We start from the raw sequence: 144179 nt of genomic DNA on the forward strand, positions 1-144179 counted from the left end.
TTTCCTGATAGGTACCCGGGGTTCCCTGTTCCTGCATAGCAGCTCAGAAAGATTGGATGGTCGCCTCATGTGACTTGTAATGTACTGAAATGGCTGAATGACTTTATCATCTTCCTTTGTAAATCCTTAAAGGGCAAAAAGTTCTCCTCGTGTCTCATTGATGACGGGCGGAATTGGATCTTCCTCTCCCTCTGTAACAAATCGAGAGTTTGAGTGAGAGAACAAGACATGGGTTCGGAACAGCAGGTGGCCATTCAGCCCTTCGCGTCTGCTGCTCCTTTTAGAATGTGCATGGTTGATGTGATTGTAACTAAACTTCGATTTCCTCTCTGTTCCCAATAAACGTGGATTCTTTTGTTCATCAATGATGTAGGACACCCAATTTTGAATGTTTTCTTCACTGCTGCTCGGGCGTGGGAACACTACATATCACACAACCCTAAAGAGAATGGAACATCCCTGTCTCAGTCAGAAATGGGAATGCCCTTATTCTTAAAATGTGTCGCCCTCAAGCCAATCACCACTCTTTTGACACAGGGACACAACAATTAGAAACAGAAATAGGCCATTCAAAACTCAAACTGTCCACATTTCCTTTAACAACCGACAATCAAATACTGTCCACATTTAGCCTCAACTGAGGTTAGATGAACTCCAGATACCATAAGCTCACAAGAGTGTAGGAAATTGGAACATAGAAAGTGCAGCACAGCATAGTACTTCAACGTTCGATGTTGTGCCAATCTTTTATCGTAGTCTAAGACTAAGCTAAACTTCATACCCTTCATTTTATTATTATCCATGTGTCTATCTAAGAGTTGCTTGAATGTCCCTAATGTATCTGATTCTACTTCCACCGCTGGCTGTGCATTTCACGCACCTACCACTATCTGTAGAACAAAAAACTGTCTCTGACATCTCCCCTCAGCCTTCCTCCAATCACTTTAAAATTATACTTCCTGTGTGATAGCCATTTCCACCCCGCTAAAACGTCTCCAGTTGTCCACTCTATGCATGCCTCATCATCTTGCACACCTATGTTATGTAGCTCTCATCCTTCTTCACTTCAATGAGAAAAGCCTAGTTCCCTTAGAAATTCTCCATAAGACATGCCCTCCTGCACAGACAACATCCTGGTAAATCCTGTCTGCACCCTCTGGAAAGGTTCCAATTTCGTACCATAATGGGGCAACCAGTACTCAACACAATACTTCATGTGTGGTTTAACCAGGGCTACAGCATAATCTCGCGGCTCTTAAACTCAATCTCCCTGTTAACGAAAACCAACTCACCATACTCCTATTAACACCCCTATCAACGTGAATGGCAACTTGGAGGTACCTACGGACGTGAACCCTAAGATCCGTCTGTTCCTCTACACGGCCATTAATGCTACCTTTGACTCTGTAATCTGCATTTGGATTCGACCTTCCAAAATGAATCACTACAGAAAATAAGAAATTGGTGCAGAATTAAGCCATTTATCCAATCGGATCTTCTGTGCTGTTTGATTATGGGTGAAATGTTTTTCAGCCGCATTCGTTTTCCTTCGCCAACCGATCAAATGGTTCCCTTGTTAATGAAAATCGTATTGATCTCTATAGTTAGTAAACTACTTTTTCTGAGTGAAGGAGTTTGCATGTGTTAGTGTGTAAGTGTTCATACCTGTATCTATATGTGTTGTGTGTTCAATGTGTCTATGTATATTTGTGCGTATCTTTGTCTGCATCTCTGTTAAACGTGCTCTTTGTAGCTTTTAGGGTAAATCCCCTGAAATTGATACCAACACCCTCCCTCTTCCTCCATCTCTACTGTCTGTCAACGTTAAGTGTAGAGCCATACAATGCCACCCTCTGCTGGCCTCCCCTGCACAATGTCAGATTTTTTTCTCTCTCAGGGGACATCAAATTCTGTGAATCACTCAGATTGCACAGCTGCTTGGGTTTCCAAATAACCCTTTTTAAGCACAGAGTAGTTTCGTCTGATACCTAATAATATTGTTCCAGAGATATTACCATCATCACTGGGTCAGGTTCAGGACTTTTCAAACCTTTCTCACTTACAATTTGTAAGAGCGCATTACAAAAGTTTTCAAGTTAAAGAACGTGCAATAAACGCATTATATCACCTTACAAATGTTTCATTCGACATTGATTGGGTGCAGTTGCAGACGAAATACTCTTTATTGTGTACACTGTGTGAATAATCTTCAAAGACAAATCACTTCCACGTTGTAGTAGGAGCGCAGGCATTACTCTACATAAACATTCTCCACTCTTAGGGTCCTCAGTACAATTACGATCCTCCCTATACCTGCCTATATGTGTGATTGCGTGTGTGTGGGGTGACGGTACTGTCAGTTTGGATGGTGCTGTGAGCTGTCTCCCTCCCAGACTGAAACTCTGATGTGAGAAAGTGAGGTCTGCAGATGCTGGAGATCAGAGTCCAGAGTGTGGTCCTGCAAAAGCAACCGGGTCAGGCAGCTTCCGAGGAGCAGGAAAATCAATGTTTTGGGCCGAAGGACTTCACCAGGAATGCCGTCGACGTAGTAGAGTATGAAAGCTAGCCGCGTGGGCATTGCTTCACTTTAAACACCACAGAGACTGACATATCTGCTATGCACACGGATACAAACAGAGACACTCAGGTACACACAGAGACGAATAAAGACACGGAAAGACACACAGTAATGAATACAGACACACACACACACACACACAGAGAAATTGATGCAGTCACACAGATACTAGTACAGACATACAGCGACACATACTGATACACTGATGCACATGCACACACAGATACACTGTAATCAATACATACATACTATACACACACTGACACACTGATGTTTATACAGACATGGAGAATCTGCCAGTATTTACTTTTTTCGTGTGATGACATTCTCAATATTTCTATCTCACTGCAGGAAATCCTCTGCACCATCTCTATAGCTTCCACACCTTTTCTATGACAAAGCGACCAGAACTAAACACAATTTTCCACGTGTAGTGTTACCTCACAGCGATGAACCCTTCCGCTAATTAAACCAAACAGCCAGAAAAGCTATAGTCGCCTCGTAAGCTGTTAAAGTACGAGTGACAAATCCCAAATTTCACTCTTTAAGGATAAATAATATCAATTTATTCCTTAACTCTAAAAGTGAACATTGAACAACTATTCACAACTCTAAACTCCTCTTTCTCTGAACTGATTGGCATCTGCCTCTAACTTTACAACAACATCATGTTCCAACAATAAAAGCACATATTAAAATTGCATTTACTTAATTTCAAAACCACACAGCATCTGTCATCTCCAGTGTTCTCCTTCTTTCAACTGAAGATCTTCCTGGGTTGTCTTCTGAATTTTAGTGCAAGGATGTTTCATACAAAAACAGTATCTTTGACAGAGAGAGTTTTGCATGGCAGTTTCTCGCTAGATGGCAGTTACTCTCAGCCTAACTCACGAACTGCCAGTTTCTATTATGCCCCTCAATATTAGATCATCTCTTTGGTTGGATGTTGGCAAAGCAATAAATTCAAAATCGATGGACTTTATTATCCTGGGGCATAATTTAAACTGATTGGTTAAATTCAAATTGTTGTCAAAACAGCAACCACAACTCAAGGTATCTGTTTCACAGTCAAACATTGCATGTTTTATTTTTTCCAGTATACGCTGGAACTGCTAGCTCGTCATCCAACAAGTGCTTGCAAGCTCTCAGTGGAGAACGACATTCACTCTTTCTTCAAAGGTACTACACATACCTTCAACTTAATAAAAGTAGTTTAATCCGTGCTTTATAGAGCTGTAGCACAACCTCACAACTCTGAAACTCAGTTCCCTAGCTTGTGAAAGCCAACACAATATATACTTTCTTAACAACTACATCAACTTGGGTCCAGATTAGGGTGGAGTTGGAGAAGTACGGCAGGTCAGGCAGCATCCGAAGAGGGAGAAAATTGATGTTTCGGGCAGGAGCTCTTTATCAGATGATGAAGAGCTCCTGCTTCAAATGTCGATTTTTCTGCAGCATCTGCAGTCCTCCCTTTTGCCGATTTGCCATCAAACTGGGTAGCAATTGTGAGGCATATCTGGACATGGAGCCCAAGATCCCTCTGTTCCTCCGCACTGCCAAGCATACTGCCTACAGCCCAATACTCTACATTCTAATTCGAACTTCCAAATTGAATGACTTCACACTTTTCCAGGTTTAACTTGATCAGTTCTGAATCCTCTCAATGTTCCATTGCAACCTACAACATACCTCAAAATTATCCGGAACTCCACCGACCTTTGTGTTTTTTGGAAAACGTCCTAACCCACACTTCCACTTCTTCATCGAAACCATTCATAAAAATCGCAAAGAGCAGAGGTCCGAAAACTGATACTGCAGGACACCACTGATCACAGAGCTCCAGACTGAATGCTTCGATCTTCTTCCACCCTCTGTCCTCTTTGGCCAGGAATTGTGTATCCAGATAACCAGATTTCCCTGAATCCCATCCCTCCTTACTTACTGAATGGGCCTACTGTGTGTAAATTTAAAAAAAGTCTTGCTAAAATCCATATACACCACATCCATTGAACTACCTTCATAAACATGTTTTGTCACATCCTCAACTAGTTCAAAAAGATTCGTGAGGCATGACCTGCCCCTCACAAAGTCATACTGACTATCTCAATCAAACGATGTTTTTTATCACGTAATCATAAATCATGTCTCTCAGAATCCTCTACAATTCTTTACCTGCCACTGTTATAAGACTGATTGGTCTATAATTCCCAAGATTATCCCTATTCCATTGCTTAAACAAGGGAATAACATTTGCCAACCTCTTTTCATCTGGCCTGACTCCAGTGGGCAGTGAGGATGCAAAGATCATTGCCAAATGCGGAGCAATCAATTCTTTCGTTGCCTGTAGCATCCTTGCTTATATTCTCTTTGGCCAAGGAGAATTAACTATCCTTGTGTTTCTCAAATTGTTCATCACATCCTCCTGTTCTAGCATATCAGCCTGTTTCACATTCTCCCCATAAACTTCAATGCCCCTCTCAGTAGTGAATACTGAAGCAAAGCATTCATTAAGGACATTCCCTACCTCTTCCAACTCATGAGGCAAATTCACTCCCCAATCTGTGATAAGGCCTGCCCTCACTCTGTCCGTCCTCATGTTCCTGACATACGTGTAGAACGTCTTCACTTTTACCTTAATCCTACCCACCAAGGACATTTCATGACAGCTTCTTGCTTTCCTGAGTTCATTCTTCAGTTCCTTCCTGGCTAACTTGTAACCCTCTGGAGTCCTGTCTGATCCTTGCCTCCTCAACCTTAAGTAAACTTCCTCCTTCCTTTTCACCAGTTGTTCTGCATCACTTTGCACAATGGAAGTATGAAGCTGTAAATGGATGGGAGCTGCATATCCTGTCACTTCCAGCATGAGTTGCAAGTTTCCCCACGCTGGGAAGTGATCGAACACAAAGTTACTGAACAATGTACTAGCGTGATGGACACAACTCTACATGATGGGAGGGCAACTGCACCAGCTTTACAGAACAATTCACTGTTATACACTGCACAGCACCCCATGGATGGTGTGGTCTGCACTGTCTGTGCACAGTATGGGTTGGCCGTGTTTGTTGAGAATTTTTCCTCCCGTAGGGCATCTAGGACAGCAGACACAATGCTTATGGTTACAAAAAGGCCCTGAACAAAATAGCCAATACGTCCGCGCCTACATGGTTCAAAAAGGGCAGCTACATCCTATAAAAAAGTTCAATTTTCTGATGCAAGATAATTGCAAGGAAGTCCAGGGGGATGTGCTCCATAACTAATCTACACCACTCCGAGAACCCTGGGGGATTTTCCGGCATCCACCTCATCAGAATGTTCTTCCTCACACAAAATGAAAGGATGCTAAACAATCTCTTCCCAAAGACGGGTGATTCGGCGAACCCAAGAGGCGGGAAATCAGATCTATCTTGACCTCGGTTCCCAAGACCCCTTCCAAAACCCTCGCTATTGCGCCCCAAAATCTACGATGTTTGTGGCGTGGCCACAAGCAATGAATAAGAGTACCAACATCTGTTTTACATTTGGGCACATTGGGGATGATTTTGTCTTAAATTTGGCAAGCCCCTCCGATGTCAAATAAACCCTATGGAGTACCTTCAGTTGCATAACTTGCGTCCTATTGCAAATTGAAATCTTCCAGGCATTCTTCCAAATATTTGCCCACTCCTCTGGTGAAGATATCCACCCCCAGTTGCTGAACTCAAAATCCACACAGCTGTTCGATGTCCTTTGAGACACTACCTCCTATTAAATGCCAGAAAGTACTGACTGAGAGAGTGGACTGAAGGACTCTCACCTCGATAGTCGACCTATGGGGACTAACCATTAATGTTGTCAGTTCTGTATAAAAATCCCTAATCTCCTCGATAGCTCATATTTCTGGCTCAGCTGCTCGAAAGGCGTCATGCCCTCCCCGTTAACTAAGTTTCCCAAACAGGAAACTCCTCTGGACTCCCAAAGCCAAAAGCCAGCATCCAACAATCCTACAATGGGAGTAAAAGGATAAGTTTTTTTTGTAGATTGCCTTCACTTTGTTGCATCATTCTCCATGCTTTAACTGTGTTAAGGACAGTGGATTTCTGCAATGGTCCATAACAGTCCTCATCTTGTCCATGAACAACAGATTAATGTGGGGACATTTTGCCTGGGAGTCATCGATGTCCAACCACATTGACCGCGGGTCTTGGCAAGCCCAATCAGCCACCGAGGCTAGTAGGGAACTCAATTGGTATTTCTTAAAGTGTGTAAAATCCACATCCCTCAGACCCGCGGAAGCTGAAATAGGGTGAGGTCCATTAGAGGCCGCACGTGATGCTAAATAAAAGATCAAAGCCGACTGTAACCCTCCATATAGGCTACCTGGGCAGCATCAAAAGGTGCATTTGCATGGGATATAATGAACGAGGAAGTACATTCATTTTAACCAGAGCAATTCGACCCAACTATGGTATCGGAAGATCCTCCCAGCACTGGCGGTCCTGCCCTTTGTTCTCAAGCAACTGCAGGAAGTTAGCTTAATCTAATTGATTGAAGGCGGGGGTGATAAAAATGCCTAAATACAGGAAACCTCCCTCTGACCATCTGGAAGGGAATCGGATTCAACTTCCAAGATCAGGTAATCTAAGAAGATCCGAGACAGGCATGGCCACTGATATAATAAAATTGATTTTATATCCTGAGAAAGATCCAAATAAATTAATCACTTGTATTAAATGGGGCATAGATATCATCGAGCTCGTTAGAAAGAGAAGAGCGTAATCTGTGTAAAGGGTGATCTTATGCAATCATGATCCTGCCTCCAGGCCAATTATATTGTGGTCACTCCGGACGGCCTCTGCCAACAGTCAATCTCCAGTGTAAATAGTAACAGTGTAACGGGAAACCGTTGACGGCTGCCTCAGCCATTGGTAAAATTCTCAGACCTTACACCATAAGTGAAATCCACTGCTTTAGGTTCCCTATATAACACTGCCACCTTACTGACAAAGACCCCTCCAACGCCAAACCTTTCCAGTACATAAAAGAGGTACAGCCACTCCACTCAGTCAACTGCTTTCTCTGCATCCACTACCAAGCCTGGAATCGACCCTTGCTGGCACACCTGAACCATGTCAACACTCTCCTAATATTATTAGACGACCTGTAATCCCTAATAAAAATTGTCTGGTATTATTTCACAATGAAGGGCAAGATATTCTCCAGCTTCAACGTCAGCATTTTCACCAAAGTATTATAGTCCACGTTTAATAAGGATATAGGCCTACATGAAGTGCAATCCTCTGGAGAATAAGATAAATATTTCTTTCTCTCAGAGAGGATGGGAGGTAATCCTGACTGTGAGAATAATTGTACATATCCAACATTGGCCCAGCCAGCAGGTCTATGAACTCCTTTTAAATCTAACTCTAAAATCCATCTGGGCCCGGTGTTTTACCACTCTGGAGCTGCCTCACCGCCTCCTGTATCTCTTGGATTGTCAGAGGGGCATTCAAACGAGAGCCTGCTCTGAAGTTACACCTGGGAGTTCCAGGGTCCAAACAAAGTGCTCCATCGTCGCCAATCTGTCCTGACAGCCCTCTGACTGGAACATCCCAGAAAATAACTTCCTGAATGCTGCATTAACCCTTCTGGGATCGCAGGTGATAGTAACAGAACACTCACGAATGAATGTGATAGACTGGGGACACTTCTTTCTGGCCAAGTATGCCAGATATCTACCCAGATTATCACCATAATCAAATAACTTCTGTTTCGCAAATGAAATCACTCTCTTTACTGTCTGGATGAAGGCAGCGTTCAGAGCAGCCCGGAGCATTGTGATCTGCTGCAACTTAGTTACAGACGGTCTTCAAAATATGCTGTCTCAGCTGTTCCATTCTACCGCTTCCGAGTCGCCGAGTAAGAAATAATCAGTCCCATTGCCAAGGCATGTGCAGTCTCCCAGAGCACGGTCGGATTACTGGCTGTCCAAATTAAGGTACAAAAATATTAATAAATCCCTTTAAAAATATTCAATAATCTAGCTATCGTTCAGGAGGAAAGTATCCATGCACCAGTACTGTGAGCCTGTCCCGTCGCCACCATCCTTAATCTCCATGTAAACTGCCACATGATCAGAAATGGCTATGTTACCAATTCTACAAAACAGCACTGAATTCAAAAAGGCCAATCGGGCAAAAACATGTCAATCCTAGTTTGGCACTTTTGTGGCTTAGGTAAAAAAGGTGAAGTACCAACCCTTAGAGTGAACCATCTCCACACATCCACCAGGCACAATTCCCTGTTTAGATCCACCAGCTGCCTGGATTGCAAGGAAATATCGTCGAGAACCTGAAACATGTTATCCACCTTGGGATCCAGATGTCGGGTTAAAGTCTCCCCCTATAATTGTATGATGCCCCACCCCAAGGGACATCAACCTGGAGAGCGCATCTGTTACAAAGTTGAGGGGTGTACCAGGGGCAAGTTGGAGGACAGGAAACATTTCTGGCTGTAAGAGCTCCACCTTTTTTGAGGTGTTTTAGGTGGTAGAGGTTATTTCCTCGAAGTCCAGGAGCAGCAATTGCTGTTTTATGCTGTTGTATTGTTTTGGAACTTTGGGAAAAAAAAGTCAAAACAACAGCACTTTTAAAAAGGGAGAAGAACAGACAAAGGAAGCACATGGTAAGGACAGTGGAGGGGAGACAGAGAGAGAGAGAGAGAGAGAGAGAGAGGGAGGGAGAGGGAGGGAGAGAGAGAGAGAGAGAACCTACACACTTATTCCCTTTGCTATTTTTTAATTCATGTAACGCTGGACATCAGAGTGCATCTGGGAAAATTAACAAACAGTGAATTTCACGACTAATTTTGGAGAAGCCTGTTTGGGTGAAGTTCACAACACAGAATCAGATCGGTTCATCGTTGTTTTAAGTCTGTCCAGTAGAAAGGCTGCAGTAGTGAGTGCAGTGGGTTCTTTCTTGAGTATATGTTTTTAGATATAAGTATCTTGATTAAACTTAAAATATAAGCCATAACTATTAATTTAAACTGGTGCAGTGTTTTGTCGAGGAATAAGGCGGTGTTATTTTCTGGGTCTGTCGATTGTGAAGGACCAAAAATGGCCTTTGCAGTGATATGTACTTCTTGTCAGATGTGGGAGTTTAAAGAGAGTTTAAGGATTACTGCGGATTATATCTGTCATAAATGTTGTTGGATGCGAATCTTACCAGATCGAGTGGATCAGTTGGAGAGACAGATAGAAGCGATAAGAAATTTGCAACAGCAACAGTATGTGATGGATGGCAGTTACAGGAAGGGGGGAAAGTCTCAGATACAGTCACAAAGACATGTTAACTTCAGGAAGGGTAAGAGCGATAGGCACCTAAGGCAGGAGTCGATTGTGGATATACCCATTTCAAACAGGTATGCTGTTTTGGAAAATGTAGGGGGTGATGGATTCTCAGGGGAACGTAGCCCGAACAGCCAAGTTTCTGGTACTGAGACTGGATCTAATGCAACGAGGGGTACGTCGGCTTCCAAGAGATCAATTGAGTTAGGGGATGCTGTAGTCCAAGGTGCAAACAGACGTTTCTCTGGCCAGAAGAGAAAAAGCAGAATGGAGTGTTGTTTCCCTGTTTCAGAATCAAGTATGTCTCAGAGAGGGTGCAGAATGTTCTCATGGGTGAAAGGGACCAGCAAGAGGTCATTGTCCACATTGGAACCAACGATATAGGAAGGGAAAAGGTTGAGATTCTGAAGGGAGATTACAGAGAGTAAGGCATAAATTTAAAGAGGAGGTCCTCAAGGGTAGTAATATCTGGATTTCTCTCAGTGCTACTAACTAGTGAGTGTAGGCATAGGAGGATAGAGCAGATGAATGCATGGCTGAGGAGCTGGTGTATGGGAGAAGGATTCACATTTTTGGATCACTGGAATCTCTTTTGGGTAGGACTAACCTGTACAAGAAGGACGGATTGCACCTAAATTGGAAGGGGACTAAGATACTGGCAGGGAAATTTGCTAGAACTTCTCGTGAGGATTTAAACTAGTAAGGTGAGGGTTGGGGGTTGATCCAGGGAGCTAGTGAGGAAAAAGACCAATCTGAGACTGGTACAGTTGAGAACAGAAGTGAGTCAAACAATCAGGGCATGCAGGGATAATGTAGGACTAATAAATTAAACTGCATTTATTCAAGCAAGGGGCCTAACAGGAAATGCAGATAATCTCAGGGCATGGTTAGGAACATGGGACTGGGATTTCATAGCAATCACAGAAATATGGCTCAGTGATGGATAGTGCTGGCAGCTTAATGTTCCAGGATACAATGCTACAGGAAGGATAGAAAGGGAGGCAAGAGAGGAGAAGGAGTGGCATTTTTGATAAGGGATTGCATTACAGCTGTGCTGAGGGAGGATATTCCCAGAAATACAGCCAGGGAAGTTATTTGGGTCGAACTGAGAAATAAGGAAGAGATGATAGCCTTATTGGGATTGTATTATAGATCCCCCAATAGTCAGAGGGTAATTGAGAAACAAACATTTAAGGAAATCTCTGCTAACTGGAAGAATAATAGGATCGTTATAGTAGGGGATTTTGTAACTTTCCAAACATCGACTGGCACTGCCATAGTGTTAAAGGTTTAAAAGGAAAGGAATTTCTTAAGTGCGTACAAGACAATTTTCAGATTTAATATGTGAATGCACCTACTACAGAAGGTGCAAACTTGACCTGCTCTTGGGAAATAAGGCAGGGCAGATGACTGAGGTGTCAGTGGGGGAGCACTTTGGGGCCAGCGACCATAATTATATTCGTTTTAAAATCGTGAAAGAAAAGAATACACAAGATCTAAAAGTTGAAGCTCTAAATTGGAGAAAGGCCAATTTTGACGGTATTAGGCAAGACCCTTCGAAAGCTGGGGAGCCGGTGGGGGGGGGGGGGGGAGGGGGCAGATGCTCGCAGGTAAAGAGACAGCTGGAACACGGGAAGACTTCAGAAATGAGATAACAAGAATCCAGCAAAACGATATTCCTGTCAGGGTGAAAGGAATGGCTGGTAGGTATACAGAATGCTGGGTGACGAAAGAAATTGAGGGTTTGGTTAAGAAAAAGAAGGAAGCGTATGTCAGGTATAGATAGGATAGATCAAATGAATCCAAAGAAGAGTATAAAGGAAGTAGGAGTATACTTAAGAGGGAAATCAAGAGTGCAAAACGGGGACATGAGATAGGTCTGGCAAATAGTATTAAGGATAATGCAAAGGGTGTTTTATTTACAAATATGTTAAGGACAAAAAAGTAACTAGGGAACGAATAGGGCCCCTCAAAGATCAGTAAGGCGGCATTTGCGTGGAGCTGCAGAAAATGGGGGAGATACTAAATGAATATTTTGCATCAGTATTTACTGTGGAAAATGATATGGAAGATATAGACTGTAGGGAAATAGATGGTGACATCTTGCAAAATGTCCAGATTACAGAGGAGGAAGTGCTGGATGTCTTGAAACGGGTAAAGGGAATAAATTCCAAGCACCTGATCAGGTGTACCAGAGAACTCTGTGGGAAGCTAGAGAAGTGATTGCTGGGCCCCTTGCTGAGGTAGTTGTATCATCGATAGTCACCGGTAAGGTGGTGGAAGACTGGAAGTTGGCAAATGTGCTGCCACTGTTTAAAAAGGGCGGTAAGGACAAACCAGGGAACTATAGACCGCTGAGCCAGATGTCGATGGTGAACAAGGTGTTGAAGAGAATCCTGAGGTCAGGATGTCCATGTATTTAGAAAGATGAGGACTGATTCGGGATAGTCAACATGGCTTTGTGCGTGGGAAATCATGTCTCATCAACTTGATTGAGATTTTTTGAAGAAGTAACAAAGATAATTGATGAGGGCAGAGCTGTGGATGTGATATATGTCGACTTCAATAAGGTGTTCGACAAGGTTCCCCATGGGAGACTGATTAGCAAGGTTAAATCTCATGGAATACAGGGGGAACTAGCCATTTGGATACAGAACTGGCTGCAAGGAAGAAGACAGAGGGTGGTGGAGGAGGGTTTTTTTCAGACTGGAGGCCCGTGACCAGTGGAGTACCACAATGATCAGTGCTGCGTCCCCTACTTTTTGTCATTTGTATAAATGATTTGGATGCGAGCATATGAGGTACAGTTAGTAAGTTTGCAGATGACACCAAAACTGCAGGTGTAGTGGGCAGCGAAGAGGGTTTCCTCAGATTACAACAGGATCTTGACCAGATGGGCCATTGGGCTGAGAAGTGGAAGATGGAGCTTTATTGAGACAAATGCGAGATGCTGCATTTTGGGAAAGCAAATCTGAACAGGACTTATACACTTAATTGTCCTGGAGAGAGTTGTTGAACAAAGAGACCTTGGGGTGCAGGTTCACAGCTCCTTGTAAGTGGAGTCGCAGGTAGACAGGGTAGTGAAGAAGGCATTTGATATGCTTTCCTTTCTTGGTCAGTGCAGGAGTTGGGAGGTCATGTTGCGGCTGTTCAAGACATTGGATAGGCCACTATTCGAATATTTGGTGCAATTCTGGTCTCCTTCCTAACGGAAAGATGTTGTGAAACTTGAAAGGGTTCAGAAAAGATTTACAAGGATGCTGCCAGGGTTGGAAGATTTGAGCGGTAGGGAGAGGCCGTAGAGGCTGGGGCTGTTCTCTCTGGAGTATTGGAGGCTGACTGGTGACCTTATAGAGGTTTACAAAAGTATGAGGTCATGGATAGGGTAAATCGGCAAAGTCTTATTGATGGCGTCAGGGAGTCCCGAGTTCGAGGGCATAGGTTTAGGGTGAGAGGGGAAAGATATAAAAGAGATCTGAGGGGTAATTTTTCACGTATAGGGTGGTACGTGGATGGAATGAGCTGCTTGATGAAGTAGTGGAGGCTGGTACAATTGCAACATTTAGGAGGCATTTGGATGGATATATGAATAGGAAGGGTATGGAGGGATATGGGCCGGGTGCTGGCAGGCGGGACTAGATTGGATTGGGATATCTGGTCAGCCTGGACTTTTTGGACCGAAGGGTCAGTTTCCATGTTATGCATCTCCATGACACGTTGACTCGATCTCATGTTCCTCTCTATGTATTAAGCTTTAAGGATCAGAACCAGCTGACATTCGTCCTTAATTTAGTCAAACAACTGATATGGAAGGTTCTTCTGAATGAGAAAAGCTACTCCTCTACATTTCGAATTAAAGAATGATAATAACACCAAGCAAAACACTCTCTTCTGTAACTTTAAATGTTCCTTATCGGTTAGATATCTTTTTTTGTGACACCAAGGCTACATCGACCCTTTCCTTTCTAAGGCCTGAAAGCATCAATTGGTGAATGACACCCGTTTAATGTTCCAGGAACACCATTTAAACGAGCGATAAGCCATAACCATCCGAAACAGCCTGTGCCCCCCTGTGAGGAAGGACCCCTTTTATTGTGCATCGAGCAAACGTGGTAAACAGTTCGATTAAACTTGAAAATACAACTGCAAAAACAACCAACTCAAAACTCCTAATAACTCCTTGTGCAATGAACCATCATATAACACAAATAAGAAGAGATTGTACCCCCTTCCCCACAGGGAGAGCTCATACTACTCACTAATCCCCCTTGGCTCCTACTAGCTGAAGGTATTGTGGTCAGATTTTCTAACTTTGAAATTGAGTGATCTTCATACCACAGAGAGAGTGAAGAGAAGTTCGACCAGCTTAATTCCTGGGATGATGGCACCATGAGGAGTGAGCGAAGGTTGATCTATAGCGCTGTCAGGGAATAAGAGATGATTGTATTGAACCCGAAGAGAGATGGACAATCACTCCTTATATTCGAAACATATATGAGAAGGTGATACATTGATGACTGCTGAATCACTCAGGATAGTTGAAATGCCTGGGATGATGTTACGCCCACCCACCCCAACCCCTACTCCCCATTGTGAGAGACAGAGAGATCCAGGTTTTAGATTAGATTGCTTACAATACGGAAACAGGCCCTTCGGCCCAACAAGTCCACACCAACCCGCCGAAGCGCAACCCACCCATACCCCTACATTTACCCCTTACCTAACACTACAGGCAAGTTAGCCTGGCCAATTCACCTGACCTGCACATCTTTGGTCTGTGGGAGGAAACCGGAGCACCCGGAGGAAACCCACACAGACACGGGGAGAACGTGCAAACTCCATACAGTCAGTCGCCTGAGGCGGGAACTGAACCCGGTCTCTGGCGCTGTGAGGCAGCAGTGCTAACCACTGTGCCACCGTGACGCCAAACACGCTCTCAGCATATTAATACAAGGCAGTTGGTGTGTGATCCTGCACTGAATGTCATATTATCCACCAACCCGATAGCAACCACAGTACCTTCATTCTAAAACAGTTAACTATTCCCAACAGCTTCTGGCATTCATGAAGAACATGAATCTATCTTCTCAGAGTTGCAAGGTACTGCCTTGAGTTTAGACCAGAATACTATAAAACATTGGAGCATACATTAGGACAGTTAGCCCCTTGAGTCTGCTTCATCATTCAATCATTGCTGATAGGTTTCTCAAACCCATTCTCCCACCTTCTCCCCGTAACCCTCGATCCCCTGGATAATCAAAATCTATCTCCCTCCGTCTCAAATATACTCAATGACCTGACCCCACGGCCTTCTGTGGCATTAAATGTCAAACATGCACCATTTTATGGTTAAATAACTTTCTCCATATCACAGTTCTAAAACGTGTTCCTTTGTGCCCTTGGATCCTAGTCCAATGGAAACATCTTATCAACATCCACTCGCTCCAGGTCATTCAGTATTCTGTATATTCAATTTTATTCCCTCTTATCCTTTTAAACTTTATCGACTATAGACACAGAGTCGTCAAACATTACTCAATACAATAAGCTTTTCATTCTGATCACCATTCTCGTGAAAGTCTTCTGAATATGCCCCAGGACCAGTACATCTTTCCTGACATATGGAGCTCAAAAGTGAGCACAATACTCCAAATCTGGTCTGATAAGAGCCATATATATCATGTTCTTATATTCAATTCTTCTCGTAGTAAATGGTCCCAATCCTAATTAAAATTGCCCTCCTAACTACTGCCTCAACCTGCAAGCTTACCTTGAAAGAACACTGCACTAGAACTCCCCAGTCACTTTGCACTTCAGATTTCTGAATTTCCTCGCCATTTAAAAAATAGACCATGCCTCTATTCTTCGGTGCAAAGTGCATGACCTCACACTTTCCAACATTGGAATGCATCTGCCGATCTCTTTACCTGTCCAAATCCTTGTTCAGCCTCTCTGCCTACTCAATACGACTTGGCCATCTGCCTATCTTTGTATCGTCTGCAAACCAAGCCAGATATAATTCCAACACTGAGCATTGTGAATCACCACTTGTCACCGGCTGCCATCCTGAGAACACAGAACATAGAACATAGAAGAATACAGCGCAGTACAGGCCCTTCGGCCCTCGATGTTGCGCCGATCAAAGCCCACCTAACCTACACTAACCCACTATCCTCCATATACCTATCCAATGCCTGCTTAAATACCCATAAAGAGGGAGAGTCCACCACTGCTACTGGCAGGGCATTCCATGAACTTACGACTCGCTGAGTGAAGAACCATCCCCTAACATCAGTCCTATATCTACCCCCCCCTTAATTTAAAGCTATGCCCCGATATAATAGCTGACTCCATACGTGGAAAAAGGTTCTCACTGTCAACCCTATCTAACCCCCTAATCATCTTGTACACCTCTATCAAGTCACCCCTAAACCTTCTTTTCTCCAATGAAAACAACCCCAAGTGCCTCAGCCTTTCCTCATAGGATCTTCATACCATACCAGGTAACATCCTGGTAAACCTCCTCTGCACCCGTTTCCGTGCCTCCCCATCCTTCCGATAGTATGGCGACCAAAACTGCACACAATATTCCAGATGTGGCCGCACCAGAGTCTTATACAACTGCAGCATGACGTCAGGACTCCGGAACTCAATTCCTCTACCAATAAAAGCCAGTACGCCATATGCCTTCTTCACTGCACTATTTACCTGGGTGGCAACTTTCAGAGATCTGTGTACATGGACACCAAGATCCCTCTGCTCTTCCACACTACTAAGTATCCGACCATTAGCCCATAACCCCATCTTTTTGTTACTCTTACCAAAGTGAATCACCTCACACTTAGCTACATTGAACACCATTTGCCACCTTTCTGCCCAGCTCTGCAGCTTCTCTATATCCCGCTGTAACCTGCCACATCCTTCCTCCGACTTTCGTATCATCCGCAAACTTGCTCACCCAACCTTCTAACCGTTCCTCTAGGTCATTTATAAAAATGACAAACAGCAATGGTCCCAAAACAGATCCTTGCGGAACACCGCTAGTGACGGCACTCCAGGATGAACTTCTACCCTCTTTGCCATCAACTACTACCCTCTGTCATCTTCCAGCCAGCCAATTCCTAATCCAAACCTGCAACTCACCCTCAATGCCATATGTCTGTATTTTCTGCAGTAGCCTACCATGGGGGACCTTATCAAACGCCTTACTAAAATCCATATATACCACATCTACCACTTTCCCCTCATCTACCTCCTTAGTCACCTTCTCAAAGAATTCAATAAGGTTTGTGAGGCACGACCTGCCCTTCACAAAACCATGCTGACTATCCTTGATCACATCATTCTTATCCAGATGTTCATAAATCCTATCCCTTACAATTCTCTCTAAGACTTTGCCCACAATAGAAGTGAGACTCACTGGCCTATAGTTACTAGGATTATCCCTACTCCCCTTCTTGAACAAGGGAACCACGTTTGCTAGCCTCCAGTCCTCCGGCACTACTCCTGAAGACAAAGAGGACACAAAAATCAAGGCCAATGGCTCTGCAATCTGCTCCCTTGCTTCCCAGAGAATCATAGGATAAATGCCATCAGGCCCAGGGGACTTATCTATTTTCACCCTTGCCAGAATTTCCAACACCTCTTCTCTACATATCTCAAAGCCATCCATTCTACTTATTCGTGCCTCAGTATTCATATCGACAACAATGTCCTGTTCCTGAGTGAATACTGACGAAAACTATTCGTTCAGTGCCTCCCCAATCTCTTCAGCCTCCACACGCAACTTCCCATTACTATCCTTGATTGGACCTATTCCTACCCTAGTCATTCTTTTATTCCTAACATACCTATAGAAAGCCTTAGGGTTTTCCCTAATCCTACCAACTAAGGACCTTTCATGTCCCCTCCTTGCTGCTCTTAGCTCTCTCTTCAGGTCCTTCCGGGCTACATTATAACTATCAATCGCCCCTATTGAACCTTCACGCCTCATCTTTACAAAGGCCGCCCTCTTCCATTTAACAAGGGATTCCAATTCCTTATTAAACCACGGCTCCCTCACACGACCCTTTCCTCCCTGCCTGATAAGTACGTACTTATCAAGGACACTCAATAGTTGCTCCTTGAACAAGTTCCACATATCAATTACGCTCTTGCCTTGGAATCTACTTTTCCAATCCACATATCCTAAGTCATGCCTCACCGCATCATAATTTCCCTGCCCCCAGCTTTCACTCTTGCCCTGTAGTACACACTTATCCCTCTCCATCACTAGAGTAAAAATCACCGAATTGTGGTCACTGTCCCCAAAGTGCTCACCTACCTCTAGTTCTATTACCTGGCCTGGTCCGTTACCCAGAACCAAATCCAAATGGCCTCACCTCTTGTTGGCTTATCTACATATTGTGTCAGGAAACTCTCCTGCACACATTGGACAAACACTGACCCATCTAACGAACTTGAGCTATAGCTTTCCCAATCAATATCAGGAAAGTTAAAGTCCCCCATAACAACCACCCTATTACTTTCACTCTTCTCCTGAATCATCTTCGCAATCCTTTCTTCAACGATTCTAGGACTATTAGGAGGCCTGTAAAAGACTCCTAACAGGGTGACCTCACCTCTCCTATTCCTAACCTCAACCCAAACTACCTCAGATGGCAAATCTTCGTCCATCTTCCCTTCCACCGCTGTAATACTATCTTTGACAAGCAAAGCCACACACCCCCCTCTTTTACCCCCACCTCTGACCCTACTAAAACATTTAAACCCTGGAACCTGCAACAGCCAATCCTGTCCCTGATCTAGCCATGTCTCCATAATAGCCACAACATCGAAGTCCCAGGTACCAACCCACGCTTCAAGTTCACCTACCTTATTTCGTATACTTCTGATATTAAAGTATACACACTTCAAGCCACTCTTCTGTTTACAGGCACCCTCCGTTAAGATTGATGCCATATTCCTAACCTCCCTACACTCCTGATCCTGCACCCTAAAGCTACAGTCTGGGTTCCCATGCCACTGCAGAGTTAGTTTAAACCCCCCCCCCCAAGAGCACTAGCAAACCTCCCCCCAAGGATACTGGTGCCCCTCAGGTTCAGGTGCAGACCATCCTGTTTATAGAGGTCCCACCTTCGCCAGAAAGAACCCCAGTTATCCAAGTACCGAAATCCCTCCCTCCTGCACCATCCCTGTAGCCACGCATTTAACTGTTCTCTCTCCCTATTCCTCTACTCTCTATCACGTGGCACGGGTAACAAACCAGAGACAACAACTCTGTTCGTTCCAACTCTGAGCTTCCAACCTAGCTCCCTAAAAGCCTGTCTAACATCCTCAGCACTCCTCCTACCTATGTCATTGGTGCCAATATGGACCACGACTTCAGGCTGCTCCCCCTCCCCCTTAAGGACCCGGAAAACACGATCAGAGACATCACGTACCCTTGCACCTGGGAGGCAACATACCAAACGTGAGTCTCTCTCGTTCCCACAAAACCGCCTATCTGTGCCCCGAACTATCGAGTCCCCAATTATTATTGCTCTGCTCTTCTCCACCCTTCCCTTTTGAGTAGCGGGGACAGGCTCCGTGCCAGAGGCCTGAGCCCCGTCACTTACCCCTGGTAAGTCGTCCCCCCCACAAGTATCCAAAACGGTATACTTGTTCTTGAGGGGAACGGCCGCAGGGGGTCCCTGCACTGGCTGCGCGCTTTTAAAGGGGAAACAAACCTACCCAGGTAAGCTTACGCTCTACCTGCTTCCGGGTCTCGGCTGCCTCTCTGGTCGTCGTCACTTCCCCCTGCTTCTCCCGCTCTTTCTGTGAAGAGAGAGTGAAAAAAAACATCTCTGCCCGCTTCCGGTAAGTACTTTTAAAACAAACAGTCTTACCTTAGCTGCTGCTCGCACTCAAAAAGTACTCATTTATCCCCACTCTCTTCTTTCTACCAGACAGACAAGCATCTATTCATACCACGACCCTTGCTCTAACACCACGGACCGTTATCAAAACCAGTAATCTCCTGTGTGATACCTTGTCAAAGGCCTTCTTGAAGTCCAGGTGGATAACATCCATTGGCTGTGCTTGGTCGAGCCTGCTCATTCGTCTTCAAAGCATTCCAACAGATTTGTCAGGCATTAACTTCCCTTGACGAAATCATGCCAACTTTGCCCTATTTTAACAATCACTTTCAAGTATTCAGAAATCTTATCCTTCACAATGAATTCCGGGATCTTACCCACGACCGAGGTTAAACTATTCATGGTGGGTTTTTGTTGTCTTTTTCTTTATTCTCTTTTTAAAATGGGGTGTCACGCTAGTGGGTTCCCAGTGCTCTGGGATCGTTCCTTACTCTCGTGATTCCTGAAAGATAACCACGATCGCCTCCACTCCTTCTTCAGCTATCTCCCTTATAATACTGGGATGTAGTCCTTCTGGTCAAGGTTATTTCACCACCTTAGGACCATTACATTTTTTTCTAGCATGTTCTCCATGGTAGTGGCCATCATACTCAGCTCTGGCTCCTCAATCTCTTGAATGTTTAATGTATTACTCGTGCCTTCCACAATCAAGGCTAATGCAAAGTAATTATTCAGTTCCTTGGCCATTTCTCGTTCCCTACTACTATCTCCCCAGTATCATTTTCCAGCAATCCAATGTTCACTTTTGCCGCTCTTTTGAACTTTATATATCGAAACAAACTGTTACAGTCTTCCTTTATCTTATTAGCTCGCTTACCCCCTTATTTAATAATCTCCCTCCTTATTTTATTTTATTTTTCCTCTGTTTTATCTTTGTAAGCTTCCCAATCCTCAGGTTTTACACTGCACTTTGCCACATTATATCCTTTCTCTTTTGCATTTATGCTATACCTGAGTTCCCTAGTCAGCTATGGTTGCCCCATCCTCCCTTATAAGCTTCTTTTTTCCTCAGGATAAATCTCTGCTGTGCCCTGAATTACTCCAAAAATCTCCTGCCATTGCTGTTGCACTGTCTTTCCTGCTGGGCCCGTCTCCCAGTCAATTCTACCCAGCTCCTCCCTCATGTCCCTGTAATTGCCTTTATTCAGCTGTAATACCATTACTACTGATTCTACCTTCTCCATCTGAATCTGCAGTATAAGTTCAATCATATTATGATCACTGCCTGCTAAGAATTCGTTCACCTTAAGCTCCTTCATCTAGTTTGCCTGTACAAGCTGCTCCAAGAAGCCATCTCATAGACATTCCACAAATTCCTTTCCTTGCGAACCACTACCAACCTGAATTCCCAGTTCACCTGCATAATGAAATCCCACAGGATCACTGTAACTTTGTCTTTCCTACAGAACTTTCTCGCTCCTGGTGTATCTTGCACCCCAGCTTCCTGTACATAACTCTAACTGCATTTTTTTCACCTTTTGTATTCCTCAATTCTACCAACACAGATTCTACATGATCTGACCTTACTTCATTTCTTATTATTGATTAATGATTCAATTCCATTCTTAATAATGAAACAACTTTATCACTCTGCCCACATGCCTATCTTTTCGACAGGATGAATATCCTTGAATATTCCGCTCCGAATCCTGATCCTCTTGCAGTGATATCACTGTAATGCCCATGTCGTGCCTGCCAATTTGTGAATGAGTCACAAGCGTGTTTACCTTATTCCTTATGCTGCATGCATTTCGATATGATAGTTTAGTCCTGTATTACCCGTTGCTCTTTTCACTGTCATTTGTTTGTCCAGCCGTTGGTACCTACATGGATCCTGACCACTGGATCATTCCCCGCCCAATCCAAGTTCTTCTGCAGCCCAGATGATATAACCCAAACCCAAGCACCAGGTAGGCAACACACCGCGTTTGGCGGCACGGTGGCACAGTGGTTAGCACTGCTGCCTCACAGCGCCAGAGACCCGGGTTCAATTCCCGCCTCAGGCGACTGACTGTGTGGAGTTCGCACATTCTCCCAGTGTCTGCGTGGGTTTCCTCCGGGTGCTCCGGTTTCCTCCCACAGTCCAAAGATGTGCAGGTCAGGTGAATTGGCCATGCTAAATTGCCCGTAGTGTTAGGTTAGGGGTAGATGTAGGGGTATGGGTGGGTTGCGCTTCGGCGGGGCGGTGTGTACTTGTTGGGCCGAAGGGCCTGTTTCCACACTGAAAGTAATCTAATCTAATTCTGGACTCTCAGTCCCAATCACAGAGAACAGTCGCAATGTCTCTAACTCTGATTATCCATCATTGGGCGGCACTGTTTCACAACACTGCTGCTTCAAAGTGCGAGGGACTGGGGTTCAATTCCAATCTCTGGAGCCTGTGTATGTGGGCTTTGTAAATTCTTCCCGTGTTTGCATTGGGAACATTAACTCTTTCGTCTCTCCACAGTATGTCTCTGTGTTTGCTTCGGATTTCTACCATCTACAGTATTTTTGCTTTGGTTCGACAGAGAAATCTCGCAAACGTGACAGGGTTTTGTAAAAGCAGCCGTGCATCGCGGGTTCCCTGGTTGTTTAGGAATCTTGCCCGGCCCCTTCCGTGTGTGCAGTGTCCCTGGATACCCATTCCATCCCTTTCAGTCTGTCAATCCATCGTCACTACATGCAGCCTTTTCTTGTGCCACCCCTGGTACTCCCCACACCCCATTGCCTCGCACTGGACACTCCCTTCGCAGGACTGTGCACACAATGACACTGGGCACTTTCTGACCCACTGGGGATGCTGGGTAAAGATCCTGCCATTGAAAGGAACAGAATAACTAAAGTCCAATTGAATAGCAAAGCAGAGTAAACAAGCTGCATGACATCCATCTGCTTTGACATTTTCTAGTTTTCTGTTTATCCTCGTACAACTGCAAATATATGGTTCATATGTATACCTTTGTAAAAACAATGACTGCAGATGCTGGAAACCAGATTCTGGATTAGTGGTGCTGGAAGAGTACAGCAGTTCAGTGGTGCTCTTCCATCACCACCAGTCCATATGACTCCTGGACTGGAGTGGCGGGGATAGATATCAGATCCTCTGGGCATTGGACTGATTCAGTGGACTCCACTTTCCTGAGGTCACACTTAAGTTTTTATTATCAAGTCTATCCACTTTAAATAAAAGGCCTTGCGAGAGTTCTGTTGAAAGGATATTTGAATTTTGGAGACACCAGAATATGCGAGTGAGGTTAGGACTAGGAAGGTAGCAAAGTTAAATACATGGCCAAACAGCTGGCAGGGCAGGCAGCACTTCTGATATGTGGATCATTGGGATTCCCGAGTCGGTAGGACCTAAACAAGAAAGACTGGATGGACCTGAACTTGCAGCAATCTCTGATATGTGGAGAGGGGTATCGCAGGAAAGACAGTGGGACAGCAATGGCAGGGGATTCCAAGATTAATTCAGGAGACACTGCAGAGATTCATGCTGACAAATAGAGGCATGATACAGGGAGGATAAGGCAACCAGGGCTGAGGAGGGAAGTCAGGGATTGCATACAAGCAAAAGTGTTAGCATACAATGTGGTGAAGGGCAGTGGGAAACGAGAGAATTGCAAAACTTATAAAGACCAACAGAGGACAAAAAAATAAGGAGGGAGAAGATTAAATTTAGGGGTAAGCGAACCAACAATATAGAGGAGACTGTAAGAGGTTCTTGAGATATATAAAGTGCAAAAGAGAGGTAAAAGTTATATTGGACACTGGAAAATGATGCTGGAGACATAGTAGTGGGAAACAAAGAAATGAATGAACAACTTGGCATCAGTCTTCATGATGGAAGACATGAATAATTTCACAGAAGTTGAAGAGAGTGAGAGGGCAGAGCTGAGTATGGTGACCATCATCAAGAATAACATGTTAGAAAACTGAATGTCCTAAATGTGGATAAATCACCTGGACCAGGTGGACTACACCCCAGCTTTGGAAGGGAGATAGCTGAAGAGGTAGTGCAAGTATAAGTAGTAATCTTTCAGGAATGACTAAAATCAGGAAAGGGCCAAGAGGCTGGAAATTGCTAATGTCACACTCCGTTTAATAAGGGAAAAAATGGAAAATTACAGACTGATTAGCCTTACCTTAGTTGTGGGTAACAAGCTGGAATCCATCGTGAAGGATGGGATTTCTGAATACTTGAGGTCTTTGGTAAAATAGAACAGAGTCAACATGGTTTCATCAAGAACAGTCAGGCCAGACAAACCTGTTAGAATTCATTGAGAGAGTAACAAGCAGATTAGACCAAGAAGAACAATAGATGTTATCCGCTTGCTCCACAAGAAACTTTTGATAAGGTGCCACACAGGAGGCTATTGAGAAAGATAAGGGCCCATGGTGTTCGAAGCAATGTACGAACATGGATAGTAGCATGGCTGTCTGACAGAAAGCAGGGAGTTGGGATTAAAGAGTCCTTCTCAGGATGGCAGCCAGGGACAAGTGGTGTTCCACAAGACTCAATGTTGGGACCACAACCTTTCCCTTTATGCATTAATGATTTGCATGAAGGAACTGAGAGGATTCTGGCTAGGTTTTCAAACAGTGCAAAGATAGATAGAGGGACAGGTAGCACTAAAGAGGTGGTTCGGCTACAGGAGGATGCTCTAGCGCATCTCCTCAACTTCCCGCACCTCCGTCCTTGATCTCCACCTTTCCAACTACAACAAGGACAGAACCCCTCTGGTGCTCGCCTTCCATCCCACCAACGACAGGATTCAACGCATCATCCTCCGCCATTTCTGCCACCAACAGTCAGACACCACCACCAGAGGTATAATTCCCTCCCCACCCATATCAACAGAGACCATTCCCTTCACATCTCCCTCGTGAGGTTCATGCACCCTCAACCCCACCCAGCCACCTTCCACTCCTGACACCTTCTTTGCCACTACAAGAGGTATGAAACCTATGTCATCACTCCCTTCTCACCTCCATCCAAAGCCCAAAGGATCCTTCCACGTCAGGCAAAGAACATCCTGTGCATCCAAACACCACATCTACTCTGTCCATTGCACCGGATCTCCTCTCCATTGGGGAGATTGGACATCAATTTGCAGAACGGTTCAGGTAACACACTTGGACACACACACCCAAAAACCCCACTTCCCTATCCTTGAATACTTCAATTCTCCCTCCCACTACAACAAGGACATGTATGTTTTTGGCCTCCTCCATGGCCAATTTCTAGCCAGTAGTAGTCTGGAGAAAGAATGCATCATCTTCCACCGAGGGACCCTCCAACCACACGGTATCAAAGGCAATTTTGCCAATTTCCTCATCTCCCCTCCCACCATCTTTTCCCAGATCTAACCCTCTCGTTCAGTACCGCCCTCTTGAACTGTCCAACCTGTCCATCTTCCTTCGCATGTATCCACTCCACCTTCCACTCTGACCTTTCACTATCACCACTCACCTTCATCGAGCTATTGCTGTCCAAGCTAGCTTCCTCCCAGCCCCAGCCTCTCCCATTTGTCTCTCAGCCCAGTTCCGCCTAACGCCCTCATTCCTGATGAAGACTTTATGCCTGAAACATCGATTCTCCGGCTCCTCGGATGCTGCCTGACTGGCTGTGCTTTTCTAGCACCACACGTTTTGACTCTGATCTCCAGCATCTGCTGTCTTCACTTTCTCCTATTGAAGGATTTGTTCAGGTTAGGGGAGTGAGCAAAGATATGGCAGATGGAGTATAACGTGGGCAAGTGTTACATCATGCACTTTGCCAGGAAGAATACTGGCATGGACTATTTTCTAAATAGCGAGCAGGTTCAGAAGTGAAAAGCGCAAAAAGCCGAGGGAGTTCCAGTCCAGGAGTCTCGAAAGGTAATCTTGCAGGTTGTCAACAGTTAGGAAGGCAAATACAATGATGGCATTTATTTCAAGAGGGCTTGAATATAAATGCAGGGATGTACTTCTGAGGCTGTATAAGACTTTGGTCAGGCCACATTTGGATTATTGTGCACAGTTTTGGGTTCCATATCTCAGGAAGGATGTACTGGCCCTGGAGCGTTTTCCAAGGAGATCCACGAGAATGGTCCCGGGAATGAAAAGCTTAACATATGAAGAACATTTGAGGGCTCTGGGTCTACATATGATAGAGTTCAGAACATGTTAAGAGGTCGACTCAAAACTTAGAGGATACTGAATGGACTGGAAAGAGTGGATTTTGGGACGATATTTCCAATGGTAGGAGAGACTAGGCCCAGATGGGAAAGAGTAAAGAGAAGACCTTTCAGAACAGAGATACGGACGAACCTCTTCAGCCATAGAGTGGTGAATCTATGGAATTCACCGCCACAGAAGGCTGTCGAAGCCAGGTCACGGAGTATATTTAAGAGTGAGACAGATAGGTTCTTGATTGTAAAGGGGATCAAGGGTTACAGGTAGAAAGCGGGAGAATGCGGTTGAAAAGCTTAACAGCCATCATTGAATGGTGGAGCAGGCTCAATGGGCCTAATGGCCAAATTTCTGCTCCAATGTCTTCTGGTTGTATGGTTTCAATATTGGCTCTCCTCATTCCTCATTGGAGTTGTATCATGGAATTTGATCTTCATATGATTTATGAAGAATAAAATTCCAATACTGATGGCTGGGAAATATCATATTCCCTCCCTCTGGTCTCAGGAGCCATGTCCCCAATATCATAATCACACTGCAATCGAAATCCAGTAAAATTTACTTCATCATAGTTGATTGACATCGATAACATGAACAGCTGACCCTCACCTGCCCTCTCTGATCCTCGAATAACCATCTGAATTCTGTGTCACATCGTATTCTATGTTTACATATCCATGCCATTTGTCTGTTATCCTCATGTTGTTGTATGCACGTGTTCCTGTCAGAAAATGGACTAGAAAAGTTCTCTCCATATTTTACTGACATTATAATCACTGATCAGTAGTTACAGACTATATGTTTAGATTTATAAACGGAGAAACTTTTTTTTTATGTTCTGACAATCCTTTGACATTACTCGCATATCTAAGGCAGATTGAATGATTACATACAATCAATCTACCATCTCAAATATTTCTTCCCTCTGTTCATCCCCCCCCCACACATATCCCATGCCAAATGTGTAGCTTTAAAGTTTTTTTGAATTTTAATAAAATCAATATTGAATTCAAAGGGGTTAACTGAAGCTATTTGTTCAGTGACTGTGATTAATGTCAACCTCCGTGGATCCTAATTATTACAATGGAGAGTTTCCATCGTTGAAAGTTAAATGGGCTCTGTTCAATGTGCTATCCCATAGTATGAGTAGGAGCATCACTGACAGCACTAACAGGGATCAGCAGATCAAAAGAGAGAGAGACGGGAAGGAGAGATCAGAATCTGAGAACATTAGACTGGAATGTTCCAACAATGGACTGTAGTTTATCCTCGGGTATTTAATGGCTTTCTCGGCCTTGGATATCATTAGCATGGCGGATCCAGGATATCCTTTGGATTATTCAAGGTGGTTACTATCCCATCCTCGCTATAGTTGGTGCTCCTAGTAAGTCATTATATTTAATAGGAGAAAGTGAGGACTGCAGATGCTGGAGATCAGAGCTGAAAAATGTGTTGCTGGAAAAGCGCAGCAGGTCAGGCAGCATCCAAGGAGCAGGACAATCGACGTTTCGGGCATAGGTTCCTGAAGATGGGCTTATGCCCGAAAAGTCGATTCTCCTGCTGCTTGGATGCTGCCTGACCTGCTGCACTTTTCCAGCAACACAATTTTCAGCTTTGAAGTCATTATATTTGTCTACTAAACCGGATTGACCTGAATTTCTGCTCATTATATATAAATTTTGGAAAGTGCAAGTCAATGCCTTCAGTTCCAAACAAAAATTTCTTTCTTTATATATTATAACTATTAAACTACTATTTATAAGTTACTCACTGACATGCGAGAAGGAACCAGACTGATGTCAAACTCCATAATCCATTTTGTCCTTCACAGATTTACATCTCCATGTCCTCCCCACTCACCAATCCTGTCCAATATCACCATCATGATATCCCAGTCTCGTCCTCAGTCTCAGTGCAACCTCTGAATAAACCATTTGTGCCTTTGTTCAATCCGAATGCAATAGTTTCATGTTACTTCTAACCACATGTCCATCATTAAATAATTGCTCTTAAGAATGTTTAACTTGTTATCTGCACGTACGGGAAGACAGCTTATGGTGGTCAAGCCATTGAGTGATAATCTAGAGCAACAGAATAATGGTCTGTTGATATCTCATGAAGGAAAATGGGGTGTTTAAAAGCAACCCCATTATTATTTGCTATAAAAACCAATCTGCTTGCCTCAAGAACTTTAGGGAAGTCAATGTGTCATGCTTCCTTCGTCAGGTTTCGGTGTGACTTCTGTGATGAACACGTGGGTGTACTGTACCATTGAGAGAATTAAAAGGCAGCAATAACTATCTGACAGCACCAAGTGTTCTGAAAAATAGATATGATATTACATTTGGTTGAACAACCTGATTAGCTCATTGTCTGAAAAACAAAAACAAATTCAGCAAAACATTTTAAATTATACTCCAAAATACCCACCTCCAACCAAGTATGAATTTGTTATATTGACAAATCTTAAAAGCCAATGATACAATCCCCAATAGTTTAGCGGTAACAGACCATGGAAAATTGAACAGTTGAGAGGAGAACTGCCAACCTACCAGCATGCAAAGACTGGCTGAAAAATAGCTCTCCTATTGGTACCTTTACTAATTAGTAACTGGTGAAGCAGAATCCCCAAGAAGAAAAGAAGACAGGAATATGGAGAAGAACTGAAAGCTTCCTGATTTTGAGACAAGAAGTTTTGTTTTGTAAATCTTAATTAGGAGTCTTAACGGACTAGTATTGTGGAGGGGGATGATAAAAGACAGGTTAGAGGAAGAAGTTGTAAATAGTCATTCGTAAATTATTCTCTGTTATACTTTAAGAAATAAAGTTGTTAATTTTAACTTTAAATACTATTGGACTCGAGAATTATAACAGATTACTGCATGGGATAAATCTTTTCTCTGTTGCTGGTTTTAATTAAGCAGGAAGACTTATCCTGTGTTGTAACACTACAAACCCACAGCTATGCAATTTACCCTTTACGGTACTGTGGAACAGCTGAATCAGCCACGCAGTTCAAGATCTGCATAACATGCTGCCCTGACCAGGGCTTCATACATCCTGTGAGAGAAGAACAGAAGTAAAGATAGCTCCCTTTCTCTGCCTGTTTTCTGTATTGCTACATCTCATTTCCATTCAGGTACGTGATCATCCCCTATTTTAAATGTATTCAATCTCATTGAAATTCTCCCTGAGAGTGATGCAGAGCTCCATAGGCAACTCTGGTGCTCGCTTTCTTGATGCTGACGTACAGATGTAAGGGACTTATAAATTCCATGTCAGTCGTAGTTCATAGAGAAGGAATGGCTTTTTCTGGCACAGGAAAGAAATGGCGATGTCTAAGTGAGAGAAAAGGTGCTTTGTGATCATCCAGGGGAGGGTTGTTGAGGCAGTATTTGGGGTACTGTGGATCGACTTTCTCCAAGTTTCACCAGACAAATCCCTGGGATGATGGCACCATGAGCAGTGAGTGAAGCTCAGTGAGAGAATAAGAGGTGATTGCATTGAACCTTAAGGGGGATGGACAATCACTCATGATGTTCTAAACAGACACTGATACGGTGATAAGTTCCATGGTTTTTTTCACGCAGATTACATGATTCTCGATAGTTTCAGAGCCTCTGAGAACTTTCCACATAACCACTCCCACTCCCTATTTCGACTGAGAAAGAGAGGGGAAAGGGAGGAGAGAGAGTGGGGGGGGCGGGGTGGAGAGAGAGTGGGTGCCAGGTTTTTGAATAAACTGTCTCAACATTAGTACAGTTCAATTGCGTGATCCTGCAATGAACCTCATGTTATCCATAATCTCGACAGCAACAACAATGCCATCATTATAAAAGTGTTAACTCTTTCCAGCAGTGTAGAGAGAAGGAAAGTCTTTTTACGCTATAGGAAAGAAACGGAGATGTCTAAGAGGAAAAAGAGTTATTGTGATCATTGCTGAGAGTGTTGTTGAGGCAGCATTTGGGATATTGTGGACAGACCTTCTCTCCTTTATAAGGAATGATCGCCTTGCCACAGAGAGAGTGCAATGGGGTTTCACCAGACTCATCCCTCGGATGGTGGTGCCATGAGGAGAGAATGATGATTAATCTCCGGCGTTGTGAGAGAATGAGAGGCGATTGCATTGAAATTTGGGGTGAAGGACAGTCACTCACGATGTTCTAAATAGATACTGATACCGTGAAAAATTCCATGGCTTCTTTTATACTCGGGTTACATGACTGTCAATAGTTTAAGACCCTCTGAGAATATTCCCCTCACTCCACACCCAATCCCCATTTCGCATGAGAGAGACAGCGGACCAGTCTTTGAATAAACCCTCCCCACAGTAATACAGTGCATTCCGTGTGTGGTCCTACACTGAAATGCTCGTTATTCGCAATCCCTACAGCAGCCACAATACCCTCATGCTAAAACAGTTAACTTTTCCCACCAGATTCTGACCCCCATGGAGAAAATGGGTGTGTCTTCTCGGAGATGCAAGTTGCCTCCTTGAGACTTGGCACAAATCATTTGGCTTCCCTCCTCACTGCCAGCAAACCTTGTTAAAGTAGCACCCGTTCTAAAAACAATGGAACCATGATTAACATCATGGACTCCTCTATCAGTGCAGTCTTGGTTTCATTAGTTTGTCGTGTTGGAATATAAATGACCCCCTCTTGTTCCTGTATAACTGTCTCGTGGGCATGAATAGCCTCCTCCTGGTCTCATGGAACAGGTTTAAGGGTCTGATTGAGCTCTGCCTGTTCGTGTTTAACAGCTCGATGCACTGAACAGACCACTCTTCTTCCTGTGTAACAGGCAGGAGTATTGAATGTGCTGTCACTTTTCCTGTTCCTGAATGTTAGCTCATACCCGTGTGCAACCAGCTTGAGATGCTGAATGAGCTCTTCTTTTAACTGCGGAAATGGGCAGTGTCTGGCCATGCTGTTACATAAATGTTACCGTTACTTTAACAGCGCAAACCGGAATGCTGTCCGGGTCTTGATGCACATGGACACAGAATGGTTCAGGAGCTGATGGGGGACAAAATGTTCTGAACATTCTGTGATCTTCAGTCATCATACCCACTTCCGATCTTATGATGGGAAAAGACATCGATGGAGCAACTGAAGATGTTTGTGCTGAGGAGACTAACGTGAGGATCTCCTGCAGAGATGTCCCGGGACTGAGAGGGTTGTTGGCGACTGACCCCAAACCTTATTGTGTTCTGAAAGACCACGTCCAGTGGGAAAGTTGCACCTGATTCCCATTCAGCTCAAATACATAGGTGGTCCCAATGCCATCCTCAGTCAAATACTGTATTGTTATCATAGCCATTCACTCTTTCCTGAGCCCCTGTGTTCGCCTCTTGTTCATATCAATAGGTGATAATGTATGTGTAGGGAGTGTTTTCCTCTCACAGAAGGTAATCACTGTTAGAAATTATCTGGGCTAGAGAGCTAGGGGAGCTACATTACTGAAAGCATTTCAGTCGGAGGTAGATGGATTTATGACCTGTCAGAGAGCTAAGGGGTGAAGAATTGGGCATTAAAGGGGAGTTAATGTCAACAGTAGATCAGCCATGATGGTATACAATGGCTTAATCATCCGAATTACCTGATCCTATTCCTTTTGTTCTCCTATTCAGTAATTGCAAAGTTAATGTTTGTAATTTTCCTGAATGTTCTTTTATTGAACTTTGCAATCAGAGAGAGTGAAGTATTTTGTAACTCATCTCTGGTTGAGGTATGGGGACTGTATTCACAGTGAATCTGGGTCTATAATATGACCAACAAATGAATCACAAGTTGCAGAGAGGAAACACTCTGTAATGAGACCAGAGGCGTCTTTTGAACCAAATAACATTTTCCAACCTACACCAAACCATGTGTGACAGTCTTGAGGGACTGGATGAGATACTGTGTTACTGTGGACCAGGTATCTGGGACAAGTGGCCTCCATCTGCTCCTTGCAGGAGCTGTGAGGGGTTGAATAGAACACAGAAACATAGGACTGAGCAGCAGGAGTGGGCCATTAGATACTTTATCACCGCCTCATGTGCTTTTGGTCTCAGCAGCACGTTTCAATCTGTATGCCATTTTACTACATACCAAAAACAACTTTGAATAAATGCAAACATCCAGAAACCACAATCCTCTGGGGAAGGGAATTTCCACTTGAGCAGCCCTTTGAGAATTTCTCATTTGTGTTCCACTAAATGTTGGAAGGTCATTATGTCCTTTTCCAGTCCCACTCCTCCACTGGTTACACCAATCTTAAATGCAGCCAGTTTAGTGATGTGGCCAATGATGTAGATCTCAGAGTAGGTCATTTTCAAGAAAAATGTGAGACACAGAAAGTTGAACTCATAACAAATGGTAAAATGACAGAGTGCCCCAAATGTTATTCTGCCTTTGAAGTTACTCTGCTCACACAAGCTACTGCTAGTGGGATTTCTTTCTGGAACAGTTGGATTTGGCTGAATTCCCTTCGTTTCAGGCAGCGAAGAGATTCCAATGAACCCTCACCAGGAATCCTTCACAAGTGGTAAAGATAACTCAGGGATTTTCTGGTCTCACACTTTGCTATCGGGCGCAACAAAGTAAGAGAGAGGGATCAATCGGCTGCTGGTTCTCAGGCAGGGAACATTTTTCTCCTTTTCTGTGTTGGAACAAATAATTATGTCAACTGACCACCAAACTGGACCATGTGCGATCTCCTGGAACATTCTCTGGAAAACCTGATTATGGAGTATATGCAAGTGCGTCATTGCTCTTGTTGTGCACAAATCCTTCCAGTCCCAAAAATTTCCAACTTTACAATTTGATGACATGCATATATGTGTCTGTGTAATTTGTAAATATTGGTAGGTGTCTTCATAGTATGTGTGTTAATATCAATGTATCTTTTCCTTAAAATTTATTCTCTAGCTTTAGTCTCCCTGACAGAAGATAATATGCATCCAGTTTATACAGTTTTCATAAAGTCATGGATGGTTCAATATTATTTCTCAGCTAAGATCAATACTGATAATCCCCCATAACAAAAGACCTGCTTTCCAGGAATGAGTAAATCTTCGAAAAGAATTATATCTTTTTATTTTAGTTTAGTGGATCAAACCTGAACACAGTGTATTAGGTGTGGTCTCAGTAATGCCCAGTACAGATGCAGTAAAACATTCCTGCAATTAAACCCGATGTTTATTTTGCCAAAAACAGCATTATTCCACTTACCTTCCAAATCACTTGCTACATCTGACTTCATATGATTCATGTCGCAAGAACATGGAAACCTCCTGTATCACAGAGTTCTGCAATCTCTCTCCATTTAAATTGTTTACCATTCTTTCATCTTTCATGCCAAAACAAATAACCTACCTTATATTATTTCTGCTGAAGGTTTGCTCACTAACCTTCCCTGCCTGTATCACTTTGCAGCTCTCATACCTCCATTTGACGACACATTGAATGGCCATCTTGGTGTACGAGTTTATTGAGCTCCAAACCAATCCCTCCCCTTCCTCCAGATCTTTGATAAAGATTATTGATCATTGATGACCCCACAGTGATCTCTGAGGCACTCCATCAGTTACAGCTTTGCAGCCTGAAAATAAACATTTGTCTTTACTCTCTATTTCCTGTTGGCAACAGCTTCCCTGTTCCTGTGTAGTAGCTCAGGTGGGTTGAAAGGCCTCCTCCTAGACTGTGTAGTGTACTGAACGAGCTGAATTACTTCATTCTATATTCCTGTGTAATTCCTTACAGGCGCATAATGGCCTCCTCCTGTCTCATTGTAACGATCCTGTCTGACTTAATGGAGTGGTCCCCTACCCTGTAACAGCATCGAGGGGTGGATTGAGGGAACAACACATGGGGTAGAGACAGCAGTATATCTCTGTAACAGCCTCGAGTGGTGGAATGAGGGAACACATGGGGTAGGGGCAGAAGTTGCCTATTCGGCTGCACCATTCAGAATGCTCATGGCTGGTCCGAGTGTGCCTGACCATCCATTTCCTGTCTGTTCCCAATAAACACTGACCCTTCTGTCCAGTAAAGGTCTCAGTCTGGAATATCTTCTATAACCGAGTCTTCACTGCTCCCTGAGGATGAGGACACCACAGGTAGCACAAGACTAAAGTGAAAGGGACATCCTTATTTCATTGTGGGACAACTGTTATTTTAAAACTGTGTTAACTGAACATCAAATCACCACCTCTTTTCAGACATAAGTGCAGAATAATTAGGAATAAAGATGAACCACTATGGACTCCAAACCTATCCCACATTCCCACTGACCCTTTCCATTCAAATATTTATCACGCTGATCCTCTGCTACTGTCTGAGGAAGAGAATGCCTGATAGCATAATACCGCAGGAGCATTAAGGAAATGAGCAGATCGAAGCCATTCAGCCTATCGAGTCTGAAATTCCGTTCAATAATTTCTTATTAGTACCTCGACCTCATTCTTCTGCCTTTTCCCTGGAATCCTTGATCCCCTTACAAATCAAAAACATATCGATTTGTGTCTTAATGATACTATTGTCTGTGCCCCTGTGTGTCTATATGTGAGTAAGTGTTTGTGCGTGTATCTGAATGTGTGTGTGTATCTATGCCTGTGTTTTTGTATGTCTGGATGTGTGTGTCTGTGCCTGTGTTTTTGTGTGTCTGTATGTGTGTGTGTGTGTGTGTGTGTGTGCCTGTGTGTGTGTGTCTGTGTGCTTGTTATCTGTGTGTTTCCGTGTCTACATCTGTCTGTCTGTGTTTCAGCCTGTGTTGCTGTCTGTATTTATGTCTATTTGTATGTGACTGTATATGTCTCAGTCTGTTTATACGTGTGTGTATGCCTATCTCCTTGTAAGTATTGTGTGTGTTCGTCTGTGTATTTCTGTGTCTGCGTCTCTGTGAAGTGAGGTATCTGTGGCTGTTTTTTTTTGGAAATGAAAGGTCTGTTGTGAGTGTTGTGGGAGCTGCCAGTGGGTTTAAACTGAGAAATGTCTTTCACTGAACATTACTTCTTAACTGGTCAGTAGGAAGTGGATGTTTCAGATTATCCACACGAGGCGTCCTGATCCACTCCAGCTCCTTAAGAGTCCTCCCCACATGGCGGGGTGAGGGGAGTAAGGGAACGGATATCGGGCACTCCACTACCCGGCTTGGAAATTTCTATCCTATTCCAGGCGGTTTCTCCTGGAATAGGAGAAAGGGGTGGAGGGAGAGTGTGAATGGGTGACCCTGCTGTTGTGCTGGTGTAGGTGGGGAAAGTTGTGAGGTGTCTGGAATGAGTCAGTCGACAATTTTGAATCCATATATTATTATTAGTTGCTGAATTCAGTAGTGAGAGTGGTACTGCCTGAGCCTTATTTGAAGACAGAGCGTGAACCTTGTTCGGGGCGAGGTGCTATAACAGATATACAGTGAGTGTGAGGGAGAAGAGAGTATATGGTAAGTCTTATCCTAACAGAGAGAGGAGGATATTGTTGCTTGTCCAGTATTGTGGGACATTTCTCCAGATCATCTCAGCGTCGAGGTGAGCCTCCCTGAATGTCTTGTCCAGGTCTATCACTAATAACGACACAGACCTGTCCCTCAGCTTCCACCGAATCAGTTTAGGTAGAGTTTACAGATAGCAAGGAGAAGCAAATATTGGTGTGTTATATATCGAAATCAAAACGGTAGCCGAAAATCGGAGCATCATATGCTCTGAAAATTAGATAGGCAAGTATTGTGGATACCGCAGTCTTATTGAATGGTTAACAGCGTTAACTAAGTGACTGCTGAAGCTGTGAAAAATAAGTTCCGTAAGTGTATATGAGGTCGGTTGAAGAGTATGTTGTGAAGCAAACTAGAGAGCAGTTTATTTCGGATTTGATGTGGTGTGGTCAGAAGGACGAATTATTAACCTTGGTCTGAAGCAGCCTTTAAGGAATAATGGCATTTATAAGGTACAGTTTACAAGGTGTCTGCATACAATATAGAATGCTTGAATATTCTAGTCAAACATCGCGTAAGACTGGAGGCTAGAATGTCAAGATATCTTCAATAATTTTGGAAAGTACAATATAAAATTCAGTGAGAGACAAGCAATGGTTGTTAGAGTCATAGAGGCAGACAGCACGGAGACAGGCGCTTCATCCCAAACTGGTCAATTGCAACCAAAATGCCCATCCACGCTAAACCCATTTCCCTGTCATTGTCCCGTATCTTTCCAATCCTTTACAATCCGTGTATTTGTTCAAATGCCTTTGAAATATTGTTAATGTATCCGTCTCAACCACTTCTCATTCCATATGCGTAACAGCCCCTGTGTTAAAAAGTTATTCCTCGAGTTCCCTTTAATTCTTTCCCCTCTGACCTTAAACTATAAGATCTCAGTGAGTTCGTAAATACAATGAATGTGAAGGGTATTTGGAGGAATATATGTAAGTGGAAAGTTAAAGTTTGGTTTTCCTTCATTTAAGGGAGTTAGAACATTGATGTAAAGACATGTTGAAACAGTTTGACAGCGTGTTGGAGGGACTGTAGCTGGAGTATTGTGCACAGGTTTGGTGACCGAATCACAGAAAGAATATACTGACCTGAGAGGAAGTGCAATTGGACATTCTCCAGATTAATCCCTCAGATGGTGAGATTGCCTGATGAGGAAACTCGGCCTGTGTTCTCTAGAGTTTCAAAGAATGAGAGGTGGGTCACAGTGAAATTTAGATAATTCACAAAACATTTGACAAGTTTGAAATTAACAGAACGTTACCCTCGCTGTCTATTCCACATTCAAGGCAAATAATGGCAGGATCTGGGACAGGACAGTTAAGACTGCAATAAGGAGGAAATTCATCACTTGTAGGCCACTAATTAACACAGGGGCATGGAAACCTACTGGTAGGAAAGATTCGGGAGAAACACCAGATATTCTACAAGTGTCTCCAGCAGAACAGAATAACTCGGGAACAGGTAGGACTCATTAGTGACTTGCCAAGTTGGAACCAAATGAACCTAAGTGTTAGGAGACAGAGGGTGGTGGTAGAGGGTTGTTTGTGTGATTGGAGGCTCGTGTCCAATGCTGCACCACGGGTATCAGTGCTGTGTCTCTTAATATTTGTGATTCGGAGGTGTTAGTGTTGGATTGGGGTGGACAAAGCTAAAAATTGCATAACACCAGTTTATACACCAAAAGGTATATTCGGTGGGACTAGCTTTTGAAGTGCTTCATCAAAGCGCACAACCACCTGATGAAGAAGCAGCGTTTTGAAAGCTCGTGCCTCCAAATAAACCTGTTGGACTACAAGCTGATATTTTGTGATTTTAACCCTTATCATAAAGGATGCAGCTGTGAATATGGACGAGGGGTGGGGAGTGTCTTAAGTAAGTTTGTGTTTGATACAAAGAATGGCCGGGGAGATGACAGTGAAGAGGAAGGCCTTACGTTGCAGGAAGATACAGATGGAATTGTCAGATAGGTGGATCAATGGCAGATGGTTTGTAACCCTGATAACTATGAGGTGATGCACTTTGGAAGAAGGAACCAGGCAGGCAAGGACTCAATGAATGGCAACACACTAGGAAGCTGGGAGGGTGCTTCTCCACACATCTCTGAATGTGTCTGGACAGGGTAACACACAATTTGAGAAGGCGTACGGGAGCGTAAACATAGCCTTCACATATCGAAGCATAGATTATAAGAGCTATGCGGAACTTTCATTAGCCAAGATGGAATACTGTGTGCAATTCTGGGAGCTACATTACAGGAAGGATGTGATTGTACTGGAGGGGGTGCAGAGGAGATTCACCAGGATGTTCCCTGGGATGGAGCGTATCAGCTATGGATAGAGCCTGGATAAGCTCGAATTGTTTACTTTGGTGCAGAGAAAGCTAAGGGGGACCTGAATCAGGAGGATAAGATTACGAGGGATATGGATGGGGTAGATAGACAGCAGCTGGTCCTTTTAATCAAAGGGACACATTTTTGAAGTGAAGGGTTTGAGGTTTAGTGAGGATTTGAGGACTGTTTTTGAAGCAAAGTGTGTTTGGGTCTGGGATGCACTTCGTGAGAGGGAATTGTCATGGTAACCTCAAAACCATTAGAAAATACATGGTTGTGCACTTGAAATGTCATAGGATTCACGGCGACAGGTTTTGTGTTGGAAAGTGGGGCTAATGTAGACCGTGCTGTATTTCTGATAGTACAATGTCTGTGCTTCTGTGATTAGATGGCTGTGGAAGGTCAATCATTCAGCAGCTTAAGATAGGAATTGATGGTTTTCTGAAGAATATCTTATCACAGTGTATATGAGTGAACTTGTAATATCTTCTGAAAATACGCCAATGGCAAAATTAAGAGAAAAAGGTGCAGCTTTCTTACAGTCTGATACCAGAGAATTGAGGACAGGGAACTAGCAGATCAATGGAGCAAATACTTCGGTTATGCCTTCACAGAAGAAGAAAAAACAAAAATAAAATTTCCTCGCAATACTCGGGAACTTTAGTCTGGTGAGAAAAAGGGAATAGAATGAAATTAGTAACTAAAACATTTTCGAGAAAATATTGGACTGAAATTAATGGGCATAGACAAAGTCAACAGAGGTTTATGAAATAGGAATCATGTTTGGGAAAATGGCTTTTAGCAAAATTATGGAGAAGGTATCAACGCAATACGATTGGATTTTCAGAAAGATTTTTGATAAAGCCCCAAGCCTATTGTGCAAATTCGAATCCTATGGGACTGGGGCTAATATATGGTCATGGTTTTAGAATGGGAGAATTGGCAGGAAACAGTGAGTAGGAATAAAACCATGTTTTTTGAATGGAAGGCTTGGAGGATATAACAAGGATCGAGATTTGGCATCCAACTATTCCAAATACACATCATATCTTTGGTTGAGGGGCTCAATTCCAATATTCCCAAGACTGCTGACAGCTCTAAACGATGTCAGCTTGTGAGTGGATGAGGAGGACGTAAAAAAGGCTCCAAATTGATTGAGACAAGTGGAGTGACTGGGCAAATACCTGGCAGATGGAGAGCAATGGCAGAGATGAGAAGTTGTGTACATTGATGGGATCAATTGAATGGCAGCCTATCCTTTGAAAAGGGATTGGTTGAAATTTATTGATATATAAATGAATTTAAGCTGCATTTTTGTTTATTTCTGCGCAGCATTCCGAGTCCATGTAGGGCAGTGAGTTCTGAACACGGAAGTCAATACTGGGAATGGCATTGGCACGCTGTATACAGTGGACGTAGACCCAGCAAGTAGGGAGCTGTAACATTGAAAAGAATCTGGATCTCCCTGTACACTAGTCACTGAAAGCAATATTGCAGCAGCAGAAAGCAGGTAGGAAGATAAATGGTTTATTTAACTTCATTTCAGGGTGATTTAGAATACAGGAGTAAGTGTCATTTACTGCAACTGTATGGGGACTTGGTGGGACCCCATATCGAACATTGTGCAGTATTGTGTGCAGTTTTGGTGTCCATACCTAATAAAGGGCAAACCTGACATTGAGGGAGTGCAGTGAAGGATGACCAGACTGATCTCTGGGATGACAGTTAGTTGTGGGAGCAGAGTTTGGGGTGACTGGGCCTGTATTCCATGGGCTTTAGGAAAATGAGTGGAGATCTCAGTGAGATATATAAAACTCTGACAGGGTGTGACAGATTGGAAGCAGGGATGTTAGTTCATTTTCTAGAAAATGGTTCACGAATCACATTGCAGTCAAATCATACTTAATAAACATGTGTTATCAGAGAACTCCCTATATATTGATGGGCCGAAGGCACTATATTTCAATATTGTTTCAACATATTTTGGGATATGAACATTCTGTGGGGAAAACTGCATCGAGGAGATGTTCGGCCATGAAATAGCATGCGGAAAGCTCAATGTGCTGAATGACTTCCCCCTCTCCCGATGTTTCTGTTCAGTCTGTGGGAAAGCTCTGTAAATGTTGTCATAAGCTCTCAGATGTTTGGAAGGATGTCTATGCAGAGTCGATAGAACTGTGTTTCTCACTCCCTTTTCTGATAACGAGGTTGATGCTAGATGTTCTGTCAGGTTTTATCCTTTAAGACCTCAGAGTAGTTTAATATTATTGGGTGTCTCACTTGGCCGATTGAGAGACCATGTTTGTGTGTCTGGAGTCACTTTTAGGCCAAGAAAGCACGGGAGTTCACTTGGGGAAGGAGACAGATGTTTACAATCAACATTGGACAGTATTACTGACACCAGATTTTAGGTATCGATATTTTATTAATTATTTTTAACTTCCAACAGCTGCCAGATCATTGGGTTGGACTGGATTCGTAAACCAATTATATGTCCACTGCAGCACCATCTCCACATGGGGACCTATCAGAAACCACACTGACCCGATTATTTCGGTGCTACCTGACAGCTTTATCGAAAAGTATTCCCACCAATTTGACTGTCGAGATAGGACTGAGGGTGTGGTAATTGGTCAGATTGTAATTATTCTCCTATGCAGGGACTGGATATAGTTGAGTAATTTTCCTCATCGCCAGGGTCATATCAGAGTTGGAGCTGGAATGAAACGTAGGATGGCGTTTTTACAGGGGGCAGGGTGGGAAGAGGTGTAATCTAGGTAGCTGTGGGAGTCAGTCGGTTTATAGTATACGTCCGTGTTGAGTCGGTAATCCGAAATAGAGATGGAGAGGTCTCGGAAGGGGAGGGAGGAGTCTGAGACTCTCCAGATAAATTTGAGGTCTGGGTGGAAGGTGTTCATAAAGTGGATGAACTGTTCAATCTCCTCGTGGGAGCACGAGGTAGCGCCGATACAATCATCAATGTAGTGGAGGAAAAGGTGGGATTATATTCCCAATTCCTTCGCCTTCACCGCATCTGCTCCCAGGAGGACCAATTCCAATACCGAACAATCCACTGGCCTCCTCCTTCAAAGACCGCAATTTCCCCTCAGACGTGATTGATGATGCTCTCCACCGCATCTCCTCCACTTCCCGCTCCTCCGCCCTTGAACCCCGCCCCTCCAATCGCCACCAGGACAAAACCCCACTGGTCCTCACCTACCACTCCACCAACCTTCAGTAACATTGTATCATCCTTCGTCATTTCTGCCACTTCCAAATGGAACCCAACACCAAGGATATATTTCCCTCCCCACCCCTATCAGCGTTCCGGAAAGACCACTCCCTCCGTGACTCCCTTGTCAGATCCACACACTCCACCAACGCAACCTCAACTCCCAGCAACTTCCCCTGCAACTGCAAAAAATGAAAAACTTGCGACCACACCTCCCCCCTCACTTCCCTCCAAGGCCCCAAGGGATCCTTCAATATCCATCAGAAAGTCACCTGCACCTCCACACACATCATTTAGTGCATCCACTGCACCCGATGTGGCCTCCTATACATTGGGGAGACAGGCCACCTACTTGCAGAACGTTTCAGACAACACCTCTGGGACACCAGCACCAACCAACCCAACTCTCCCGTGGCTGAACACTTTAACTCCCCCTCCCACTCCGCCAAGGACATGCAGGTCCTTGGACTCCTCCATCACCAGACCATGGCAACACGACGCCTGGAGGAAGAGCGACTCACCTTCTGCCTAGGAACCCTCCAACCACAAGGGATGAATGCAGATTTCTCCAGCTTCCTCATTTCCCCTCCACCAACCTTTTCTCAGTCCAAACCCTCAGACTCAGCACCGCTTTCTTGACCTGCAATCTTCTTCTCGACCTCTCCGCCCCCACCCCCTCTGCGGCCTATCACCCTCACCTGAACCTCCTTCCACCTATCTCATTCCCAATGCCCCTCTCCCAAGTCCCTCCTCCCTACCTTTTATCTTAGCCTGCTTGGCACACCCTCCTCATTCCTGAACAAGGCCTTATGCCCAGAACGTTGATTCTTCTTCTCCTTTGATGCTGCCTGACCTGCTGCGCTTTTCCAGCAACACATTTTAAAACAACTACCTCATTGTCCACTTTAATTTTAGGAATGTCCGATTCAGAATCCTCTGAAGTTGTTTTTTCCTTCTGTGCCATAATCATTAACACCTAGTTCTCTGGCTGTCCTTACCTGTCAAAGTACATTTTGAGCATATTCACATGACATACGCTGTGAGATTTCTTTTTTTCTGGAGTCCTATCAAGTAGTTACTCTCACTCAATATCCGTTGTGTTTGATAAGGTCTACTAAACCTTGCTTTTCAAGGTTCACCTATAACTGGAAGTAACAGTAAAATCTTATCCCCGATAACAAAATTGCACTTTTTGAAATTTCCTGTCCGCTTCCTGTTTTATTGCATGTTGCATTTCTTTTAAATGCTGTCTAGCCAACTTCCCAGCGCTATTAATCGTTCCTTAAATTTTGAGACCGAGTCCAAATGTGTGGCCTTTGAACTCTAATTTACTATTTTCTCCTTAATCAATTTTAATGGTCCCCTCACTTAATGCCCCCAAAATAATTCCAATGGAACAAATTTGCTCTGTTAATCGGGGGCATCCCTGATCACAATAAGTGCAAATGGAATTCCCCGACGCTAATCATCTGGACAATCCTGATTATAAACCCTCAACATGGTCTTTAATGTTTAATGTCACCTTTCTCGTACTCCCTGTAATTGTGGATGGTTTGCAGTAGATTTGAATTGCTTCATTCCTAAGACATTATCGTGATTAATTAGATGTGAACTTTGAACCTTGATCTCACTGTATCTTCATTGGTAGTCCGTATCTATTTTTTATAAAAGAGTAATTCCTTTGCAATTCTTTTAGCTGTGATACTGCACCTTGGGATGGCCTCTGGAAATCTAGTCGATGCATCCATTATTGTTAAAAAAAATACTGATGCCCACTCTTTTGATTGTGGTCTGGGACCGAGCCAATCAATTAGGACTCCTGTAAAAGGTTCCTCAAATGCCGGAATAGTTAAGAAAGGTGCAGGTTTTATTATCGCTTGTGTTTTTCCAATTACCTGACATGTATGATGCATCTGGCAAAATTCAACTGCATCCCGTTGCAGTCCAGGCCAGTAAAATGTCTCTGTATTCAGTCTCTTTTTTTTCCTCACTCCGAACTGACTTCTCGGTGGTAACTCATACACCATTCGCATCACCTCGTTTCTGTACCACATTGGCAATATGATTTGATGAATCTCTTCTCATTTCTCATCTCCTTGAATATATGATCGCCTCCATTTCCTCATTTGGACATTATCTTTAAGGTAATAAAGCTCAGGGATACAGTCAAAATTCCTAACGTATGTGCTTTTTGATACAACTGCTTTAAACTTTTATCTTTCTGCTGTGACTCAATTAGTTTAGCTGAGCAAAAATAGTTACATGATCACCTATTTGCTCCTGTTTTGTCTCAACTTTCTGATGGAACAAAGTATCTGCTCATGCCACTTAAGCTTCCTTATCTTTACACTTTTGGTATTTTCTGTTTCAACTGGTAATATTGGGACTTTATTACCCATAATCAGGAAACTTTCCAGGATAAGAGTCCTACATTGATTCATTTGTCTGCATACCCACTGGCTTTTCAACGAGAGTAGCAGTTATCCTACCACTGAATCAGCTATATTTTCCGCAAGGACAAGTTGTATTCCTGGAGCTGAGAGTTTGTCCAATACCTCTACCACAATTTCTCCACACTTTTCTGGACACGCTATGCTCACTTTACATGATTTTGCACCTTTTGTCTCATGGTGAATTGCCTTTCACTGTACCTTTTCTGGAAATATTCCTTCAGGAGTATATATCTCCTTATCTATTCACAGAGGATCCGGTGTCTCTTAATATTGCATTCTCTTTAACTGCCCTATGTGAATAAACTTTCCCTTTGCAGGTATATTTTATAAGCAGATCTGGTACTCCCTCCGTAACAAACCTCCAATCAGATTATACACTCTGATGCAGCTTTCTAGTTTCCACTGTGCATTCTGTTACCGCTCCATCAAAACTCCCAGATTTATTCCTTTTTCCTACGTCTGTGTTTTTTTCTGAATCCACCAAAACAGTGATTTCACGTGACCTAATTTGTTGCAATGAAAACACCGGAGGCTTTTTAAAAATCTTCTCTGCCTCCTTCAAGTATTGCCTTCACCGAGATCTACGTCTCCCTTTCTACGTGGGGATTTCTCTTTGCCCCAATTTCTATCCATCATTGACTGAAATTGACTCTGGAAGCCAAAACAAGTTTTATAACAATAATCACCAGTCATAATCATCAGCCTCTTCAGCTGCCAGCCTTGCCTTTATTACTCTAGTATCTTCCAAATGAGTTTGCACTATGTGAATGCTTAAACCCCTTCAAAGTAATTGTCTCTCTCAGAGCATTGTAGGTTTGCTCTTTTTTTAAAGCTCTTATCCATCTATCAAAATTACTTTGTTTGATTCTTTCAAACTCAATATGGGTTCGACCAGGATCCTTCCTTATATTCCTCACGTTGTCTGTAGGCTTTTGGCACATGCTCATATGTACATTTTCCCCTTCTCATACTCCCCAGATCCCTCCTCTGATAGTGTTGCACATACCTCACTAGCTCTACCTACAAGTTTTGTTTGGGTCAACAAAACCTACATGGTCACTGCCCACTGAAATTCTTTAGCCACTTTCCTTCTCATTAATCTAGGCTGTGAATATACTGAAACACATTTCTCACCAGGCTTTGGACTCACCATGGGTTTACCCATCTTCACTCTGTACCTCGCTAAGCTGACCTTCAGCCTTCATCCTCATCCTTTTCAGCTGACTTTCCATTCTAAGTGTCCACCTCGGAAGCTCAAATGCTCCCTCTTTTTCTTTCTCTCCTGCTGAAGCTATTTCTTTTTTTCTCTTTCCTCTGTTAAACCTATTCGTTATCTTTCTTCCTCTTCTGATTTTAGTCGTAGCTCAAACTGCTTCACCTCTGCTTCCAACTCAAGCTGCCTCTTTTGCGATTGAAGCTTACTCATCTCCACAGATCCTGATGGAGTTTCCAGCAAATTGGAATGCTGAGCTACTGCTGCATTCATCTCATCTTTCCTCACATCAGAGGGTAGCTTTTACTCCCTTTGTCTACTAATTCCTGTGGCTTGGACTTATGTGCATTTTGTAAAACCCCCAAGGTCACTTTCTCCACCTCCAAAACAAGCTTTGTTCCTGCAGGAACCATTGCTATCTGAAGGTCTGTTTACTCACCTAATCAACACACGAAGTAAGAGACAATATCACCTGCCACTCGCTGTCTAAATTCCGCGAAGGCCCCTAATCTGTTATGGACCAGACCCGAACCCTCAAAACATTTTAAGCAGGTAGCCGGACGATAAATTTGCTACTTGTTGAAGGTTCGTGTCTCGCTGATATTCCCAGAGAGAATTAGCTGGTCAGACTGCCGAGTTTTCAACAAATGACATTTATTTGCCAAATTCCCAAATTAAACATAAGGAACCGAAAATAGAATACCTGAATAACGTATCGTATCCGAACCTGACAGGCTATCCCGATTTAAAGATGCTGTTCCAATATACTTGCAACAATCCCAATAAACAAAACCCCTTAGCACCAAGAATAAAACTGACACAACTGCTTACAGGTTATAATGTCGGAAGGGCAGAAGGAGGCAGAGAGCGTCCAGTGACCCTGACTCAACAAACCCCTGAACTGATCCAACCTGTCCACCTAGGGAGCAGGACAGGTCCTCCTGATTATACAGGGTACTTTTTAGAGACTTGAAAGGCTTCTGGATGAGGCATTATCTGTTAGGTATTAACAAAAGGACCCCAAAGAACCTTTCAAAATTCTGACATATTGGAATCTTGGGTCCTTTAGACCCTCTTTCAAAAGAACCAAGGACAACATAACCCTGTAAAAGGACTGGCTTTGTGAGAACATGCCACATTTGGCTTTGGACTGAATTCCAAAACTGTAAGTCTTACCGCTTTGAAGCCAATATAATGTATTAAGGTGTTTGTTAGTTTACATAAAACAGTGCTCAATCATATTGTGTGTTGAAGATTCAGCATTGTCACGAGTGGAATGTCCAGACATATCCACACTTCCTGTGTATGGTCAGGGCAAATATATCCACTGAGAATCTGTTGCTTGGCGCCTGTTCTAGTCAAGGAGAGACCAGCATGGAAACCACATCTAGATTGTGATTTTTTTTTGTGGATGGTCATGGTGGAGCGTTCAGGTGGTTACAGCATTGCAAATGAATAACACAGCAGAATCATCTAACCCGCGATAAGAAAACGTCAATAATTCTCCCTCACAATTAACTTCACGAGAGCAAATGGAAATGGGAGATTTGACCATTAGCCAGCGATGTCAACATTCAATTCAATCCAGTTGTTATTTTGAACTGAAGGTCGTATTCCAAAAGGAGTAATCTGGGTCTGTTTGTTCAACGACTGTGATTGATGTCACTCTCCATGGATCCTAATTATGTCACTGGATGGTTTTCCTCTTCTATTTGTACGGGGCTTCCTCCAATGCTTTATGCCATTATTGATGCAGATGTATCACCAGCAACACTGACAAGGATCAGCAGTTGCAGCGACAGGGAAAGGAGAGATCAGAATCTGAGAACCATAGACTGGAAAGTTCCAACAATGGGCCAGAATCTGAGAACAGTAGATGGAATGTTTCAACAGTGGATCAGAATCTGAGAGCATTAGACTGGAATATGCCAACAATGGATCAGAATCTGAGAGCATTAGACTGGAATATGCCAACAATGGATCAGAATCTGAGAACAGTCGACTGGAATGACGCAACAATGGACAGGAGTTTATCTTGGGGTCTTTTGTATCTTTCCTGGTATTGGCACATATTACCAGATCGGATATTAGGTGTACTGCTGATTATTCAGGCTGGTTACTATCCCATTCTGGCTATTGTTGGTGTTCCTGGTAAGTCTCCCCATCACTATCGATTTATTAATCCCATGGTGAACTTCTGTGCTATTTCTGTTATCTATATTTAGTAAATACTGAAACTATTGTCTTCAGTTTCAAATGCAAATGCATTCATTACCCACAAATTTCAGAACCACCCACACACTCGCACACATAAACATCTGAAAACAAGACTGTTCACAATCACAATGTACCTATTTTTCCCGAATTGATTTATGTCTTGGTATTCTCTCCATCACCAAAGCTACCCACTCCCAGCTCCATGGTATCGCCAGACCCCATCTTGACGTCAGTGCGAGTGCTAAATAAACCATTATCTATACCTTGGTAAAAGTTAGACTTTATGGTTCCTGTTCTCTTCTAATCACTCTTTCCGTTACAAATGTTTCCATCAAAATCTTGTTCTTGTCTGTAAAGTAAATTCATGACAGGGACACGGTGTCAGAGTAGTAATGTCGCTGGCCACGTAATTCAGTGGCCCAGGTAACTACACTGTGGACACTGTTTCAAATCCTATCACAGATGATGACAGAACTTAAATGCAAATGACAGGAACTGGAAATAAAAGTGCATTTTACTAGTATAATCCCACCAGCACTTTGTCAATAAGTTTATCTATTTCACTGTTGTCCTTTGGTGATTAAATCTCACATTATTGCCTGGTCTGAATTAAGAAAGACGTCAGACCCAATACCTTAAGGAATGGCCTCACAGTAAAAGGCATTTAGTTAGGTCCACAAATGCTGCCCTGTCAGTGATGCAGACATCCCATGAAAGGTAGAGGAAAAAAATGCCTCTAGAGATCAGAAACAAAAGGAACGAGTAAATGCCAGAGAAACTGAACAGATTTGGCAGCCTCATGTCTAGAGAAAAATAGAAGTGAAGTTTTGCGTCCAATCACCATATATCAGACTGAATGCAGCTGGGAAATAGTGTGTTTGATGTTGATGACAGAGATGGCTGTTGTGAAAGGGAGAAGGAGTGAGTGGAATAGATAGAGAAAGAGAGAGGTAGAGAGAAAGAAACAAACAGAGGGACTGTTGATGATTAGCTGGAGTCGAAATAATAGTCCAGACTAATCTTATTTATTTTTCTCATGTTCCCATATTACTGAAATGCATGCCCATGTGAGGTGTACATCAAAGTCCCAGTTTGAAGTGAGCTATGTCCCTTTGTCTCTCTTCCTTGAGTGTCATCATCTTCCTTTATTCAGTAATGGGATGTTGGGCCAGTAATTAATTCCTTTCCTGATTGTCCTTGAGAAGGTGTTGGTGAGCCGCCTCCCTGACCCACTGCAGCCTGTGGGCTGTAAGTAGTCAGTGTTGAGGTCCGCCCGGTTTCATTTCTTTGAAAATTTTAGTGAGTGATATAACGGAGCGGCTGGCTTGGCCATTTCAAACTACAGCTGTGTGTTAACCACAGTGCTGTGGTCTGGAGTTGCATGTAAGTCCGACCGGGTGAAGACAGTACATTTCCTACTCTGAAGTGCATTGGTGTTCCAGGTAGGACAAACACAATGGTTTCATTAGATTCTCAATTCCTGATATTTTATTGAATGCAAATTCCAACATTTGCCGTGGTGGGATTCGAAACCGGGGTCTCGGTTATCACCTGAGTCTCTGGGTTATTATTCCAGAGAAAATACAGCTAGGCCATCACCTCCGCAGCATCTGCAACCATCTCCAATGGCAATAGTGGTGTTGTTGTTGGCGTGGCTGTGCTTAAAGCATGGCGTTTTTCAAGGCAACAAAATGATTTGGCAAAACATACCATCCTTCCCAGTTTGTATTTATGTGAAGGTGAGATGATGGCAAGTGTTCTTGGTGAAAAGGAGGTGGGTGTCCTTGGTCATGAGCCACTGATAGAATTCATACGGAGCAGTAGTAAATGTATAGTGTCCTTCATTGCAAAATGATGGAAGTATAAGTATGAAGACACCTTACTGAATTTCTAAAGTGTTATTGAAACAGTACTTGGGACGCTGTGAACAGATTTTCTCTCCTTTATGAGGAATGATCTCCTTGCCACAATGAGACAGAATACAGTCAATGCGCCAGAGTAATCCCTGCGTTGAATGTACCACAAGGAGAGTGTGAAGGAAATGAGTGTTTAATCTGTAATGCGAAAAAAGAATAAAATGTGATTGCAATAAAACTTGAGCGTTATGGACCAATATTCATTATTTTCAAAACTAAGCATTGACACCATGAAATATTACGTGTTTCCCGCAATTTATGTTTTCTCATTTGGACAAATATATGAAAGGGAATGTTAAGAAGGACATGGGCCAAGTACAGGAAAATGGAGTTAGCATGGATGGACATTTTAGTCTGAATGGTCCAGTTTGGGCTAAAGGGCACGTTGAACTCTATGACTCTGTGATCGTTTACATGTCCCTGTGGAGCCCCCATGTTGTTGAGAGACAGTTCCAGGCTCTGACCAAACTCTCTCCGTCTCAACGCAAGGTTGGAGTGAGACCCTGCACTGAGCATCATGTTGTTCACAAACTTCTCAGCAGCCACATTCTGACAGGGTTGGTCATTCTCAAAGGCTTCTGACATCCATACAGAAGACTAGCCCTGTCTTCTCGGAGATGGAAGATGCCTCCTTGAGATGTGCCACAAACCATCCGGTGTGCCTCCTTACCATCAGCAAACCATGTTAATGTAACACGTGTGAAACATTAGCAAAGGAGCCAGGAGGCACAACATGGAGCAATCTGTCTGTGCAGCCTCTGCTTCATTAGTTTGTAGTGTTGCAGCATCAATTACATCCTCCAGTTTCAGTGTAACTGTTTGGACGGGCTGAATGGCTTCTTCTGTTCATTTGTCAATGTCTCGGGTGGCTGAATGTCCTCTTCCTCGTTCCAGGGAAGAGGTCCACTATTGGGTGACGCGTGGCAGCTGCTTACCTGCGTGTTGTGCTGACTAGATTCCTTATCTTCCTGTGTAACATTAAACAAACAGGAGGCTGGAAGAAACAGCAAGCCAGGCCGCATCAGGAGGTGGAGAAGTCAACACTTCAAATATACCCGTTCTTCAGGACTGCGAGTGGGGTTAGGGGGAACTGCAGATAAAGAGGGGATTGAGTGGTTGGAGTGGGGAGAGCAGCAGGATGGTGAGGTAGAAGAAAGGTGGACACAAGTGGTGGGTGCAACCTGGTTGGTCGATGGGAGGGATGAATCCGGTTGGGAGCTAGAAGGTGGGTCATTTGGTGCAATGGAAGGGAGAAGGCGGGACTGGAAAGGGAGTAGGGCCATGGCTGGGAAGTTTATTCCAAATTGGAGAATCCAATGTTGAGTCCTCCAGGTTGTAGGCTAACCAGGCAGAAGGTAAGATGTTGTTCATCCAATTTGCGGTCTGACTCACTGTGGCAACAGAGGAGGCCAAGGAGGTCATGTTGGAAAGGAATTGGGAAGGGGAATTGAAATGGGTGGTGCCTGGGAGTTCAGGTCGGCCGCTGTGGGCCCTGTCGTGATTCTCGGCGAAATGAGCCCTTAGTTTACGTTGCTCTCCCCGATGTAGAGAAGACCACATCAGGTGCACCTGATGGAGTAATCTAGGTTGAAGGAGAGGCATGTGACCTATGATTAACATGGAAGGACTGTTTGGGGCCTTGGATGAGATGAGGGAGGTGGTGTTCCAGCAGGTGATGCATTATTTTCATCTGCAGGGTCAGTTGCCAGTGAGGATTGGCGGGTTTGGTGGGGAGTGTGGCACGAACCAAAATTAGTGAAGTGATTGGTCCTTGTGGAAGATGTGTCAGGTGATGGGATCCAACCTAGTTAACTGTATCTGGTGGTACTGATGTGGTCTTCTCTATATCAGGGAGACCAAATGTAAACTAAATGGAATGCTTTGCTGAGCATCTCAGCTGGGCCTGTAAGGGCTGATTTGACCTCCCAATCACGTCTGATTTCAATTCCCCCTCCCACTCCATTTCCGACATGGTCATCCTTGACCTCCTCCATTGCCACAACGAACCAAAGCACATCTGGAGGAACATTGAATATTCCACCGGTGCAGCCTACAGCCCGGGAGACTCAACATTGAGTTTTCCAAATTCTAATAACCTCCCTTCCAATACCCCGACTCCCTTCCCAGCCTCTCCTCCTTCCTTTCCTCTCATCAACCAATCTTCCAGCTGTCAACTGGATTCATTCCTCCCATTGACCAACCCGGTGGTACCCTCTACCTGTGTTTCCCACCTCACCACACCGCCTCCTCCTACTCTTGCACCTCGACTATTTATCTGTACACACCGTTACCCCCACCCCAGTCATGAAGAAAGCTTATGCCCAAGGAGTGGACTTCTTCTCCTGATGCTGCCTGGCCTATTGCGTTCTTCCAGTCTCCTGCATTCCAACATTTGTAGTTTTTTTAAAACTCTTCTTGTGCAATAGGTAAGAGATAGTAAATGGTCTGTGCCTCTTCTTATCCAATAGCTTCAATGGGCTGAATGGTGCTCTCACATTTCTGTGACACCAGATTGAGATACAGAATGAGCTGCTCTTTTTTAGTTCTTTGGAAATGTTCAGGGTCCAGTAGTACTGTTACATTAATGTTACCTAGACGTTAACAGCATGAGCTTGAACGTTGACCAGGTTTTGATGTTTTATGTGATATTTTCTGAGCTTCCTCACTTCTGATCTAATGATGGAGGGTAAGACGTTGATGAACCAGCTGAAGATGTTTGTGCCGAGGAAGCTACCTTGAAGATCGCCAACATAGATATCTAGGGACTGAGAGGATTGATCTGCACCAGCCACATGGTGTCCTGAATGGCCCAACCACTTGGTAGTTTACAACTGATTCCCATTAGGTTCAATGTTATTCAGTTTCCTTGACACATTCCTCAGTCACGCCCTGCCGTGATGTCAGGGCCAGTCACTCTGATACTGTGCTCATATCTTTTGTTCATGTCAAAGGTCAAGGTAGATCCGTGGGGACTGTTTCCTTCTCTCAGAGGGTAGTGACTATTCTGGCCTCTCTATCTCAGACAGCTACATCTCTGAAAGTTTGGGGAGCAGAATGGTGTTAATGGATCTTGACACATCAGGGGGTTAGGGCTACAAAGAATTGGGCAGAGAAGAGAAATTAATGCCGGGAGAGATCAGCCCTGACCTTATTGAAGGCTTTACAGGCTATATAGCCTGGTGTTATTCCAGTGTACCCCATAGGCCAGTCATTTTGTTGCCTCTTCCATTTCCTGTGTTATTGACTTCAAGTAGCTGAATAGCCTGATCATGTTGCTGCATGATCCAGAATGGGTCTAGTTCTATTGACTTGAGGGCTGATTGGCCTCCTCCTGTAACTGTATATCATACTCCAGGGGCTGACAAGCCTCATCCTGTTCTGGTGTAACTGAAATCCATATAGTCCAGATCTACCACCCTTGGAGAAAGTGAACACTGCAGATGCTGGAGATCAGAGTTGCAAAGTGTGGCACTGGAAGTGCCTAGCTGGTCAGGCAGCATTCAAGAAGCAGGAGTATCGAAACCTTGGACATTCCTGATGATAGGCATATGCCAAAACATCGATTTTCCTTCCCCTCCAATGCTGCCTGACCTGCTGTTCTTGTCCAGCACCTCACATTTGGACGTCTACTGGCCCGCCCTAGTCAACCTTCCTGGTCATGTCATCAAAGAGAATTAACAAATTCTTCAGGCATGAACTTCCACTCAAAAAGCCATGCTTACTATTCCTAATCAAACTGTTTTCCGAATGCATGTACATCTTATCCTTCAGAATCTTCTCAAGTAATTTACCTACCACAGATGTTAAGCTGACTGGTCTGTATTTCCCATGCTTAATTTTTTCAGTCCTTCTTGATTAAGTGCACATTTGCTATCCTTCAGTCTTCTGGGATCTCATCTGTGATAAGTGATGATCAAAATTATCAGCCACGGCCCCCGCAAATTCTTCTCTAGCCCCTTTCAGTGTTCTTGGATATATCTGGTAAGGACCATGAGATTTCTCCAACTTCAAAGATTCTAGTACATCAATTACCTCCTCTACTGTGATACAGACTGTCTCTAAGATATCACCACTAATTTCCCCAAATTCACATATATTCATATCTTTCTCCACTGTAAATATAGAGGAGAGATATTTGTTGAGGACATCGCCTATCTCTTATGGTACTACACATGCATGTCCACTTTGTTCTTTGAGGGGTCTTATTCTCTCTTTAGTTAATGATTTTCCTTTAATATACTTAAAGTGCCTCTTTTGATTCACCCTGATCTTCTCAGTCAAGGTTATCTCATACCCCCTTTTCGCACTCCTAATTTCCTTCTTCAGTAAACTCCGATATCCCCTGTACACCTCCAGGGATTTCCGTGATCCAAGCTGCCTCTACCTGAGCCACGCCTCCACAATTTGTTTGGTCAAAGCCTTAACATTTCTTGTTATCCAGTGTTCCTCATTCCTGTCAACGTTCCTTTCATCCTCACAGGAACATATAGATCTTAAGCTCCCGCTTGCTGGAGGTCCCTTTGCTTGCAAACAGACTACTCTGATCAACTCCTGCATACGCCTGTCTGAGTCTATCAAAATTAACCTTGCCCCAATTTCGAACTTGAATCTATGGACCAATTTCTTCCCTCTCCATAACTTTTTGCAAATTAACAGAACTATGGTCACTGGTCCCAAAGTGCACATCTACTGTCACCTCACTCACCTATCCTGATATATTTCGTAAGAGTAGGTCAAATATTGCCCCTTCCCGATTAGGACCCTCTATATACTGCTGGAGGAAACTTTCCTGACACATCCCATCAAATCCCTTAATGCTCTGGCAGTTCCAGTCTGTGTTATAAAAATTAAAACCCCTATTATGACAACCTGAATGTTCCCTGCAAGTCTCCCCAAACTCGCTAGATAGTTTTGTTACTGTGATTCCTGTCGACAGTTTGGGGGCCTATATTACAACCCCAATAAAGTCACCATCCGCTTCTTATTTCTTAGTTCCACCCACAAAGCCTGACTGGATGATTCATCAGTTATTTTATCTCTGATCAGTGCTTTCTACACCCCTTGATTAGAAATGCTACTCACCTCCCACTTTCCACCATCTCTGTCCCTCCTAATGCATTTATCCGTTTACATTAAAGGTCAGTCCTACCCATCCCTCAGCCATGTTTCTGTAATAGCTAGACTATCCAGTGCCGAGTATCTATCCACACCCTGAATTCATTGGCCTTACCTGTCAGCTCTTTCACATTGAAATAAATGCAATTTAATCAACAGGCATTCCTTGCTCCCTATCGTGTTCCAGTCTGGTCTGTCTCCTCAACGTACTATTTCTGAATACTGTATTTCCTTCCAGCCTCACACTTGCCTCCCTGCTCTCGAGGGTCCCACCTCCTGCCAATCTCGTTTAAACACTCCCTTGTCGCACGAGCAAAACTGGCTGCCAAGATATTGGTCCCCCGTCCAGTGCATGTGCCACCAGTCCCTCTTGAACAGGTCAACTCTGTCACAGAAAAGCTCCTAATGATCAAAAAATATGAATCCTACCCCCTGCACCAATTCTTTAGTCACATACGTATCCGCCATATCTCCCTGTTCTTACCTACACTCGCTCATGACAATGGAAGTCATCAGGTGACTGTCAAGGTCCTGTTTTTTAACTTTTCTTCGAGCTCTCAGGAATCACTCTGAAGGACCACATTCCTATGTCTACCTGTGTCATTTGTGCCAACGTGCACAATGACTTCTAACAGTTCACACCACCCCCCACGCCCCCCAACTCCAGCAGACACTCAGAGACATCCTGGACACTGACAACTGAGAAGCAACACACCATCCTGGTTTGCCGTTTGAGGCCACAGAATCTCTCATTTCTAAGACCCTGTTTACCTTTATCCTTTCCCATTGCTCCCCAGACCCAGTCGTAATGCAACTATGCTGGCTACTGCTGCTTTCCCCTAAACGGTCATTTCCTAACACCCATTTCCCAACACCACAATGTCAGTATCAAAAATGGTATACTTGTTTTCGAGAGGAATGCCACAGGGGATTCCTGCACTCTCTGCCTACTCCCTTCCCCATTCCTGGTTGTCGTCCAGCTACTCTCTGCCTGGAACACGACAGGAAGCAAGGAACACCTGTTGGATTAAATTGCGTTTATTTAAATGCAACACGGCTGACAGGTAACGATGACGAACTCATGAATTATATCTTTACATGGGACTGGGATATGACAGTCTTTAAAGAAACACGGCGAAGGGAGGGACTTGGGTGTGACCACCTCACTAAAGCTCTTACCTCTGAAGTGCTCTGTATCTAGATGATCCGGAGAACAGCCAACTCCAGATCCTGAACACTGTCTCCCAGGAACTGCAGCTGGTTGCACTGCCCACACGTGTAGTCATCAGGGACAGTGGAAATCTCCCTGAGCTCCACATCCCGCAGGTGGAACGTGCAACTGCCCTAACTGCCATCCCAACTGTTGTCAAACTAGCATTAAAAAGACTTTACGTGAGCTTATCTGTACCTTTTGCTGAGCCTATGCTCACCAAAGCCTCTGGTACCAAAGCATTACTACCTATTCTGCCACTAACAGCACGTCAATAGAGCAATCCACATTTAGTTTTGGTTAAGACAGGAGGGAAACACTGCAGTGATGCATTGTATGGGACTTAAGCACCCCTTGACACCAGACCCATACTTGGACTTGGAGAGTGTCTTGCTGAGGTTTTCTTTCTCGTCGTGGTGACTGCGCAGATGCAATGATTCACCCTGACAGCCAATCATCGTTGTCGCAGTCCTCTGATCTTTTCTGTCTATTAATACTGCATTTGTGAATTCCTTGAATCTATTGATTGCTTTCCAAACTGTGTCTCATTCTGGAGGGAGAGATGCTGGTGTTCCAGTGAATACAGGCCTATTTGAAAAGGTTTACCATTAGTCATATGAGCGATATAATGCCCATCCGCTCGCTGACTCTATTTTTCCTTTCAATTAGGGTACATTTATTCTGATAACCTTCAATTCCATTTTCCAGCATTTTCCCTGTAACCCTTGTTTAAAACTCTGTCCATCTCAGCCTTGAACATATTTAGTGATCATTCCTCAACAGCTATCTCAATTTTCTACAATTGTTTCCCTCCCACTGATGTGAGACTTGGTGGTCTTTAATCCCATGGCTTTTTTTCTAGCACTCTGTGTGGAAGTTAAACCTACATTAGGTGTTATCATGTTCGATAATACCAACTTTGTGGCCAGAGGCAAAACTAAAAAAAAAAGAAACACAACGGTTAAGAACCTGTAATCTCCTCCCTCATCTTCCACATCAGTCTAAGATACAGTTCATCCGGATCAAGGGATTTGGCCACATTTTATCATACACCAACTTCCAATTCTTCCTCAGCTTCTGTGTCAATTTGCTCAAGGTCACACTGTCAGGAACAGACATTGAATACAGTAACTGCTCCTCCAAATTGAAGACCAATATGTAATAGGTCTTTGACATATTCTCTGGCTCGATGCACAGGTTGCCTCCTCGGATCCTAATGCTCCCTATTCTTTCTCTTCTTATCCCTCTTACCCTGAATAAACCGATAAAATGTCTTTGGAGTCTTGAAAATACTGCCCACTAATATTTTTATCACCGCTGCACCCCCACCCTCTTTTTGCTCTTTTACTTACTTTCTTGAGTTTAGACCTTCACGTTCTCTCCTCTTCTGGGACCTCCATTGACCTGCTCCCTTTATGCCTGTTTTAAGCTTCTCTTTCATTGTTAATTCCATTCTGAATATGTGTAGATATCCCAGGCTCTCCGGGCTGGTTTTCCTACATTTCATCTTTGGTGTAACATGTTGTGGTGACACTCTCATCAATTCCATTGTGAGCATGTGATCCCCACCCCCCACCTATACGCTGTTCTGTTACAGTTTCACCCAGAAGTAACTGTACTGTGGCCAGATCCTGTCTTTCTCTTGGTAAGATCTGCCTCCATCATCCAAATTATTTTTAATTTTCAAGCCTTTTTCTTTTGGTCTTTTCCTTAACAAGCTAAAAATGCTTGAGTCACGGTCACTGGTCCTGCAATGCTCTCCCAAACCTGCCTGGCACCTGACTGGCTTCGCTCCCCACAGTCACGCCTATGCACTGCCCCGCCCATCGTTGTATCTGCTCCATGTTGATATAAGAGTCTCTCTGGAATAAATGTCAAGTCATCTTCCCCTCTTTAAAAAAAATCACAGTCCTAATGAATATTTGGAATTGAAATGTCTAAATATAAAAATCCTATTATTGTTTTTACACACCTCAGTGAATTGGTTATATATCTGCTGCTGTATTTTCTTTTATCTGAGAGTCGGTAATATATCCCCAGCAGTGCATTTGTCATCGTTTTGATCCTAACCTCAACCCACAAAGCGTCATTTGAATACCCTTCCAAGATATGATGCTAGCTAACTGCAGTCATTGACTCCATAATTAATAAGGCAACGCCACCTTCTCTTTTACCCTTCTCCTGTGCTGTCCATATTTCTTGTACCACAGAATATTGAGTTGTCAGCCCTGACCACCCTCAAACACATCTCTGTGATGGCAAAAATGTCACACTGCAAAAATGTCATCTCATTCGCTTATCACACCTGTCGGTCTGATAATATTCCCAACATTAAGGTAAAGGACATCCAGCCTGGAATATAGCACACGGAATACTCTGTACCTCGCATTCTTCAGTCATTTACTGTTTGTTATCACACTGCCTTTCCATGAACTAAAACTGTAACTCTGGGACTGAATGAATAATTGTTGAATTGTAATTTCTTTTTTAATTTATGTGTTAATCAAACGCAATGTTCCAGAACTGAACAGTCAGCTCCAAATACCTTACTTTGCTTCGTGTGCAGAGGGGTCAGTAATGGAAAAAGTGAGGACTGCAGATGCTGGAGATCAGAGTCGAAAAGTATGGTGCTGGTAAAGCGCAGCGAGTCAGGCAGCATCCGAGGAGCAGGAGAGTGAAAACTTTGAGCACAGACCCTTCATCAGGAAGACATTGGTGCATTCACATTTTTTCCATTCCATGGGAAATTTGGAACTGTACTTGCTCAGGAGGGCAGCACTGTATATAGCCCTGAAATGGAAAGCAGTCAATCAGTTGTTTGGACAGGGGGTAGACAAAGTAAGGTGAGTACAGACTGATTGAAGTACAAACATAAGGATAGATAAGTCCCCTGGACCAGGCAGGAGGCACCCGAGGTTACCAGAGGAAGTGAGGGAAGAGATTGCTGCGCCTTTGGAGATGATCCTTGCGTCCCCACTGTCCACTGAAGTATTGCCTGATGATTGGAGGGTGGCAAAAGTTATTCCTTTGTTCAGGAAAGGCAATAGGGATAATCCTGCGAAATACTGGCCAGTCAGTCTTACTTCTGTATTGGGAAAAGTATTGGAGAGGATTCTGAGAAACAGAATTTATGATTACTTGGAAAGTGATAGTTTGATTAGAGATAGTCAGCATGGCGTTTTGAGGGACAATCATGCCTCAAGGAACTTATTGAATTCTTTCAGGATGGGATCAACCACATTGATGAAGATAGAGCAGTGGATGTGATGTACATGGATTTTAGCAAGGTGGTTGATAAAGTTACCATAAGATCGGCCCATTCAGAAAGTAAGGAGGCATGGGGTACAAGGAAACGGAAACCTGTGTGTGTGGATACAAATTGTCTGACCTGTAGAAGACTGATAGTGGTAGAACATGGAAAGGATTCATCCTGGAGGTTGGTGACCAGTAGCGTTCTTCAGGAATCGGTTCTGGGACTGCTGTTTTTTGTGATTTTTACAAATGACTCGGATGATAAAGTGAAAGGGTGCTTTAGTAAGTTTTACAATGTAATAAAGATGTTAGAGTTATGGATATTGTTAAGGGCTGTCTTAGGTTGTAATTGGACATTGACAAGATTGGCTGGTAAATGGAAGATGGAGTTCAACTTGGATAAGTGTAAAGCGATTCATTTTTTAAGGTCGAATTCGAATGCAGCATACAGTTTTAAAGGCAGGATTATTGGTAGACTGGAGGACCATAGGGATCGTGTGGTCCATATCATAGGATGCTCAATGTTGTCACCCAAGCTGATAAGGTTGTTAAGATGTCTGGTGTTTAAATTAGCCAGGGATTGCGTTTAAGAGCCTCAAGGTTACGCTGCAGCGCCAAGAATCTCTCTTGGGATTACACTTGGAATATTGTATTCAGTTCTAGTCGCCTCATTACTGCAAAGATGTTGAGACTTCGGAGAGGGTGCCGGGGAGATTTACCAGGATGCTTACGAGACTAGATGGCATGTCTTACAAAGAAGCGTTGAGGGAGCGAGGGCTTTCCTCCTTGGAGCAATAAAGAATGGGAGTTGACTTCATAGACGTGTATAAGATGATGAGAGATATAGGCAGAGTTCATAGCCAGAGACTTTTTCGCAGGGTGGAAATGGCTATCTCGAGCGGGCATAAGTTTAGTATGATTAGAAGAAGGTTTGAGGAGATGTCAGAGGTAGGTTCTTTAAACAGAGAGTGGTGGGTGCTTGGAATGCACTGCCAGCAGCGTTAGTGGAGTCAGCTGCATTACGGATATTTAAGTGACTATTGGATAGACACATGAATGATAGTACAATGAAGGGTATGTCAGTTAGTCTGAACTTCGAGTAGGATAAAAGTTTGGCAGGACAAGAAGGCTTGAAGGGTTTGCACTAAGCTGTACTGTTCTGTGTATTATGTTTCACCCAGCCTCTGGATTCTTTTCAATTGTTGAATGTGTGAGGGAGTGATATGTGTATGATCAGGAAGTTGGGGTGGGGCGTTAGCCCAACACTTCCAGTTATGTTGTTCATTGTTACATTCACCAGAATGCCAGTGCAATATGTGACGTGTCCTACACCAGACAGGCTCCGTCAAGTTCGGTTATTAACGTAATTCTTGACTTGTCATTTGCTGCCGTTTTCTTCAGATACAATCTGTTGGGTGACCCATGTATTAATCAGATATTTGCTATGTTTCGTGAATTGCGCAAAAATAAGACGTCAACTATGATTATTCAAATGAACTATAATCTCTGAAAAGAATTAGGCTGATTGTATATTTATGGAACAAAACTATAAACTCCTGTCAAGATTTTCTAACACAGAAATAAAGAATGTACATTTTATTTTGTATCAAACAAACAACATGGATGTAACTTTTTTGGTGATCAGAATTACACACACAATGTCAGGATTCAAAACAATGCATTATCACTCCAACATTTTGAAAGTGGTTGGCTTCTGAGTGATTACATGTTCAGGGTGAGCAAACGATTGAATAATCAAATAGAATTAGCATTCTTATATATTTATATATAATCAATCAGTTCAATTTCTCACTAAAATGTACAAGCTTCAGCTATTTGTCAGCGAATTAGAAATGGCTATAGTTCAAAATGCTCTGTGAATATTAAACTAACTAAATGATTTGTGCTATCAAATTTTAGTGAACGACAATTTGAAAACGTTTAACTTTTAGAAAGAATGTCATTTAATTTGAAATGCAGACAGTGAACAAAAACGATGAGCATATTATCGTGTAAGTGAAAAGTCAAACCTTTTCAAAGAGATTTGTGCCAAAGCAATGACAGATTTGTTTTCGTAATTGGAATTCAACATTTCAAATATTCATATTCTGAGTAATAATTAGATTATTTAATGAAGCTGACCTTGCAGTAGTTGCATTTTAAATGCTTATGCTGCACTAAATAATCAGATATTCGTGAGTATTTACAATGGGAAATAATCGGATCCTGACTTTTATTCACATCAGACACATGATAGAGTGCAAAACCTTAAAGTACAGGAGGAGGCCATTGGCCACTGTGTGTGCATCAGCTCCAGGAATGTCTCCCAAGCCCCTCCCATTTGCCAGCCCTATCTCTGCAGCCTGTTAAATTCATATTTCCAAATGCATATCCAGTTCTATTTTTTAATGTTCATCCACAACTCTCCCAGGCAGTTCCATTCCAAATCCTAACAACTCTCTCAATAAAGAAGTGTTTCCTTATCTCATTCCTGGCTCTTTTGCTGACAAGCTTGAAATTAGAACTTCTTGATGCTGTAATGCCAACTAACGGAAACAGAGTATTCCTGTTTTACTCTACAACGTTTTTTCATACTTTTGAGCACTGCAATAAGTTCACATATTTGTCTGTTCTGCTCAAACAAAAATAATCCTTGCAAGAACTGTTACAAGCACTACATCGGAAAAACAGTCAGAAAACTAGCCACCTGGATAAATGAACAACAACTGGCCAGAAGAAAAAGACATGACCCACTATCACTAGTATCCTTACTTATAGATGAGGAAGTACACGATTTAGACTGGGTCTGCATATCCATCGAGGACAAGCCAAACAGAGACACGCACAAGAATTCGGAGAAAAATAGCATTCCAACCTGAACTCTATCAACAAACATATCGATTTTGATTCCATCGAACACTCTCTGACAAAAAGAACTGGACATAAAATCACCAATACTGGAAATTACATCACTGACTCAAGGAAACCTAAACACATAAATAGCAAATGGGACATAATACCAGCACTTTACCGAAGGCTCACTGATAATGTTCCCTAGTACAGTGATGAACCATCTGAAAATGAACTCTCCAACTCAGCGAGCAAACTGACATCCAGAAGAAGCACAATTTCTCTCATCCTCCCTTTAACTAAATACTTCATTCCACTTGTCATTCCGATTATTTTAAGGTTATTTGCATTCTTTTGCAAAGTAATATAGTGTCTTTCTGTGTGTGTTTGAATGTGTGTGTGTATATGATAGAGAGAGAGAGACAGCGAGCGAGAAAGAGAAAGAATAATCCTCTGTAATCCCTGGATTACTCCCCGTGCCATGTGGAAAAGAGAGAAGGATGAGGAAGACACTAAAGCTTAACATGTTGTTAAAAATCTAGTTCAGGGGTGAGAGATCCAGATTATTGTATCATTGGGATCTCTTCCAGGACAGGTGGGGACCTGTACAAAAAAGACAGATTGTATCTTAACTGTACAAGCACCATCATCCTTGTGGGGATGTTTTCTAGTACAAGTCAGATGGATTTGAATAAACCAGGAGAGTGAGAACCAAAGCAGAAGATCAGGAACTGAACAGAAGGTTAGGTGAATAGGACATCAGGCACGGCCAGTCTAATGACCATGCCGAGAGAAGGAATCAAAACAGTGAGTTGGGAGTTGGAATAAATTATAGAGAGGAGGTGCAGGTTTTTCAGAGATTAACAAGTAAGGATGGAGAGTGTGGGGGATGTGAGGGAGTGAGGTGTGTGGGATCAGGGAGACAGTGCACAAGAAAATGTTAAATGGGAAAGAGGTTGGGCTGGGAAATTCCATGATAAACAACTGGCAGCAAAACACAGGAAAACTTGCTGCTTGTAAAAGTGAATACCTGGGAAAGAATTTATTATGCTTCAGATAAAGAACACCCTTATTGCTAGAGGTCTGTATTATAATGGAGGAAAAGCTGTCTTCATATTATGGCTGTCGCTTTACTAATGGTTGCATACAGCTAGAATAGTGTCAGTGTTGTTGTTGGACAGCATCCACTGAGAATATGAATTCCACTGGATGGTCCCAGAGATGGCCTCGGCTGCATTTGGTTGAGTGAGTGCTGAAGATGCATGAGATGATGCTGGTTTCTAATATAGCCACTTACTGAGTACAGTCAAAGGAACAAAGCAGCGACTGCCATTGTTAATTGTTTCAGAATATACCAGAGTGTTCATGGCTGCCACTGCAAAGAGTCATGCAATGAAAAACAGGCCTATCACGTCTGTGCCAGCAAGTGCATATCCAAAGACATTTTAACCGTTTGTGAGGTTACCTGCCTCAACCACCCATCGAGACAAAGCATTCCAGATTTATACCATCCTCTCAGTTCGAAACACATTCCACAAATCCTCTCTCAATCCCCTGACATTCACTTTAAAAGTGTGTCTCTTTGTTTTTGATCCTTTGACGAAGGAAAACAGCTGCTGTCTGTTCATCCCCTCCATACCCCATTTGCTCATGTACACCTGTACCATATTCCCTCCTTAACTTTCCCAGCTGCAAAGAAAAAAGGAGCAAATTTAGCCCTCCTCTTTCATACTCACTTTTGAGTACTCACTTGTCTTGTTACTTCTGACTTGCATCTTCCCAAATTATCGGTGTTAAGTTTCATCAGGCCATTGCTCTGGCTATCTGAATAATCTGTTTCTATCCTTCTGTTGCCTAACACTTCCCTCCTGACTGTGATCCACCCCGCCCATCTTTGTGTCATCTATAACATTGATCATTATTTCACTGCTCCCCACCTCCACATTCTCACAATCGTCATTTCTGAATATCACAAACAACCAGTGATTTCCTTCCTGTTCGCCAGATGTTATTTAGATGATGATTGGACAATTACAGTTTCTTGCTTTTCCCATTTTGGTGAATTTATGAGTGATGTAGTTAACGCATTTTATGAGGGATCCACAATTAACATTTTCGACACAGAGTTGAATTCACCTTTTACACTCCGCCCCTCTGCATGTTTTGTTTATAAACATTGTAAATAATTTAGGATAAACTAGGATTTGGCATTTTGCGGTAGAACATTAGCATTTTGTGTGGCACTGTTCTTTGTAACATTCCCTGCAATACCCAGAGCTGAAGAAATTTTTCATCTGCAGGATGGACATGCAGTCATTCATTGTTTGTTTTAATCAGCGAGTGTGATGAGGATAAATATTCAAATAAATTCTATATTATGGGCAAACTGCAGAAGATCAAATCATATTCTCATATCCACCTTGAATTGGAAGCAAATATATACTGTAAAAATAAAATCAAAAATATTGAAACACCACCGTAGGGGAGAAAGAAACATGTCTTCTGTACTTGATGGAGATATAGAAATATATAGCACATGTACAACCTGAACAAGAATCAAGTGATAGAAGAGAAAGTACAAGAAATCCTTTCTTAATTTTGAATGGAAACCAGATCCCGATTTTCTTGTACAGTGATGTTTTCTCATCCAATCTCACTTCCTCAAAAGCAAGCTTTTCCCTGTCACTAAAACTTCATCTGCCTTTCTTCCTCCTCTGTCCTACTCTTTTCTTACAGTCCTACTTCCCTTGCACTACCTTTTCTGCTGCTACATGCTCTTCCACTGATGATCTCCCTTCACACTCTTCTTCTGCCACTCCCCTGTAAGTTACACCAATTCCCCAGTTACTCCCACTTTCTCTGGCTATTCCTTCCCCATTTTGCTTTCCAACTGGGATGATGGGAGCTGCTGGCTTCTGGGCTGCTATTGAGCATCAGTGAATGATGAGATTGAGATGATCAATGTCCAATAGGAACTGACAATAGTTGTTTCTGTGACTGTCTGATGCACCGTAAACAGGGTGGTTTTGTTCCCCATGGTACAGAGTGGAGTGTCTTTCTGTCTCTCTGTCACAGCGCTTAACCAAACAGCCTCATCACAAATAGGACAAACCTCTCCTCATAGTCAGAAATCCATGCATCAGTTTTACCTTAAACATTGTGAGTAGAGTGAGCACATTGTTCTAACAGGCTGTGTACTGGCCTTTTATTCTTTATTCATTTAACTGATCTTCCAATATCAGTTGAGGTGAGATCAGAGTAGCTTGCATTGCATTAAAGTAGTATTTGACTCCTGTGACATCAGAGATCCTGAGTAAACTGTGGTCACTGGGAATCGCAGGAAATTTTGCGCTGGTAATTTCCTCACTAAACAATAACACCTTCCCCAGAGCTATTGGGAATGCCAAATAAACTCTGCCCTTGCTAGTGCCTTCCAAAACCATTGATAATTTTTTCTTGTTAATAACATCAAGACTTATTATATTTTAATGTTTGGTCTAAAGTCTCCGAAAAAAATAAGACCTTGCTGCTTGAGTGTCACTCCATTGAAATAAGGATGTTACAATAAGTATACCTTCCCAATTATAGTCAATCATTTACTTTCTGAGGTCTGATCGTGCGATATCAGTACCACTGAGATCAACGTTTTCTCTGTCCAGCAGAATCGCATTATATTGTCTAAAGACTGCACCACTCTACAATTCTAATTTATTCACCGGCTCATTCGTCATGCTAAACAGATGCACTGCTCACACAATTTGCAACAAGGTAGAGATGCCCTTGACCCTCTGGAACCTTCCTCCCCTCTCATACCTGCCCACTGACTCCATGCCCTCCCCCAGCTCCACCTCCTATCGTTTATTCACCGCCCCTCCTTAACTTCCACTCTCTGATGCTGAATGTTCTGTACTCAGCAAATATCTGAACATTACCTCTCTGTGCCCCCACTTTAAGGAATTTTAGGCATGACATTTAGTTGAGCTCTTCCGCTGCGTTCGCCTCAGTGCCCATTTCTTTCAGCAATATTCCTCTCCCTGTTCCAAATACGCCGTTACCCAGCTCCAACACTCTCCCTCCACCTGGACTCCTCCCTCTGGCCTTTACCTGAACTAAATCGGTTCGTTGAGAAATCTCAACTTGACATTGGTTGTCGTAATTTCTCTGCACTTGCCTCACCAAATCCATACTATCAATGTCCGAACAGCCTATACTCCATGTGCTTAGGTCCAACTCTGACTGTGTTATTCAGCCTGTGCTGACAAGGGTGGTGCTGCTATAGTCTGGTGGACTGACCTCGACATTGCAAAGGTTGAACGCCCACTCTCAGGTACTGCCTCTAATCTCCCCCTAGACCATGACCCTACCATGGCACATCAGGCAATTGTATCAACTATGATAACTGACCACATTTCATTGGAGATTTCTGCCCCACTCGCCCCACGCCCCTAACTGCCCCCGAGCTGATAATCCTCTGATAGCAGAGCTCGCTTCTATCTCCTCTCAAAAGTTCACAAACAGAACAGCCCAGGCAGACCCATTGCTTCAGCCTGCTCCTGCCACACGGCGGAAGTGCACGGATACACACTTGGGCCCCAGTTATGCCTGTTTCTTCCTGGGGAACATCGACCATTCCCTGTTCCAGTTCTACTCCAGCACCCATCCACAAATCTTTGTCCGATACACAGATGATATCATCGCTGCTGCATCTCTCTCTTGTCCGGAATTGGAAAAGTTCACCGATTTCACTTGGAATTTGAAACTCTCCATCACTTTCACCTGGTCGATCTCTGGCTCCTTACTTCCTTTCCTCAACATTCTTGCTTCCATTTCTGGGGATAGCCAGGCAACTGATATCCAGTATTAACCCACCGACTCCCACAGGTTCCTGGAGTATTCATCCTCACATCTGGTTTCCTGTTGTAGACTCAATTCCATTCCCCCAGTTCCTCAATCTCCACCGCATTGCTTCTGATGATACTAAATTCAACAAGGAAGCCTTTGAAATGTCCACCTTGTTCCTCAATCAAGGGATTCCCCATCACTGTTGACAACAGGGTCCTCAACTGATTCTGATCCATCTCCTGCACTTCTAGCCTGCCCCTCCCCTTCCCTCTCGCAACGGAGTTTCCCTTGCACTTGCCTACTATCCCAGCAGCATTCACATGCAGAGGATCATCAGCCCACATTTCCCCCAACTTCAGCGAGATGCCCCACCTGCACATATTCACCTCTCCTCCCTTGTCCACCTTCTAGAGGGATTATTCCCTCCAGGATACACTGGTCTACTCTTTATTCACTCCCACCACAGGTCCACTTCACTTTCCCCTGCCGGAGGTATGACACATTCCCATTTAGATTAGATTAGATTAGATTACTTACAGTGTGGAAACAGGCCCTTCGGGCCAACAAGTCCACACTGCCCCGCCGAAGCGTAACCCACCCATACCCCTAGATCTACATCTACCCCTAACCTAACACTACGGGCAATTTAGCATGGCCAATTCACCTGACCTGCACATCTTTGGACTGTGGGAGGAAACCGGAGCACCCGGAGGAAACCCACGCAGACACGGGGAGAACGTGCAAACTCCACACAGTCAGTCGCCTGAGGCGGGAATTGAACCCGGGTGTCTGGTGCTGTGAGGCAGCAGTGCTAACCACTGTGCCACCGTGCCACCCATTTACCTCCCTCCTCATCAGTATCAAAGGGCCCAACTATACCTTCGAGGTGAAGCAGCACCTTACCAACATTTCCCACAATCCATTCTACCTCATGCGCTGCTCACAATGTGGTCTCCTCTACATCGGGGAAATGAAGGGTAGACTGGGTGACCGCTTCACAGAACATCCAAGTTGGACCGCTGCAGATGACTCTGAGCTTTCAGTTGCCTGCCAGTTTAACAGCCCATCCTGTTTCCTGACCAATATCGCTGTGTCAGGCTTGCTGCAGTGTTCCAGGCAAATTCAACGCAAGCTAAAAGAACTACACCTCATTTTCCATGTGCGGACTCTGCAGTCCTTTAGACTCAAAATCAAGTTCAATAATTTTTGGGCCTGAAATCCCCAAAGTCCTAGCCCCCTATCCATACACCAGGCCGAGTTGTCACATAGCCTTCCATTACTCACACCCTATTGTTAGCTACTAACAGTCTCCATTAAGAGCTATCCAGTCTCTTCTGCATATAAAACAACATTTTCCGTGTTACTATCAGTTCTGAGGAAGGGGCACTGGACCTGAAACGTTAACTCTGATTTCTTTGCACAGATGATGCCAGACCTGCTGAGCGATTACAGCAACTTCTGTTTTGTTTCAACATTTTCATCGCAAGGTCTCACAATGCAATACGTCATCGATATTTAGAGCCCTGTCAAACATAGGAACTTTGTAATTTCTCACTTAAAATCAATAACAAATTACTCGAGATTCAACTAAGATAACAGCTTTGCTGCTATCATTCAGATCAGACACTTTGTCACAGTTCAGAAAGAAGAAAGAAATCAAAAGAGCTGGAGCGAAACTCAGTAAATCTGGCAACATCTGAACAGAGATGCAAAAAATTAACCTTTGATTCTAATAGGACTTTTCAGAACAGTGTCACATCATATTACATATGTTAATTCTGCTGCTCTCTGCAGACACATCCTCACGTTTTTTGTTTATCCAGCATTTTCTGTTTGCATTTCATGTTTCCATTATCACTTTATTGCATGTTTCTTGACAGGTCTACATGTTGACCTTGGTAATGTTTGGACAATGTGGTACTTTCATGTTTCTATTACTGTTGGTGTGTCTGTGATACCTGAATTACAGCCGAAATCTGTCTCTTCTTTAAGATCAAAAGTAAAAAGAAAATCTCAACATCTTGTAAATCTCAGGAAATCTATTTTGTTTGACAATACATTTTAGAGGCAGCTGAACTTCATGAAATAATAGCAATAGATTTTTGATGATGGAACACTTGTGTCCTTCATTGAACAAGCTTGTCTCCCCAATCTCCAAAAGCTTTCAATGCATAACATAGAATTATTACAGCAAAGGTGGTGAAAACTCAGCCCATTGTCTTTTCCAGTTTGGAATGAGCAATATTTCTACTGTCATTCTCTTGTATTGTCACCACACCCCTGTACAGTTTGTTATTAGCATCTGCTTTTAATTGCAAGCATCCTGCCAGATATGAACAACATGATCAATCTCAAACAAAAACAGACGTTGGAGGGAAAGCTCAGCAGGTCTAGCCGTATCTGTGAAGAGACATCAAAGTTAATGCTTCAGATGCGGTGACACTACTCAATCTGTATTCCCAATGATGAAATGGTGTGTATATATAATATAGTTCACTTTATCACATTTAAAATTATCCGTTTCAGTTCACATTGTCATTGAGCATTACATATCCCAAGCGTTGGCTCGTTCCTTGTTGTGAAATATATTTAATTCTATCTGACGTTAAGAGTGATGATGACTGGGGAATATCATTGTACTCCCATGCAGTCTCTACAGCCACTATCCCCATTCCGCCCGATCTACTCGGTAAATCTGACTTATTAATTCATAAGTCTTAATGAATAAGTTCACTTTTGGTTTTGGGCTGAGGGGAAAAAAGGTGAAAAATTATTGCTTTACAGCAAATAAAACTGCATTAAGATGTTTGTCAATTTGTATAAATTAATTACTGAAGCATATTCTATATGGAAGGTCCAACGTTTCTTTATTAGAGCAGTGAGAGGACCATTCAGAGAAGTCCACCCTTCCTGTCTAAGTTCAGGGCAATTTTGCCCAGTGACAGTCTGTTGGCTGGGGTTTGTTCCCGTGAAGGAGAGATCAGCACAGTAACAACATCCTGACTGTGTTTCTTTATTTTGTGGAGGGGCAGAGATTCCGGGTATGATGACGACAGCATTGCAAACGTACATCAAGGCAGAGTATTCTAGCCTGCGATCAGAAAACTTCCATCATTCTCCCTCACAACAGACTTCACTCGAGGAATTGGCGATGGGAGATGTGACCAATAGCCAGCAATGTCAGAATCCAGACCAGTCCAGTCCAGTTATATTGTGAACTGAATGTGCTGTATTGAAAGCTAGACCTGTTTGCTCAGTGACCGTGATTGATGTCAGTCTCCATGCATTGTAACTGTGCCCTACTGGTGAGGGGCTTCACTCAGTGCGCTGTCCCAGTGTAGGAGCAGATGCATCAGCTCCAACAGTAACAGAGATCAGCAGCTGGAGAGACGTGGAGAGGACAGATCTGAATCTGCGAATAATGGACTGGATAATTACACAAATGGAGAGGAGGCTTTCCTTGGGTCTTTTCAAATTTCCCTCTGTCGGAAATGTTTACCTTATCGGATATTAGTGGTGCTGATTGGGCGGAGTGGAGAGTGTGTTACTCCTGGTGGAGGAGCGACGCTCCGAAATCTAGTGTGCTTCCAATTAAACCTGTTGGACTATAACCTGGTGTTGTGTGATTTTTAACTTTGTACACACCGGTCTAACAGCGGCATCTCCAAATCATAACCTATTCTCGCTATTGTTGGTGTTCTCTACCTCTGTCCATTCATTAAGCCCATAAACAATTTTGAACTTCATTGCAATTTCTATTATCTATATTTGCCAATGAAAAAAACTTTTATCTTCAATTTCAATTGCAGTTTCCATTCATTTGAATTGCAGACCACTCCCTTACAAACATCTGAGAACAAAACTGTGCACAACCTCGAGATCTCTTATTGCCCTGAACTGATTTATGTATCTTGTTCTCTCCGTCACGAACCCTGTCCACTACCAGGTCATAATATCCCCAGTCTTCATCTCTGCGTCAGTGCTGTGGCTAAACAAACCATTGTCTGCTCGTTGGTAAAATTCAGACTTTATGTTTCAAGCTCTCTCTGGCCACTTTTCCAGTTACAAGTATTTCAATCACAAAATTGTTCTTGTCTCGGACGTTACTTCATGATTAGGAAAATGTATCAGAGTAGTAATGTCGCTGGATATAATTCAGGAGCAAAGCTTATTAAACGAAGAGACATTGTTTCAAGCGATTTGTTTCAAGGCCTAACACAGCTGATGGCAGAACTAAATAAAAATGATAAGAATTGGAATAAAAGTGAATTTCACGAAAAACAACGATAAAACCACATTTTGTCTGAACATTTTCCTGTTTCACTGATGACCTTTGGTAAAGAAATCTAATGTTACCCCCCGTTCTGGGTTAAGTGTGACTTCAGACCCATATCAATGTGCTTGACTTTCTATTGGCTTGTGGAATGTCGTCAGAATCAGGACAATTAGTGATGCTTAACAAATGTTGCCCTGGGCAGAGATGCCGACTTCCCATGGAATAACAAATTTGAAGGTTAAACAAATTTGAAAGATGCTGGAGATCTGAAATTGCATAAATAATGCAAGGAAAAGATCAGAAAGTTCTGGGAAGCTTTTCTGAACTGAAAGCAGCTGGAAAATAGTGTGAACAATGCTGGTGACAGGGAAGTCAGCTTTGAAGGGCAGGAGGAGTGAGTTGAATCGATAGAGAAAGAGAGAGATAGAAGACAAAGAGCAAACAAAGGGAATGATGATCAGCTGGGGTGGAAATAAAATGTGAGAATCACCTCATTTCTTTTTAACTTTTCAAATCTTCCTGAATATCACGCCCATGCTGCTACACGTATCCCCCGCTTTTAAAAAATTCGCATTTTGCCATTTCCCTTTCCGAAAAACTCCATTACGTCCTGTTTTCACTAATCAAAAGAAATCCGAAGAGGATTTTCACTTTTAACAAGAAACGTAAATTTTCCCCACATAAATTAATGATACCTCACTTTATGCCATATCAGCTTATGAAAGGCTTTGTCGGAACACTCTACTTTCAGATACCGAGGGCAATCTCTATCTATCTAAGATCATGTTTAAAGCGATTTGATCCCACCTGTCTGTGTTCCCTGAGTGTCGTCATGTTCTTATATTTATTAATGGGATATAGGTATCGCTGGCTGGGCAGCATTAGTTCACTTTGTTGATTGCCCTTGAGAAGACCTTGAGCCTCACAGGGCACTTACACAGAGTGAGGCGGACAAGGTGACAGCAACACAGGAGCAGTGCGATTCAAGATCGAATTTAGCAAGATTAATATTATTTGAAAAATTAGAGATGTAAATTCGTCAGTCTAATTACGATTGGGAATAAGGTGTTCCTGAGCATACTGGTCCATGTTTTCAAGTCTCTGTATCTTCTCCCTTTTGGAAGAGGTTGTAGGAGATCATTACCAGTTTGGGAGAGATATTTGATGTTGCCAGACTTTCGCTGACAATGAGAAGTATAAATGGATGGAAGATTGTCCTCCATGATAGTATGGGCTGTGCACAAAACCGTCTGTAGTTTCTTATGGTCCTGGGAAGAGCAGTTACCGTCACACTATAATGCACGTGAATCGAATGCTTTCAGTTGCCAGTATGCAGAGCACTGGGAGAAGGCAGTTCCAAAATATTTAGATGTAACAATTGGTTGTTAAATGGATATCTACATTCTGGTTGCTGTTTTGACAACAATTGAAATTTAACCAATAAATTTAAATTATGTTTAAGATACCAAAACATCATTGGATTTATTGTATTGCCAACACCCAACCAAAGAGCCATCACATGCTTCAAGAGAATAGAGAAGCCATCACCATCACAACGAGAGAGAAAGAGATGGACACGTAGAAGGAGAGAGAGAACACAGCGAGGCAAACAGAAGGACAGTCAGTAAAACAGAGAAAGGAAACAAAATAAGAAACAAACATTCACAAGAACAGGGAGAAGGGGAGATAGTATGTTATGGGAAAGAAACAGAAGACAGATAAAAGGAAAATACAAGGAAACAGACAGTGTGAGAGAAATAGTGAGATACAAAGCACACAGGGAGTGGGGATGAGGTCACAGTATGCTGGGGGTGGTGAATGGGAGGTTCTGGGGCTGAGGACCAGAGACAGCTGGGAGTGAGCACTGTAGTAACTGAGGGAAGGGAGGTGAGGATTTACTTTGACCTTTACCAAGAAATGCAGACAAAGCACAGTAAACAATGATGTACAGAACAATGGCTATAAAATATGTTTGAGAGCCATGCAGGTTACGATGCACAGGGCGTGTGCGAGGCGAGATCAGCAGGAACAAGATCAGCATTATCTGAGATTAGGGAGTCCACTCATCAGTCTAATAACAGTCAGGAAGAAGCTGTTCCTGAACCAGCTGCTCAGTGTTTTCAAGCTTCTGTACCTTTTAGTCTGAGGGAAGAGGTTGGAGGAGACCATTACTGGGGTCTGATGGGTCATTGCTAATCTTATAACAAAGAACATTCCAGCACAGAAACAGGCCATTCGGTGTTCCGAGCCTGCGCCGATCCAAATCCTCTATCTAAACCTGTCGCCTATTTTCTAAGGATCTCTATCCCTTTGTTCCCAGCCCATTCATGTTTCTTTCCAGAAACATCTTAAAATAAACCACTGGTCACAGTTCTCCATTTTGAGAAACTCCCTCCCCTTACTATTCTCTGCCTCCTGTTGCCCAGCCAGTTCTTTATCCACCAGCTCGTGCATCATGTGACTTCACTTTCGACATACCTCGACCATGGGGAAACATACCAAACGCCTTCCTGAAGACCACAACATGACATCTACATTGCCTCCTTCGTCAATCAACTTTGTCACTTCCTCAAAGAAATCTATTGATTTGGTAAGACATGACCTTCTCTGCACAAAACCATGTTACCTATCACTGATAAGACTATTTTCATTCAAATAAGAATAATTCCAATCTCTGGACCCTGTTTTTGTGGAGTTTATTTACAATCTCCCCGTGTCTGCATTGGGAGAATTAACTCTTTTCTCTCTCCACAGTATGTTTCTATGTTTGTTTCAGGTTTCTGCCATCTGCAGTATATTTACTTGTATTTGATGGAGAATTGATGCAAATATGACGGGTTTATTGTAAAAGTGGCACTGGTGCTCGGGCTCCCCGAGTACATGGGAATCTTGCCCAGCTACTGATGTGAGTGCATGTCTCTGATTACCTACTCCGTCTCTCTCGAGCCCTGAGTCCATCCGTTATTGCATGCAGCCTTTCACCGAGCCATCCCGGGGTTCCCCAAACCCCATCGCCTGGCACTGGATGCTCCCTATGCAAGGGGCGCACAAAGACACTGGGCACTTTCTGACACGCTAGGGATCTGGGGTAAAGCCCCAGCCATTAAAAAAGGAACAGAATAGCTAAAATCCAATTGAACAGCAAAGCAAACAGGCTGAATGACAGCCATCTGTTATGACATTTTCAGGTCTTTTAGACTAATTTCTGTTTATCCACGTCCATCTACAAATAGATACTCCATATGTATACCTTGTCACACAGGTTTGGTGAAGGTGTAAGATATCAGATCCTATGGTCATTGCGACTGATTCGTTGGGCTCCACTTTCATAGTTAATGAGATCACACTAAGTTTTTATTGTCAAGTCTATCCATTTCAAAGTAAAGATCGTGCCGGAGTTATGCTGAAAGGATTTTTGAATGTTGGAGAGAATAGATTATGCCACGTGCCAGTGAAGTTAGGAATAGGAAGGCAGTATAGTTAAAAACATGGCCAAAGAGCTGGTAGGGTAGGCAGCACTTGCAATATGTGGATCATTGGGATTCCCGGGTCAGTAGGATATAGACAGGAAGGACTGGATGCATCTGAACTGGCAGCAATCTCCGATATGTGGGTCATTGGGAATCCTGGGTCAGTATGAAATACACAAGAAGGACGGGATGGACGTGAACTGGCAGCAATCTCCTGGCAGGCAGGTTTGTTATTGTCACTCAGGAGGGTTTAAACTAGTGTTGGGGGGGTGGTGGTAGGGGGGGAGTACGTCCACAAGCACATGACTGAAGAGTAGGTGGCGACTAATCCCAGTACAGCTAAGACCAGCAACAAACTGGCAGTGTGGAGTGAACACAATGGGACTGGCAGTCGGAAGTATGCTGATTTTAATATGAGCAGTATGACAGGCAAGACAGATGAGCTTGGAGTTTGGAGTTTGAATGAGTATATATAACTATGATATAACTATTACAGAGATTTGGTTGAGAGAGGGAACAGAAAACTGTCAATCCAATGGGTCAAGAGAGAGTTGAAGAATGTGCATTGAGAGGTTGGAGACTGTTGTTTGAAGCATAATAATTATCCAGTAGTTTATTGGAATTGGACAGTGTGTGATGAAATGTTCATATAGAAGGGACAATGGAGGAAACAGAAATTGTCTGTTTGCAATATTTTCTGCTTTACTGACAGTCTTTTCTAATCTCCTAATACCAGAGAATAGACAACGAGAATTTACATCAGGGAAACACAAACCAAATATCAGGTCAGGATCTGATGGAGTTGGGCTGAAGTGTTTTTATTTCAATGGAAGAATTATTATGGTTAAGACCGATGAACTGACAGCCTGAATCCGTGCATTGGACTATAATGTTGCAGCTTTACAGAGACTTGGTTGAGAGAGGGAAAGGACTGGCCATTTAACATTCCAGGGTTGCATTGTTTTATGCGAGATGGAGAGAAAGGTAAAAGAGGTGGACGAGGTGTTTTAATAATCGGGAGAATGCTACATCTGTACTTGAAGAGGACATACAGGAGGGATCATCCACTGCAGCAATATGGGTAAAGCTCAAAAATAAGATGGCTGCAAGCACTGCGTTACTATAATCCCCCCCAACAGCCACGGAGGGATTGAGGAACAGAAATGTACGTCGATTAAGGAAAGGTGTATTAAAAACAGAGTGGTCATAGTAAGTGACTTTAATATCTCCAATAATGACTGGGAGCCCCTTGGAGCAAGAGGCTTCGACGGGGCAGAATTTATTAACTGCAACAGTTTGTGGATTGTCCAACCAGAGGAAGCGCCAGACTGGATCTCGTATCGGCTAATGAGCCTGGCCAGGTGACTGACCTTTCAGTGGGACATAATTTTAGAAACAGTGGTAACAGCTCCTTCAGATTTAAGATAGTTACGAACATGGATAAGTCAGGACATTGTGTGAAGCTACTGAATTGGCGGAAGGCAAATTACGTGAGCATCAGGCAGAGCTAGGCCGTCTCAATTGGGAGGAGCTGCTATCAGGCAAATCCACATTTTGTTTTTTTTATGGGGAAATCAAAATTTTGTATGTGGGATCTGCTTGTTAAATCCTGACAGCATAATCATCTGGTGATCGTCCTCCCGCCTGCACGAATTTCAATCTATTTTGTTTGAACAGATATTTCAAGGCCACTGCACAACAGGCAACAGGAAGAGATAAAGGATAATTCTGCACTGTGTCCTTCGCAGAACCAGCTTGTCTCTCCAGGCACCTGATGTCTTTATTGTGCTGAAGTCTTCATAGTGGTTCAGAGAGCTTCAGAATTAGTAGAGCACTGAACGAAGCCGTTTAGCCAATTGTACAACGATGAGCTCTCCAACATCACAATTTGAAAACAGAGTGAACTGTGTGTGCGTGAGAGAGAGAAAAATTAACAGAGAAAAAGGAAGTGAAGAGAGATAAAAGGAATGGAGGGAAAATGGAGCGACAGAGTGAGTGAGAGCAAGGGGTGTCAGACGAGTATGAAGTTAGATCAGAAGACAGCATGAGGACAAACATACAGAAATTTTATTTAGAAATTCCCACAGACTGCAAGCCCTTTGTCTGGTGCCGTACCCTGTGAGCACCATGCTGCCATCCCAGATCATTTATCGCCAATAATTTCACAAAGCCGGGTTGCTGACGCTGAACAAGTTCCAAAATAACAATAGATTGGTTCCAGGGAGAAGGTGAATTAATTTAAAAATTTTGGGCCAACTAGACAATGTGTGAGTCAGGGCGAGAGAGTCTCAGTGAGGTGGATCACTGACTGGGGGGAAATCAGTACCTCAGCTGTGGGTCAGATAATGACCAATAAAGCTTGAATACCTCGTCCGTGGTTTTGTAATTCACATTTCAATTCATATAGCTCCACATCGTAAGTGAATTTTAACAGACTTGTCTCTTTGTATTTTTCATGTTTTGGTATGTGCTGAAACGCTTGTTTTTTGTCCCAGTATTTTGTGTTGAATAAACACATTTTATTGTTGTGGTTCTGTTCGCCAAGCTGGGAATTTATGTTGCAGACGTTTTATCCCCTGTCTCAGTGATATCCTCAGTGCTTGGGAGCATCCTGTGAAGCGCGTCTGTGATCTTTCCTCCGGCATTTATAGTGGTTTGAATCTGCCGCTTCCGGTTGTCAGTTCCAGCTGTCCATTGCAGTGGACGGTATATTGGGTCCAGGTCGATGTGCTTATTGATTGAATCTGTGGATGAGTGCCATTCCTCTAGGAATTCCCTGGCTGTTCTCTGTTTGGCTTGTCCTATAATAGTAGTGTTGTCCCAGTCGAATTCATGTTGCTTGTTATCTGCGTGTGTGGCCACTAAGGATAGCTGGTCGTGTCGTTTCGTGGCGAGTTGGTGTTCATGGATGCGGATCGTTAGCTGTCTTCCTGTTTGTCCTATGTAGTGTTTTGTGCAGTCTTTCCATGGGGTTTTGTACACTACATTGGTTTTGCTCATGTTGGGTATCGGGTCCTTCGTCCTGGTCAGTTGTCTGAGAGTGGCTGTTGGTTTGTGTGCTGTTATGAGTCCTAGTGGTCGCAGTAGTCTGGCTGTCAGTTCAGAAATGTTTTTTATGTATGGTAGTGTGGCTAGTCCTTTGGGTTGCGGAATGTCCTCGTACCGTTGTCTTTCCCTTAGGCATTTGTTGTTGAAATTGCACCGGATCATCAACGCCACACTCACAGGAATCCGATTCGCGAGAGAGGAAGAAAAGGACAACCAACTCCCATTCCTCGAAGTGATGGTACAGAGAACACCGAACGGAGAATTCACCACAAAGGTTTACAGGAAATCCACACACACAGATCAAATCCTGAACTACGAAAGCAACCACCCCAACACACACAAAAGAAGTTGCATCAAGACACGATTCAAAAGGGCCACAACACACTGCAGAAACATCACAGAAGCGCTTCACAGGAGGCTCCCAAGCACTGAGGATTTCACCTCGACAGGGGACGAAACGTCTGCAACACAAATTCCCAGCTCGGCGAACAGAACCACAACAACGATCACCCGAGCTACAAGTCTTCTCACAAACATTAAACACATTTTATTACTGAGGAAGAAATAACCTGTTCTGATGGGACACTCTTCGTCTGAACCGTGCTGGGACCAGAGTCCAAGTGAATCCTAACCAAGGATGTCGACAGAGCTTTAAACTGATTAGGAGTGTGTGTGTGTGCGCGCGGGGTAGGGGTTTCCTTATAGAGTTTAATGAGAAAAGAGGAGGTAAGAGCACAGAGCTCAAGAGAGGTTATTAAAATCTTCAGCATAGACGCAAATAGAACAGAGTGTATGGAAAGTGTAAGCAATCAAACTTCAATCACACTGAACAAACAAATGGCAATAGAAGAGGAAACGTTAACACAAGATTGAAGGGTTATATCTGAATGCGAGCAGTGTAAGGAATAGGGTAAATGAGCTTGTGGCATAGATTGAAATTGGTAGGTATGACGTAATGGGCATCACAGAGAAGTGGCTGCAAGGGGATCAGGATATTCAAGGACATATATCGTATCGAAAAGATCGAGACAGTGGATTTACATTATTAATAAGAAATGAAATTTAATCAACAATAACAAAGGAAGTAAGGTCAGATGGTGTAGAATTTGCATGTTAGAATTGAGGAACCACAAAGGTAAGACAACCACAGTTGGAGACTTGCACAGGCCTCCAAAGAGTCGTCAGGAGCTGGGGCACGAGATACACCAGGAGATAGAAAAGATCTGTAGGAAAGACAACGTTACAGTGATCATGGGGGATTTCAATATGCAAGTGAAATGGGAAACCAGTTTGGTAGTGAATCGCAAGAAAAGGAATTTGAGGAATATCTACGGGATGGCTTTTTGGAGCATCATGTGGTGGAGCCCACTCGGGAACAGATGACACTGGATTTAATGACGCAGGCTGGACAAGGGAGCTTAAGGTGAAGGAAAACTTCAGAAGCAGTGATCAGAACATGGTTGAATTTATTCTGAAATTTGAGAGAGAAGATAGAATCAGAGTTAACAGTATTTCAGCTGTATAAAGGCAACTGGAGAGGCATAAGGGAGAAGCTGGGTAGAATTGACCGGGGCAGGGTAACAGCAATGGCTGGCGATTCCATGATAATTTAAAAGACACTGCAGCGATGTGTGCTGAGTAATAGAGATATGGTACAGGGAGGATGAGGTAACCAGGGCTGACAAGGGAAGTCAGGGATTGAATATAAGCAAAAGAGTAAGCAGAGTGAAGGACAGTGTGGAACTGGAGAATTGAGGCCAACAGAAGGCAAGAAAAAATAAATAAGGAGGGAGAACATTAAGTATGGGGCTAGGCTAACCAGTAATATAAAGGAAACTGTAAGAGATTCTTTAGATATATAAAATGCAAAAGAGACGTAAATGTGAATATGGACCACTGGGAAATGATGCTGGAGAGACAGTAGTGGGAAGCAAATAAATGGCTGAGGAATTTTGCATCAGTCTTCACAGTGGCATACGCGAGTAATTTCCCAAGAATTGAAGAGAGTGAGAGGGCAGTCCTAAATACAGTGGCCATCACCAAGAAGAACATGTTAGAAAACAGAATGGCCTGAATGTGGATAACTCACCTGGACCAGATGGACTACACCCCAGCCTTGTAAGGGAGATCGCTGAAGAGTAAGTGCAAGCAGAAGTGGTAATCTTTCAGGAATGACTAAAATCAGGAAAGGGCCAAGTGGCTGTATATTTGCAAACATGAAACTCGGTTTAATAAGGGAGTTAGGCAGAAGATGGAAAACTGCAGACTGATTTGCAGACTTGGTTGTGGGTAACATCATGGAATTCATCGTGAAGAATGGGATTTCTCAATTGTTGGAGGTCTTTGGTAAAATAGGACAGAGTCAGCATGGTTTCATCAAGGGGAGGTCATGCCTGACAACCTGCGAGAATACATTGAGGGAGTAATGTGCAGATTTGATCAAGGAGAACCAATAGATGTTATCCATCTGCACCTCAAGAATCCTTTGACAAGGTGTCATGCATGAGACTATTGAGAAAGATATGGGTCCATGGTGTTAGAGACAAGGTGGAAGTTGAAGTTTGGCTGTCTGACAGAAAGCAGAGAGTTTGGATTAAAGTGTCTTTCTCAGGATGGCAGCCAGTGACAAGTGGTGTTCCACAAGACTGAGTTTTGGGACCACAACTTTTCACTTTATGCATTCATTATCGATATGAAGGAACTGAGGGCATTCTGGCCAAGCTTTCAAACTGTGCAAAGATAGATAGAGGGACAGGGAGCATTGAAGAGGTGGTTTGGCTGCAGGAGGGTGCTCTGGCGCATCTCCTCAACTGCCCAAAACTCCGGCCTTGAGCTTCACCCTTCCAACTACAACAAGTTAGAACCTCTCTGGTGCATGCCTTCCATCCCACCAACCTCAGGATACAACACATCATCCTCCACCATTTCTGCCACCAACAGTCAGACCGCACCACCAGAGATATACTTCCCTCCCTACCCCTATCATCATACTGCTGTGACCATTCACTCACAGCTCCCTCATCAGGTCCACACAACCCCAACAAGCCACCTTCCACTCCCAGCACTTTCCCTTGCCACTACAACTGGTATGAAACTTGTGCAAACACCTCCCTCCTCACCTCCACCCAAGACCCCAAAGGATTCTTCCACATCAGGTAGATAACATCCTGTGCATCCAAACACCTCTTCTAGTCTGTCCATTGCTCCTGGTCTCCACTACATTGGCGAGACAGGACGTCAACTTGCAGAACGGTTCAGGGAACACTCTCGGACACACACACATCCAACAACCCCACTGCCCTGTGGCTGAATATTTCAACTCCCCCTCCGACTCCGCCACGGCTTTGCAGGTTTGTGGCCTCATCCACTGTCAAATTCTAACCACCTGACGTCTGAAGGAAGAACGCATTATCTTCTGTCTTTGGACCCTTCCAACACACGTTATCAAGGACAATTTTACCAGTTTCCTCATCTCCCCTCCCTCCACCTTATCCCAGATCAAACTCTCCAACTCAGAACCGCCCTCTTGAACTGTCCTAGCTGTCCATCTTCCTTCCCATCTATCCACTCCACCTTCCACTCTGACCTATCTCTATCACCACCCACCTTCATCTAGCTGTCACCTTCCAAGCTACCTTCCTCCCAGCACCAGCCCCTCCCATTTATCTCTCTGGCACCTTCCGCCTACCCCACATTCCTGATCAAGGCTTTATGCCTGAAACGTCGAATCTCCGGCTCCTCGGATTCTTCCTGCCAGGCTGTACTTTTCTATGACCACACTTTTTGACTCTGATCTCCAGGATCTGCGGTCCTCACTTTCAGTGCTGAAGGATTTTTACAGGTTTGGAAAGTGATCAAAGAAATGGCAGATTGAGTACAATGTGGAAAAGTGTGGAAAAGCATTTTACCAGGATGAATAGAGGCAAAGACTATTTTATAAATAGCAAGCAAATTCAGAAATCTGAAGTGCAAAAAGACTAGGGCGTTCTAGTCCAGGAGTCTTGAAAGTTGCAGGTTGTCAGTAGTTAGGAAGGCAAATACAATGAGGGCATTTATTTCAAGAAGGCTTAAATATAAAAGCAGGGATGTACTTCTAAGGCTCTACAAGGCTTTGGTCATGCTACATTTGGATTATTGTGCGCAGCTTTGGGTCCCATATCTCAGGAAGGATGTACTGGTCTTGGAGCGTTTTCAGACGAGATTCACGAGAATGGTGCCAGGAATGAAAAGCTTCACATATGAAGAATATTTGAGGGCTCTGGGTCTGTATTTGATAGAGTTCAGAAAGATGCTAGGAGGTCTAATTGAAAAATACAGAATGCTACATCTCCTGGGACAGAGTGGATTTTGGGAAGATATATCCAATGGTAAGAGAGACTAGTACCAGAAGGGACAGAGTAAAGAGAAGACCTTTCCAAACAGAGATAAAAAGAAACATCTCCAGCCAGAGAGTGGTGAATCGATGGAATTCACTGCCACAGAGGACTGTCGAGTCCAGATCATTGAGTACATTTAAGAGTGAGACAGATAGGTTCTTGACTGTAAAGGGGATCAAGGGTTACAGGTAGAAAGCGGGAGAACGGGGTTGAGAAGCTTAACAGCCATCATTGAATGGTGGAGTAGGCTCAATGGGACAAATGGCCAAATTTCTGCTCCAATGTCTTATGGTCGTATGGTTAATATTGGCTCTCCTCATTCCTCATTGGAGCTGTATCCTGAAATTTGATCTTCAAATGATTTACAAAGAGTAACGTTTCACTACTGATGAGTGGGAAATGTCATGTTTCCTCACTCCAGTCTCAGCAGCCATGTCCCCAATATCATAATCACACTGCAATTGAAATCCAATGGTACTTAATCACAGTTGATTGACATCGATAATATTAACAGCATGACCCTCACGTGCCCTCTCTGATTCTCGAATAATCATCTGAATTGTGTGTCACGTCATATTCTCTGTTAACATATCCATGTCAGTTATCCGTTATCACCCATGTTATCGTAGACACATTTTCCTGTCAGATTCTGGACTAGAAAAGTTCTCTCCATATTTTACTGACATTATAATCACTGATCAGTAGTTGCAGATTGTATATTTCCGCTTATAAATGTAGAAACTTGTTTATGTTCTGACAATCCTTTGTCATTATTCCCATTATTCCCATATCCAAGGCAGATTGAATGATTGCACGCATTCAATCTACCATCTCAGTCAGAAACTTTTTCCCCGGGTACAATAGAGTGTTACAAGGGGACATAAATTTAACGAGAAGGGTGGAAGATATAGGAGAGATGTCAGGGGTGGGTTCTTTACCCAGAGAGTGGTGGGGGCATGGAATGCGCTGCCTATGGGAGTGGTAGAGTCAGAATCATTGGCCACCTTTAAGCGGCATTTGGATAAGTACATGAATGGGTGCTTAATCTAGCATAGAAGTTCGGCACAACATCGTGGGCCGAAGGGCCTGTTCTGTGCTGTATTGTTCTATGTTCTCTATGTTCTATGTTCTATGCCAAATGTATAAATTTTAAACCTTCTTTTGAATTTTATTAAAATCAATGTTAAATTGAAAGGGGTTAATTGGAGCTATATGTTCAGTGACTGTCAATCCCCGTGGATCCTAATTATCCCAGTGGAGAGTTTCCATCGTTGAATGATAAATGGGCTCTTTTCAGCGTGTTATCCCATAGTATGAGTTGGAGCATCACTGACAGTACTAACACGGATCATCAGCTCGAGAGAGAGGGGCAGTAGAGATCAGAATCTGAGAACATTAGACTGGAACGTTACAATAATGGTTCAGAATGTGAGGACCTTCGATTTGAATGTTCTAATAGTGAATCAGAACCTAAGTTCAGTAAACTGGAATGGTACAACAATGGATCAGAATCTGAGATCATTAGACTGGAATGGTTCAACAATCTATCAGAATCTGAGAATATTAGACTGGAATATTACAATAACAGACAGGAGTTTATCCTCGGGTCTTTACTATCTTTCTCGGCCTTGGATATCATTAGCATCACGGATCCAGGATCTCCTTTGGATTATTCAAGGTGGTTACTATCCCATCCTCGCTATAGTTGGTGTACCTGGTAAGTCATTATATTTGTCTACTAAACTGGGTTGAACTGAATTTCTGCTCATGATATCCAAAATTTGGAAAGTGCAAGACAATGTCTCCAGTTACAAACAAAACCTCCTTTCCTTATATTAATCAGTATCAACTACTATTTCTCAATTACTCACTGATATGCAAGAAGGAACCAGACTGTTCTCAGACTCCATAATCCATTTTGTCCTTCACAGATTTACATCTCCATCTCGTCCCCACTAACCAATCCTGTCCAATACCACCGTCATGATATCCCAGTCTCGTCTCAGTCTCATTGCAACTTCTGAATAAACCATGATTTGTGCCTTTCTTTAAGCCGGATGCAACAGTTTCAAGTTCCTTCAAAACATATATCCGTTATGAAAAAATTGCTCTTGAGGATGTGTAATTTGTTCTCTGTACAAACGGGACGACGGTTTATGGTGTTCAAGACTCATACTCTTGAGCCACAGAATAATAGTCTGTTGATACCTCATGAGGGAAATTGAAAGCAACTATTTTCATTTGCCATAAAAGCCCAATTGCTTGCCCCAAGTCCTTAAGGGAAGACAATGTGTCATTCTTCCCTAGTCAGGTTTCAGTGTGACTTCTCTGATGAACATGTGGGTGTTCTGCAACTTTAACAGAATTAAAAGCCAGCAATAACTACCCGACAGCACCAAGTCTTCCGAAAAATAGAATTAATGTAACATTTGGTCGATTAGCTTATTTTCTCAAGACAAAAACAAATTCAGCCAAGCAGTTTAAGTTATAACCCAAAGTGCCCACCTCCAATCAAGTTTGAATTTAGCATATTGATAATCTTAAAAGCCAATGACACAGTCCAATGGTTTGGGGTACAAGACCGCGGGAAATTGACAGTTGAGAGGAGAACTGCCAAGTTACCAGCATGCATAGACTGCCTGAAAATTAGTTCTCCTCTCGGTTCCTTTATTGATTAGTAACTGGTAAAAGCAGAATCTCAAAGAAGAAAAGAAGACAGGAATATGGAGAAGAACAGAAAGCTTCTTGGTTTTGAGATTAGGAGTTTTGTTTTGTAAATCTTAATTGAGAGCCTAATCGGGCTGGTATAGTGGTGGTGGGGGGAGCGGAGAGATAAAATGTAGCTTAGAGGAAGAAGCTGTAAATATTCGTTCGTCTATTATTCCCTGTTATACTTTAAGAAATAAAGTTGTTAATTTTTACTTCAAATAGTTTTGGACTCTAGAATTATCATGGATTACTGCAGTGGGTAAATCTTTTCCCTGTTGCTGGTTTTACATTAAGCAGGAGAATGTATCCTGTGTTGTGACACTACAATCCCACAGGAATGTGCTTTTCTCTTTACTGTCCTGTGGAACAGCTGAACCAAACATTCAGTTCAAGATCGGCATAACATGCTGCCATGACCAGGGCTGCATACATCCTGTGAGAGAAGAACAGAAGTAAAGATAGCTCCCTTCCTCTGCCTGTTTCCCGTATCCTATAGCTCATTTCTATTCAGGTAGGTGATCATCCCCTAACTGAGGTGTATTCAATCTCATTGAAATTCTCCCCGAGAGTGATGCACATCTCCATACGCATCTCTGGTGTTGGCTTTATTGATGCTGACGTACAGATGTAAGGAACTTATACATTCCATGTCAGTCATAGTGCATAGAGAAAGAATGGCTTTTTGTGGCACAGGAAAGAAACGGCGATGTTTATGTGAGAGAAAAGGATTATTGCGATCATCCCTGAGAGTGTTGTTGAGACAGTATTTGGGGTACTCTGGATAGACTTTCTCTCAAGTTTCAACAGACTAATCCCTGGGATGATGGCACCATGAGCAGAGAGTGAAGCTCAGTGAGAGAATAAGAGATGATTGTATCGAACCTGAAGGGGGATGGACAGTCACTCATGATGTTCTAAACAGGCACTGATACGATGATAAATTCCATTTTATTAACTCAGGTTAAGTGATTCTCAAGAGGTTAAGAGCCTCCGAGGACATTCCCCTCATCCCACCCCCACTCCATATGTTGATTGAGAGAGACAGAGGGTCAGTCTTTGAATTAATTTACCCCACATTAATACAGTGCATTTAGGGTGTGATCCTGCATTAAACGTCATGTTATCCACAATCCCGACAACAGCCACAATACCTTCATTCTAAGACAGTTAACTATTCCCACCAGCTTCTGACATCCATGGAGGACATGGGTCTGTCTTCTCAGAGATGAAAGATGCCTCTCTGAGATTTCAGACAAAGCATCTGGCTACCTTCCTCACTGGCAGCAAACCATATTAAAGTTTCAAGTGTCCCACAGGTAATGGAGCCATGAAGAACATCGTGGATCCGTCTCAGAGTGCATTCTCTGCTCCATTGATTTGTCAGGTTGGAGCATCAATGGCACCCTCCTGTTCCTGAATAAGTGTCCCGAGGGGCTGAATGGCCTCCTCCATGTCCCATGGAACAGGTTCATGGGTCGGACTTGGCCCTGCCTGTTCCTGTTTAACAGCTTGATGTGGAAATCAGACCTCTTCTCTTCCTGTGGAACAGGCAGGAGGATTGAATCGGCTATTCCTCTCTTTGTTCAGTAGTTTCGATGGGCTGAATGGCTTCCACATATCTGTTTCTAATGTGCCTGAGATGCTGAATGAGCTCTTCATTTAACTGTGGAAATGTAGAGTGTCTGGCCTTGCTGTTACATGAATGTTACCGACACTTTAACAGCACAAACCTGAATGCTGTCCAGGTCTTACTGCACATGGACACAGACTGTTTCAGGAGCTGAGGTGTGGCACATTGTTCTGAACATTGGGTGGTCTTCAGTGACCATCCCCATTTCTGATCTTATGAAGGTGTTTGTTTTCAGGCAGCTACCCTGAGGATCTCCTGCAGAGATGTCCCAGGACTGAAAGGATTGTCGGTCACCGACCATAAACATCTTTCTTTGTGCTCTGAAAGACCCCAAACCAGTGGGGTGGGTATACCTAATTCCCATTAATCTCAAATAAGTAGGTGGTCCTGATGTCATCCACAGTAAAATGCTACCTTGTCATCAAGGCCATTCACTCTTTCCTGAGCCCCTGTGTTCACCTCTTGTTCACATCAATAGATGATGGTGTCTGTGTTGGGAGTGTTTTCCTCTCATAGAGGGTAATCAATGCCAGGAATTATCTGGGCTAGATAGTGAGGGGAGTTACATCACGGAAAGTATTCAAAGAGGTGGTACATGAATTTTTTGGCCTGTTAGAGTGCTAAAGGGTGTGAAGAATTGGACATTCAAGACCAGTTATTGATAACAGTAAGTCAGCCATGATGGTATACAATAGGTTGATCATCCGAGTCACCTAATCTTGCTTCTTATGTTCTCATATTCTGTAATTATAAAGTTAATAATTGTAATTTTCCTGAACGTTCTGTTATTGAATGTTGCAGTCACAGAGAGTAAAGTATTTTGTGAGTCATCTCAGGGTGAGGTATGGGGCTGTATTCACAGTGAATCTGAGTCTCCAACATCACCAGCAAATGAAGCACAAGTTGCAGAGAGGAGATACTCTGTAAAGAGACCAGAGCTGTCTTTCGAAACCAGCCTAGTTTTCCAAATAACATTTTCCAACCCACACCAAACCGTGTGTGACAGTCTTGAGGATGACATCCTGTGTTCCGGTGGACCAGGTATTTGGAGCAGGTGGCCTCCATCTGCCAAGATCAGGAGCTGTGAGGAGCTGAATAGAACATAGGGACATAGGACTGAGCGGCAGGAGTGGGCTATTAGACACTTTGTCACCGCTTCACCACTCACAAATTCCACGGGTGATGTGCATGTGGTCTCAAAAGCATTTTTCTGTCTGTATGCCATTTGTCTGCATTCACTTGTCTGTCAAATGTCACCAAATATAATTTTGAATAAATGCAAGCATCCAGCACCACAAACTTCTGGGGAAGGGAATTTCCACTTGAACAGCCCTTTGAAAATTTCTCATTCGTGTTTCAACCAATGTTGGAAGGTCACTCCGTCCTTTTCCAGTCCCACTCCTCCACTGGTTACACCAATCTTAAATGGAACCATTTTTGTGATGTGACCAATGATGTAGGTCTCAGACTAGGTCATTTACTAGAAAAGTGTGAGACACAGAACGTTGGACTCATAACAAATGGTAAAATGATAGAGTGCCCCAAACGTTATTCTGCCTTTGAAGTTATTCTGCTCACACAAGTTACTGGTAGTGGGGTTTCACTCTGGAACAGTTGAATTTGGCTGAATTCCCTTTGTTTCAGGCAGTGGAGAGATTCTAGTGAATTCTCACCAAAAATCCTTCACAAGTGGTAAAGATAACACAGGGATTTTATGGTCTCACACTTTGCTATCGGATGGAACAACGTAAGAGAGAGAGATCAATAGGCTGCTGCTTCTCAGGCGGGGGACATTTTTCTCCCTCTCTGTGTTGAAACATATGATAATGTCAACTGAACACCAAACTGGAACAGGTGTGCTCTTCTGGAACATTCTCTGGAAAACCCGATTATAGATTATATGCAAGTGCATTTGTTTCAATCGCAAAAAAAGTCCCCACTTTATAATTTGAAGACATGGTTACATATGTCTGTGTAATTTGTAAATATTGGGAGGTGTCTTCATAGTATGTGTGTTAATATAAATGCATCTTTTTCTTAAAATTTATTCTCTAGCTTTAGTCTCCCTGACAAGAGATAATGTGCATCCAGTTGATACACTCTTCAGAACGTCATGGATGGTTGAATTCTATTTCTCAGCTAAGATCAAAACTGATAATCCCCGATAACAAAAGGCCGGCATTCTAGGAATGAGTAAAGGGAAACCTCTTTGAAAATCTTCGAAAAGAATTAAATCCTTTCATTTTAGTTTCGGGGATCAAAACAGCACACAGTGCATCAAATGTGGTCACAGCAATGCCCTCGTACCGATGCAGTTAAACATTCCTGCGATTAACCCTGATACCTTTTGCCAAAAACAGCATCATTCCACTTACCTTCCAAATCACTTGCTGCATCTGCAGACTGAATTCATATGATTCATGTCCCAGGAACATGGAAACCGCCTGAATCACAGAGTTCTGCAAGCTCTCTGCATTTACATTGTTTACCATTGTTTTATTCTTCATGCCAAAATACACAACCTACCTTATGCTATTTTGCTGAAGGTTTGCTCACTAACCTTCCCTGTCTGTTACACATTGCAGACTCACGACCTTCATTTGATGACACATTAAATAACCATCTTGGATTACGAGATAATTGAGCTCCAAACAATTCCCTCCCCTTCTTTCAGATCTTGGATACAAATTGTTGATCATTGATGACCCCACAGTGATCTCTGAGGCATTCCATCAGTTACAGCTTTGCAGCCTGAAAATAAACATTTATCTCTACTCTCAGTTTCCTGTTAGCGACTGATCTTTGCTGGACAGGAGAGTGAATGTTCCCTGCTCCTGGGTAGCCGTTCAGGCGGGTTGAATGGCCTTCTGCTGGGCTGTGTAATGTTCTCAACGAGCTGAATTACTTCATTCTATGTTGCTGTGCAATTCATTAGAGTGACAGAATTGTCTCCTCCAGTGTCATTGTATCGATTTTGTCTGATTTAATGGTGTGGTCCCCTACCATGTAATATCCTTGAGGGTGGATTGAGGGAACAACACACGGGGTAGGGGCAACAGTTAGTCATTTGGCTGCACCATTCAGAATTCTCATGGCTGATCCGATTGTGTTTGACCATCTGTCTCCTGTCTGTTCCCAATAAACATTGACTGTCCTGTCCAACAAAGATCAGTCAAGCTCAGACTTATACACTTAATGGCAAGGTCCTAGGGAGTGTAGCTGAACAAAGAAACCTTGGAGTGTAGGCTCATAGCTCTTTGAAAGTGGAATCGCAGGTAGATAGGATAGTGAAGAAGGCGTTTTGTATGCTTTCCTTTATTGGTCGGAGTATTGAGTACAGGAGTTGGGAGGTCATGTTGCTGCTGTACAGGACATTGGTGAGGCCATTGTTGGAATATTGCGTGCAATTCTGGTCTTGCTCCTATCGGAAAGATGTTGTGAAGCTTGAACGAGTTCAGAAAAGATTTACAAAGATTTTACCAGGGTTAAAGGTTTTGAGCTACATGGAGAGGCTGAACAGGCTGGGGCTGTTTTCCCTGGAGCATCAGAGGCTGAGGGGTGATTTTATAGAAGTTTACAAAATTATGAGGGGCATGGATAGTGTAAATAGGCAAAGTCTTTTCCCTGGTGTTGGGGAATCCAGAACTAGAGGGCATAGGTTTAGGATGAGAGGGGAAAGATACAAAAGAGACCTATGGGGCAAAGGTTTTCAACCAGAGGGTGTACTTGTATGGAATGAGCTGCCAGAGGAAGTGGTGGAGACTGGTACAATTGCAACATTTGAGAGGCATTTGGGATTGGTACACGAATTGGAAGGGTTTGGAGGTATATGGGCCAGTTGCCAGCAGGGGGGACTAGATTGGGTTGAGATATCTGGTCGGCATGAACGGGTTGGACTGAAAGGTCTGTTTCCATGCTGTACATCTCTATGACTCTATAAACGAGTCTTCACTGCTCCCTGAAGATGAGGACCCCACAGGTAGCTCAACACTAAAGTGAAAGCTACGTCCTTATTTCTTTGTGGAACCTGTTATTTTAAAGCTATGTTAACTGAACATCAAATCACCACCTCTTTGCAGATATAAGGACAGAATAATTAGGAATAAACATAAACTATTCCGGACTCCAAACCTGTCCCACATTCCCATTGAACCTTTCCAATCGAATATGTATCAAACCCAGCCTCTGCTGTTGTCTCAGGAAGAGAATACCTGTTAGCATAGCACCACATGTAAAAAGGAGCAGAATGAGGCCATTCGGCCCATCTAGTCTGATATGCCATTCAATAATTTCTTATATGTTCCTCAACCTCATTCTCCTGCCTTACCCCAAGAATCCTTGATCCCATTATAAAACAAAAAACTTAACAATTTGTATCTGTGTCTATGTGTGCGTATGTTTGTCCATCTGCTTGTCATCTGTGTATTTGAGCATCTATGTTTGTCTTTCTGTGTATCAGCCTGTGTTTCTATCGATGTTTGTGTCTATTTTTGTATGACTCTATATGTCTGCGTGTGTTTCTACGTGTGTATGCCTATTCCCTTGTATATTTTGTGTTTGTTCGTATATTGGGGTGATACCAATAATTCTGTGTATTTCTGTGTCTACATCTCTGTGCAGTGAGCTAACTGTATTTGGTGGGGGGGGGGGGAGAGTTAAATGACTGTCGTTCGAAATGCCAGTGTGTTTACAGTGAGAATTGTCTTTCACTGTGCACTGCTCCTTAATCGGTCAGTGGGACATGAATGTCCCACAAATTTCATGCGAGGCACCCCAGTCCGCTTCATCTTGTACTAGGTTCTGCCCCACATGGTGGGTGTGGGGGAGGGGGTGGTGAGGGAATGGATATTGGGCCCTCCAGCACCCAGCTTGGCCGTTTCTGTCCTATTTCAGGCTGTTTCTCTTGGAATAGAAGAAAGGGATGGAAGGAGTGAGGACAGGAGTGGATGGCCTTGCTGTTAGTGCTGATGGAGGTTGATCTAGGAGGAATTGTGAGGTGTCCGGAATGAGGCAGTCGACAGTTTTGAATCCATATAGTATTATTAATGTGTGGGCGTATTGCGTAGGTGATAGAGAAATTCTGGGAAGGACGTTGCTGAATTCAATAGTGAGAGTGGTAGTGCCTGAGCCTTATTTGGAGATAGACATGAGGATTTTCTGGGGGTAGGTGCTATAACAGATATACAGACAGGGTGAGGGAGCAGAGAGAATTCGGTGACCATTATCCTGACAGAGCGGGGAGGATATTGATGCTTGTCCTGTATTGATGGAGATATCTTCAGATCATCTCAGCGTCGAGGTGAGCCTTCCCGAATGTCCTGTCCAAGTCTCTTACTAATAATGACACAGACCTGTCCCTCAGATTCCACAGAATCAGTTTATGTAGAACTTACAAATAGCAAGGCGCAACAAATATTGGTGTGTTATATCTCGGTTGCAGAAAACCTGAGCATCATGTGCTCTGGGAATTAGATATGCATGTATCATGGATACTGCAGTTTTATCAGATGTTCTCAAGTTCCATCTAAACTGTATGGACTAAGTGACTGCTTATGCTGTGCAAAATAAATTCTGTGCATGTATGTGAGGTGGGTTGAAGAGTATGTTGTGAAGCAAACTATAGAGCAGTCTATTTTGGGTTTGGTGTTGTGTGATCAGAAGGAAGAATTAATAACCTTGCTTTGAATCAGCTTTGAAGGAATAGAGACGTTAATAAGGTGCAGTTTACACGGTGTCTGCATGAATATAGAATGCCTGAACGTTCTGGTTAAACATCATGGTAGCCTGGAGGCTAGAGGGTCAAGTTCACTCCAGCGAAATGGGAAAGTACAATATAACATACAGTGGGATGCAAGCAATGTTTGTTGGAGTCATAGAGTCAGACAACACGGAGACAGGCCCTTCCGCCGAAACACGTCCATTCCGACCAAAATGTCCATCCACGCGAACACCATTTCCCTGTCATTGCCCTGTATCTTTCTAATCCTTTCCTGTCCATGTATTTGTACAAATGCCTTTTAAATGTTGCGAATGTTTCCTCGTCAACCTGTTCCGCTGGCACATCATTACATATGCATATCACCCCTGTGTGAAAAGCAGTTGGTCCTCAGGTTCCCTTTTATTGTTTCCCCTCTGACCTTAAACTGATGCCCCCTTGTCCGTGATTGCCTAACCCTGGAAAAAAAATGAGTGCATTCACTCTGTCCGTCCTTCCCATGACCTTATACACTTCTCTCAGATTCCCCCTTCGCCTCATACATCTAAAATAAAAAGTCCTAGCTTGTCCAACCTCTCCCAATAACTCAGACCATTGAGTCCTTTGCAACATTCTTGTGATTTCTTCGGTACTCTTTCCAGTTTAATACCATCCTTCCCATAGCAAAGTGAACACAGCTGAATATAACGCTCCCAATATGGCCTCACCAGCATCCTGTATAATTGCAACGTAACTCACTAATTTCGATACTCAGTGATATACAGTGATGAAAGCCAGTGTGCCAAAAGCTTTCTTCACTGCCATATTTACCTCTGAATCAAATTTCAGAGAACCATGCACCTGAATTCCAAGGTCCCTCTGTTCAACTACACCCCTTAGGAACCAACCATTAACCATGAAGCTCTAACCTTGAATTGAGTTTCTAAAATGGAAGAATTTACACTGATCTATATTAAAATCCATTTGCCATTTCTCAGCCACTTCTCCAGTTGATCAAGGTACTGCTGTAATTTCTGAAATTTCTGATAACTTTCCTCACTCTCCATGATGCTGCCTATTTTAGTGCTGTCTTCAAACTTACAAATCATGCCTGTTCATTCTCATCTAAACCATAGATATATGTAATATGTAGTGGACCCAGCACTAACCCGTCCATTAATCACAGGCCTCCAGGCTGACAAGCATCCTTCCACTATTACCCTCTGCTTCCCAACAACAAGGCAATTTTGTATCTAATTTGGCAGCTCCTCCCCAATTTCATGCGATCTAACCAGAGCAGCGTACCATGTGGAACCTTATTGAAGGCTTTACTGGAATCCATAAAGACGACATATACCATCCTGCTCTCCTCAACGTTGCTAGTCACTTAATCAAAGAATTCGAACAAATTTGTGAGCCATGATCTCCCATGCACAAAGCCGTGCTGAGTTTGATGATGGGCTTTTGCCTGAAACATTGATTTTCCTGTTCCTCGGATGCTGCTTGACCTGCTGTGCTTTTCTAGCACCACTCTAATCTTGCTCCTAATCACACCCTGTCTTTCCAAATGCATGTATATCTTATCGCTCAGAACCTGTTCAAGTAAATTACCTCCAACAGATTTTACGTTTACTGGTCTATAATTCCCACGTTTTTCATTGTAGCCCTTCTTGAGTAAGGACACAGCATTCGCTGTCCTCCAGTCCTTCGTGACTTCGCCCGTTGGCCAGCGATGGTGCAAAAATATCAGCCAGGGCTCTGGAAATTCCTTCTATGTACTCCTGCAGTGTTCCTGAATATATCTGATCAGGACCAGGAAATTTATAGAAATATTGCACAGTCTTTTTATTTCAGGTGCAAGCATCAAAGAAAGGGAAAGTGACATAATGATGTTTAACATAACAAATTCGAAAATGTCATAACCATAGGAAATGGCTTCAGAAGAATTTCAGTCATTGTTGAAACCTGAGAATTCTCAGAAATTCACGATCCAGAAACAAGGGCCATGAAACTGATAAGGAAATCAAAAATAGAACATGAATGCTAACAAACAGGAACAAAAACACTGCATAAATCTACAATGTGTATTTCAAAGGAAACAAAGTAAAAGCAAGGTCAAATATGGAAATTGGTAATTGGGAGAGGAGAGTTTATTGTGAAGAACAGGGAAATGGCCAAGAAAATAATCAATTGCTTTGTATCTGTCTTCAAGGAGGAAGAACCATAAAATCAGCCAGTAATACCAAGTGATCATGTAGCACTTGTGCAACTGAAGACAAAAAGTCAATTTATATCAGTAACAAGGTAGTATTTGAAAGTGTAACTATGTTGAGCATTGCTGAGTCTGACAAACCTGACGTACTTCAAATTAAAATGTCAGACATAAATCAGCAACAGAAGTATTAATTGCACTGTCGATGACTGTGTTTTATTTTCCTGTGTATTCTGCAGAGGCCGGAAGCCATTCCGGATAAATGGAAGTTAGCAAACGTGGTCCAAGCACTATAGATTAATGGAAGGGATCCATACATCTATAAAGGGAAGAAGACATAGTTTGGAGAACTGTCGACTAATTAACTTGACATCTGCAGGGAAACTGTTGGAATCTATTATGCAGCACGTGATATTGGATATTTAGAAATTAATAGGATCAATGGAGAGAATCCACATGTATTTCTGGCAGATGTCTAACTCGACATGCTGTTAGTTGTTAGACCCCATCTACCACCCCTTATGAAAAGGAACAGAAAGTGACTTCGCCACAGGAAATGACATCAACAACTCAAATAAACCATTAAAAAGAAAGCAGGAATGTGTAGCATCGCTTCGCCAGAGGTCCACTGAAGATGTTACCTAGTTAGGTAAGGAAATTTCGGGAAATGAACCTGCCAGCTCAGCGAGCAAACCTGCATCCATTGTGAACAGTGTTGGTGACCCAATCTGAGAAAGAATATACTGAGCACAATAAAATTGCAATGGACGTTCTCCAGATTAATCTCACAGATGGCGAGATTGTCGGATGAGGAAACTCGGCCTATGTTCTCGAGTGTTTCAAAGAATGACAGGTGGATCACAGTGAAATTTACAAAATTCACAAAACATATGACAAATTGGAGATGAACAGGACACTTCCCTGGCTGCCCAATCCAAATTCAAGGCAAATAATGGCAAGATAAGGGATTGGCCACTTAAGACCGTAATTTTCAGGAAATTCATCACTTGGTGAGAACTGCCTAAAACAGGGTCATAGAAACCTGCTGGTAGGGTAAGATTAAGGAAAATCTTCAGATATTCTGCAAGTGTGTCAAGCAGAAATGAATAACAAGGGAACAGGTACGAGTCATCAATGTTTTGCCAGGTTGCATCCAAATCAACTTAGTGTTAGGAGACAGAGGGTAGTGGTTGAAGGCTGTTTGTGTGACTCGAGACCGATGGCCAATGGTGTATCACAGGGATCAGTGCTTGAATTCAGAGGTGCTGGTGTTGGACTGGGGTGACCAAATCTAAAAATCACATAACAACAAATTATATTCCAGCAAGTTTATTCAGAGGCACGAGCTTTCAACGCTCACAACCACCTAATGAAGAAGCAGCGCTTCGAAGTTAGTGGCTCCGAACAAACCGGTTGGACTTTAACCTGGTGTTGTGTGATCGTTAACTTTATTATTTGTGGTATTCATAAATGATGCAGCTGTGAATATAGGCAGGGGTGCTGGGATTGTGACAACTAAGTTTGTGTTTGATACAAAGATTGGCCGGGTGGTTGGCAGTGAGGAGGAAGGTCTTAAGTTACAGTAAGATACAGATGGAATGGTCAGATGGGCAGAGCAATGGCAGATGTAATGTAACTTGCTAAATATGATGTGATACACTTTGGGTGAAGGAACTGGACAGGGAGTACTCAATGAATGGCAGCAGATGAGGAAGCTCAGAGGGTGTTTCTCCACACTTCCCTGAATGTGACTAAATACGTTAATGAACAATTTTGAGAAAGCATAAGGGATCGGAAACATAATCTTTATTCATCAAGGCATAGATTATAAGAACTATGCGGAACTTTGGTTTGGCCAAGATGGAGAACTGTGTGTAGTTCTGGGAACCACACTACGGGAAGGATCTGATTGTAGTGGAGGGGGCTCAGAGGAGATTGACCAGGATGTTGCCAGGGATGGAGCATATCAGCTATGGCGAGAGGCTGGATAAACTCAGGTTGTTTAGTTTGGAGCAGAGAAGGCTGAGGGGGCCGTGATTCAGAAGGAAAGGATTCTAAGGGACATTGACAGGGTGGATAGACTGCAGCTGTTCCTTTTAGTCAAAGGGCCAAGAACAATGCAGCACATTTTAAAGTGAAGGGAATTGAGGTTTGTTTTTCATCCAGAGTGTGTTGGGATCAGGAAAGCCCTTCCTGAGAGAGAAGTTGTCATGGTAACTTCACAACCATTAGAAAATACACGGCCGTGCACTTGAAATGCCATAAGATTCACGGCTACGGGACTTGTGTCTGAAAATGGGACTAATGTCGACCGTGCTGTATTTTTGATGGTACAAAGTCTGTGCTTCTGTGTTTGTATGGCTGTGGAAGGTCAATCATTGAGTAGTTTAAGATACGAATTGATGGGTCTCTGAAGAGTATATTAACAAGGGTTTTAAGATTGAACTTGTAATATCTTCTGAAAATATGTCAATGGCAAAATGAAGTGGAAAAATGTGCAGCTTTCTGACAGTCTGATACCAGAGAATTGAGGACAGGGAAAAGGCATAACTATGGAGCAAATACTACATTTATGTCTTCACAGAAGAAAACAAAACAAAAAAGAAAACTTCCCAACAATCCTAGTGAACATTAGTCTGTTGAGAAAAAAGGAAAAGAATGAAATTAGCAACCAAACAGTCTTAGACGAAGTATTGGAACTGAAAGTAATGAGCACAGGTAAAGTCAACCGAGATTGATCAAATGGGAATCATATTTGAGAAAGTGACGTTGAGCATAATTATGGAGAAGCAATCAATGAAATATGATTGCATTTTCAGAAAGATTTTTGATAAAGCCCCAAGCCTATTATGCAAATTCAAATCCTCTGGGACTGGGACGAATATGGTTTTAGAATGGGAGAACGGGCAGGAAGCAGTGAGTAGGAATAAAACAATGGGTTTATTTGAAAGGAAGGCTTGGAGGATATAGCAAGGATCGGGGTTTGGGCTCCAGCTATTCCCAATACACAATATATATTTTGTTGAGTGGATCAAATTCAATATTTCCAAGTTTGGTGATGGCACTAAACAATATCGGATTGTGAGTGGGTGTGCAGGATGTCAAAAAAACTGCAAGGTGATTCCGACAAGTGGAGTGTCTGGGTAAATACATGGCAGATGGAGAGCAATGAGTGGGTGGGGGGGTATGGTCTATGGGGGATATGTGATATTGTGACCTTTGATGGTAAAAGCAGAACGGGAGCCTATCATTTGAAATGGGATTGTTTGAAAAATGTTGATCTATAAAGGAACTGAAGCTGCATTTTTGTTTCCTTCTGTGCAACCCTCTGAGATCAGTGTAGGGCAATGAGATCTGAATCGAGAAGTCAATACTGAGAATGGCATTGGCACGCTGACCAGTATACACAGACCCAACACGTGGGGAGGTGCAACATTGAAAAGGATCTGGATATCCCTGTACACTGGTTACAGAAAGCAATTTTGCAGGAGCAGAAAACAGATAGGCAGATAAATAGTGTATTCACCTTTATTTCAGGGGGATTTGAATCCAGGAGTAAGGGTGTTTTACTGTAGTTGAGCAGGGCCTTATTGAGGTATCATCTCGCACATTGTGCATTATTGTGTGCAGTTTTTGCTCTCCTTACCTAATAAAGGAGAAACCTGACATTGAGGAAGAGCAGTAAAGGATAACCAGACTGATCTCTGGGATGACAGGTTTGTTGTGGGAGCAGAGTTTGGGGTGACTGGGCCTGTATTCCATGGGGTTTAGGAAAATGAGTGGAGATCTCAGCAAAATATATAAAACTCTGTCAGTGCGAGACAGGTTGGAAATAGGGGTGACAATTCCCCTGGCTGGGACATCAGAACAAGGGGCCACAGTATTATGTACAGACAGGCCACTCTGAATTGAGATGAGAATAAATGTTTGCACTCAGAGACTGGTGAACCTGGGGTACTATCTCCCAGAGCAGGCTGTGGAAACCAAGGCACTGAATATAAATATGGATTTCTGGAAACTAAAGGGATAGGGAGACAGCAGGGTATGGTACGAAGATAGAGGATCAGCTACCATTACAGGTTGTTCTCCAATAACGTGGTAGCTGTGTTCCTGTGCATCACTGTGTTGCAGAAAATCATGTAATATTAATGATGTGGTTTATGGGGAAAAGAGGATAATGGGCGAACTGCAAAATATCAGTAAAAATCCAAAATTAAAGTTAGTCTAACACACACTAGCACAGTCTAATTAAACCTTTAAATCATATTTTGTAATGAAATAGTGTTAATAATGACAATTCAGTCACTGGCTATATCCCTGTACCTTTCACCAAGCTCTTCACCAGAAAGTGCGCAGGACTGACTGACCACGTGATGCCAACATGGAATTGCAGTTCTCCTGAAGATTCTCCCCCGGTTTCAAATAAAGTTCCTTCTAATTGGAGAGAGCAATTCCCCGTTTCAAGCTCAGGTTCAAAGCTTGCAGAGCGGATTGCATTCCTGTTTTAGCTGAACACTCACAGGGTGCATTTGGCAGACAAAGGATCCTGAAGCTGGGTTTTGTTGTTCACCTGTTGCCTGGCAAGGAGTCGCGTCACAGTGAACGGGAGTAAACTTTATGGAAAAAAGGTGCGCAATTCACGAATCGCATTGCAGTCAAATCAGTTTAATAAACATTCGTTATCAGAGAACTGCCTATATATAGAATCGAGTAGCAAGATTGATGGACTGAAGGTCTACAACAGTTCTTATTTTATATTTCACAATGTTTAAACATATTAATGGATATGAACACTGTGTCGGGAAAACTGCATTGAGGAGATTTTCTCAATGAACTAGAATGGGGAAGGCTCAATGTGTTGAATGACCTTCTCTTTTCCCGATGTTTCTGTGCTGCCTGTGGGAAAGCTCTGTAAATGTTGTCACAAGCTCTCAGATGTTAGGAAGGAGGGCTCTGCAGGGTCAACAGGACTGTGATTCCAGTTCCCTTCTCTGATATTGAGGCTGGTGCCTGGTATCCTGTCTGCTTTTATCCTTTAAGACTTTGGAGCAGTGTGATACAATTGAGTGTCTTGCTTGGCCATTTCAGGGACCATTGAAGAGTTTATCACATGTCTATGTGTCTGGAGCCATACAAGAAAAGCACGGGAGATTTACTTCCTGAAAGTACGTTGGGGAATGAGATCGAAGTTTACAATCAACATTGGATGCACGGTCAATGTTACAATCACCAGATTCTAGATCTTGATATTTTATTAATTGTTTTTAACTACCACCAGCTGCCAGAGCATTATCCTATATTGGATTAGTAATCCAGTGACATTTCCACATCAGCACCATCGCCACATAGGAACCTATCAGAAACCACAATGAGCGGGTTATTTCTGGACTGCTTGACAGCTCTGTCAAAAAGAACTCCCACCAATTTGATTATCGTGAAGGGACTGAGGGGGTGGTAAATGGTCAGAATGTAATTATTCACCTATTAGGGGACCAGACATAGTTGAGTAATTTTCCACATTGCTGAAAATGTGTTGATGGAAAAGCGCAGTCATCAGGCAGCATCCAAGGAGCAGGAGAATCGACGTTTCAGGCATGAGCCCTTCTTCTCCTGCTCCTTGGATGCTGCCTGACCTGCTGCGCTTTTCCAACAACACATTTTCAGCTCTGATCTCCAGCATCTGCAGTCCTCACTTTCTCCTCGATAATTTTCCGCATTGCCATGGAGTTGTCAGAGTTGGAGCTGGAATGAAACAGCTTCCCTAGGGACACGGATTGTTGTGCAGCACAAGTCTTCAGTCCTATTGCAGGAATGGTGTCAGGGCCCATTGTCTTAGTCGTATCTGCTGTGTTCAGCGGTTTCTTCATGTCACGTACAGCGAATCGAATTGGGTGAACACTGCCATCTGTGATTCTGTGGATATCATGGCGAGGGTGAGGTGGATCATCCTTTCAACACCTCTGGCTGAGGATGGTGCAGATACTACATCCTTGTCATTTTCACTGATGTGCAGGGCTGTTCCATTATTTAGGATGGCGGTATTTCTGGAGTCCTCTCCTCCAGTAAGTTGTTTAATACTACACTGATATTTATGTCTGGATGTGGCAGGACTGCAGAGCTTCGATGTGATCTGCTGGTCTTGGGATCATTTCGTCCTCTCTATCAGATGTTAATTCTGCTGTTTGGAATGAAACCACTCAGGTGCGGTAGCTGTAATGGTTTGTCATCAGCTTTATGCACACATGGTTCTGACCTTGGCATGTTCACCCACACTCATCACTGAACCATCACTCGGCTTGATGGTAATGGTAGACTGATGGAATATCCTGGGGAAAATGACACAGATTATGTTTGAAAGCAATCCTGCTTCGGTTGCTGCTGTTGTCTACAGCATCACATGAAAGCCCGGTTTGAGCTGCAATATCTGCAATTCAATTCTACTGACTGTCCCCCAGTTCACATCGAGACCCAGTCACCGATTAGCCGTGAACTCAGTGACATCACCTGGTTTCTGATGCGGTAATATTTCCATTTTCGTATTCTCATTCTGCTGATGGTTCTCCTTGGTGCCAGGCTTCCAATAAGTTACATTACTCAAACCCTTAACATATTCATCTGAGTCTTTTCCTTGCTCGTCGTGCCATCTGCGTTTGAATTAAATGTGTTTCCCTCTGGTTTTCTCCCTGACCATGATTAAGAGCTCTGTGGTGTCAGTGATGCCAGCCTTATGCAGTTTCTGAGCGAATGAATGTGTGCGCTCCAGTTCCAAGTGTAGGGCGCTCCGTGTTGGAAAGGGTGTTTGAGCAGCTTTCACACATGTCATTGGAACGTGTTCAAAAGGAGAAATTGCTGAAGAAATAAAGCAGAACTGGCGGCATCTTCTGTAGTGAATGTAGAGTTAATCTTTCGAGTCCATTGGCCCTCTACAAAGCCCGCAGTTTCTTCAGCAATTTTTGTATTTATTTTGTATTTATTTCCGGTATCTATAGTTATTTGTTTCATTGAAAATTTGTGCTGTGCCTATTCGTTTCTGAAGAGCCTCAGCAGGTCTGGCAGAATCTGCAGAAACAGAGAAACAGAGTTAGCGTAACAAGTCCAATGTGACTTGTTCTGAACTGAAAAGGGTTGGACACTGCGCTTTTTAATCCCTTGCCGGAGATGGGGGATGGGTGACTTGGAAAAGAGGGCGTGGCAAAAGATAAACGGGCTATTAGCAGTGGTGAACGAGAATATGATGCAAAATGGGTTTAAATTAAGTTGTGAATGGGGGAAAGGGGTTCTCTCTAGGTGAGAGTAAGATAAAGAAGACACAACCACACAAGGCCATCGGGAGAACAGGAGAGAGAATGTTGACAACGTGATATTATATAGATCTAGATCTATACGTTTTCACAGTAAACATCATCACTGCCTTCACACTATGGAATTCAGGTGCTTGACCTCTTATTGGCATTAGTAAGAGTTTCATGCTGCCTTAGCTTTGTAACATAGAGCAAAACTAACAGCGTGAAGTTTGGGCTGTTTTGTACACCTGCCATTTTAAATATTATTTCAAATTTGCAGTGCTTATCGTTAAACGTTTGATTTTGAAGTTAGTATCAGATGGAGTGTACGAGGTTGAAGGGTGGCATTCTAGAAGTTAATAATTATATGGGAGGAATGGATAGAGTGACTAGCGAAGGTCTTTTCTGTAGGATCGGGGAATTCAAATACAGATGCATAGCTTTAAGGTGGAAGGAGGGAAACTTGAAACGGACGAAGGGACAACATTTTTTACACAGAGTGTGATGTATGTATGGAATAAACTGCCAGAGGGACAGTGGGAGATGCAAGCATAGCTACAATATTTCAAAGACATTTGGACCAACATATGAATGGGAAACGTTTCGAGGCATATGGGCCAAGAGCAAGCAGATAGGATTAGTTTAATTTAGAAAACCTGTTCAGCATGGACAAGTTGGACGAAAGGGTCTGTTTGTGCACGATATAACTGTATGGATGTAGAAATCGAGGAAAATGTACGAAAAGATATGATGTAATAAATTGGTAAGAAATATAAAAACAAGCATCATGAGCTTTTCTGTCAACATACAAAAAGCTTGAAGATGTGTGTGTGAGCTGAAGCAGTAGTGAAGTGAGGAAAGTACATTGAGGCCATTAGGAGGGTGTGACTGGAGAACCGGCCACAGGGAACAAGCAGATAATTTACACGATTAATTTGAATCACTCCTCATGAGAAAAGTAGCGGAAGCATGTCAATGGCATAAACAAAATGGTAACAGGAGGGAAGTTATTGAACTGTCTCTAACAAAAGGAACAAGGTATTTACCTCACTGATGAGAATAAAGGTAGGCAGGTCAGCAGTAATTCATAGTTAATTTTAAAAGAAGTGGTCACAGAGTGACTTGCAGCATTGTGTGAAATATTTCATAACTCTTTGGATTACAGGAGTGTTCCAGTGAAACTGGAGAACCTCCAATGTGGCGCCTGTCTTCAAGAAAGGAATGAGACAGAAGGCAGGAACAATTTAGCCTAACCATTATTGCTGGGAATGAGCTACAGCCTGTTATTAAGGAAGGAATTGCAGCGCACTTAGAAAAGCTTAATGCAGAGTTGACATAGTTTTGTTAAGGGGAAACTCTTTTTGCTCTGTAAAATCATACAAATTCATTTTTGGAGATCCCTGAGAATGTCAAGATTAGAGTCATGCTGGAAAAGCACTGCATTCAAGGAGCAGGAAAATCAATGTTTCGGGCAGGAGCCGTTCATCAGGAATCCCTGAGAAAGTGACAAGCAGATTTGATAAAGGGAACTAGTCGACATGAGGCTTTGCAGAAAGTTTTCACAAGGCATCACTACACAGGCTTGTAGTATGATGAATAATATATTTGCATGGGATAATGGTTGCTTAACACATAGAAATCGGAGAGTCAGGAGTAATGGATCTTTATGATAAAGACGTATCTACTGGATTACCACAAATATCAGGCCGATGGCATCAGTTATGTACAATCTATACTGATAGCCTGACGGCGGGAGCTGAGTGCAATATACATTGGAGTGAATGGATCACTTTGAGAACCAAAATGCAGGCTGCTATTTAATGAAGAGGACTCCCATAAAGTAGTAGAACAAAGGGTTTGGAGTGTTCCTGAGTATGAAACGTAACGTCAGCATGCTGATGCAGCAAGTAACTAGGTTGGTTCATGAGGCGGCTTCCTGAGATGGAAGGGTTGAATTATTGAATACATTTAAAATGGTGAGGAGATTATTCATTGTGGTTGAAATGAATGATGGTGATATTATTGAAATGTGCAAGATACAGAGGGGGCTTGACAAGGTAGATGTTGAGAAGGTGTTTCCCTGAGTCTTGAACTCAAGGTGGTAGATACCGAATAAGGAACATCGATTTCAATCTGAGGTGAAAAATGTTTCATTCTCTCAGAAGGTAGTGAATGTCTAGAATTCCCTAACCCAGAGAGTTGTGCAGGGAAGCAGGAAATTGGGTAGGAAAGTGGGTTGAGCCCGGAAGTAGATCAGCCATGTTCTTATTGAATGAGAGTTCAGACTTGGGGGCCGAATAGCCGTCTCATGTTCCTACTTCTTATTTTTTATGTCATGCTTTTGGAAAGTAATTGGTTATTTTCCTGGAAGTCGTGTTGTACAATGTTGCATTCGGGAGAGGAGAAAATTTGCCTGAGTTAACCCTGGATGAGATATGGGAACTGCTTTCAAAGCAATTCCAGAGCAGAAGTTACAGAGTGGGGAAGCCTGGAAAAAGGGATTGCGGCTGCGGGTCACTTCCTGACCAAGCCTGGAATTTCCAAGTGCATTTCCGAAACTACACCTAACCATCGGCGTGGCTTCGATCTGCCTGTTTGTAGCAGGTCTGAAGGGATGAATGGAACATCAGAACAAAGGGCTGAGGGACATGAGTGGGCCATTCGGCCCTTTGACACTACTCCACCAGTAAATAAGGTCATGGCTCATCCCATTGTGGTCCCAGCTGCACTTTTGTCTCCATGTACCATTATCCCTGATTCACCTGTCTATCGAAAACCAGCCTCGATATAATATAATATAATACCCACTTGAGTGAAATCCGACTTTGTGAATTTTTCCTCAGTCCGGTTTTGACTGAGGTTGGAGGGTGTCACTCTTTCCTTTTCCATTCCCACTCATCCACTGCTCACAACAAATTTTAAAGGTAACCTGGTTGGTGATATGACCGATGATAAAGGTCTCAGACGGGTCAGGTTTAGTGGTCGGAACAAGTCAGGCAGATTTCTTTTGCAGTGGTACAGTGGTTAGCACTGCTGCATCACAGCGCCAGAGACCCGGGTTCAATTCCCGCCTCAGGCGACTGACTGTGTGGAGTATGCACGTTCTCCCCGTGTCTGCATGGGTTTCCTCCGGGTGCTCCGGTTTCCTCCCACAGTCCAAATATGTACAGGTCAGGTGAATTGACCATGCTAAATTGCCTGTAGTGTTAGGTTAGGGGTAAATGTAGGAGTATGGGTGGGTTGTGCTTTGGCGGGGCGGTGTGGACTTGTTGGGCCGAAGGGCCTGTTTCCACACTGTAAGTAATCTAATCTAATCTTTCGTCAGACGCAGGTAACTAATAGGGCTAATGAAGCAGCATGTTAGATTTTTGGTTCGCACTGCTGGCTCATATCTGCAAGGAGCTGAGCTCAATTCCAACCTCGTCTGAAACTCTATGTGGCGTTTGAACATTCTTCCCGTGTCTGTGTGGGTTTCTTCCCAGTTCTCCAGTTTCCTCCCACAGTTAAAAGATGTGCAGCTTAGTTTTATTGACCATGCTAAATTACCGAGAGTAGCAGGGATGTGAAGGTGAAGTGGGTTAGTCATGGGAAATGCAGGGTTAAATGGATAGGGTAGGGGGATAGGCCTGGATGGGATACTGTTCGGTGGATCGAATGTCCTGCTTCCACACTGTAGGGGTTCAATGACAACAGTATCAAGTTTGGGGTCTACGAACTCACAGTCAGTATATACCTGATCCATTCGCCTCAATGCTTTGTATATTTCAATAAGATCATCTCTCACTCCAAGGGTAAACTTTTAACGTCGCCATAATATCAGCCCTTCATACATGGAATAAATTGAGTGAAACACCTATGAATTGCTTCCCTTGTTACTGTATCCTTTCTCAGATAAGAATGCAAAAATAAAACTAATCACATATGCCAATGAGTCTGTATATTTTTGTTTTCTCCGCGTGTAGTGAGTCTTTGAAACACCCTTCCCTGCAGAGAATTCGAGGCAGAAATATTGAATATTTTTGAGGCAAGGTTCACGAATCACAGATGAGTCAAGGATTATCGAGGAGTGGGCAGCAATGTGCAGTGTTGGGGAAAATGTAGACAGTGGTACTGAATGACACGGCTCTAGAATATCCAGGAATTAAATGAAATGATAACATCGATCAGATTTTAACGGGGAAACAAGATGGCAGGGATCTGAAAGGTCAGCGTTGCTGATCTCTGCATCACAATAATGCTCTACCCCATCCCACCACAGTCATTTACTTACAATTGAACACTAAAAGAGCTACAGAATCCTCACTAATGCCATTTTGTCAAGTGGAAATGGCAAACCATGGGAAAGGATCGAGTAAGTCCCAACACGCAGCGCACCCATCAGAAGCTTTCAGTATGTCTGTGGCCGCACCTGTAACACCCTTTGTTCGTTTAATGGACCGAGTCACTCACCAGGACTTGGTCACCGAGTTCACCAAGTTACGGGAAATGACTGAAACCATGATTGAAGAAAAATTCAGCGGGAGGATAGAACCACTCTCAGCAGTGCTCCAAAAACATGAACAGCAACTTGAAAGCCTTGGAAACAGAACGGATGAGGTCGAGAACCAAACTGTAGGGGCAGAGACTTTGATCGATTCCTGTAAGGAGCGGATCCTCACCCTTGCAAAACAGGTCCGTAACTTAGCTGAACAAGGTGACGTCCTCGAGAACAGGGACAGGATGAAGAATGTTCACATAATCGGTCTGGTGGACCGGACATAGGGTGATCAGTCAGTGAGTTTTTTTTGCGAGAACTGGCTGCAAAGATTCCTTCACAACAAAGCTGAAGAGAGACGGGTGAAGAGTGAGACAGTTCATCGGGTTACGGTGCGCGGGTCATACTCCGACCAACGCCCTCACCCTGTCCTTGTGCTATTACATTGTTGCAAGGAAAAACAAAGACTTAGGGAAGCCTCCAGAATACAGGGAAGAGACCCGAAGAGGGCTTCAGGATTATGTTCTTCCAGGTCTTTTCAGCGGCAGTGATTCAGAAAATAAAATCTTTCGATGATAACAAGAGAAGATTAAGGGAACTTGAGATTCAGTATTCCTTAATGAACTCAGCGGTGCTCCGTATGCACTAGTGGATCTTTCAATAGATCCACTAACTCTCCAGAGGTTGTGAAAACTTTGTGGGCACTTTAAAGTAGGCTGGATGCGTTATTGGAAAGCGATAACCTTGTTTCTCTTTTTTAAAAGAAAGTTTGATGGCAGTTTCTGGTATTAAGCAGAGTTAAATTATAGACGGGGCTGGATAGAGTACATACTTTTAACTCCTTCATTAGTATTAATGCTCGTTTTTCTCTTGCTTAGTTTGTGTGTTGGGTTGGGCTCAAGCTGGACGGTGTTATGAAGGTGATCGTGATGACTGAATGCCTACCTAAGGGCAGTTCAGTCCCGATGTTTGTGATTAATTGCCCTGGATGCAGTATTGATAATGGGGCAGAAGATAGAGATTTGTGACGTGAAAATGCTCCCAGTCGACAGGGGGTAAATGCCCCTCCTGAGTGCCATTGGCACTTTGTATCTTTTTTTGTATTTGTATGTATTTAGTTTTGGAACGTTTTGAGAGCTTATTAGTTGTAGTAGCTTTAGGTTGTATGTTTTTTTAGGCTCTATGATTCTGTTTTCATTGGTGCTCAGCGATTTGTAATTCGAGTTCTTCCTCTCTGGATTTCAAATATTGTTTCAGTGTATAATGGCAAATGTCGTGCTTAAATGGTGTATCTAGAACATTAAGGGGAGCCATTCGCCAGTTAATAAAAAGGAGAGGGTGGCTATTGTCGTATTGCAGAGATGCACTTTGATGACAAGGAACATTTGACATTACAGCAAGCTGGGTTTGATCGGGTTTATTTCTCATCTTTTAACACTAGGAATAAGAGAGAAACCATACTGGTGAGGAAGAATCTTACATTTAAATTAGTAGATTGTATTAGATACACACGGGAGGATTATAACCCTCAAAGATATATGGGGAACAAAGCAGTAGTTTGAATGTTTATTGCCCCCGGTTCACTGCCGGAAATTCCTGATAGATGTTTTTTCCAAATTAAGTAACCTTTCTTCACAGCACATTATCGTAGGAGGAGATTTCAATTGTCTTTTGCACCCACAGTGGACAGTATGCCCAAAGGCTCTTTCCAATCTAAGCAATTAGTGGATTTTTGTGTGGAAATGGGGCTGGTGGATGTATGGAGGCAGATCCACCTCATAAACAGGGATTTTATTTTCTTCTTTAACCCGTAGAAATGCCACACTAGTGTTGATGTCTTCCTCACCTTGCAGCAATCTTCAATTCAGTGGTGTTCTGGACAATTGGGAATATTACCATTTCTGACCATGCAGCTGCATACTTATTGGTTAAGATCAAGGGAAATATAGCAGGTTCAAGACACTGGCTAATCCCTTTATTCTTAAGGATATTAAGTACATTGAGTATTTCTGTAATGAATTCAGATCTTTCTTAGCCATTAATTCAGATTCAACCAGTAACACACCCATTCTATGGGAATTGCTAAGGCTTATGCCAAAGGAACAATTCCTTAGGATGCGGCAGAAGCTGGAGCAGGAACGCTTGCTCCAGGCACGGTTGAAGGCAGCCGAGAGGGCACACTGTGATAGACCCTCGGTGGCTCGGCTGTAGAGGATCACAACGCTTCGGTTTGCAGTGAATTCCATGCTCACACAGACAGCCAAGCACGAACTTACTTTTGCAAAACAAAACCGGGCAAGAAGTTAGCCTATCATGCGATGGAAAAGAGAGCCCCAATGCCATTTCCTCAATTAGGGAAGGTACTGGGACCCTTTCCTGCGATCCCATAAAAATTAAAACAGCATTTCGGAGATTTTACTCTGAATTATATCAGATTGAGCATTATGAGGATAGATGGATTAAGCTGGAATCTTTCTTCAAGAACTTGGACCTTCCAGAGGTAACCCCCGAATAAGAGTCTTGCCTTCATTCACCACTGTCAGTGCTGGAGGGTGTAAAGCAGCTTCGAGGCGGAAAGGCGCCCGGTCCTGACAGATGTCCACGTGTGTTTTATGAGGAATTTATAAACCTGTTGTCAGAGCCGATGCTTACTATGTTCGTCACTCACACAGTCACGACTGCATCCCACCATCCTTAAGAGAGGCTCATATCTCTCTTATTCTGAAGAAAAGGAAGACACCGAAAGATTGTGCTTCCTATCGGCCCATCTCACTTCGAAATATTGATTTCAAAATTCTGTCTGAGTCCCTCACATTGAGGATGGAAACTATTTATCCTTCCATTGTCAAGGCAAAGTACTCCCTTAGTAGTCTGCTACTCATAGACAAAATGAGGACAGTTACGAAGTATTACCATTTCCCAATAAATATCAATAATTTTAAAGTAGGGACTGTAATGTGTCCGATCGAGGGCAATATAGCCAAACCCCATTTCTTACCCCAAAACGTGGTGTACCATGTTTCCGACGGGGAATACTGGATTCCATGTTTAAACTATGGACAACCAGTTGGTTTATCTTGCTTGGATGATTTATCTGAGGGAGAAACAATGATGTCCTTTGATCAAAATAAGTCGTAACTAATGACTACCGAGTAGAGATCTGTTCTGTTTTCTTTTTATCAGATCAGAGATGTTATTCAGAAAAGAACCACGCTTTTAATAGACCCGTACAGATCTGATACAGAAAAGAGGGTGCTTATTGCTAAGAACACACTCTCTGTCAGTACCCTTTACCATTTGTTGCAGAGTGACCCCTTAGACGAGACTTTGTGCCTTTATGAGGTCTGCAAACAATTTTGGGGGTTCAGATCTCTTCGGACACAGGGGAGGATATTTGTGAAAATACAAGAAGTATTTCAATCTGTAAGAAGACTTTTGCCCTGAAGTTGAAGATTCATCATAGAGTCTATCTGGCCCCAGACACTCTCTCAAAATTCAAGTGGGAGTATGTCTTAAATACAAAATGACTATGGACACTCTTACTCATTGCTTGTTGACCATCCACCAGCGCTATAGGAGCGGTGTGTTCGCTGTGATGGACAGGATATTGCGGACAGAATTGGAGATGGTTTAGGTTTCCCTTTTCCTGGGCCTGCCCAGTCTACCTTACTCAGATGTGCATAGGAAAAAATACTTCAATACCCTCACTCTCTGAGTTCAGAAAAAAAAAGTTCTGTTGAGTTGGGTGTCTGAAAACCCCCTGGGTCTATTGGTTTGTCGTAACCTTGTCATGGAGCATAGCCCTTTGGACTTTTTAAAAGGTATTTTGCACCATACAATAGAGGATTTTTATTCGACATGACAGCCCTTTTTGAATTGCCAAGGTACAGGCTAATATAGCTATGACGAAATTGACTAATGAATCTAATGTCCAGAGAGGAAGAATTACGAACAAATGAACGTGTATTAATTAACGCTCTTGAAGGTTGAGAGCTATAGTTTTGTTATAATGAGTTCCAGTATTCGTTTTTTATTTTTTATTTTTCTTCGGCCCGTTGATTTACCTTTTCTTATATACATGCACATGGGTGTAATTGTGTTCAATTTGCATTGCTTTTTGAGTTGCGTACTTATTTGTTCATTGAAGCATTAAACTAATTTTCTCTGAATAAAAATATTTTTGAAAAAAATTAAAATGTTAACATGGATAGAATATAGTCCAAAAGGACCACTTTCTCATCAGTGGGACCACAAATTTTGATTTATCTTAAGGGTCATCACACCTCGGGTGACAGGATGATGTTGAGAGGGTGTGCCCTTCGTAGCAACCTCTGTCTGTGTGGGGAACTGAACATGCGTTGTTGGCTTTCCTCTGCATCACAAGCCATCCATCCAGCCAAAAGATTGCGAGACTGTGTAACTGCTATAAATAGAAATAGCCAAAGTCAATGTAAAATATAAACTTTGATAAGAAGGAAAAAAAAGGTACAATTCAGATAACGGTCAAGATAGTTGCTGAGGGGGAAAAATCTCCGCTGGAAATTGTACGTTATAACGAGAGAGTTGATTGGATGCTATCTTTGGTTGAATAAGTTGAACCAAGTGAAATAACCGGAATTACTAATTGTGATTGGATGTCGATAACTATACAATATGAGTACATTTTTGATTGGTCTCTGTGAAGCATTGTATGAAAGTAAAAAGCTGATGGAACATATTTTTTGGAGGGTTGGTCCCCATGGGCAATGCCTCCCGAACACATGCTTGAAAAAACCCAGGGTAGAAAGTGCGTGAGTGTCGTCTGGTTGTGACAGGAAACCAGGGGGCTGAATGATTGAAAGTTCCTGCAACGTGAAGCTCAGGAGACAGTCAGATCACCACCCATCTTATTAAATGGTACAGCACATTTGAAGGGCGAAATGGACTCAATGTGAATTTTAATTGCATATGATTTAAAAAAAAAACTGTTCCTTCACCTCATGTTTTACACACTGGGGCACTGTCATTTTCCTGAAACTGGGAATTATTTGGAATATTATCTAGAACATTCCATAATCAACATTCTCTGGAGAATTCTACAATCTGTGGAGATATTACAAAGGAAAGAGACACGGGGGTGGGGGGGGGGGCGGGGGCGTGCTGTATGCAAGAGTGAGAGTGGTGGAGCATGAGCCTTGTTCGGATGTCGGTACTGGAACAGACATACATTGAGTGTGAGGGATCAACAGCATACGATGCCCCTTATCCTCACAGAGTTGGGAATATTATCGATGTTTGTCCTGTAGTGCTGGTCATTGCTACTGATCTCAGATACTGCACTGAGCTGGGTGGTGAGCTCAGATCATGCTTGGTGGGTCTGGTGGTACTAGGGAAGAGATGTACTAAACCATCCGCCAGGATATCTGTGACTCTGTTGACAAACCGTGGGGTAATTGACCCTTATCTGCTATGCTCTGGGTAAAACGTACATGACAGCTCCAAACTGAGGAAAGCTCAATCGAGTGCCCATTGTCCTTTTAAAGATGGCACGAGTGCCAACAATAATGGAATATCCAGTGGCATCTGGGAGATAGTGGGTACCTCCAGCCAAAGTGGGTGGAAGAATCGGGTTAACATTGAATGAGAGTGACACAATGGGTTAGGGCGGGTAGTTAATGAGGTGAGTTCGGTAAGATAGCACCAGAAAACTAGTTTGGCCTCGTGCAAAGAATCCCCCTGTCACACTCAATGGAAATCACTCAAAGATAAATTATTGTTAGATTCAGACGGATAAGTTGAACACTCTGCTGACCCCATTCACATTTACAGAGCTGCAGAACAAATCCTCATCCAAAACTCTCCATCATCTGAACTCACACCTATATTCTGTTCACCATCATTCCTGGTAATACTGGCGTATTTTACTGGATGCTATCGAAATGTCTATATCTCAGCATTCTGAAACATGTGAGCACATCCTTCCATGATATTGTTGCTCAATCTCACCCTCTCTGTCTATACCCAAAACCACTTTCATTTACAGTCATGCACGGAGACAGGACCTTCAGCCAAAACTGATCCATACCAACCAAAATGTCCGTCCACATTAACCGCAATTCCCTGCACTTGGCCCATATTCTTCTCTGCCTTTCCAATTCATATATTGTTCGAACAATGTGCAGCGAGGTTTTGTGATGTCAAGGAAGGCTTCAGGAAAGATCTCGCTGAATCTACCATTCATCTCACCCCAGCAATCAGATTACACAGAAACAATTTGACTAGAGATTATAAACAAGAAGTACAAGCAAATACTGGTGGGAGATGTGTATGGAAGTCAATACTGCAGGGAAAAAATGTACGTTCTAAACAGGAGATTAGATATACAAGCGTTTGCAGGCAACACCCGACGGGTCTGGTACTATTTGAAGGAAGAAAGTCGGAAGTTTGACCCTCGATTAGCATAGCAGGTTAGGGCACATCCAAGGAGCAGGAAAGTCTATGTTTCGGTCATCAGCCTTTCATCATGAATTTACTTCAGAATTCACTTTTTCCTAATCCTCTGTAGGAAGAGAGTGAGTCAACATTTTTAATTTGGGATTTCTTCATCAGAACAGCTTTTGTTTTTGATCTCTAGTATATGCAGCTCTTTGTTTTATTTTAGATCAGCAATTATCTTGCATGTTGCAGTATTAATGAACAACTTGATCTAGGAAGAGGGGAAGGGGTGAGGGCAAAGATCAGGCAGTGTGTCAGTCACAGCTTAAGGCCCTGTGGAGGTAAAGGAAGGCTTGTTGGAAGCACCACATTGGAATTCGGCATCATTTGAACAGATGTGACGGATTCAGAGAAAGTGGGAGGGTGCAGTTTCTCGCGCAGCTGGTCATTGAGTGTCACAGTGGAGAGCAATACTGCCTTACAGCATCAATTACCTGGGTTCGATTCCACCCTTTGGTGACATTCTGTGTGGTGTTTGCACGCTCTCCTTGTGTGTGCGTGAGTTTCCTCTGGGTGTTTGGTTTTCCTCTCACAGCCAAAAATGTCCAGGTTAGATTCAGTGACCTCAATAAATTGTTCCACTGTTTCCAGGGATGTGCAGGTTCGTTGGATTGTCTGTGGAAAATTTAGAGTTACCGGGGTAACGTTTCAGTTTGTTGCTCGGGATGTTATCAGGAGGGTCATTCTGGGCTCGGTGGGCCAAATGGCCTGGTTCCACACTGCAGGGCTTCTTTAATTTGTATGTACCTGTCTGTGTTTGAAAACACTTCCCAGGATGCTACCTATAAGTGCTAACACAATTTGCCTTAACAAAATATTACACCTTCCGTTTCTATCTTTAATGTGAATGTCTCTGTCCATCTGATTCTTTCCCTGGCCTTGGTTTTTCGTTGTGTATTGTATCGAATGCTGGCATCATGAATTTCAGAAATAATGTAATGGTGTGTGTCAGGCTATTGTTCACTTCCTGTTGTGTCCCAAGTGTTACTCCATGGACAGGGGAGTGTGTGCTGTGCTGTTGTTCACTTCCTGGTGTGTGCCTTCAGGTGCTTCATGAAGAGGTGCGTGTGTATTCAGGGCAGCTGTTCACTTCCCGGTGTGCCCCACGTCGTCCTCCATGTTAGACAGCGGTGCGTGTGCTGGGCTTTTGTTCACTTGCTGGTGTGTCCCATGTGGTGCTCCATAGACAGGGGGTTGTGTTTCGGGTTATTACTCACTTCCCAGTGCGTACCAAGTTGTGCTCCATGTTGGACAGGGAGTTTCAGCATCTTTGACTCATGTCTTTAAAACTTGGTCTGTGCCTGTCTACTGAACGCCTGTGTTTGTCCCTCTCAGCTGATCACGTGGTCAGGAACAAGAGGAGGAACCTGAAGTATAATTATAAAGGAGTAGATATCTCACTTTTAGTGGATGGAAGTCTGATTGTCTCCTGTTATTGAAAAGTTAGTGGAGGGGATGGGGATGGGGATGGTTTGCTGGAGGTTGTGCTGTGAGCTACCTCAGACGTTCATGGAGACCTGAGGATTTGGTGACCCAACTCTGGATGGAGCATTGGGACTGTAGTTATAGCATCAGTGTGTGTAACATGAACAACAAATGGAGCAGAGGCTGCAGAGCATGGACGCTCTGAAACCACGGACTGGGTGTGTGTGGGGAAAGGGATCTGCTAAATCTGTCTGGTCTGAAAGTAGCACAGACTCTCACTCTCATCCTTAAACATACACGCACACACACCCTCTTTCGCTCACACACATGGAAAGAAACATACACACCCTCTCTCTCTCACTCGCACGCCACCTCCATCCTCCCCCCACCCCCCGCCACATACACACTCCGCATCTCTCGCACAGACACACCTATAAATCTGGGGGGCTAATTTGCGTTTGCAGTTTTATATTTGGTGGATAGATTGTATTTTGTTCAAAACAACATTCAATTTTTACGCAGCCAATCATGTGGCATTTTATAAAGTCTTGCAGTGGAAATAAAACCAGTATGACTCCAGGGTGAAAAAAGTCGGACTCCACACAAGACCTTCCATGGTTTATGCAGGGAAGGTCACATCTTAGCAAACGTAATAGAATTCTTTGAGGAATGAAAAAGTTGATAGTGGAGAAAGGGATGTAGATGTCATGTACATGGACTTCAGTAAGGCGTTTGATGAGATAGACTGATGGAGAAGGTGAAGTCGCAGAAGTCCATGGTGTACTAGCTAGATGGATTAGAGAACTGGCTGGGCAACAGGAAACAGAGTGTCGTAATGGAAGGGAGTTTCTCAAAATGGACAATTGTTCTGTGTGGTGTTTCACAGGATCCGTGCTGGGACCACTGTTTGTTGTGATATACTACATGATCTGAAGGAAGGTATAGGTGGTCTGATTAGCAAGTTTGCAGATGACACTAAGATTGGTAGAGTAGCAGAAAGTTGAGTGGACTGTCAGAGAACACAGCTGAATGTGAATAGTTTGGAGAGTTGGGTGGCGAAAAGGAAGATGTGAGGTGATGCATTTTGGAAGATCCAATTCGAGAACTAATTGTGCAGTAACTGGAAAAAGCCCTGGGGAAAATTGATGTGCAGAGAGATCTGGGTGTTCCGGTCCATTGTTCGCTGAAAGTGGCAGGTCGATAGAATGATCAAGAAGGCATACAGCATAGTTCCTTCCTGCATTCTAACAATTTAAGAAGTGGAGAACCACAGACCAGTTAACCCGTCACGAACAGGAGGGAATCTGTTGGAATCTATTGCGTACAAGTGTAGGTAGGCCGTATTACAGTTATATAGGACTTTGGTTCGGTCACATTCGGAATACTGCAGACAGTTCTAATTGCCACATTACTGAAAGGTTCTGGATGCTTTGGAAAGAGGGCAGAAGATTTTCACCAGAATGTTGCCTATTATGGTGAGAACGACATATAAAGAGAAATTTGGTAAATTAGGATTAATTTCATTAGAAAGATGAAGGTTGAGGGAGGACTTGATTGAGGTCTACAGAATCTTGAGAGATGTAAACAGGGTGGATAGCAAGAAGCTTATTCCCAGAGTGGGGGACTCAGTTACTAGAGGTCAAGAATTCAAGATGAAAGGGGAAAACTTTATTGGAGATATGCTCGAAAAGTTCTTTGCGCAGAGGGTGGTGAGTGGCTGGAATGCGTTGCCAGCTGAGGTAGTAGAGGTGGGGACGATAGCGTCATTTAATATGAGGAAGCAGAGGTATCCAGATCCTTAGAAAATAGGCGACAGATTTAGATAGAGGATCTGGATCGACACAGGCTTGGAGGACTGAAGGGCCTGTTCCTGTTCTGTGATTTTCTTTGTTAATTGTAAATACTGGCGAAAAGCGTCTGTTGGTACTTGAAAGGAAAATGAAATCAAGATCAAATGTGACACAGCGTATGTCTGGATACAATAATTTATTGTAGAGAACAGAAAAATGACAAGGAGACGAAACAGTTAATTGCATCTGTCTTCAAAGATGACTTCCAGAAAATCTCCCAGAAATACCAGGTCACCACGGGATCTTTGCAACTAAAGACTAAAATAATTCATATACAGTTATGAAGTTGTATTTGGAAACAGAACTGGGATGAGGATTGATCAGTCTGACAGACGGGATATAATTCAAACTGAAATTTCAGAGAAAACAGCAATACACATGTTGATTACAATAGGGACAACTGTACTTTTCTGTATTCACTTCAGACGGTTATAAATGCATTCAAATGATTAACGAAGGGAAGGAGTGGGAGAGTGAAGGACTACAGGCCAGTTAGTTGTTATCCGCAGTAGGGAATCTGTTTCAACCTATTGGAACGAAGATCTTTTTGGACACTGAGAAAGTAATAGCAAATTTCAAGTGAATTGTTCTGCACTTATGAAAGGGAAGTTACAATTTACAAAGTTTTTCTTGAAGATATCTCTTGTATTTGTAAATAATGGCAAATCAGTGAATATGGTACAGTCAGATATTCAGGACGAGTTTTAATTAGCACACGCAGTAAGTTAGCAGAAAACATTAAAGCAAAGTGTATTGGAAGGAACATATGCAAACAGGGGAAGGTAAGCACTGGAGAAACTATTGGAGAACATAGGTGGTGGTAGAAGGTTGTTTGTGTGACTGCAGCCCGGAGTACGCTGGTGTGCCACAGGTTTCAGTGCTGTCTCCCTTTAAACGCCTTCATTTAAAGGGAATCCGAATACAGATGAAGAATCAACTAGACTCAAAGTGTTAACTTAATCTCTCTTTGCGGACGCTGTCTGACTCACTGTGATCTATAGCATGTGTTGGTCTCAGTGCAGATTTTGCTTCTGCAGTGATTTGCTCCTACTAGAAGTAAAGACATTCTGCACGAGTAACACAGAGATTTGAGGAGACTGTACCTGTACAATTTTGATGTCGTGATCTAAGTAAAATAAACTGATCACATATATTGAATGGGCTTTCTCCAGATTAATTCCTCAGATGGCACAATGGACTGCTGAGGAGACTTGGTCTGAGATCAAGGTGGAAATTTGTGTTTGAAACTGGAGACGCTGATTGATTGTTATATGAGAATTTCACGTCTGTTTTACTTGGGAAAAGGAGGAGGCAGATACAGAACTCAAGAAGATGGACTGGTATAAAATTGGACCAATCCCCAAGTCCAGATCAGTTACATCTCAGGCTGCTGTTGGAGACAAGGGATGAAAGGCGCTGATGCAAATTTTTAAATAGAATCTGGTCACAGGTGAGGTGTCCGAGGACTGGAGAACACCCTTTATAGGAAGGGTTGTAGAGATAGAACAGGGAACTATACACCAGTGTGTTTCAGATCAGTGTTAAAGAAAATTTTGCACAAGACAGGTGGTGTTAGAAGGCTGTTTGTGTAACTGGAGACCGGTGTCCCCGGTATACCAGAGTGATCAGTGCTGTGTCCATTATTACTTGTGGTATTCATAAATGGTGCAGGTGTGGATGTAGAGGGGGAGTGGGAGTGTGATAAGTAAGTCTGTGTTTGATACAAAGATTGACCGGGTGATTGGCAGTGAGGAGGAAGGTCTTATGTGACAGTAAGATACAGATGGAATGGTCAGCTGGGTGGATCAATGGCAGATGGAATGTAAGTCTGATAACTGAGGTGATGCACTTTGGCAGAAGGAACTAAATGGGGAATACGCAATGAATTGTAGCACACAAGAAAGATCATAGGGAGCTTTTACACACATTCTTGAATGTGACGTGGGAGAATAAAAGGTTACGTAAGAGGTCAATGGAAGCAGTAGGCATAACCTTTACTCATCGAGGCATAGATTACAAGATCGATGTAGCACTTTGTTGAGGCCAATATGGAATACTATGTGGAGTTCTGGGAGCCACATTACAGGAAGGATGTGATTATTCTGGAGGGGGTGCAGAGATTCACCTGGATGTTTCCAATGATGGAGCATGTCAGCTATGGAGAGAGGCTGAATAAGCTCGGATTGTTCAGTTTGAATGAGAGAAGGCTGAGGGGGACGTGATTCAGAAGGATAAGATTAGAGGGACATGGACAGGGTAGATAGACAGTAGCTGTTCCTTTTAGTCAAATGGCCAAGAACAGGGGAGCACACGTTTAAAGGGAAGGATTTGAGGTTTAGAGATGATTCGGGGATTGTTTTTCACCGAGAGGGTCATGGAATCTGGAATGGACTTCCGAAGGTGGGGCAGTTATCACGGGTAATCTCACAACCATTAAAAATTATTTGGACGAGCACTTGAAGTGTCATACCATTCATGGCTACGGGACTGATGTAGGAAATTTGGAATAATATAAATCGTGCTGTATTTTTGATGGTACAGAGTCTATGCTTCTGTGATTGTATGTCTGTGGAAGGTCAATCATTGAACAGCTTAAGACAGCAACTGATGGACTTTGGAAGAGTACATTAACAAGCGTGAAATGTAAAATCTTCTCAACGTACAATATACCAAGGTGAAATGTTGGAGAAGATAATTGTAGCTTCCTTACAGTCCAAAACCAACGAATGGAGAAGAGGAAAATGGCAGACTATGAAGCATTTACTTCAGTTCTGCCTTCATGATAGGATATTAAAAAAATGCTTCCAAACAATTTGAAGTCTACTGAGAAAGAAAGGAAATACAATCAATCACTAACTAAGCAGTTTTGGAGAAAGTATTTGTACTGAAATCTGATAAATCCCCATGGAATGATAATCTATATCTCTGATTCCTAAAGAAGGTGGCCATGGGAATAATGGATACTCTGCTTTCCGTGTTCCAAATTCCAGGTGATTGAATTGACAGATTTGAGAGCAGCAAATGGAATCCCAATATTTCTAAAGGAGGCAGGGAGACAGCAGGAAATTACCGTCTGCTTAGTACCAGAGAAGCAATCAGGACAATACAAGAGTCTATTAGAAAGAACGCTTTGCCAGGGAACTTTGAGAATTATGTTAATTTGAAAGTAATGAACATGGATCAAGTCAATACCAAATTATTAATGGAGAATAATATTGAAGATTCCGACTGCGAAATAAATTATGGCGAAGCAATAGATGCAGTGAATTTGAATTTTCAGAAACATTTTTGATGATGTCCCAAGTGTAGTGTTGTGACAATGCTACTCCTTTAACAAGGTTATGCTGTCTTTGTTTTTCTTTCATAGCAGTCTGAAAAGCAGCGAATCCAAAGAGTCTGGGTTTGACAACTTGGGAATGCTTTCAAGTTGAAAATTAAAACACGTACAATGAGGAGCGAGCTATGCTAGATCCGGTCCTGTGTAATGAGACAGGAATAATTAATGAACTCTTAGTTAGGAATCAACTTGGAAGGAATGATGACAGTATGGTTGAATTTAAAACACAGATGAGAGTGAAGATAAAATTTAATACCAGGGTCCTGTGCTAAAACGAAGGAGACTACAACAGAATGGAGGGAGGACTTGGCAAAAGTCAACTGGAAACAAGTACCTTATGGTGAGAGTTGACGAGCAGTGGAGGATTTTCAAAGGATTTTTTCCAAGTCCTAAGTAAAAGTATATTCAGTGAAAAGGAAAGACTCTCAGAAAAGGGGCAGTCTGCCGTGGGTGTCTAAGCAAATACGCAAGGCTATGAAATTGATAGAGATGGAATGCAAAGTGGTCAAGAACAGCAGGAACCTAGAAGATTGGGAAAAGATTAAAGATCAACAGAAAGCCACGAAAAAAGCTATAAAGAAAAGTAAGATAGAACACGAAAAAAAAACTAGTACAGAATATGAAGACAGATAGCAGATGATTCCCTAAATATATAAAATTAAAATGAGTGGCTAACTTCAATGTTGGTCCTTGAGAGGATAAGAAGGAGCATTTAGTTACAGGATATGATGAAATGGCTGAGGCATTGAACAGGTATTTTGTATCAGTCTTCATAGCGAACAACACTAATAACATGCCAGTGATCGACGAAGAGATTAAGATTCTAGATTAGAGTGGTGTTGGTAAAGCACAGCAGTTCGGGCAGCATCTGAGGAGCAGAAAAATCGACGTTTCGAGCAAAAGCCTTTCATCAGGAATGCTCTGAACTGTTGTGCTTTACCAGCACCACTCTAGAATCTGGTTTCCAGCATCTGCTGTCCTTGTTTTTACCAAAGAGATGAAGGTAGGTGAGGACTTGTGAACAATCATTATTACAGAGGAGGTAGCATTGGGCAAGCTAATCGAGTAATGGAGATAAGGTTAGACGAATCCCCTGGCCCTGATGTAATGTATCCCAGGGTACTAAAAAGATAGCAGGAGAAATAACAAGTGCACTTGTGGTAATTTTCTACAATTTGCTGAACTCTGGGGTCGTCCCAGCAGATTGGAAAACAGCAAATGGAACGCCATTGTTTAAAAAGGCAGGTAGATAAAAGTTGGGGAATTATAAACCAGTTAGCTTCATCTGAGTAGTGGGGAAGATGCCTTGACAATATTATCAAGGAAGAAATAGCAAGGCATTTTGATAGAAAACGGCCCATTGCACAGATGTAGCAAGGATGCATGAAGGGCAGATCATGCTTAACAATCTTTTGGAAATCTACGAAGACATTACGAGCAAGATAGACAACGAGGCAGCAGTGGATCTGGTGTATCTAGGTTTCAAAAAGGCTTTGACAGGGTGCCACATAGTAGGCTGCTGCATAAGATCAAGATGGATGGCGCTACGGCTGAAGTATTGGCATGGATAAAAGATTGGTTGACTAACGGGAAGCAAAGAGTGGGTATAAATGAGTGCTATCCTGGCTGGCAATCAGTGCTGAGTGGTGTGCCTCAGGGATCAGTGTTGGGTTGGAATTATTCACAATTTATAAAGATGATGTGGAGTTGGGAGCATGCGTAGTTGGACAAAGTTTGCAGATGGCACGAAGATGAGTGGCAGAGCAAAGTTTGAGAGTACTGTGAAACTTTGCAGAGGAAAATAGTTACATTGCATGAATGGGTATAGGTCTGGCAGATGGAATACAATGTTAATAAATATGAAGTAATCTATTTTGTTAGGAGTACCAGTAAAAAGGATTATTACTTGAATTGTAAAAATGTTACAGCATGCTGCTGTGCAGAGGGACCTGGCTGTCCTTGTGCATGAATCACAGAAGGTTGATCTGCAGGTACATAAAATAATTAGGAACGTAAATGGTATTTTGTTCTTCATTGCAAAAGGGGTTGAATTTAAAAGCAGGAAGGTTATGTTACAGCTGTACAGGGTGCTGGTGAGGTCATACCTGGAGTATTGTGAGCAGTTTTGGCCTCCTTACTTGCAAAGCAATGTACTGGCAGTGGAGGTTATGCAGAGGAGATTCACTCTGGTGAATCTGAAGTTGAGGGGGTTGTCTTATGAGCAGAGACAGAGTAGATCAGCATTATATTCATTGGAATTTAGAAGAATGAGGGGAGGATCTTATAGAAACATAAACAATATTATGAAGGGAAGAGGTCAGAAAAAAGTAGAGAGGATGGTTCCACTATCAGGTGAAGCTAGGACAAGATGGAATAACCTCAATATTAGAGGGAGCAGATTCAGGATTGAATTGAGAAAGAACCTTTTCACCCAGAGGCTTGTAATTCTATGGAATTCCCTGCCCAGTGAAGTAGTTGACGCTACTTCAGTAAATGTTTTTCGAGCTGAGATAGATATGTTTTGAACAATCAAGTAAATAACGGATACGGTCAGAGTGCGGGTAAGTGGACATGAGTCCACGAGGCGATCAGCCTTGATGTTACAGAATGGCTGAGCGGGTTAGAAGGACCAGATGGCCTACTCCTGATCCTCGTCCTTCTGTTCTTATGAAAGTTGAGTGGCCAGTTCTCCCAGCGCAGACCCTCTGCTTTGATTTGTTTGGACTGATTTTTCACAGACTGGCTGTTTACTGAAAGCAGGCAGCCAGTTGTGAAGCTATCAGGCCAAAGAAGAAGTTCCATGCTGATACCCCCGCCCCCTCTCTCTGATATCTCTCCTGGAAGAAACTGGGTTTGATTTTTCCTTTCGAATTTTCCATGGGGTGTTTATGGCGATTGTTTCAAGTACTTCGAACAACACCTTAGATTATTTAGATACAGATTACTTACAGTGTGGAAACAGGCCCTTTGGCCCAACAAGTCCACACCAACCCCCCAAAGAGCAACCCATCCAGATCCATTTGTCTACATTTACCCCTTCGCTCTGCGCAATTGAGCATGGCCAATTCAGCTAACCGGCGCATTTTTGGACTGTGCGAGGAAACCGGAGCACCCGCAGGAAACCCGCGGAGAATTTGCAAACTCCACACAAACAGTTGCCTGAGGCAGTAATTGAATTCGGGTCCCTGGCGCTGTGAGGCAGCAGTGCTAACCACTTTGCCACGGTACCACCCAATGGCTTTCAACCAATTTCAGATTCTCGGTTGAGAAATGAAGTGCTACTGAAGACCAGAAAGCTTCACCTGGACGATTAGCTGAGTAGCCAACTTTTAATATTTTTTAATATTTATTTCTAAAACTTTAAAATGAGAAAAGCTGGGAAAAGTCACTTTAGTTCTACCTACTGTGGAACTAGTAGCATGGAAATGGCTTTTAATTGGCTGTCTCTTTGTATTGTCATCCCTAATCATGTCACACAGTAATGTCCCACATCTATGTAGGCTGAATTGAAAGTCAGTTCTTGGTCTTCCCATGTACCCACTCCTTATGAATTTAATTTGCTTACATCATTAAGTTAGGATAATCTGTTGGGTTTTCGGATAGGTTGTTATTCTGCATGCTATTCTCTTCTGTTTGTGTTTCATTCCGTAACCTTGAAAATAAATTCTGTTTTATTTAAAACTAAGTGGCTTAACAAGCTGCGTCACTCCTGGAATATCTTCCTTACACCTGCTTAAGGCAAGAAGCAAAGTTTGAGTCTGCACTACTTCCTTAAAATGACTTGAGGTTTTCTGTCCTGGCCCATAACAGTGTGCAACAGTGAGATCTAATATACTGGCATGGGTTGAGAATGGTAGAGAGCTGAAAGAAAAAGTGAGTCAGAATAAACAGTTCCTTTTTTTTGGAGTGGAAAGCAATTACGAGCAGGATGATCCTGGAATTGATGTTTGGCACCCATCTATTCAGGAAGTAGATTAAACATCTGCTCTGGGGTACTAAATGGAATGTTTCAAAATCTGCTGATGGCACCAAACTGAGAATTGATTGGGTGAGGCGGATGTAAAGAAGTTCAAGGTAATTGAGACACGTGGAGGAAATGGGCAAATACGTGGCAGATGAACAGCAATGTGGATGGACGTAACATTGAACATTTTGGTTGGAAAAATAGAATATCAGGCTAGCATTTCAAAAGGAATTGATGCGAAAATGTTGATCTGTGAAGATACTAACATGCATACTTTTGTTGACTTCTTCACCGAACTCTGAAGTCCATTCACGGCAGTGAATTCTGAAACCAGGCGTCAATACTGGGATTGGCACTGGCACATATGCCAGTGGGTATATGTAACATTGAAAAGGATCTGGATCTCCCTGTACACCAGTCACTGAAAGCATTATTGGAGCAACTGAAAGCAGTTAGGAAGGTAAATGATGTGTTGACCTTCATTTCAGGGAATTTGAGTCCAGAAATAAGGGTATCTTATTACAGCTGTACATGACCTTGGTGAGACCCCATCTCGAACATTGTGCAGTATTGTGTGCAGTTTTGGTCTCCTTACCTAATAAAGGACAAACCTGACATTGAGGGAGAGCAGCAAAGAATGACCAGACTGATCTCTAGGATGACAAACTTGTTGTGGGAACAGAGGTTGGTGCGACTGAGTCTGTATTCCATGTGGTTTAGGAAAATGAGTGGAGATCTCAGTGAGATATATAATACTCTGACAGGGCGAGATATATTGGAAATAGGGATGATAATTCACCTGGCTGGGACGTCTAAAACAAGCAGCCACAGTATGAGGTACAGTTAGGACACTCTGCATTGAGATGAGAGTAAATGTCTGCACTCACAGACTGGTGAATCTGGGAATTCTATGCTACACAAGCCTGTGGAAGGCAAGGCACTGAATTTCATTAAGTATTTCTTGACACTAAAGGGACGAGGTAGCAGCAGAGGTTTGGTGTGGGGAGAAAGGATCAACCATCATTATATTGAATGGGAAAGCAAAATTGATGGACCGATGTTCCTAATTCATATTGTTCCAATAATTAATCACTTCAAAGGATATCCTGTATGAAGTGTTTGGGAAAAAAAAATTGAAGAGATGTTAGACCAAAAACTAGAATGGGGGAGGGTCAATGTGTTGAATGACCTACTCCTTCCCTAATGTTTCTGTGCAGTCTGTGGGAAAACTCTGTAAATGTGTCACAGGCTCTCAGCAGTTAGGAAGGAGGCATCTGCTGGATCAACAGGGCTGTGTTTCCCATTACCTTTTCTCATACCGAGACTGGTGCTGGGTGTTCTGTCCAATTTTATCCATTAAGGGCTCGGAACAGTTTGATACAATAGAATGATGCCTTGCTTGGCATTTTAGAGACCGTTGAAGTGTTTGCCACATGTCTGTCGTCTGGAGGCACTTTTAGGCCAGAACAGGAAAGCAGGGGAGATTCACTGCCTGAAAGTAAATTGAGAAGGCAATTGGTGTTTACAAGTGACATTGGCTTCAAGGTCACTGTTACTGACAGCAGATTTTAGATTTCGATATTTTATTAGTTGTTTTTAACTTCCACCAGCTGCCAGAGCATTAGCCTGGTCGAGATTGGTAATCCAGTGACATTTCCACAACAGCACCATCTCCACATGGGGACCAATCGGAAACCACACTGAGCAGATAATTTTTTGCTGCTTGATAGCTCTGTCAAAAATAACTCACACAATTTTGTCTATTGTGATGGGACTGAGGGGGTGGTAAATGGTCAGCTTGTAATTATTCTTCTCTTAAGGGACAGGAAATAGTTGAGGAATTTTCCACGTTGCCAGGGAGATGTCAGAGTTGGAGCTGGAATGAAACAGTTTCCCTAGGGACACGGTTTGTTATGCAGCACAAGTCTTCAGTCCTATTGCAGGAATAGTGTCAGGGCCCATTGCCTTTTTCGTACCTACTGTATTCGGCTGTTTCTTCATGTCAGGTGCAGCGAATCGAATTGGTTGGAGATTGACATCTGTGATTCTGTGGGCATCATCTAAGGAACACTTCTGGCTGAGGATGGTGCAGACATTGCATACTGTCTTTTACACTGATGTGCAGCAAAGTTCCATTCTTTCGGGGAATGGCAAAGCAATAACCAAGTGGTATTGAGCTGTTAGTCTAGCGACCCAGGCAATGCTCATGTGACCTGAGTTCGAGTGCTGCCACAGCAAATGGTGGAATTCAAATCCAATAAATGTTTGGAATTAAGAGTCTAATGATGATCATGGAACAGTTGCTGATTGTGTGGGAAACCCATCTTGTTCGCAGATGCTCTTTCGGGAAGGAAACTGCCATTCATTCTTGCTCTGGCCTACTTGTACCTCCAGACGCACAGCAATGTGTTTGACTCTTAACTACCCTCCTGTCAATAAATGGTGACACACTAATCCCATTGAACAGTTTTTTTTTTTAAATATTTGTGGAGTCCTCTTCTTTCATCAGTTGTTTCATAGTTCAACTCCATTTCTAACTGGCTGTGGCAGGACTGCAGAGCTTCGATCTGATCTGTTTGCTTTGTCATCATCTCGTCCTCTCTATCAGATGTTAGTCCTACTGTTTGCAATGTAAGTGAGTAGTCAAGTGTGGTAGCTTTAAATGGGTTGTCATCAGTTTTAGGTCCACACGGTTCTGACCCTGGTATGTTCATCTACACTCGTGACTGAAACATCTTTCAGCTTAATGGGAATAATGGACTGAGGAATTATCCTGGGCAAAAAGTTACAGATTGTGACTCAGTACAATATTCGTTCTGTCCAACTATGATCTACACTATGACATGAATTCCCGGGTTTGAGCTGCAATTTCTGCAATGCAATTCTGCTGTCTGTCGCCCAATTCATACCGAGACCCAATGACCCGTACCCCGTGAGCTACTCTGGTTTCAGATGTGGTAGCACTTCCAATTTCATATTCTCATTCCTCTGAGCGTTTGTTTATTGTGTCACATCTCTTATTGTCTTGTTTTTCAAAACTCCAAAACGCATTCCGTGAGGTAGCAACACGGCTCAGTGTTTAGTGCCGCTTCCTCACAGCGCTATGGACCCAGGTTTGATTCCATCCTCCAGCGACCATCTTTGTGGAACATGCGCATTCTCCTTGTTGGATTCTTCCCTCCCACAAACCAAAAATTTCCAGGTTAGGTGCATTAGTCAGGGGTAAATATAGGATAAGAAAATGGGTGTGCTTGGTTTACTCTTCAGAGGATCGGTGTGGACTTGTTGGGCTGAAGGGCCTGTTTCCATACTGTAGCGATTCTAATTCCAACATTCATCTGAACGTTTTCCCTTGCAGTTATGCCATTTTCAGTGTTTAAATTGAATGTGTTTCACTCTGTTCTCTCAATGGCTTCTAATAAGAACTCTGTAGTGTCAATGATTCCAGTCTTATGTAGTTTCAGAACCAAGATATTTGTGCATTTTTTATTATTTTTCACTTCCCAGTGTACGGCAATCCAAGTGGGTCAGGACATTTGAGCAGCTTTGACATATACCTTTGAACATATTCAAAACCAGAAATTTCTGGAGAAACTCAGCAGGTCTGTCAGCATCTGTGGAGACAGAGAAACAGAGATAGCGTTTCAAGTCCAGTGTGGCGCTTGTTCAGAACTGAAAAGGGCTGCTTAATGCCTTAGCAAAAGTGGACGACGGATGATAGGAAACAGAGCATGTGGAGACGCAATGGCACAGAGGGATGGGCGTTTAATTATGGTGAAAGAGAAACAGATATAAAATTGGTGTAAATTAAAGTGTGGATGGCAGAAATGGGTTGTCTCTATTGAGTGCAGGATAAAATAAGACACAGACGAGATCATTGGGAGGTCAGGAAGTAGAATATATGAAAAATGGAGAACAGCCAGAATGGAATCAGGCTGTGAATTTGGAATTGTGTATTAACTGCTGCAGGCTGTGACACATCAAAGTGTAAAGTTAGGTGTTACTCTAGCTTGGGTAGTGTTTCACTGGAACGTTGCAGCAGCTCAGGACCGAAATGTTAGGATGAGCGCAAGGTCGGTTATTGAAATGAGAAGCAATGAGAGGCTCAGGGTTATTCCTACAGACAGAGTGAAAGTGGTCCTCAAACCAGTCTCTGTTTGGTCTCCCCAGTGTAAAGGAGACAGCATTGTGAGCAGCAATGACAGGAGACCGGATTGAAAGTGTAAAAGTGAAATGCTACTTCACCAGGCAGGTATGTTTGGGGTCTTGGACAGTGAGAAGGGAAAGGTGAATGGGCAAGTGTTGCAGCTTCTGTTATTTCATGGGAAGGTGTCATGGGGGAGTTGTGAAGTGTTCGGGATGATGGAGGGTGTCACAAAAGAAATGGTCCCTATGAAATGCTGTCAGTGGTCGCGAGGGAAAGATGTGTTTGATGGTGCTGTCCCACTGGAAATGGTGCAAGTGGCGGAAGATGATTCTGTGAATGTGGATTCTAGTACAGTAGAAGTGAGGACGAGGGGAGATCTATCATTGTTCTGGGAAGGAGAGGACGGAGTGAGGGCAGAAGCACGTGAGATGGGATAGTCACAGCTGAAGGCCCTGTCCACCGGAATTAGCGGATTTCTGATTTGAAGGCAAAGGAGGTCACGTCACAAGCAGTTCACTGGAATGTGGCGTCATCAAAGAAAAACAACAGAGACGGAGAAACTGAGAGAATGGAGTCAGCCTCCGCTGATCATGTGTTCAGCTACATCTAGAAGACACCCCTGAATGATTGAAAATAACCAGACATCTAAATTGAGGCTTTCTGTCTCACATCTGATCTGAAGCAGGATGTGGAAGTCGACCCAGAGGAAGGTCAGTGGGTATACCTGGGCAGACATTCAAGCAGATATCCAATAACGCTCAAAAATTATTGATTCTGTTCAAAAAGAAGGACTCGATTAGAAGATGTACCACCCATGGTCGACAAGGATACTATGATGAGCATTAGTGTAGGGCCAGATTTAGGATGTTTATTTTTTGGGATCATAAGCATATGCTGGGCATGACTTTCAGCTGTGCTTCCTGAATTCCCCCCAGAAACCCCTGCCATTGCTGTTCCATCCTCTTCCCTGCTCCTCTCCCCTTCCTGATTCAAGTTCTCCATCTCCAATTACAGAGCACATTCTCTCACATTATGGTCCCTCCCCACTTCATTGAGGATGACACTGAGAACTAAAAGGCGGGCTGTTACTTAATGGAGAGGACACCCACAAAAGGAACAGTGCAAAGGGATGGAATTGTCTTTGTGTCTTAATCATAACGTCAGCATGCTGATGCAGCAAGTAACTAATGTTGGTTCATTAGGCGGATTCCTGGAATGAAAGGGTTGAATTATTGAGTACATCTAAAATGGTGAGGCGTTTATTCATTGTTGTTGAAATGAATGTGGATGATATTACTGAAATGGACATGATGCAGAGGGGGCTTGACAAGGTAGATTTCGAGAATGTGGATCCGTTCCAGGGCAGAGAGTCGAACTCAGGGTTGTAGATACAGAATAAGGGATATCAATTTCAAACTGAGATACAAAGAAACATCTTCTTTCAGAAGGGAGTGAATGCCTGGAATTCCCTAACCCAGAGGTTGTGGAGACTGTTTTTTTTTAATACATTTACAGACTGGCTGGATTGGATTTTGATAGATTAGTGATTTGAGGGATACAAAAGGTTAGCAGGAAAGTGGAGTTGAGCCCTGAAGTAGTTCAGCCATGTTCTTATTAAATGACAGTACAGGTTTGAGGGGCCGAATAGCCTGCTCCTGTTTGTATTTCTTGCATTCTTATGTTATTTTCCTGAAAATAGTGTTGTACAATGTTGCATTCAGGGAGAGCAGAGGATTTCTTTGAGCTAATATTGTAGAGGGCTGTATTCACAGCGAATCTGGGTCTGCAACATGGCCCACATCTGGAGCAGAAGTTACAGAGACGGGAAGCCTGAAAAGAGGGATTGGGGTGCGGGTCAATACCTGGCTCAGCCTGGATTTTCAATTACATTTCACGAACTACATCTAACCATCGGGGTGGCCTCGATCTGCCCCTGTGTAGCAGGTCCGAAGGTCTGAATGGAACATCAGAACATAAGGCTGAGGAACACGAGTGGAACATTCGGCCCTTTGACACTACTCCGACAGTTAATAAGGTCGTGGCTCATCTCATTGTGGTCCCAGCTGCACTCTTCTCTCCAAGCACCATTATCCCTGATTCACCTGTCGATGGAAAATCAGATGAAGCCAGCCTCGATATAATATAAAGCTTCAGCCATCCCATACTTCTGGGAAGGAGAATTCCTACGTCAATAAATTCCCACTTTGTGAATTTCTCCTCACCCCAGTTCTGACTGAGGTTGGAGGGTGTCACTGATTCCTTTTCTCGTCCCACTCCTTCACTACTCACATCACATTTTAAATGTGACCAGATTGGTGATATAGCTGATGATAAAAGTCTTAGACTAGGTCTGGTTCAGTAAACAAGTCACGCAGATTTCTTTAGTCAGACACAAGTAACTTATAAAACTAATCGAGGAGCATGGACGATCTGTGTTTCACACTGCTGCCTCACATCACCAAGGAGCTGGGTTCAATTCCAACCTCGGGCGTCCTGTATGTGGAGTTTGAACATTCTCCTTGTGTCTGTGTGTTCTCCCAGTGTTCCAGTTTCCTTCCACAGTCCAAACATGTGCAGCCTAGAGTGGATTGGCCATGCTAATTTGCCCATAGTGCCCAAGGATGTGTATGTTAGTTGCGTTAGTCATGTGAAATGCAGGGTTACATGGATAGGGTGGGGGGCAGGTCTGGCTGGGATGCTGTTCACTGGGTCAGTGTGGATTTGATGGGCAGAATGCCTTGCCGCCACACGGTTGAAGTTCTAGAACAATGGCAAGAAGTTTGGACTATACGAATACCCAGTGGATATCTCCCTGATACACTCTGTTGAAGGTTTTGTATGTTTCAGTAAGATCACCTCTCTTTCTATGAGTAACCAGAATATAAGGCCTTCATTCCTGGAATACATGAAGTGAAACATTGCTGAACTGCTTCCAATGTAATTATATCCAATCTCAGGGAGGTAGACAAAAAATAACCTCACACCCCAGGTAAGGCTTTTTCTTTGTTTTCTCAGTGCTATGTGTTTTTGGAACTCTCTTCCCCGCAGACCATTGGAGGCAGAGTTATTGAATATTTTTGAGGCACAGACGGAAGATTCAAAAGTAACAACAGAGTCAAGGATTATCAGGGAATGGACTGGAATGTGCAGCATGGGAAAATGTTGACAGTGGTACAAAATGACACTGCTTCAGAACATCCGTGAAAACGAAATGGTAATCTAGAAAACATTTTAAAATGGCAACAGTGATAGAACAGAGTTCCAGTGACCATAGAGCTGCTCTGTCATTAAAGAGAGACCACTTGTGGTCATTTAACCTGAGGGTCACCACACCTCGGGTGATGGGTTGAGGGTGAGACAGCGTCCCTATCATGGTAACCTCTGTCAGTGTGGTGAATCGAACCAGCACTGTTGGCCTCCATCTTCATCGCAAACCAGCTGTCCAGCCAACTGAGTGGGAGACTGTATAACTGTTACAGACAGAAACAGTCACAGGCAAAGGGTAAGGGAAACTTTCATAACAAGGAAAAAGGTACAATTCAGATAACAGTCAAAATAACGACTGAGGGTAAAAACGTTCTCTGCTAGAAATTGTATTTTATAATGAGACAAGTATTTCAAAGCCATCTTTGGCTGAATACGGTAAGGTGAGACATATGAAATAACCAGAATTACTAATTGTGATTGGATATCGATAACCATAAAATGAGTGTAGATTTTTGATTGGTCTGTGTAAAATGTGCTTACCATTATATAGATGGAGAAAGCTGATGGAATATATTATTGGGACAGTGCATCCCCTTGGGAAATGTCCTCGAGCAGGCGCTTGAAGAAAACCCGGGAAAAAGTGCCTGAGTGTTGTCTGCTCAGTGACAGGAACCCAGGGGGTTGAATGACTGAAAGTTCATGTAACATGGAACTGAGAAACGCATCAGATCAACCACAATCTTCTTAAATGCTAGAATGCGTTTGAAGGGCTGAATGGCCCCATAGTGGATTGCATGTGATTTGAAAACTGTACAATTTTGTTCCTTCCCCTTTTGTGTTACATACTGGGGCATTGAAATTTTCTTGAAAATGGGAATTATTTGGAACACGAACTTGAACATTCCACAATCAACATTCTTCAGAATATTCTATCAACATGTGAGAGTATTGCGAAGGCGAGCGTGTGTGTGTGTGTGTGTGTGCGTGTGTGTGTGACAAAGAGAGAAGGCTTTGCATGCAATAGTGAGAGTAGTGGACCATGAATCGTGTTCGGGTGTCGGTGATATAACAGATATACAGTGAGTGTGAGGGAGCAGGGAGAACACAGTGACCCTTATCCTGACAGTGTGGGGAAGGTTATTGAAGCTTGTCCTGTATTGCTGAACATTTCTTCAGACCACAGATACTGCACTGAGCTGGTTGGTGAGCTCAGGCCCTGCTCGTTGGGTCTGGTGGTGTGGTTCCGCTGGGAAGAGTATGGTCCCCTCTGTACTAGCCCATCCACCAGGAGCTCCGTGTCCCTGTCGACAAACCGTGGTATAATTGCCCCTTATCTGCCATGCTCGGGGTAAACTGTGCACCAATGCCAGAGATCACGGAATATCAGGGCATCCGGCCGATCGTGAATAACTCCAGCCATGATGGGTGGGATCGGACTGGCATTGAATGACAGGGACACCATGGGGTGGCTGGGTAGTTAATGAGGTGAGTTCGATATGATAGTACCAGGAAAATAGCTCAGCCTCGTGCAGACAACCCATCTGTCACACTCAGTGAAAATCACACAAAGATAAATTATGGTTATATTCAGCCCAATGAGTCATAGACTCTGCTGTGCCCACTTTCAGTTACAGAGCTGCAGAACAAATGCTCATTCAAAACTGTCCATCATCTGAACTCACACCAATATCAGGTTCCCTTTGCAAGCTCGAATATGAATGCACAATACATGGTTAAAGACAGGATTCTTGGCAGTATGGAGGAACAGAGCGACCTTGAGGTCTGTGTCCACAGATTACTCAAATTTGCTCCCAAAGTTGATGGTGTGGTTAAGAAGGCACATGGTGTGTTGGCTTTCATATGCAGGGGGATTGAGATTAAGAGCCGTGAGGTTATGCTAAAGCTCTATAGAGTCCTGGTTAGACCACACTTGGACGATTGTGCTCAGTTCTACTCAGTCCATTATAGGAAGGATGTGGAAGCTTTCGACAGAGTGCAGAGGAAATTTACAAAGATGCTCACCAGACTGGACGGAAGGTTCTATGAAATAAGCTTGAGGGAGCAAGGGCTTTTCTCATTGGAGGAAAGAAAGATGACAGGTGATATGATAGAGGTGTGCAAGATGATGAGAGGCATAGACAGAGTGAATAGCAAGCGACTGTTTCCTAGGGCAGAAATATCTATCACAAGGGGTCATAATTTTAAGGTAATTGGAGGAAGGTTTGGGGAGATATCAGAGGTAGGTTCTTTAGACAGAGAGTGGTGGGGGTTTGGAATGCACTGCCAGCAGTGGAAGTAGAATCAAATACGTGAGGGAAACTCAAGAGATTCTTGGATAGGCATATGGAAGAAAGTGAACGGAAGCACGGACGATAGTCTGATCATAGAGTAGGATAAACGGGTGGCACAACATCGAGGGCCAAAGGTCCTGTACTGTGCTCTAATGTTCTTTGTTTTGTGTTCTATGGAAGTGCTCATAGAGGTTGGAGAGGGATTTCGATGTATCAGAGAGGTGAGGGCTATGAAGCCATGATCTTAGTGAAAGGCAAGACAGGCTTGGGAGGCGAACGACCTGCCTTTGTTTCTGATATTCTCACATTCTGTTATTGGAAAATTTGAATAGATTAGATTAGATTAGATTACTTACAGGAAGGTACCTGGAAGGTCTGTTATGGAATGTTGCAGTCACGGAGCCCAGGGGACGTTGTGAGCCATCTCTGGGTGAGGTATGGGGGCTGTATTCACAGTAAATCTGCATCTACCAACAAACGGAGTACAAGTTGCAGAGAGGGGAACCTCTGTAAAGAGAAATGAGGGACCGCTTTCATATCCAGCCTGGGTTTTCCAATTACATTTTCCAAATCTCCCAAACCGTGTGTGACAGTCATGAGGGAGTGAATGTTCTCCTCTGTTTCTATGCACCAGGTGATAGCAGTAAGTGGCCTCCAACTGCTCAGATCCAGCAGGTTTGAGGCTCTAAATGGAACACAGAAACAGGGGGACTGAGGAGTAGGAGTGGGTCATGAGATACTTTGAGCCTTCTCCACCAGGCACTAAGATTGTGGCTGATCAGGTTGGGGTCTCAGCCCCACTTTCCTGTCTGTATCCCATTATCCATGACGCAGTCTCTGTCAAATCTTTAACTAACTCAGCTGTGAATACTTGCAATCAGAGAAACACCACAAACTTCTGGGGAAGAGAATTCCCATTCAAAAGCCCTTTTTGCATTTTTCCTCATCACTGTGATAGAATAGCAGAGTCATACAGCATGGAAACACATCCTTTTTTTCCAAATTCTGAATGCCGATCAGGCATCCTAACGTGACCTAGTCTCACTGGCCAGCATTTGGCCCATATCCCTCTGAACCATTCCTATTTATGTATCTATCCAGATATATTTTAAACATGTAATTGTACCCGCTTTCACCACTTCCTCTGACAGCACTTTCCGTACCCCCAGGGCCTCTGCATGTGAAAGTTTCCCCTCAGGTCCCATCTAAGTCTTTCCCCTGTCATCATCAACCTCTGCCATATAGTTCTGGAAGTTCGAACACTGGGAAAAAATGTTGACCATTGAGACTATAAATAGCCCACAGGATTTTATAAACCTCTGTCGTGTCACTATTCAGCTTCCAACAGTCCAGGGACAAAAACCCCAACCTGCTCATCCTCTCCTGCAGTTCAATTTCTCAGGTTTCAGAAAATCCTTTTCTGCACCCTCTCAAGCTGAGCAACATCCATCCTTTAGCAGTGCCTACTGAATTGTACGCAGTATTCTTAAAGTGGCCTCAGCAATGTCGTGTAGAAACGTAATATGCTACCCCATCTCCTATAATCAATGTTCTGACTGAACATTAATACTCTGTCTACCTGCTACTCCACTTTCAAGGAACTATGAACCTGCATCCGTAGGTCTCTTTGTTCAGCAACATTCCCTAGGGTACCACCCTGCTTTAACTTACCAAAATGCAAAACCTCACAAATGTCTGCATTAAATTCTATCTGCCAGTCCTTGACCCTTTGTTTGTCAAGGGTGCCGTTGTACTCTGAAATAACCATCACTGTCCACCGCCCCACTATTTTTTGATGTTACCTGTAAACCTACTAACTATGCCCTCCCCTGTCTGTATCCCATTGTAGACGCTCTGCCCTCCCCCCATCTGTATCCCATTGCAGAAGCTCTGCCCTCCCCCTGTTGTATCATATTGTAGACGGTATGCCCTTCCCCTGTCTGTATTCCACTGTAGACGCTATGCCTTCCCCATCTGTATCCCATTGCCGACGTGCTGCCCTCCCCCTGTCTGTATCTCATTGGAGACACTCTGTCTCCCTTTGACATCTTATTGATTGACTATCCTGATGTATGAGCAAACTGAGCTCCATCCTCTCCATCCAGTTCATTGGTGTGGATTGTCATTTGTTGATGACCTCACACAGATCCCTGAAGAATTCCACTGGTTACAGCTTACCAAACACAAAATGAGTAATGATCTCTTGTCTGTATTTCCTGAGGCAGCCTGGGATGGTTAAATGGCATCCTCCTGTGCTGTGTAATTTACTGAAATGATTTGAATACTTCATTCTATTCCTGTCTAACCCCATGGAAGTGCATTATGGCCTCCCCCTGCTGTATTGTCACGATGCTGACTGCCTCAATGGGATCTTTATCTCCCTCTGGAACAGCCTCAGGTGTGAACTGACAGAACAACGAGTGAAGTAGGAGCAGCAGTTGGCCATTCGTTCCCTCCAACTTGATGCTCAGTTTAGAAACATTATGGCTGATCTGATTGTAGCTGAATACCCCTTTCCTGTCTGTTCCCAATAAACATTGACTCCTCTGTCCATCAAAGGTCAGTCAAGGTCAGCCTTGAATATCCTCAATGACCCAGTCTTTACTGTTCCCGGGGGATGAGAACGCCACAGATCACACAATCCAAAGAAGAAAGGAGCAATCTTATCTCAAATGGAAAAGGAAGAACCCTTTCATTTTAAAGTGTGTTAACCTCACAGCAAGTCACCTACACTTTTCAGAAACAAGGGCACAGCAAATACGAACAAACATATACCATTCAGCCCCTCAAACGTATCCACAGTCCCATTGACTGTTCAGTCAAGTATTTATCAAACTCAGCTTCTACTGCACCCTTGGAAAATAATCCTGCCACCTTAATGCCACAGAGCATAGGAAATTGGAATCAGGCCAGTTGGCTCATAAGGTCTACTTTGCAGTTTGATCCTGTCTGGTGTGTATCTCAATATAATTTCCCCGCCTTCTCACCGTAACCCTTGATCGTGGTTTTAATCTAACCTTTGTCTAAAAGACATGGTTGCGTCGGTGTCTCTGTATGTGTGTGTGATTGCATGTGTGTTTCTGTGTATATCTGTTTACTGGCAGGAGACAGGGTGATGGTGGATGGTTGTTTTTTGAACTGGAATCCGGTGGGCAGCAATGATCCAGAGGCAAAATTGTTGGGTTCACTTTTGTTTGTCATTTATATAAATGATTGAGATGAGAATTATAGAAGGCATATTTCGCAAATTTGAGGATGACGTCAAGTTTGGGTTTACTGTGGACAGTGTTTGTATAATGGTGAACAGCTGAAGGTTACAAAGAGACCTTCATTAATTGAATCAATCATTCGTCGAGATGTACAACAGGGAAACAAACTCTTCAACTCGCTCATGCCATCCTAATGTTCTAAATTAATCCACTCCCATTTGCCAGCATTTGGCCCATATCCCACTAATCATAAAGCCATCCAGTTGCCTTTTAAATGCTGTAATTGTTCCAGCCTCCACCAGTTTCTCTGGCAGCTTATTCCATAGAAGCACCACCCTCTGCAGGGAAAAAAAGTTGCTCTTCATTGTCTTTCAAATATCTCCCTTCCCACCTTAAACCTATGCCTTCTAGTTTTAGACTCTCCTACCTTGCGGGGATGGAACCTTGACCACTCACCCTATCCATGCCCGTCATAATTTTATAAACCTCTAGAAAGTGTAAATATGACTCCAATCAAGACGGTTGGCTGTGCTTTCAGTCATCCTGGGTCTATAGTCCCAAATTCAATAGTCGTACCTCTTCCTTCTCCATCAAGGCATGATTCCAAAAAGTTTAATCAACTTGTTCAGACATATTATGAAACTGCTTTGTGGGAGTTGAAACGAGAATTTTCGGCGCAGTGATAGATACACTACCATCATTCAGCATTAGCCCCTAAAGCTGCAACATGATGCTCCTATATGTTGTTCATCAGCTTATTGTAACACGCTGTGACACACTTCCATCGGACATGACTCCACTCCACCTTCTCCAGAGATAGGGGCACTATCAGACATTCCTGTACTGGAATCGAATCCAGAGCTCCGGCTCAGAAACGTGGGCACCATCCATTAAACAAGGCCGAAACTATGCCCAGATTTTGGGTCATATTTGAAGTGTATGGATTTATTAAATTCTGGTTAACAATACCAAATTATACAGGGGACAAATCTCATTGAAAATTTGTACAAATTATTAGCCTTAACTATAGGATGTTGAGTGCATTCGCTGTACTATTGAGATAAACTATGAACATCTGTAATTGCTTGGCTATGATTTCCGGTTTAAATGTCTATTACCAGTAGTCTCCTATATTAGGGAAAGAAATCCTGCAACACACTGCACTATGAGGGATCTCGAGTAGATATCAATACTGAAGACCAGAGACGAGGAAAGAACACAATTCTGTGCCCAAAACACCGGTCACTATTTCAAATCTCGAGCATGTGGCTTCCCTCTTACGAAAACCATTAATTGAGATAAGACAGCTATTTCCTATCCAGCTTTTGCTTACCGACTCCTCCTTCTGCCTGCACAAGGCAAACCAAGCTCTGGGTCTTTGGGAAACTCAAGGCTGGTGTCTGTAGGCATTATGGAGAGTGGATTGTGGTTTTAATCCGAAGGGGGAGTGTGAGGGGGTAGTAATATCATTCACTGGGCTGAGGTGTTGCAGATGGGGTTTAACCTGGATACATGTGAAGTATTGCTTTTTGGTAAAACAAACAAGGGGAGGGCTTACACAATGAATGCTGGGATTTGGTAGTTATATAGAAAAGAGGGACCCGGGGGCGCAGGTATAATTCTTTGAAGTTTGTGGCGCAGGTTATTTCAGATTACGTCAGTGCTCAGACCTTTGAGTTTAGAAGTTGAGCAGGCATGCTGAGATTGTTCAGGACATTGATAAAGCCTGTTCTGTAGTTCTGTGTGCAGTTCTGTTATGGGAAGGAGATTGTTAAGCTGAAGAGGGTTCAGAAGAGATGTACCAGGATGTCACCAGTAACACACCATCTTCTGCCTCAGGAGCCAACAAACATGCGGCACGAACATTAGATCCACTGATTTACAAATTTCCCCTGGGTAACCCAGATCCCAGATCCAACTCCCAGACTCACATCTGCCCTCCTGAGGAGACCTAATGCCCATCTTAATTCCCACCGCTCTATCCCACACTCCCCATCGATCTATCATGATCACTTCCTACCTTTGTTCACCTATTACTTACCTTTCCGCTGAAAGTTCTGCCTGAAACTTCGACTCTCTTGCTTCTCGGATGTTGACCTGGCCTGCTGTGCCTTTTCCACCGCCATGCTTTACATACTCTAAATTATCAAACATCTGCAGTCTCCATTATCTCTCAGGTACAATTCCCTGTCAAAAAAACCATGTCGTTGTCTGTTACAACCGCACGTAGTCTTAGGGACATTTTCTTCTCAGATCATGGACGATAAAAGTTCTTTTAACGTTTTACTGATATTGTAATTCCTGATCAGTAGTTAAAGAACGTACATTTCAATTTATAAACAGAGAAGCATACTCATGTTCTAATAAACCTCTGGCATTGCTCCCATATCCAAGGTAGATTGAATGCTTACACATGATTGATCGACCAACCCTAACATTTGTTCCCTCTATCATCCCCACATATCCCACCCAGAATGCGTAAATTTTAATCATAAGGTTTTTTAAAAAAAAAATAAAAAGTATTGAATTGAAATGGGTTAACTGGAGATATTTGTTCAGCGATTGAGATTGATCTCAATCTCCGTGGAACCTAAATATGTCACTGGAGAGCTTTCCTCTTCTATTAATGAGGGAATCGGTTCAATGTGTTATCCCATAGTATCAGCGGGAGTATCACCAACAGCACTAACAGGGATCAGCAGATCTAGAGAGGGGGGAAGGAGAAATCTGAATCTGAGAACATTAGACTGGAATGTTACAGCAATGGGCAGGAGTTTATCCGAGGATATTTCCTTGCTTTCTCAACCTCGGATCTCATTAGCATTACGGTTCTATGGTGTACTGATGGTTATTCAAAATGGTTACTATCCCATCCTCATTATCGTTGGTGTTCCTGGTAATTCATTCTATCTGTTCATAAAGCCAGGTTGGACTGAATTACTGCTCATATTATTTAAAATTTAGAAAGGTGGACGTCAATATTTTCAATTCCAATGAAATATTCCATTCCTCACAAATTATAACGAGCAGATTATTATTGACAAATTACTCACCAATACGCGATGAGGAACCAGACTGTTCTCAAACTCCGTAATACTTCTATACCTGCACAGATCAACATTTCTATATCTTCCCCACTCACTAATTCTGTCCAATATCACCATTATGATATCCGCGACTCCTCCTCAGCCTCAGTGCATCTTCTGAATAAACCATCAATTGTGCCTTTGTTCAATCTGGATATACCTTAACAAGTCCCTTGTAACCACATGTCAGTTGCAGAATAATTGCTCTTGAGTATGTTGAATTGTTCACTGCACAGAACCTGTCAGACAGGCAGACACTGCGTGCTGCTTAAATCATTGACGCATAATCTAGAGCCACAGAATAATAATCTGTTGATAACTCAAGAAGGAAATTGATGTTATTGAAGTGGAACCATCATCATTTGTAATTTTAAAAAGGCTCATCTGCATGCTTCCTGTCCTTCAGAGAAGTCAATGGTTATTCTTCCCCAGTCATAGCTGTGCAAACCCACATCAAAGTGTTTTACTCTTTACTGTGCTGTGGAACCAGGCACTCAGTTCAAGATCCGTATAACATGCTAGCTTGACCATGGCTGCACACATCCCGTGAGGGAAGAACAAAAGTAAAGTTAGCTCCTTTCCTCTGCCTGTTTTCCTTATTTCTACACCACATTTCCATTCGGGTAGGTGACCATTCCCTATTTCAAGTGCAATCTTTCTGACTGAGTCTCTACCCAAGAGTGATGTTCATCTCCACAGGCACCTTTGGTTCTGGATTTACTGATGCTGACATACAGATCTAAGGAACTTTTAAATTCCACATCGATGGCAGTACATAGAGAAGGAATGGGTTTTTATGTCATAATAACGATATGGAGACCGTAAGTGTGGGAAAGAAATTATTGTGATCATCACTGAGAGTGTGGTTGAGACAGTACTTGGGGTATTATGGACAGATTTTCTTATCCTTAGAACGAATGATCTCATTGCTATAGAGACTAATTTCACCCGACTAATCCCTGCGCCGATGGTAAAAGAGGAGTGAGTGAAGGTTAATCTGTAGCACTGTCAGAGATAAGAGGTCATTGCATTGAAACTTGATGGTGACGGACAATCACTCATTATGTTCTACACACACTGAGAAGGTGATAAATTCCATGGCTTGTAGTTTTTATTTTACTCAGGATGCATGATTCTGGATATTTAAGTGCCTCTGAGGTTAAAACCTTCAGTCAAATCCTGCCTTGATATCGGGGTCAATCCCTCTTACCTAAGCAGGTCAGTTAAACACTTTTGTTAATGTTAATACGTGATGGTGTCTGTGTGGAGAGTGTTTTCTTCTCACAGAGGGTAGTGAATGTCAGGAATTCTCAGGTCTAGAAAGTTAGGGGAGCGATATCACTGCAAGTATTTAAAGAGGAGGTAGATGGAGTTTTAATCCGTCAGAGAGCTGAGTGGAGGGAAGAATTGGGCATTAAAGATGAGTTAATGCCAACAGTAGGTCAGACATGATCGCATACAATGGCATGAGCATCGGAATTATCTACTCCTGTTTCTTATGCTCTCATATTCTGTCATTGGAAAGTGAATGGTTGTAATTTACCTAGAAGTGCTGTTATTGAATGTTGAGGACAGTGAGAGAAAAGTATCTGGTGAGCTATCTCTGGGTGAGATATGGACCTGATATTCACAGTGAATCTGGGTCTACAACATGACCAACAAATGAAGCACCATTTGCAGCGAGGAGACACTCTGTAAAGAGATGAGAGGCCTCTTTTGTATCAAGCCTGGATTTCCCATCACATTTTCCAACCCACACCAAATCACCCAGTGTTGAGGGACTCAATAATATCCTGTCTCCATCTGCTCCTGTTCAGGTGGTGTTAAGGACGGAATGGAACATAGGAACATAGGACTGAGGAGCAGGAGTGGGTCATTAGACACTTTGTCATTGCTCGACCAGACAATAAGATCATGGCTGATCTGAGTATGGTCTGCGCAGCACTTTTCTGTCTGTCCACAATTTTACGCCATTCACATGTCTGTTAAATGTTGAATAAACTCAACTTTGAATAAATGCAAGCACCCAGGCACAATATTAGGGAACTGCACAAAGTCAAACTACACAGGCAGCACAATTCTGGAAGGCGCCAGGCATTTGTCTAACAGTCTTGTTCCCATACAATTAATTCTGCTGCAGTTCATCATTTTTTATTTATTCATGGAATGTGGGTGTTATTGATAGGCCAACATTTATGGACCATGTCTAATTACGCTGGAAGTAGTGATGTTGAGCTGCATCTTGGGAATAAACTTCTAGGGAAGAGAATTCCCATTTGAACAGCCCCGTGAGAATTTCTCATTCCTGCTCTGACCAATGTTGGAGGGTGACTGTTTCATTTTCCAGCCCAACACTTCTCCACTGATTACAACAAATTTGAAGTGTAACCTAGGTCATTTTCTCGAAAAATGTGAGACACAAAGTCACACACATACAGACACATACACCAACGCACATGTCTGAAGACGATAAAGAATAAGAAATGGTTTCCAAAGTTTCATAGTATTTTTAATCATATCAAATGGAAAAGAGATAATGTGTCCCAACTGCTATTCTGTCTCCGACGTTATTCTACTCAAACAAGCTGCTGGTATGAGACTTCTTCCTGGAACAGTTGGATTTGGCAGAATTTCCTTTCCTTCAAGCAGTGGAGCGATTCCCATGAATCCTCAATAGGAATCCTCCACGTTTGTTAAAGATGATTCAGGGACTTTTTAATCTCACACTTTGCTGACAGGAGGGTCAAGGTAAGAGAACGGGAGCATCAGACTGCAGCTTACGACCATAAGATCATCGAAAATAGGAACAAAAATGAGGCCATTGAGCCCATCAAGTCTGATCCACCATTCAATTATGCTGACAAGTTTCTCAACCCCATTGTCCTGCTTTCTCCCTGTAACCCTTGATCCCTTTGATACTCCAGAAGCAAACTATCTCTATCTTAAATATACTCAATGATCTGACCTCCACTGCCTTTTGTGAAAATGAATTCCATAGGTTCCCCACGCTCTGGCTGAAGACATTTCCCCTTACCTCCATTCTAAACGGATTTCCCTTTACTCTAAGTTTGTGTCCTTGGATCCTAGAGTCTCCTATCAATAAAAGTCTTCTCACCATCCGTACTGTCCAGGACATTCAATATTCTGTATGTTTCAATTAGATTCACCCACATCCCTCTGAACTCCATCAAGAACAGCCCCAGAGTCTTCAAACGTTCCCAAATATTAAGCTTTTCATTCCTGGGACCATTCTCATGTACCTGCTGTGAACCCATTCCAAGGTCAGCACATCCTTCCTGAGGCATGGGGCTCAATACAGCGCATAATACTCGACATGTGGTCTGACCAGAGCCTTATAGAGCCTTAGAAGTACATCCTTTTTTTTACATTCAAATCCTTTCAAAATAAATTCCATCACTGCATTTGCCTTCCTAACTACTGACTCAATCTGCACGTTTACATTGAGAGAAGCCTGGAGTAGAACTCCCAAGTCCCTTTGCACTTCAGACATCTGAATTTTCTCAGTAGTCCTTGTTTTTATTCTTCCTACCAAAGTGCATGTTCCCACAATTTCCCAGTTTGTACTCCATCTGCCACTTCTTTACCCATTATCCTAACTTACCCACATCCTTCTTAAGCCTCCATGCCTCTTCGACGTTACCTGTCCCTATACCTATCTTTGTATCACCTTCAAACTTAACCAGAATGCCTTCAGCTCCTTCATCTGGATGGTTAATGTATAAAATGAAACGTTGTGGTCCCGACACCGAGCCTTAAGGAACACTACTTGTCACTGGCTGTCATCCTGAGAAGGACACTATTATCGACGCTCTCTGCTTCCAGCCAGATAGCCAAATTTCTATCCATGCTAGCACCTTGCTCTAGTACCATGGGCCCTTGGCTTACTCAGTAGTCATTGTCAAAGACCTTCTGGAAGTCCAGGTGATGACATCCATTGGCTCTCCTTGTTCTAAGCTGCTCGTTACGTCCTCAAGGTTTTCTCGCAGCTTTTCCAGGCATGACCTCCCCTCTAAGAAACCATGTTAACTTTACCATCCACATCCAACTATTCAGAAATCTCATCCTTCACAATGGATTCCAGGATCTGACCCAGAGCTCAAGTTTTGATTAGACAGTCTGTGATTTCCGTTTTTTGCTTTACTCCCTTTTTTAAATAGGGGTATAACGTTAGCGATTTTCCAGTCCACTGGGAATCTCCCTGATTTGAGAGATTCCTGAATGATCACCACCAACGCCTCCACTGTCTCATCAGCTATCTGCCTTAGAAATCTGGAATGGAGTCCATCTGGTCCAGGTGATTTACTTACCTTCAGGCCATTCAGTTTTCCCAGCACCTTCTCCGAGGTGATGGCCACCATACTCAGGTCTGTCCACTAAGTCTTTTAAATATTTGGGATATTGCTCGTGTTTTCAACCGTGAAGACTGACACCAAGTAATTTTTCAGCTCCTCATCCATTTCCTTGTTCCACATTACTATCTCTCCTGTGTCAATTTCTAGCGATCAGATGCCCATTTTTGCCTCTAATTTGCCCTTTCCATGTCGAAAGAAGCTCTTACAGTCTTTCTTTTTATTTAATCTTCTCACTCCTTACTTCTGTTTTTTTTTGCTCTCTGTTGGTCTTTACAAGTGTTACGACATGGTGGCGAATGCCTCTATTAATTAAACCAAACATCCAGGAAAGCTCAACTCACCTCGTAATCTATTAGAATATGAGTGACAGAGAACTCCCAAATTCCATTATTTAAAGAAAATAACGCCAATTTATTTTTAACTGTAAAAGTGAACATTACACCACAACTATTTACAACTTTATCCAGCTCCGACCCCCACCCCAACCACACAACTGCACCCACCTCTATAACAATATGCTGTTTCAATTAGACACTTATGAAGATTGCATCAACTTGATTTAAAAACCACACAGCCACTGCCGTCCTCTGTGATGTTACTCTCCTGGCTGCTGAATTCCCTGGGTCGTCGTATTTCTGTTTACTGTGAATATGTTTCATATGAAAAAATATCTATGATAGTGAGTATTTCCTAATTTCTTGCAGAGCAAGATGGTTGATCCCAGGCTTCTCCGTCTCGATTGCATCTGCTGCCTCCCCAATTTTCAAAATGTTCGCATTTTTATATACTCAGCATCAAATTGTCTCACTGGTTCAATGTTGGCAAAACAATAAATTCAATCTCGATTTGCTTTCAGTGACAGAGAGAGTGAAGGAAAGAGTGTGTTGCATGCAACAGGGTGACTGGTGGAGCAAGAGCCTTGTTTGGGCGTAGGTGCTGTAACAGATATACAGAGAGTGTGAGGGAGTAGAGAGAATAGGGAGACATTTGTCCTGGCCGAGCGGGGAAGGTTATTGATGTTTGTCCTGTATTGATGGGCATTTCTTCAGATCATCTCAGCATCGGGGTGAGCCTCCCCAATGTCTTGTCCACGTCTATCACTAATAACAGCACAGAGCACATCCCACAGCTTCTTCAGAATATGTTTGCGTGGATCTTGCAAACAACAAGGAGGAACAAACATTGGTGCCTTACATATCTAAACCAAAACTGTTGTGCATCCGATTCTCTGGAAATTAGATATGCAAATATCGTGGGTGCTGCAGTAATATTGAATGATCTAAAATTGCAACTTAACTGCGTTAACGAAATGATTGCTAATGCTGTGAAAAATACATTTCATAAGTGTGTATGAGGTAGGCTGAAGAGTATGTTATGAACCAAAGTAGAGAGCAGATTATTTCGGGCGTGGTGTTGTGTGGTCAGAAGGACTAATTACTTACCGTGCTCTGAGGAACCTATTGGGCAATCGTGACATTATATGTTGCATTTTACAAGGCGCCTGCAAGCAATATAGAATGTTTGAACATTACACTCAAATATCATGGAAACCCGAAGGCTAGAGGCTC

The sequence above is a fragment of the Chiloscyllium punctatum genome, chromosome 21 (assembly GCF_047496795.1).
Source record: "Chiloscyllium punctatum isolate Juve2018m chromosome 21, sChiPun1.3, whole genome shotgun sequence".
NCBI lineage: Eukaryota > Metazoa > Chordata > Chondrichthyes > Orectolobiformes > Hemiscylliidae > Chiloscyllium > Chiloscyllium punctatum.